This window comes from Fusarium subglutinans (assembly GCF_013396075.1).
Source record: "Fusarium subglutinans strain NRRL 66333 chromosome Unknown NRRL66333_c0000164, whole genome shotgun sequence".
NCBI classification, from domain to species: domain Eukaryota; kingdom Fungi; phylum Ascomycota; class Sordariomycetes; order Hypocreales; family Nectriaceae; genus Fusarium; species Fusarium subglutinans.
This window is the reverse complement of record NW_023502227.1, coordinates 1-117,231: the sequence shown is the minus strand read 5'-3', so window position 1 is coordinate 117,231 and position 117,231 is coordinate 1. Positions and strand designations below refer to the sequence as shown.

Below are 117,231 nucleotides of genomic sequence, written 5' to 3'. Positions count from 1 at the left end.
TTAGCTATAATAATATTATTACTAATAAATATATTATTTCTTATATATTTTCTATTTTATATAAAGTTAGGAAGTATTATAATATTTTTATTATAAATATTTATTTTAGTATTCTTAAGGAAAGTACTTTATATATTTCTAGCTATTTTACTAAGTATATTAAGTATAAGACTAAGTATAGTTTTATTATTAAGGCTAGTAACTATAATAATTTTTAGTATTTTATACTTTATTAGTATTTTTAGTATATTTAGGTATAGCTTCTTAATAGCATTTACTAAGGAGTTTTATGTTTAAGGGAAGTTATGGGTAACCTAGTGCTCTAACGGTTTGGCTGCGTATAGGGTAGCCGGAGCAGGATAACCATTATCTAAACCTCCATAACATATTTCATTCTGTTCTTGACCTGACAGAGTGAGGAGTGCTAGGTAATGAGATAGAAATCATGTTCAAATTATCTTATCGGCTAGTAAAGTTACTCGGGAAAACTGAATATTATTTCCACTGCTGAACTTGCACCGATTTCATCGATGCATACTGTCCTAGACATAGCAACTCGTAGTATACTTCAATGGGAGACACAAAACCACTCAAAAACACAACGGGACAATATAAGGAGGTATAATCATTTGGCTAGTCCAGTGCTAATAAGTTCCCTAGTAATACTTTGTCTTAGGAGTCACCGCCCACCTCAGCTACCTCGGGATGGTTGATACCCGTGGAACAACTCTTGGTTGGTTATGACCGTGAGTCTTAGGTTGATGGAATGGAGAACACAGGCCTTACGTTTACTACCAAAACATCAATATCGAGATACAAACGACTTTACTGCATGTCAATAAACTTAAGTCAGAACGCTTTGACAGAAGGTAGGAAGGAAACATTTAAAAGACAGTTCTGAACGTCGACAGTGGCCTACAGGTTCAACAGGCTACACCTCACTCGCCATACCACCCATGGCCCACTTCTTTTGTTCTTTCTTTTTCAGGCTGGAGCCTGACTACCTGCCTAAGGTACCTACCCACATAGCCCGGGTCTGCTGCCTACTATCGTGCCTTCCGATTCAGCTGCTCCCCCACCGTACCGTCCCGCCTTCCCGTGCTAAGTTAATGGTCGGGCAGTCCGGTCAACTGAAGTGAGGAAAGAGAAAGCGTGTGACTTTTATTTATCATCATCTCGAAGGCTGATGTTTCAACATAAAACTTTTTTCCCCCATCAACGACCTGCTTATCCCCTCTTTAGTTCACTGGTGTCGACTTCGTCAAGACGGCTAGTACATCTTAGCACAGGCCTTGTTTCCTCTGCTGAGTACCTGCCTACCTACCTAACCTAGGTACCTACCTATGCCGAATTTAATGGCACTGGCTCCGTCATAGGCACCCCTCTCGGCCTCACTTGACTCTTACTCGACCCTCCTCGCTACAGTGCCATTCTATTACATAGGTACCATACCTACCTACATCATCTTGCCTTACTCCAGGCTACGTACTTGGGTGCTTCACATAAGGCTACTGCTGTTAGTCACCCGCCGTCAAACGCCAACGCCACCTCCCGACTTCTGCTCTGTACCCTCAGACATCCTTCCATCCTTGGTCTTCTCCCAAGACCTCCCTTAAACCGCCACGATTCCCCCCACCACGAGGAAGCGGAAGGCTGCTGAGGCGACGATATCCTCTGCCAACAGAGACGAAGAGCCCAACAAGAGAGTCATCGCCTCAGCTGCCGTCGTAGACAAACACGCCCTGCCCCCGACCCCACTCACCACCGCCAGTAACCCCATGGATTCCGAGGAGGAATACATGTCGGCTCTTTCGAGCGACGACGAGATAATGCAGGACGAGAGCGGCGACGAGATATCCGCAGGTGAAGGTGTGTTTCCCAATATCCTCCGAGATCCCCCATACTCTACTACCTTGATTACTAATGACATTGATATGACAGACTTTGATGACGAAGAGTTCGACGAGCCCGATCCTGACTTTGGTCTGATTAAAGATGCAGAGAAGAAGAAGAAATCCGCACATGTGGTATCATACAAAGTCTATGAACCGAGTGATATTCAACGCCAACAAGATGACATGATCAGCGAAGTCAATATGATTTTAGACATGCAGAAAGAGGATGCGGCCATCTTGCTTCGCCATTTCCGATGGAACAAGGAGAGGCTGCTTGAGGATTATATGGACAGGCCAGAAAAAGTGCTCGAAGCTGCTGGATTAAGCAGCAATACATCCAGCCCTCCACAGCTGGAGGTTATCCCTGGCTTCGCATGTGACATATGCTGTGAGGATGAGGAGGGCCTCGAGTCATTTGCCATGAAATGTGGTCATCGCTACTGTGTTGATTGCTACCGCCATTACTTGACACAAAAGATCCGTGAAGAGGGCGAGGCTGCTAGGATCCAATGCCCCTCTGATGGATGCGGTCGTATCCTTGACTCCGCGTCGCTCGATGTTCTGGTCACCCCAGCACTCGCAGATCGATATCAGGAATTACTCAACAGAACGTACGTCGAAGACAAGGACAATTTTAAGTGGTGTCCTGCCCCAGACTGTCCCAACGCTCTCGAGTGCGGCGTCAAAAAGAAGGACTTGGGCAAGATCGTCCCTACTGTCGAGTGTCGATGCGGGTATAGATTCTGCTTTGGTTGTCCGAACCCGGACCACCAACCAGCTCCCTGTGAGCTGGTTAAGAAATGGCTCAAGAAGTGCGCCGACGACTCAGAAACAGCCAACTGGATCTCAGCCAACACTAAAGAATGCCCAAAGTGTAACTCGACGATCGAAAAGAACGGAGGCTGCAACCACATGACTTGTCGAAAGTGCAAATATGAGTTTTGCTGGATGTGCATGGGGCTTTGGTCAGAGCACGGCACCAGCTGGTATAACTGCAATAGATATGAGGAAAAGAGCGGATCTGAAGCTCGTGATGCACAAGCTAAATCCCGGACATCTCTCGAACGATATTTGCACTACTACAACCGATATGCTAACCACGAACAATCGGCCAAGCTCGATAAAGACATTGCTCAAAAGACTGAAAAGAAGATGGTTCAGCTTCAGACAGCTTCGGGAATGTCCTGGATCGAGGTTCAGTACCTCAATTCCGCTTCTCAGGCTCTCCAAACATGTCGACAAACACTCAAGTGGACATATGCTTTTGCTTTTTATCTCGCCAGGAACAATTTGACAGAGATTTTTGAGGATAACCAGAAAGACCTCGAGATGGCCGTGGAGAACTTGTCTGAAATGTTCGAGAAACCCACTGCAGAATTGTCTGACTCCAAACTCAAAGTTGACATCATGGACAAAACCTCATACTGCAACAAGCGTCGAGTCATTCTGCTTGAGGATACAGCTGAGAACCTTGCAATTGGTATTACCACCCTGGCCCCTTCCAGTATCCCGTCCATTTAACTAATGTTCATGCCTTTAGGTAAATGGATTTTCAACTCGGACCTATTATCTGCGACCACTTCTGCGCCCGTCAACCGTCGCTGAGGCTCAATTACGACACAACACCAGAACCACTATTCAATAGAATGACTTTTTCAGCACGAAGAAGTTAGAGAAGCCATTGGCCTAAATCCCAATGGTTGCTGTGTATCAGGGCTATGCCTCCACTGGTTGGCTGTACTACTGAGCCCTGAATTTTGCACAAACATCGGATTTGATGAAGATAGCACAGCAAGGTTTCGCAGGAAAAGAAAATTTGCCCAAACTTGTTGGCTGCTCCTAAACTTGGCCCCAATCTATTCCTGTATCATTTGTTCTTGCTGTTCTCCCACAGTTCTCTCGTCGTCAGTCATCGTGACCTGTTGCCCCCTGAAAATCGACGAGGTATGGGATCATGGCGTTGGCCCGCTGCCAGAGGCGTTGGCGTGAAGAAAGGGTTACGCTGCTGGAGCCTGGAATATTTTGGTTTATAGACTTGTTATGGCATGGTGTTTTCAGTTCTTGGTGGTAAGGATCATGATATTCAATAAGCGGGCACGTAAATGAGAACAATCACATATGCTGTTAATTTTATTTTTAGATATTCAAGAATGACTAAAGTGTAGCACTGTTGCAAATCGCAGAGGCAATTTTTGTAACACCATAGCCAATTTGCAAGCTCGAAGTGTTAGTGAGGATCGTACGGCCGGGATGCAACTGGGATATGATGGCCCAATTGCCTTATTTTACGATCTTGACAACAAAGTAAGATTGCCAAAACGCCTATCTAATATTTGACTTACTCATGTTGTCTTCCGTTGTTTAATGCATAGACAGACACGCACTAGTTCCCTAAGACTCCAGCTCCGCCCATATTCTGTTCCCTCCATACAGTTTAGTAAACAATACTGTAGTTACAATGAAAAAGCAAAAGAAGAACGCCCGACAAATGCTATGTTCATTACGACCAGCCTCGCTTTGGAAATTTTGTTGGCTGTAAGATGAGAGGTTTCCAAGCAAGAATGTAAGTTCTATGCGAAGGCAAAACGGGATAGGTTGAGTTTCTTGGGAGGAAGGTCGACCTCATCTTCATCTTCTTCGTCACTAGCGGGGACGATTTGATCTTCGCTTCCGCATTTATTAAGGTCTGCGACCTCATCCAGATTGACCTTTGGCAAAGGTACAAATGCAGGGTTGACAGGTACACTAGAGAGGAACTGCTTGTCGGTGTTGTCGGTGCGCGGCTTGGGTAGCTTGGGGGACATTGGGCCGTTCATCGCACGAGCACCAAGACGCTGTAGAGGGGTCATGCGAGAAGGTGCAGTTGAAGGTGCAGTTGAGGGGGTAGAGCCTGCACTGAAGACGGAAGAGCGGCGTGATACAGTTGAAGCAGGTGTCTCGTTTGGTTTAGTATAAGAGAACTGACGGATATCTGGTCTCGAGGGAGTAGAAGAAACCCGCGATGCAGACGCCGCAGATGAAGGAGGAGGCATGGAAGCGTCAAATGATGACATGGAGCTTTCGTCATCCTTGACAAACGAGATATGGCTCTCACTGTCTGCAGTTGTTGAAGTCTCTTGGCTCTGCCTCTCTTCAAACACCGACACACTCTTCTTGATTTTGTCGGCAGGCTTCCAACCGTCAAAATCAGGTAATGCGAGAAGCGCTTCATCGAGCGAATCATCAGAGAATAGATAAGCGTCGCTCTTCGCCCGCCTTGGACTCCTCCGTATTTTCGGCGCAGGGAAAAATCTGCTCTTTTGTGGCAAATCTTCCTCAGGCCCAGCTTCGTTTTCCTCACACAAACGCGCCTTCTTGGGTGGTCGATTTGCAGGGTCAGTCGATGCGCTAGCAATGGTACGGCAAGGCTCGGTGCCTTCAGAAGACGTGCGCCTCGTAGTATTATGATTGTTGACAAAATTGTTGAGCATGTTGGCGATGGGTTCCGTACGGCGGCGATGAAGTCTTGGAGATGTGCGGGTACGGGTCACATATGAACCCGGAGAGTGACTCGGAGCAGCCTGAGTCGTTTCTTCAAGATACGGCCTGGGGAGCGGAAACACGCGTGGTACCAACCCTCCTCCAGTAATCTGAGAAACCCTCTGAGGGTCAACTTCAAAGCAATTAGGATCCATCTCGCCCATAGGTATCCGACTGGCTCCCTTGAAATAGGAGCTGATAGGCTTCATCGTAGGTGGAGGCTGGTCAGTGGCACCATGGGCCAGCTGTGAATGCCTTCTCTTGGAAGGTGTTGTCGAGGTGACGATTAAAGTCTTGGTGATTGGGTTCATGTCACCTCTGGCGATTGATCGTGCTATCTCAGGCTCTACAAAGGCTCCGATGAAGGGCATCTCATCTGCCTTCCGATCTCCGTCCAGATCTGTAAGGTGAACCAGTTCCCGTTTGGTCGGACAAAAAACCCACTGATGCAGGAATGTCAGTTCGGCTTGGTAGAACTGCGTCAAGTAATTTTCGGACACCTTTTTCCCTTGCATCTGAACCATCCGGACAATCCGCTCTGGTGCCTTTGTCTTGCGAAGCATACGATATGCTGTCTTCAGCCCAATGCCTGGGAGTCCGCGCAAATAGTCGCAACCACTGAAGATGGCCATTCGTCGAAATTCGGTATCAGACCAACCGGTCAATGAAACCTCTCTGCAGGCGCAGAAATCCTTGCGGTTGATCTCTATACAGTTGCCATATTGGTCCAGTTTGGTGAGAAGCTTCTTGGCACCGAAAACGAGGAGATCCGAGTCGTCCGAGATGATGCCGTTGATGAGACCCTGTCGCTCGAGATAGACAAGCTGTGCATCGGCTTCGTAGGGGGCGACAACGTAAGGGATATCAAGCTTTTTGAGCAGTTGAATGAGGGCAGATGCCATCTCAGGGGTGATATCAATGCATTTCTGGAACTCCTGTGTGGCCTGGGCAGGTTTTCCGGCGCGCAACAGTTCCATCGCAGCCTTTTTCTTCTCATTTCTATTGGTCTCCCGGGATTCTTCTGTAGCAGCTTTGCTTGGGAGAAAATCGCCATCGAATACCATGTAGGGTGTCACACCAAAATGCCGAAGCATGCGTACTCGATTCATGGCAGCATGCAGGTATCTGGCAATGGTGTTAGCGTGCACTTTTGTGATAGGGTTGACTCCTCCGACTTACTTCTGCGTTGGCTTTCCTTGACCAAGCTCTAATGCACAGCAATAGGCGGCACGATGGAGCCAACCGTACGCGTCAACTCCGAGAACCTGGCCATCGTACTTTTTGAGCTGAGTCGGCTTCTGAATCGATTTGAGAAGAGGCAGGAGCCCTTGAGAACGATCAGTTTATGTAGACAGTAATGGATATTCGGAGATATATATACCTGATACACCCATGTTGAAGACTGGAGGGCTTCAGTACTAGTAGCGAGATCGTTGGGCTTTGCAGTCGCAGCCCCAAAAGGGACTTGGGTAGCTTCAAGCCAGATTGGTTCGTCTTTGCATGCGTCAACAATTAAACATTGAGATGGGCCGTAATGAGCTTTGTGGTGCCGAGGATAGACGCGTCGAAAAGCTGATAAGGACGCGATGGCAGATCGTGCAGCGATATCGAGGGCGGCGGTGATTAAACGAACAGACCTGTCTCACAAACAACGGATTTGAGATATAAAACAGTCAAGTCCGCAAACAAGTATGAGGTACAATCTTGTTAAGGCCGAAGGCGCGGCTCCAAGTTAAAGGTTGTTGAAAGAGACGTCTCTAGAGGTGGAGATATTTTGTTTGTGGTGATCGTTTGCTAAGGTACCTACCTAGGTAGGTACTTAGGTCCCCAGGTAGGTCAACAGCCTTGGACGAAAGCACTTAGTGTAGTGGGCTGCCTAAGATGGCGCTTGGATGGGACGCGACCCCTGAAGCTTCCATCTTAATGGGCTCCATAGGCGCGTCGATAGGCGCTGTTTCCATTCCTGAGACCACTAAACCCCTAGGATAAGCCTAGTTCCTGCAGCTCGGTATTTCCCCAGCAACTTCCATGAGATCGTTAAAAGCCCCACTGAACATGTAGAGCCGTTAAGTCCATAGCTGCCCTTCAATTTGCTCTTCTCGAGTTAGCTAGCTAGGGGAGGAAAGAAAACACAAGCCCTTGACCCTAAGCAATAAAAATATTTAGGTAAATCTAGCCTAAGCTTAGGGGGCTCTTTACTGAGTTTATTTTAATACCCTGTATCAAGCCAGTGTTTTCTTGCTCCCCGAGGGCTAGTTATCAAAGTGTGAGACACACGAAATGTAAGAGACTGAAAGCGGTCTCAAGCATGGCATCATGTCTAGGACATTTTAATCGTTGCATTACTTCATTGGCTCCCCCTCTTCTCAACTCACTATCACCTATCATGGAGTTGCGACAAGTACATATATAATGATCAAATCAACCAAGTATCGAAAACACCGAGTACGCGTATATGACTGGGATCTCAGCCAGGATGCAAAGGTTAGAATTATGTATTTCCTACCACGCCATGCACTTACTGAAGTGCTTTTTCAGTTCATGAAACCACTGATGTCAACTATGTATATCCATCTAAGAAATCTTACTGGCCTATCATGGCAATAGTGGAGCACTGAATGTTCCCTCCCAGGCTAGGTCAGCCAGGTAAGTATTCAGAAAGAAAAAAATCCTTGCAGGTTATAGCCACAACCACATATCTAGTTTACACAAGCTGATAATACACATACAGCACCCCAAAGACAAGATTCGTCATGCCTACCACTCTTCACAAGACCCGCAAGCAAATTTCCAAGAAGAGAAATGGCGTCGTCAATGCTCTACATGAAAAGTCCAGAGACTCGATGCGCCTTCACAAGGCTGGTGTAAGAGATCAGCGCATTGAGAAACTCGCAGCTGCCAGAAGTAAAAAGGAACAACCTCTAGGTACACTATGAACAAACGACTCGGCCAACTCTCGTAGTAACTTACTTATCTAACCGCCTTTCAGTTGACCGTGTTGCTTTCTTTCAACAAGCTCTGCGCCTTAAAGACAGAGATAACAAAGGTGCACCGGAAATCGATGAGGTTCAGCGCATGATTCACAGGTAAGTCTTGAGGAATATTCTTGGGTTGCAAAGATTACTAAGGAATTCCTAGTTTCGTTCATCAATACGATGAGGAGTATAGCGAAACCAAGAAGGCCCGTCGTCCTGGCCGGCCTGCCAGTGTGAAAGAAGATCTCCTTAAGGCCAAAATCAACATACTAGAGGAAGAGTACAAGAGTGGTTTTGGTATGTTTTGTAAACTTGCAAGGAATATGGAGGCAACTGACATTGCGGCAGTTATGCCTGATCTCTTGGACAATGCCAATGTGAACGCACTTCACCTCTGGGAAGGCTCCTGGTCATATCTGACCCAACTGAAATGGGTCAAGGTCAATAGTGAAGGCCAAGTCAGACCGACCAGCTTCCCATCAGGCGGCACCAACTGAGTATCTAGTGCATATCGGCATGTACTGAATACATATCACAACCGGAAGTGGGATGACTGCCGTCTTACATACAGGCGAACTCGACCATGCAGTAGTTGTACAAGGACTATTTGAAAGAAACCGGGTCAAACGAGCGAGACCATAACCTCCGTCAAGTGCTCAGTATCAACACCAAGGAATACAACACAAACCGATTCTATGGATCCGATGGAAAAGGAATCTATCGCCAATATCTTCCTACCACAAGCAATACAGGAAGATTCTAGAAGCTAGGCATGAACAAGCTGCCTGGACATCACATCAATGGTCTTTAGTGATGGGTGGGTATTGTGTTGGAGGATGGTTTGATTCATGCGGTTAGGCTGAATTAGAGGGAGAGGGGGAAGCTACAAGTCTTCTTGCGCTCACAATTCTTACATTACCCACAGCTGTGTGGTATTCCAACTCAATGGCGACTCAAATTAACATGTCATGTTCAGACAGGGAACTCTTTGGCCAGGAAAAGTTTACCGGAACCATCCAGCATTTCTTACTCGTGATATGCTCCGAACTACCTACCTATCGTAATAATGTAGGATCCAAGTTCAAACCAAATCCACATAACAATTGATGTCCTTTCGACCGCCATTAATTGTCATCAGTAAAAATTGCTTCCTTTTACAGTTTCTAACCCCACGTGATGGTAATGCCCCGCTCTGATGGGAGGGATCGTCCAGTCTTAGTCCAGTAAATTATTAGCAAACCCGCCGGGAAGTTGTCGTCCCCCAAAAATTTCAGGACGAGCTTTTGAGTTGCTTTAGAAGCTTCTATCATCCTCTGTATACAACACAAATCTCTTCCAATTCCCTCAACAACGACCATTTCTTCCCCCCTGTACGATTTATACACTTTATAACAGTCCCTCAATAATTTAATCGCAATGTTCTCTGCCCGTAACGTCGTCCGATCTGCGCCCCGCGCTGTCTCCCGGCTCTCAGGCGCTGCTCTGCGACAGACCGCCCGTCCCAGCGCCTTCACCAAGGCTGCTTCTGCCCTACGACCCGCTCAGGCTGCATTCTCTACCACAAGCTTCCGTAAGGCTACCGAGAACGATGGTGAGCTTAGCGCCAAGCTCGAGAGCGAGATCAAAATCGAGGAGGACATCAAGGCCAGCGAGCAGGACCCTGCTAGCATCAAGGATTTCTTGAACAACAGCGCCTTTGAGCTCATTGACACACCCGGCCAGGAGATTGTCAAGCTGGTTCGCGACTTTGGCGACGAGAAGTCAGTATTCGTACCCCATTGGTTTCAACAGCCAGCTAACAACGATATTGCAGGATCACCATCAGTTTCTCCATTGCCGACATCACCAACTACGACCCGTACGGCGAGGAGAGCGCACTCGAGGACGAGGGTTTCGAGGATGAGGGCGCCCAGGGCAGCCAGCGCAACGCTCGCGCAAACGAGGAAATCGATGAAGAGCTCGAAGAGGATGCCGAGGAGGAGAGCAACCCCCCTATCAACCTATCAATTGTTGTCGAGAAGCCCGGCAAGGCCTCTGGAGCCCTGAACATCGATGCCAGCGCTCAGGAAGGACACATTGTTGTCGAGAACCTCTTCTATTACTCCGACGCCTCGGTTGCCAAGGTCGAGAGCCCCGACGCCGCCCAGAAGCGTGCTGATGTCTACCCCGGACCTCCCTTTGGCAGCCTCGACGATGACCTTCAGGTTCTCATGGAGCGCTTCCTCGAGGAGCGTGGCATCACTCAAGCCCTCGCTGTCTTTGTTCCCGACTACGTGGACGTCAAGGAGCAGCGAGAGTACACTCGGTGGCTGAACAACGTCAAGGCTTTCATTGATGCTTAGGGTGGCTGATGAGTCAACCAATGCGATAAAAAGTTTCTCAGGGTATGGAAGAACAGAGGAGTCTCCGGTTTCAGATACGATGTATTAAAAGTAAGAATTGCCACTCTTGTACTATAGGATAAGATCCACGAGATCAAATGCACGCTAAGATATGTGTAACGATACGATGCCAGCTTTACTGTATCCCTTTGAGATTGTGATGCGTAGTGTCGATTAGTTGACCGCATTGAACAGTCACGATTGTGAGCGAAGTCAATAGTAAGCGATACATCGTCAAGAGAATCTTGCTATCTAGTCAGCAATAATCCTAGACCTCAAAAACTCCCACAACTCCAAGTAACGAGTGCGCAAGCCCGCCATGCATCTTCGGGGTTCATCGATTTCTGATGCATATATCACCCCCGTGCTACTCTCCGGCGCAATAAAGCTCTATTCCAGAAGTGTCTTTCTGACACAGAAAAGTCCAAAAGAAATACTTCGTACAGCAATCCCAACGACTAAGCTCCCAAGATTCCCTCGGTTGTTCGTGTTTGTGGAAGAAAATCGCATCCAATGCAAGACACAACCCAGAAATCGAAACAAAGGTGAACGTCTACATGATGCCTTCGAGCGACCAGTCACCCTTTTGCGCCCGCTCGAGGACCTCGCGGCCCTTGTCGGTCAGATCGGGCTTGCCATCGTTACCGGTGACATGTTTGAAAAAGACGGGCTGCCACGTTTCCTTGTTGGCCTCACGTTGCCGGGCCTTCTCGCGCTGGGCCTCTTCGAGCTCGACCTTCACCTGAGTAGCCCTGCCATATTGTTTGGCGTGGATAGCATCTGTAACACCACCCCAAAGGGTCAAAGATTCGTTGGGAAGCTGCTTCTCCTTGGGAGGGATGATCTTGGGCGCAACACTGAGAGGTGCAATATCGATAATGGTGTATTGCTCTTCCACAGGTACGGATTTCTGCCGTCGGTTAGGTTTATGTACTTGGACACAGTGAGATTGCCACTTACAACTGGTCTTGGACCGAGAGTAAAAACGACCTTCTCCTTCCATGGACCACTCAACCGAGCAAGGACATCTTCATCAGGCACGTCTTGAACTCGAGATTTGTCATCGTTCTCGGGATCGTACTTGAAGACGACGCCATCAATCTTGTTTGTTGTGCGTCCCAGCCAGCCTTCCTCCACATAGTGCAGAATGACCTTGATCTTGGTCTTGGGGCATGTGATGTAAGCGAATTCACTGACCGACACGCTCAAAGCTCCGCGGAGAAGACCACCCAGATGGGCCGCCGGGTGGGTAAGCTGGTAAGTCTCGCCATCACGCTTTTCGAGGGTTATGAAGATGCCCATGTTGTGCTCCCCAGGAAGGACCTTGACGGAGGTGCCTGTGAACTTGGCAGTGATCTGGTCGAAGCCGCGGGCTGTGATACCCTTCTCGGGACAGGTGACGTTGAAGGCGCTCACAGGGGGGTGATGTGAGGTCTGTTCAGTGAGATAGGAGACGCGAATAAGCTTGTCGTCCTTTGCAGCGCCATGCTGGGGCACAGAGAGTGAGACGTTTGAAGCGTTCTTATCCCCCTTTGCTGCCACTTTCAGCACTGAAAGGCCACCCTTGGAGGTGCCATTAGTCTGTTGGAGGCTTGAAGTGTCGATTTTTGGAGCGTTATCTTCAGTTTCCCAGTTACACTACAAAACAGTCAGTGTTTCTGGAATCTAATCATCGTATGATTTGTATTGGCGGAAGCAGAAAAAGATTGCGTACCCTGAAGAACTCGCCGAGACATGAATTATAAGGTTTGCAGGGCTTTCCTTTGGCATACTTTAGATCCTTGGTCAGCCAAAAGCGCACGACCTCGAGCATTCGATCCAGAGGGTCATCGGAAGTGCCCATAGCAACAAAGGCATTGGGGGCATCGATATAGGTCCAGTATTCCAAGTTCGGAGTAGGTTCGAGCAACTGCGACGGCAGCGAGAATCTAACTGCTGCGAGATCTGAAACGCCGATGAACCTATCGTCGCAACAAGCGGTCAGCATTTGAAAACAAATAATGGCATCATCCGGTGTCTTGAATGAAAAGTCCTTTCCCGTTGCCAGGTTTGCTTCCACTGCTTACTCCGCTCTACGTGAAGCGGATCTGTCGTCCGATTTCGCTGGCTTGGACCCCAACAGAGCGGTGGACGCTCTCACGGCATGGCATGGCCGAGGGAGTAATTGTGAGTCTCTTACTTCTTCAAAATCCCCAGAAATGTTCGCAGCTTGGAAGTATCGCTCTGCGTCTCGTCAGGCGCGTCGACCGTGGGTTGCGGTGTCGATGACGACATGGTCGTTGATAAGCTTGGAGTCGATGAAGGAAGACGATGCTTGATGGTAGTGGGTTAGGCTGTCGATATGGCTTTTGGTGAAGAGTAACGACACGCAGCAGGGGTCGATGCGATAGGTATGCAACAGACTGCAGCTAATATAGTAGTAGTGGAAAAGAGACGATCCCGGGGACAAAAGAAAAAAAGATAAGAGGTGAGAGCGAAGAAAAAAAATAGAAGCCTTGGGTTGGGGTTGCAGACTGAATCGCAAAAGTCAAGAAGGGAAGCGGGCGGTGTTGGTGACGTTTTTGGCGGGGTGGGTTCTGGTCCAGGCCAAACGAAATGCAACTCTTAGAAGCCCCTAAATTTCTGGGGGGCTTCAGGTACCTGGTAAGACTTCTGTATTGTCCATGCTCATAGGCCGTACCCTACATTATTTCACGCTTCTTGGCTCGAACGGCCTGAGATCGATGGCAGCGCGCATCGGCGCCTCTGGATTGGTGGGGTGAGAGTGTTCGATAAACGTTGAGATGAACTTTGCTTGGGTGTCGTGAGGTAAGATCCTCAGTACCTTAGTTATTCAAAAAAATTGATGTTTCAGAGGCAATACGGAGATGATATGTACAATAGTTCTGAAAATCTCGCAGCACTGCATCGACCTTGACAAGATTTGTGCAACTTGACAATGCACAATGATCGACGCATGGATGCTACTCAACCACTTCGACTGATACGATTCCTATCGGTGGTCGCACACAACTTGGTCAAGCCAATCATCAGCGCACATGGCATTGTCCCCGAATTCTAATACTATCCATTCGTCCATCTCCTCCTTGATATTTCGGTGAAACTTTGAAAGGCAACAAAACAATTTCTACTAAACCCAAAGTCGCCTTTCATGGGCTTAATTCTTGTCAAACAGTATTAGCACGGGGTCTTGTTCAGCTGTGCCAGTGGTGTGAGCTTGCCCATTCAGCTGGACTAGCACTCGTGAACATATCACTAACCTCAGGATACTGAAAGGATTGCCATAGTTGTTGCTCTCGTGACTAGAGGCACCAAAGCAGTTTAAAACATCCATCCAATGCTTTCGATAGATGCTAGTGATGGCACCAATCGCCTCTTCACCTTTGATCCCCAGCCGTCATAGCTTCTCATTTGTTCTTGTGACACCGAGACCGGATGAACTCACTCTTTGTTGGATACAACACTCTCACTAACAGACGTCGTATCGACCAGGAAACGGTGGATAAATCTGCTGAAACAAAACCTCATTTGTTATTATGTTGATATATATATACAACAAAGATTCCATAGTGATAAATAAACAATTCCAGCAGGTGTGCAAAACTCCAGGCGCAAGCCTTTTTGCAATTCTAACAAATGCAGGTGAGCCACCTCGACCGTTTTCATGCCACATACAAACATTCAATATCTATCCCTCGAGCGCCACGCATGTCGAGTAAGAGTGTTTAAAAATGAGCCAGGTGACAGTGCTATTTTTGGACTTGGCAAACACTACTACTATATCGCTGATAAGAGTATCATGAAAATCATAGCTGAAAAAAAGAAAGGGGAAAAAATGTCAATCGGCAACTGGGTTTATTGCTGCTGCTGGTCATTGCCCCAATTCTCATTGAGAAAATAATCCCAAGCAGGCTCTTGATCGCCGAAGGTTTTGGTGGGTGTGCCAGTATCGAAGCGATCCCATGGTAGCGTATCCGATATCTCAGGATAACTCTCGCCAGCGACGCCGAGGCCAGCGTCTTCCTCCTTAATGTATTTGGAATCGCCGCTGTAAGGATAAGATTGAGGAACTCCCCAGTTGTGAGGTTCAGGATAAAGGGCAGAGCTAAAGGTCTCGTTCATGCCCCCACCCATCAACAGCCTGGCCTCAGCCGGTAGTTCGGAGGTGAAAGCCGAGCTGTCTGGGTTATATTCCATCATATGAGTCGGTTGAACGGTTGCAAAAGAGGTGGTGCAATGAGATTGCGGCGTCTCGGGATGGGACCCTAGACCTGGCGTGAGAGCTGATGGCGACATGGCTGTGTCATTCCTTGGCTCTGAAATGGGGCCTGACATGGAAAGGCTTCGATCGCCAAGTCTATTGTTACCCGGTTGGCCATAGTTAATAGGCTGGAAGTTTGGCTCAAAATGCTGCTCCATGGGGGATGAGATAGTGTTGTTTTGTGTGTGAAGTGCTGAGTAGCCCGGTGCGGAGTATCTGTGGGAAAGAGACTGGGCTTGTTGCTCAGCCCGAGGGAACATCCTCGCGAATTCCATATTGATTTCGTTATTGCGCCAGTCGCTCTCAGTGGCCGAGATCATTTGTGACATGGCCACACGGGTATTGAGATATGCGTCCACTCTAGCATTAAAGGCGGGGTTGTCGGTTTGCATGCTCTGCTTGAGAATCCGGTATGATCTAGGGAATTCATCATCCTCTTCCTCGTACATCTCCTCTTTCATAACAATCTCCTCTGTGATTCGGAAGGCCTTGCCAGTTCGTTTCTTGTGGATTTCGCTAGCCATCTTAGCCGACTGAACACGGGCTTCGAGGCTTCGATCCGCTCGCCTTGAGGCAGCAATATACGCTCGCTCTTGGTTTTCTTCATGGGATCGCTCAGTCTGGACATACATGTTAGCGATATTGTCCTTGTACATACATTGCAAAGGGTTGAGGTATAAGTTTACCTTTCGGGTTGGGGCAGGCTTGATTGGGCCACCCATGTTCGCGGCATCAAGGGATCTTTTGGGCATATTGGCGCTAGGCAATTGGCTTTGACAACTATTTGACAAGTGACCAACGATTGGAGGGTGGTGGAATGTCGATAGGCTGACGGCTTTGATTGTTGAATGCTGGACAGACCTGGATCAAGATGCTCTCAATCCGATATCGTCGAAGGAAGAAGGTAATAGGTTGGCATATGTGTATGGGAGACGCAGAAGTATTCTCGAGGTGCCTGGAAGGAGATATGTATGTTCTGGGTCGGCACCTTAACAGGTAGGTATTCTTATGAGTGCTTTAAGTTTTGAGTTTCTTAACGAGAAGTCACACCAATCCGAAGGCGAGAAGTTTTAGATTTAGAAATATTGGGTCAAATCAAGAAAGTCCCGAGAGGGGGCCGGGCGACGCTCTTGTATTATACACAAACAGGGTAACAGAAAAAAACCGAAAGCTAACCAAATGGACAGCGACAAGGACAGGCGGGTTGCAGACGCGGGAAGAACTTGCAGCTCGATCCGAAGGCGATCCCACGACTATGATCGAGCGTAGTTATGACGATCGATCTCGATCAAGAGCTCTCTGTTAGCGCTAAGCACGAGGGATAAGTACCGTCCCGTATCGACCTAGCCTGCTAGGTAGCCCCTCCCTCTACGGTAGCTTTACCTTATTACCCCCCCCTCAGGTTCCGCATATCTATGGATGCATTTATGCCCCCGGCACTCCTCCGGTCCTCATCACTTAGTGGCTGGACCTCTGTGAGGTTGCCATCTCCATTCGGTTCACCCCGGTCTTATTGAGAGAACCGCCAACCACGGCCGCCCGGGTTCAGAATTTACCACCGCAGCCGTGTACAAGGATGGTAGATACCGTAGTTCAGAGACAGCTCTCCTCTGAACCAACGATCAACTCATCTCCATCGTTTCAAACATCTAGAGACATCCAGGAACTCCTAGATCACTCTCTAGAAGATCCACGAATAGGACATGCGAATTGAGAAACAGCATAGCCCCAATCTGTCCAAAACCATGGATAAGGTACTTCACACAGCCGAATCCCTGCTCAGCTTTCACTTCTGTGCCGTGCGTGAGGATTGCAGTACATACAGAGCGACGCCTCTCTGTAACCTCTATGCTAAGCAGCGCCGAATCCCTCCCAGTTAGTTCGGCAATTACGCGACATGTTGCAAATTTATGTCGTTGGGCACCCAGCGTCACAAAGGCCACTCTACGCCTGTCAAGTCTGCTCGATCGCAATCTCTACGCATGGACTTCTGTTCATCGCATCGGCAAAGCATCTTGCCCGAAAGGACCCCGGAAACCCACCAAGAGAACCCTTGGACAGTGAACCTTGCCATTTTATCATGCCATCCTGCTAAGCCTCCTCCCATGCTACTTACTGTGCGGTATTGTATTAACTTATTTGCCTGGATTGGCTGTCTCACTCAATGGACAGGCCAGGCCTCACGCACCTCCACTGTCTAAGTGAATCCTTCCACTATGCGTCCTAGCTAAGCGTCGTAGCGTTGTAACTGTGCTGTGCTGTGCTGTGCTTTACTGTACAATGCAAATGCTAATATTCCTTTGGTCTTGCCAGCGAGACGGTGAAGTCTGTTTCCAACCAATGGACAAGAGTCTGTCCTATTCTTTCTGCAGCCCGTCGATAGCGTGACGCGTGGGCTAGGTAGGTCGATCGTTTCAAGACTAGGCGATCCGTTGTCAAGACATTTTCATCGTGAACTCATGTTTCGACCGTCTCAGAGATCGCGATCCAAAGGTAACAAGACCCAACTAACAAAACAAACATTCTTTTGTTTCGACTGAACCTATTACTTATGCTGATGAGACTCCAAACCTACGGAGCATGTCTTCCGTACAATTGGCGCCATCAAATGCAAGATGGGACGTTGTCAGTTGGGCACCGCATTTGTCTCCCCGTTCCCTGTTTTCCATTCCCCTACTCTCTCGTCGTGGTTCTCCATTGGGTCACCCTAGCTGGTTTTGGTGTTCTTGTACACACCCGTGGCAGTTCCCTCTTTAAAGAAAATGTAGCATCCAAACACATGCTGGGCTATCTGCATGCCTTCTTCCATGTCGAGGTTGCCTGAGCATTGTGCCGTAGTCTCCTAGACTCCTCCTATGTGCCACGGCACGGTGCAGCAGAATGGGGGAAGACGTGCCATGCTTAGCCGTTGGCAAAGTCAGAGCCAGTTAATTAATCAACAAGTACCTCAGTAACTCCATATTCAGGTCACCACAGTCAGTACCTAAACATCGGCTAAGTAGGCGTTGAACGTAATTGTCTGGTTAGCCAAGGCATGTCCTGTTCCTGGCACTTGGTAGCCAGAATTACGATCCGTCTACGCTCCTATCACAATAGAGCATTGCTGGGCGCTTGCTAGCTGCGATGGGAAGAGTCTCGAGGCTGAAGCGTCTATAGGGGTGAGCATCGCAACACAATCGGAGCTCGTCCTTTCGAGGCCAAATTGGTGATCCAGACGGGCGGGTCCCTCCACAGGGAATCGAGCGGCTGCTGCACCAGGGCAGGGCCGCCAAGGCACATGGATAAAGAAAAGAAAAGAAGAGAAAAGGAAGGGAAAAAGAAATACATACTACCTAACTTGGTAGAGAACGGATCTTTCGGGGAGCCAACAAAGATCTGATTGACAGACAAGGACGGAGGATACCGCATCTCACGACGGAAATGATAACTAATCCCTAATCCCCAGCGAGTCAGATTCAGAAGTGTCAGGCCGAGAAAAGAGAGAATGTGCGATACTCATTGCCCATGACGATGTTTTGAGCTCAGATCTTGGTTCCCTTATTAGCGCCCGAGAAGTCTCGGACGGCCGTGAATTCGATTTGTATCGTTTAGGTGCTGATGTCTGACATTGGCTCATTCTTGACCAATTTTTGTGTCAGCCAAACAAACGTTGTTACATGTAAGTAACAAACGCACTTAGTCGTTCACCATCTTTACCTAGAGACATGATGAGCTGAGCTGAGAGCTTGACTTTTTTTACTGACCTCTGTCAACATCCACACCCTTCTAAACCAAATCTTGAAACTATATTGTCACTGATGAGCTAGGATCTCACGCGTGGAGACGGGAGATGGCTTTGTAACTACTATAGTACTAAGTACGTAGTTTAGTACTAGTCAGAGGTCAAAGTTCGCTTCTTTATCCGAAAGTGGAGAGCTTTCTCGAGCACCCACCACAACCGCAACCATAATACGCCCTTGTTGGATGTTTCGCAACCAACCACACATGACCCATGCTTCCCTTTGGTGTTATCGAACCTCCCCACCTTCGTCGACCCAGCATTCTTCGATCTCCATGCAATTTTGGAATTGTAATCATCAGATACCATTCTTATTGAATTCCTTTGTTTGAATTCACTCGATTGGCAATGGTCGGATCGTACAAGCAAAGCCCTCAACCAGGAACATCTCTTACCCACTATCCGTACCTAAGGTAAAGTGGTCAGCATCGAGAAGGTTGAGAAACCTTGATCGAATGTGATATCTACAGTATCCATACTCCGTAGTGAAATATTTATCAGCCCAGAAACTGTGGGCAGCAATGTATGTCTTGAAACAGCATGAGCTCTCAGGTCAATGTGCGTGCTCTGTTTGGAACTTGTTCTGGGAAGGAATGTGCTGTCGGACTTTTCGGACCGGACCATCGTCTCCGGCCTACATCCCTCCAGCTTCGTCCACAACGAAGAGGTACCCAAAGCTACAAGGGTGCACTAACAATTTCTTGAGTTCCCCTGGCTGCATACACGTCCCAGCAACCTTCGGCGCTAGTCCCTTTTAATTCGAGATACTGGCTTGTGCCACATTTGTCCGCCACAGACAGTCCCAATCATCCAATCATTGTCAACATTTTCTCGGCACAAGCCACAACTGGTTGTCCGCCATGGGAATTAAAAGCATCTCCGTGTCGATCTTTAGCATTCCCATTCTTGCTTAACAATACGGCGGCGTGCGGATACGGAGTACACTCAGCACCTTTACAACCTCTTAAGCTGCAGCCACTACAATATGACGTTTCTGACTTCCCGGAACGAGATCGGCTCACCTAGCTCACGCATTTTAGACTCCAGGAGGACAGAACAAGAGCTAAAATCGGCACGATTGAGCAGTCCCCCCCTTAACTGCCGGTTCCCAGCGTCGATATGAGATCAACGTAGCGTAAGGCAGAGAAGCAGAGAGGGAGACGACGCGCCGATGCCACCACGTCTGCACGTGCTACCGCGTATCTAGACGTCGTGGTGGTGGTAAGCAGCGATTTGCCCCTGCATGCCCATTCGTTGCTCTCTCAGATCTAGCCCAGATTCTCCAACAAGTGCTTCCTAAGCTCCGATGAAAGCCTGAGGTTTAACGCCCTCGCAACGAAACCGAAATCCCAGAAAGGTTTCCAGCAATCCGCGGCGCACGGAGTGCCACCGGCACAAGGTACCCATGCGCAAGTTCCCGATCGTGGCGAGTTCACAATGGTGCAGCAAATGTGACAAAGGAAATTCGCAAGCTCTGTTCATTGAGGGGATGAGTTGATTTGTAATAATTCTCTGCATTACATCAATATCACCACAATTCTCAGAGATATCACTGTTCGCCTCCGGACAATGCTCTCAACCAGAGGCCGTGGAAAGGGTTATTTTTTGGGTAATGATCGCACATTGAATCATTTATACGACATGCGAGATCTTATTCTTACGCTCCGGCAAATAGTGACGGATATTGCACGTCGAACGAGATCTCGAGTCTCAAGTGAGTCTTTGATCTCACTCAGCTGGGTGGACCCTTACACCAGCTTGTTGGCCAGCACCAGAACATATGGAACTTCGACAGCATTGGAAAATCATAAGGTACCTGGTTAGCGCCCAACATGTCTAACCAATACCTGCATGAACTTTCATATCCTCCCCCTCCCAGCCACCACCTTCAGAAGGCAACACCGACTTCAAGCAAGTCAGCTTGACGTCTGCCTCCGGTAGAAATCAGTCCGCGGATGGTCAGCATGAGTTACTCAACTGCGATGCCAGTAATCGCAAAGTGATCAAATATCGATGCATGTGTACGTATCCGTTCAATTTTTTCAGTAACCGAGATGTTCATCTCAGTCGTGTCGTGGGAAATCCTTGGACCATACTATTTGCCATGTGGATTATCCGGAAACTTTTTCTCCTCAACTAAACTCTGGAGCTCTATGCAAGCGAAATCTTGTCTAGGGGTTGTGGGAAATAGCAGAAGGATATGGGCGGCAGTCTGGCGATTTTGGTGTTAAGCTTCTTTGCTGGCTTTCCTTTTGCCCAAGAGGTTGTCAATTTGAACTCTCTAGTTTTCAAAAATTTATTTTCATCGGAAGCTGCACAAGATCTTGTCTCAGCATCATAACCACTGGGTAGGTAGTTTGCCTGGGCCTGAGTTGCTGGAGATGCGCTGTTGTCAAATCGTGGAGTGCACTTACACAATGTAGGTATCTCAAAGGTTTACAGCCAGCTCATAGCCATGTCCGACACACAAGAGGCTTGAAAGGGATTTTCAGCTGCCATTTATGCCACCGACTGAATAAACCATAATTTCGCATTATTCTCCTTTCAAAGGAACCACCTGTCGTGGCTGAATTGAAGCATTGCTAGAACTTAAATGTGCGCCTACCTTCAAACTCACGACTACGGCGGGAGTAGGAAGCTTGAGAGCTATAACGTTTCAGCCCTGAGATGCCCGAATAGGAGGAAAGCATCTGCCCCAACCATTATTTGTTGAGTATTTACGTATAGCCGAGTGTTTCGGGGCGAGTCACATCAGTGCTCTCGGTAGCTCCGATATGGAATGCTTTTATGTAGCGAATTATTGTGAGTTTGGTGGCTCTGGATATGGTCTTAGCAGAGTAAAGGAGAAGTTCAATGTGAACACATGGATATGTGGAACCTGAAAAGCTTTGATGGATAAGACGTAAGTCTCGTCTGCTTGAAAATAGTCACGACAAATATTAAGTGCCATGTCTTTATTCGAATGGACTGAAGCGATAAGCGGAAGGGGAGAAGAGAGTCGGGGTGAGAGTCTGGGTGACCAGCGTGCAAGGACAGCTTTTATTAGGTAGTTTTGCGGTCTACAATCCTCTTCATGTGTTCACACAAGCTGGTTCCCACTTTGCCTTCGACGTGCTGGGAATATCAATCTAGGAATATTCACTTCATAATAGTTTATGTCCGTCTCCTGATACAACAATTCAGGAATAAGGGGAAGCATATGGACAGAAAAAGTAAAGACATTATGCAAAGGTTGTAGCGGTGGGCAGGTTGAATGGTCGCAATGCAATTATGTTGGCTCAAGTTTGGGTATCCGTGGCCACTATCTATCCCAGTAACAATTGTTTTACTCCTCAGTCTCCTCATCTGCCTTGGCATCAACAGATTTGTCCTTCTTCTTCTTCTTGCCCTTCTTCTCCTTCTTGGCTTTCTTCTCCTTCTTACTCTTCTTTGTCTTAGCTTTCTTCTCCTTCTTGCTCTCCTCCTCCTCACCATTAACTGCTGCCTCCACGACATCATCTACATCCATCTTCATGTTGCCCTCAGTGATATGCTCTTCAGTGGCAGGCTCTTGGTCAGGGTGCTCTTCTACGACTTCTGGAACCGGCTTGGCAGGTGGCTTCTCCCTTTCTGCAACCTTTGATCCACGCTGTGGCAGACTTGATGGAACATTGGCGTCCACCTCTCTCATCCACAACTTCCAGTCTCCACGGCGGGTCTTCCACATATCACCCTTCCAGTTGCGCCAGACACTTCTACCCATCCAACTGTCACGCAACTCCGCCTCATGATCACCCAAGCGTGCCATCAAAGCTTCCTTCATATGGAAGGGAATACTTCGCTCCTTGCCTTTGCTAGGAACCTCAACGATAGCATTGATGAGGTTATGACCGAACTGGGATATGGCGAGTTCGTGAGTATGAGGCAGTATGGCACTGGCGATGGACTTGTGGAAGGCAGGATTTGAAGAAGATGTAGCGATGGCGGTGGTAAGGACAGTAACGGTAGGCATGGACGTAGTGGCAAGACGGACCAGAGTCTGTGGCTCGAGGGCAAGCAATGACTCTTGCACACCCTTTGTCGGCCCTGGAATGGAAAGAAGAGTAGTCAGGAGTTGAGAACCATGGGACTGGATCGCGTACTCGTTTTTAGAAAGTTGCTGGACATCTTTCTTCTTCTCTTCGTCTTTCAACCCGCATAGAAAAATGACCAGGTCAGCCGGTGTGTTTCCACATCCCTCCTTAAGCCCCTTGTTGAGTTTCTTAATCTCGTCGTTGGCACCACGGGCATTACATCTCTCAAATAGCGTCTTGAGAACATTGAGCCTGGACTTCGCGACCAGCTGAGGCACGTTCGGCGTGATCTTCTCAACGGCCTGCACCAGGTCATCTTTGCTGAGGCGATTCAGCACTCGTATAGCAGCGTAACAGGAAACATCATTTCGGACGTAACCCTCTATTCTAGGGAGAAAGATGTTCTGGTTGAGAGCTTTGAACACTTTGCCAGGGCAGTGTGTGATGAGTGTCTCTATAAGTCGTGATCCGATCTGGTCGTAGATCATACCGTTGATAAATTCGGATGCTTCTGATGAGCCGTCGCTTAAAGACTTTGGAGCGCCAGGTAATAGCTGGAATAGTAGAGTTGGCTGTTCAGACTCAGCCTTTTGCTCGGTCTTGTTGAGTGTCAGGTCAAGCTCAAGGAGAAGCTGAAGTGTAGGATTTCCGATAGGATGTCTAGCAAGCACTCGCAAGGCGGTAGCATCCATTCCTGCCGTTGAGTCTTGGATGATTTTTTTTGCTGCCATTGAAAACGATTCGGGTACTGCCCTCAACCCTTGATTCGCCTCATCTGTTGCTGAACCTCCCGCGACTGAGATTTTCTCCTTCTTCTTACTCTTCACGAGACTTCGCACCGATGCATCCTCCAAGGGTCGGCCAGCCAAGACCAATAATAGCACGCGCAGAGTGTGTGATGCGAATCGATCGGTGATGAGGTATGATAGAGCGCCTTCGAGCTCGTCAAGCGTAGCCAGAAAAAGATTCTCCATGGACGCCTCGGGCTTGTGCATGTCAACATCGGCGCCCTTGGTATCAAGCACATATCCAGAAAGCTCTTGTGATACCACACCAGCAGATCGCAAGAAGAGCGCCTCACAACAATGGCTCGCGAATCGGTGCTGTACCAATGAGAGGAAGTGCCCACCGAAAGCTTCAAACAAACGCTTCTTTTGCGCTGTATTCGACAGTTGTATGAGACGCTCCATCAATCGCGAGCAGGACTGACTACTGGCTAGTTTGAGCTCCTTGCCCTCGGCCTCCTTCCAGACGTTTTCCAGAAAGATGTCGCGGTCCTCGCTTGATGGAAACTGATTGAGCTCTAACAGTTCGTCCGCACGACGGAAGTATTCTTGCTCTTCTTCTGCAAGCATTCCGAAGAACTCCGTCTCGCCAATGCCATTCTGCTGAGGATCCTGGCCATCTTGGTGGGCAAAACTATCGATGTTGTCGTTGTCTTCGAACGTGCGCTGTCGCTTGTTCTCGCTCTCGTAAATCTCGTGCTGTTGTTCAGTTTCTTCGATTCTCTTTCGCTTCTTCTCCTCGCGACCAGCGCCACGTCTTGTTCTAGGCTTGGGCATTTTGATTGACTTGATCTAAAGAACGTCGATCTACGCAAGCAACAGAGAAACTTTTTGGTGGGGCCGTTCATTCGTCTTGACTTTTCTAATAAAAAAATTGGCCAGATAAGATCTTATCGATAAGATAGTCTTAACTCGATGGGAGCACATGACATGATAGTTACATAAACATTGTAACGCTCTTTATTATGCTGAAACATTAAACTTGTATAAAAATAAGAAACATGCGTGTTTGACTCCTCATTACGGATCCGGACGTGATGCCACAGCTACCCAAGCAACTGACTTCATGAACCGATGCAACAGCATGAGTTAAATTAGGCGATGCCTTATGACTCAGAAGTACTTGAAACTCGCGTAGCAGTGGCTTCTTATAAAGTTGGTATCGATGTGTGTAGCCTCACTCTGGCCCTTCCATACGACCAGTCAACTTTGTAGATCCGTATTCGTGTCTTGTCTGCGGGCGTAGGCATGAAAGTTGCACTTGGCCCATTCGTGTTAGCGAGGGGATCCTACATGAAGAGTCAGGTTCCACTTCTTGGCTCACATCTACGATGCAGGGCTATCGGGGATCTCAGTTCGTCCGTGGGAAAACTGGTAGTGATGATGACTTCCAATGGCAGACCCCTGTATCAAGTCCCACAATGCATATTCTTCACAGACCCTAATGCTCAGTGTGGCGCACTTAGCGGCGGAGACTGGGTACTTTTATCATGGCTTGCTCTTGATTCATGATGAACTGGTTGCCGTCTTCCCAGCGGCTTCTGTGCAACTTAGAACCAGTAAAAGGTGAGTTATTTACATTGTTCCTAAAGCTGCCTTTATATGGCCGTCTCGAACATTGACACTGAGAGAGATGTGAATACCTGGCGACTGCCCAGCCGTTGAAGAACAAATATCTCAGCTAACTGTGAGTTTCCGTTACGGATGATCCAAGATGGAAGCGAGCCGCTAAAATAGTGCTGAGCTTTCCTGATGCTGATCTGCCCCCTGATTAGACTTGAAACGTATGATCGCCAAACTCATCTACTCAGAGTAAGACGAGAGCCTGTCAAGAGATACAGTCCTGACGAATTGGAGGTAGCTTGAGCTGCCCGGCAGCGTGCAGCCGTTGTTGAGATTATCGACCTGACGCAAGTCAAAGCGCATTTACTATGTGGACTCATGCTTTGCTGATGGCCACTGAGCTCGTTTTCCAACCTTGTCCTGACCATGTCCTTTATCATCTCTCAGGCTTTGCTTTTTCTCAACAGATGGGGCCAGAAAGATAAATTAGCGAGCTGCTAGGACGCGCACTGCTTTTGGGACCTTTGGCCTGACAAGTATAATAAGGGCGTAGAGTAGCAAGTCAAGCGATCGTTTATCACAGCCAGTATTCACCGGATTAATATATTTCGTTCCTCTCTCCATAACTCAGCACCATATCCACAAATGGCCCCCTCCAAGAGTCCTGGTCCTGTGGACGCTTTGACTGTCAACATCCCTAAGAAACTCGAGCCCAAGGGCTCTGGTGGTACTGTTATTATAAGTCAGCCCAAGAACAAGAAACCTGCTGCCTCTGGCGAAGCCAACTCCGAGGCCTGATCTTTGCAACCAAAACCATTGAATCTACACACAAGATCACCCTTTGAGTATTGAGCTACGGATGATCGTCGAGAAGTCGTACAAAGCACGCACGGTAAAAACACGAAAGGTCGTGAACTGTAAAGGTGCGCATTACCCCCCCAAGGCCGCCTCCTAAAACCATTCTGACTGTAATCTCTCAGTTCAAAGCATCATTTTTGTCAGAGACTGCAGCAAACTAAGTCATGGCTCGGGGAACAAATTCAAAAGCTGTGGTGATTCAGGTGGCACCAGGACTTTGAAAGGGATATAATTTCGATTCATTTAATGATTTTACTTTAGTTAGATAGGTCAATTGGCACTTATTGAACCACTGGAACATTGAAAATTTTGAATGATAAAAGTGCGAATATATCAGCCTGCTGGCGATATAACATGAATGACATAGTCTGAATATTGGGTAATTCAACGCGCTTAAATAAGCGCGATTGTTGCACGAACACGTCGATCAACCAAGAGAAATTGGGGCTGAACTGTTGTCACTCAGGTCAGGGGCCAGTAACTAACCTGATACATCCGGGGAACGGGTGGGTGTTGGCAGATCGTTGTGATTGGGCTCGATCCGGTCAATCCTGGCTGACAGTTCCGATTATGTACGTGCTGTGATTTGCTTTTGCTTAGCACAGCCCAACGACCTGCAGCGACAACCTTGCGCCTGAGTCGACCAACAACTTTGCATAGAAAAGAAGGCGGCTGCAGCTGCAGTTGCGGTGTGCTGTGTCATTGTATAATGGTGGCCGAGATGGAACTCGTAGTGGTAGAAACGAGCCTCATTGCATGCCCAAAGGCACCACCACAATGTTGTGTGACCGTCGTCAACGTGCAGTGACGTGTGAACTCAGCGAAGATAAAAGGGTCCCTTGGCCCTTACCGATTGATCTCACTAAGCTTGACTGGGGAGCCATTGTGCTGGTAGATACCAGGTGAATTATCCGACCGCACTGTCAGAATGTCTCAACCTTGCCAGATGAACGCACCTCAACAAGGCAGCTTTGCACGAAGGCCAGCCAGTGAGCCACCACGAAGTGAGGAAGTCAATGCACCAAGCATGAGACCTGGAATAGGTATGAGATCTCGAATGTTATGTCGCTTCAGCACGGCAGCCATCTGACTTGTGCCCAGATCTCGAACGCCAAGCAGGAAGCTGGGGTATGTTGCAACTATATCCTGTGATTGTCAGTATGAGCTAAGAGATCATAACCAGGAGGAGAAAGGGGCTGGGCCCGTATGTGTCGGCAGATGCAGCAAGACAAAAGGCACATGGTCGCGCCCCGACTGTCAAACATAAGCTCGCGCTGTATCATGCTTCAAGCGAACCGCATGGTGACTCTTTATGACGAGGCCGAAAAAGCATTTGAATCGGGTGCAGAAGATGCGAATTCGGACGAAAAGTTTGTGGAGGAATACCTAAAATTTTGTAAGATGAAAGCCGATGGCGATTACAAACCATTTGCTGGACCGCAAGCTGACACTCTCACAGCACAGGTGCTGATCCAAACAAGCCAAGTACTTGCACTCGACAGGCCAGGCAGCTATTTCTTGAGACATCTCTTGCCTTCCTTCAGAGCTATGTTAGAGGGAGGGAGCGGCAAGTACCTCGACGCGCCGATCCACGACTGGGCATCTCTCTCGCAACCAGACAGGCTTGACCAGCTCATCTGCCTTGCCGGATACACAAGGGTCGGCAGAGTCCTCCTTGTAAGACACTCACTTGCGCCATCCGCAAAGCAGTATGTACTGACATGTCCTAGAAACCGTTCCTAGCAAGGCAAGAGGAGGTTGGTGATAATAATCAGTATCACTACAACGAAGGGGCCATACGGTTTATAAGCATCACCATATTCAGCTCCATGATCGCCGTGTTTGCTTGCGCCCCAGCTGCGATTCAGTCCTTGAATGTTCGATCAACAGTTGGCGAAGTAGTTGTGTATCTTGTATTTGTGATCGTGTTTGGCTGGCTGAGTCAGGGACTGATTTTGGGATTTGAGAAAGTTTTGCTCTCCTGTCTTGCCTACGCCGGATTGATGGCAACCCTTCTCCGAGGGGGTTGATATGGGGAAAGGGACGGATGGAACATAGACTGGAGGATCGGAAGGCGAGTAAGGGTTAAAATTGTAGTGTGTCGGAACGACTTGGTAAGCCGGGTGGAAGAGAATGGATGTATACTGGACAATCGTTTGAAGAATTGCACTTCTTGGGATCCTCTCTGTTAGCAGTGATGTCAATGGGGTGGATGTACGTGAACCAAGGCTAAGAGTTCGTGGATGGAGATCATGGTAAGACAGCTCAGATGCCTAGTTAGATGGCGGACTTGCCTTCTGAAGGGCCAAGAAAAAGCAGTAATGATAGAAATAGAAGCGAGACTCATCGCGTAGGCAGCATGAGAGACAACCTATAACTAAGCACATGACTTTGATCGGTATAGGGCTGTAGAGTGTGGGTGAATGCTTGGGGAGGAAAGGAGATAAACCTACTAGGAAGGGAGGTGGGCACGGCAGACTATCCTTCCGATGAGGCTCTACAATAGGTACAAGGGGGACATGGAAGATGAAGGTACTAGTTGGAAACGACAAGGCGCCTTCTTTGATTGCCTCCTGGCAGAATTTACGATCTAGGACTATGAACCTCTGAGCATACTAAGGTAGACAGGCCACCTTAGATTGCGAAACCATGATGGATCTTGTTCAGCATTAGACTCCTACTACCGTACCGAGACACACCCAATCCAAGGCTTGCTTGCAACTTCCTTCTGTCGCGCGAGACACGAACGCGCTTGACGTTATTGATACAGCTGTTCTGCAAATTACGACACGGGTTTGCTGGGAACGGGGCGAGACAAGGCGGTGAACTGCAGTCTTTGGCCACCACCTTGGTTCCAAGACGCAATAAAGCCGCCAACGTCCAAAGCATGGGCGAAGTCATGTCCAAAAAGCCATCGAATGTTCAATTGGCTTTAGTGCAATGGAGCTAAGTTCCCCGGGGCGATCTTGGTACTCTGCGGAGTGTAAGCATGGTCTCGTCGCCACAGAAACCCCATATCTGAAAGCAGCTTGATTTCAATGTGGTTGTAACCGATGAAACCTGGGGTCTCGTCTGGTCTGGCTGTGGAGTAGCGTAGCCCTTTACTCGGTCTGTGTAGATCAATGGCGTAGAACCGAGTTAGATCGGAATGGCTGAGTTGAAAAGCATCGAAAGGCAGGTAGATGCCCGATGAACACGCTCATGCATTAGCCTGTTTCGGGGTCGAGGGTTGAAGTTATCCCGACAATGAGCATGGATACTGCGACTGCGACCCATTTCTGCTCTTCATGAAAGAAAAACAGGCAACGGGTGGCTGGTTGCCTGAGGACCCCGGCGGCTCAAAACACCAATAACAATGAGGTAGAAGCTCTCGAGTATTCATCGAACAAGTCTTTCCTCCATTGTCGTTCATTGGTATTCCACAGTTTTCCTTCCTAATGTCCTGTTAGCAATACCAGGGTTAAAACCGCCTGCCAATATCGTTGGCGATAGTTGATGGAGTTGTAGGCGTGCAACCGCGTCAGATACTGCACTGCGAGATGCCGCAAACATATCATCCAACGGCGCTTCCGGCACCCAATACACTCTAGCGAAACAATCTGCCCGTTAGTTGAAAGTTCCCAGCCTTGCAGGCGGTTCCTTTTGATTCGATTCGGTAAAGTGCCCTGGCATTCCTGCGTAATCCTAGACCGCCTTTCTTAGGCAGTTCGAGGTCACTGCCATCCACGACTCTGATGCTAGACTGGACACCAAACATTTGTATATCCTCAAAACGAAGATCAACAAAGGCAACGTCAATCGAGACTTTACCCAAAGTTTGGGTGTTTCCAATTCACCATTTGATGTTGTCGGATATTTTATGCTCAAACACCAGACCCATGTCCTTTCCCAACAATGCGATTCGTAGAAGATTGACGAACGAGCCTGTGGCCCGGATCCTTCAGTCGCCATTATGCCCTGGATGCCGCTTGGCTTGAATTCAGATGATCGCACTTGCGGTGAATCAGAATGAACATTATATCGTTGCCTGCAGGCATTTCGAAAGGTCTACCGTGGCGTATGGACTGCAGAAGATGAGGGCTCTCAATCCAAAGATTGCTTGTTGGGCGTCAAGGATGTTGAAAGAGACGTCGCGCCAGAGAGCGTTTTGATGGGGGCACGCTCATCTCATTTGGCAGTGCCAAACGGACGAGTTGTCCCGTATCGCAACAAATACCAATTCAGCAAGTGCAAGAATGAATGAATGGATGGTTTGCTTTGCTTTGTTCAGAACCGGGAGGAGAAGTTTGTTGGCCCCCTTATACGAGGGACTTTCGTTACGAGACTGCCTGAGGTAGGTAGGTAACTTACCTTATAATCTCGAGCCAGGGGTTGACGGCCGGGTGTTCATAACGGCATCCATGGCTCAAGCCTCAGCGGGAGCGCTCTGAACCTCCATCTACCCCAGTGGGAATTTGGAGTAACTTGGAACCACCAATGATGGGTTACAGGAGTATTATGCAACCAGGGCAGTCCCTAACATTTCCCGTGCCTGAAGCGCAGCAGTATTCAGTCGAATAGGTATTTGGCATGCTTGCTCGAGCCATGCTGACCAACTCTTGTTATGGCCAAAAAAGGCTCTCAAAGTGGGAGCAGACTGTGTTGGGATGAGCATTGGATGATGCAGTGGGTGTTGTTACCTGAACATACTGCCCTGTTTTTCCATTCAAAGGAGACATCACCTTACAGCCAGGGCCTGGACGAGCTTCCCCCTACGAGCCTGTCTCTAATAACAGTAATGCCAACGCACTGAAAGTGGATGCTCATTCTGGTAGGTATCCATAATTTGGCTACACCTGAAGAACCATTATATCCGGGGCTCTCGTCTGGTAACAAGCACTCCTCCATCTACTGACCAATAAGTTACAAAAAATACTTATTTGGAGGGGTCTAAAAACAATTCACACTTCGACTTCAAGTTGAGCCTCCACAAAGCTCAAGGTCTCAGGCAATATCACGTTGAGCTAACACCCAAAACTTGCGAGGACAGCGGACTTGCTAGCAAACGATCTCTTTTACGAACAATGGCATCGTTAGCTATCAAACTTAACTTTGCAAGAGACCTCTAGCAAGGTCTGTTCGTGAATTTGACAAGGCCAAGGCAAGTCTGTCGACATCTTATTTCCGATGCTCTAGAAGTTCGCGAGACTCACCCAGGCCTCCGAACTTGACACCGAATACCTCTCGTGTCCAGAAGACAGAGGGCGAGGGTCTTTTACGAAACATCCATGGATGCTGGGTTTTGGTCCCATCTGCCTGGTGGTCGTGTGTCGTCGTCCTCCCTTCTCCCTGGATATTTCGGGCAGCATTGTAAATCTTACAGTGAGCAGAAAGTTTTGACACGACAGTCGAGGTTGGAAAGATGAATTGCCAGCTTAGTAGCTAGCTATGCTGTCTACCCACCCATCCATCCACCATGAATACAGCCCCGCTGAGGCCATCCTGTGGATGCCTTTTTCCATCATCACAATCAGCAAATAACCGGCCTCTAGACATGAAGCATTCAATGGGACAAAGAGCGGTGAATCCCAAATACCAATGTGTTTGTGCATCTTAACGAACTCAGCCTCACTTTCATGACAAGATGGCCCCTTGGAGTGGCCGGCTATCTGCGAATCTCGAGCCGGTGAAGCCAGAAAGGGAGTCATTGCCATCTCTTGTTACCTGACCAACACCCTCACGATGCTCGACGTGTCCATCGTCCAATGACGGCAAAGGAGAATATGCATCTCCCAGTGCATCTTTATCACGCACATCAAGTCTCGAGCAAGTATTTTTTTTGTATCTCTTTTGAGCGAGCGGTACGGCCCGCGTGCCGCTGATTATTGGTCTATTTGGGCGAGGAACTGATATTACCGAGGTCACACGACGGTACACTGGTTCATGATTCGTCTATCAGCGATATTCGTGGTTCAAAATGTGGCACACAGCCCCATGGTCGACCTTTCTGTTCATATTGAGCCGCACTCACAGGTCAGCTTGAGCCACGCAGCCTGATTCTGAAGGACATTCCTTGGCCGCGCCAGAGGAGTGCTCGATGCGGTATATGACCCTATATGCTGTTGGTCGACGGTTGGTTGTACAGAGAATATACGCGCGGCTAGGGGAACATTGGCGAAATCTAGAAATGCCTAGAAAACACCAATCTAGGTATCATTACGGTTTTGTTGAAGATGAGAAACTTTTGAGTTTATCCTTATCAGGATATACCTAATCGCTTTTTGACCCTTACATAGTTTCATATCAGATAGGGGTATTATTGGTACCCAAGAACACATGAGGTTTTGAAGATAGATCGTCACTGACACGTTTATATCAGCTGTACCAAGCGCGTAGTAGACACTCTACCTGTAAGAAATGAAGAAAGAAGCTCAGTGAACATCTATCTATGTATTCTTTGCCTGGCTCACGACGATGTGCTTGCGTGGTAAGATATTACTGAAGCCATTGGCTTATCTATATCTCCAAATGAGGTCGCCGGATGTCCATTTTCATAATAGTTTGCGATATCATATGTAAATCTCGAGCAATTGGTGACTATAACTTTCAATACCAGTCCCGGTAACCCAACATCACAGACATCGCAAACGGTGTTAACACGCTTGTCCTAAATATATATGCTCAACTTCAAGAAGTAAGCCGACCTGATGCCTCAATGATGGTCTGGCGAACAGGCTTGGTGAGAAAAGCACTTCTCAGTTAATAATACCGCCTTTTTCTTTTTCGGCCGTTCCAGAAATACGTCTACCCTTGAAGCTGTGAGACAGACGCAAAGCCTCGTGGACTAACGGGCTCGCCGAGAGCTGAGATTGTAAGTCCCACGACAGAGATGAAGAGAACGCTAGCATCGTTTATGGATTAGCACATCGATAGATCCAGAGCGTTGGAAACTATAGGGCTGACACGTAGATCAAGCTCGGGTCCGAACCAGATCCGATAAGGAAACATGATTCATCTAAGGTCAGACCGATAGACGTAACGTGTTCCATCTGACAAGGAACTTTTGTACGCTTCTTCCAGACGGCTAGATACATATAGCTATATCAGTAGCGCGGCAGTCTCGAGAGCTTCGAACTCATTCAGTAAGCCATAACGATATCTCGGCGAGATAGATCAAGGCAACAACGCCAGCACTTCGGAGTGGTTGTTCAAGCGCTACATCCGTGAATAGCCTCTATTAGCGGCGGGATGGCGCCGGCAGGGTAGAGAGGCGGCCGCCTCCATGACCGAGATATCCGATGAGGCTCAAGCAAGCATTCATGGCCGAGCTCTGATAGATGCTAGCAGTCACTAGTTCCTCCATGGGCTGAACTGAAGTGGAGGTCGCCAAATGGCTGGATCCTTGTGAAAATCAACATAGTGCCCCCAAGACAGTAACTTGTGGCACCTCGGATGTTGGACTCGATATTTGGAACCTCTAAGCAGCCTTAGTTTGGATGTGCTGGTTGTTCGTGCATGTCCAGTAGGGGCTATGAGGCTGGCTGACGAGATGTTGATAAGCCTGAAGTCAGCGGTGAAATTCGTTTGCGCTTGCGTTTGGGTGTTGTTATAAGATGGGTTGATTTCTGTGCATCAGATTCTAACTACATAATGAAATTCAACGGGTCTTTGTTTCATTCTACCCCTGGTCAAAATCTACAATCGTAACTACGTTCCCTCGGTTTCGCAGAATGGCTGATAATGGACCCAGAAATGGCTCTACTTGTGATATAAACTTCGATGATGAGACAAGAGGTTCTTCTCGCCCACAACACAAGTTCTCCCCTGCTGACTCTATAACAGCTGCCTGTGTCCAGGATATGATCGAGGCAGAATCAAGATCTTGTACACAGAAAGAAACCGAGAGTGCTATTTGCAATCTTCCATCCTCTTCAGGCCCCTCGTCCCTTCAACTCAAGGAACTCAATGAATTGCCTGCGAGTTCAAGTCGGGGATGGCATTTCTACGGCGCTTTTGGTACATTGTGTCTTGTCACCTTTATCATCGCTCTTGACTCAACCATTATTTGCGTTGCGTTGCCTGTAAGCTCATAATATCTATACTAACACGAGTCCTCGCTAATATGAAATGTTCAAAGACAATTGCAGAAGACATCGGTGCTACGGCTATCGAAGCCTTTTGGTGTGGTACCAGTTTCCTCCTCGCCTCGACCGTCGTTCAACCCCCTGTTGCCTCCCTATCTCATATTTTTGGCCGTCGGTCTGCGCTGCTCGCTTCTCTCACTGTTTTTACGAGCGGTAGTATCATGGCTGCGCTGGCGAAGAATATTGCTGTGCTACTTGGTGGTCGGACACTTCAGGGCCTTGGCTCTGGTGGTATCCTTGCTCTGACATACGTTATCGCTACAGATCTTGTGAGCCTCAGGGAGAGGGGTAAATGGTTCGGCCTTATCTCCCTCAACTGGGCTATTGGAAGTATTCTTGGTCCCTTGATCGGTGGTGCTCTCGTGGAAGTGTCCTGGCCCTGGCTGTTCTGGATCAATTTACCATTTTGCGGTATTGCCTATATCGCTATTCCTATCACAATGCGCATTAAACGAAAGGGGGATGCGTCAGTGAACTCCAAGATCAGAGAATTCGATTGGATCGGGACTATCATCTTTGTTGGCTCTTTGACAAGTTTCTTGACCCGTTTGAGTTGGGGTAAGCTGCCCATGCTGATATAGTCAATTCTGTAACTACTTACTTATGCTCATTTACAGGTGGTATCATGTATGACTGGAGCAGCCCTAGGACCGTTATACCTCTTATCTTCGGTATTATGGGACTCATCTTCTTTAGCCTTCACATCAAGTTCTGCAGAAAATACTCCAGATGCGACCCTCTTCTACGACCCAGTCTATTCACCTCCCTTACAGCTCTCTCTGCATACTTTGCAACTGTCATCCACGGCATAACGGTATGGTGTCTTCTTTACTATGTTCCATTATACCACGAGGTCAGGGGATCATCACCTATCACTGCAGGTGTTGCTGTCATGCCATTCACGGGGACTGTGGCTCCCGCCGCTGTCATAGTTGGGCTCCTGATTGCCAAGACCGGCACATACAGGCTCTTCGTATGGGCTGGATGGGTTCTCGTGCCCATTGGAATGGGATTGATGCTGCTACTGGATGATCATACTGAAACCTTTAGATGGGTACTCATCTACCTTACTGGAGGTCTTGGTCTCGGTATCCTCTATTCAGCTCAAGCATTTGCTGCTCAAGCTTCAGCTTCCAATTCCGATTTGCCATTCGCTGCCAGCTTTTATGCTTTTTGTCGGTCTCTTGGTCAAGGCATCGGTGTTGCTGTCGGCGGCGTCACCTTTCAAAACGAGTTCCGCAAACAGGTTGAGAAAAGCCCGGAGTTTGCTTCCAAAGCCAATGAATGGGCCCAAGATGCGTCAGCGTTAGTTCAGATCCTCAAGAAGTCCCCCTCTAGTATGCAGCTAATGAAGGACACTATCGTCGATGGATATATTAAAGGCCTTCGAACCGTCTGGCTGGTAATGACTTTACTTGCATGCATCGCTCTCTTGGTGTCACTCGTCTGTGTCAAGGCGAAAAGCCTGGATCGAAAATTTGAGACTGAGCATACTCTGGACCAAGCAGATCTGAAGGAGAGGAGAGGCCAAAGAGTCTCGGAGGTTGATGTTTGATAGGTAGAATATGGGATTATTTCACTTTGTATCTCCTGTAGTGCTGGATTGTGGCTTCTTCAATAGATAATGCAGAATTATTGACCGACTTCTCACGGCCCTCTTAGCGCAACGCGAATCAGCACATGTAAGAAATAGCATAGTTCCTGAGATGGCACACCGATGGATAACTACCTAGGGTGAAACAATGTAGCCATTTGTGTACTCCAGCTTATCTCTTTCCTATCTAGCCATTCACTATAGTATCAAGAGTGCTGGTTATAATCCCGCCGAAAGCCCTCTCCAAGTATATTATCCTTTACCCGGACAGATTATTCATGGTGAAAGCCAAAATCCACAACATCATCCGTAGATCGAGGTATAGACACGATACTTTGGCACAATTCCTGACGATCGAGCCTCGCCATACGGTGAGCGATACTATGGGCTCGGTGGTTTCCCTCAATACCACTATGGCCCGGAACCCAATTGAGAGATAAAGCTACTCCTAATTGCACCAACTCTTGAGACCGTCGTCGGACTAACGAGTCGAGGGGTGGTATTGGGAAGTGCCGAATCTCTGAACACCGCGGAATAGCCTCGGCTCCCGAGTCAGAGAATATGGCAACTCTGCGTATACGAGAATTCGATTGCTGCGAAACAATGAATATGGCTGTTTCAAGGGCCCCAGCGATGGCCATGAGTTCGACATCCCCCGTACGGCCGTGGTGTCCTTTCACTTGCCAGCCTATTTCCCTCGGGATAGCCTGTTCCCACCCCAAAGACTTATCCATGAAGACAACTGCAGCACCACCATCGAAAGCATTAACTGAACCATCAGTCCACAGTGCCAAAACATCAAGGCTTTCGTCTTGCCACGCGTCAGTAGCTAGACGATGCGCTTGGCACCTTGACTTAAGTGACACAGTTAAACCTGCAAATCCTTCGGTATCGATCTCCGCAAGGGGGGGCACGGTGGCTTCCTCTCGACCCTGTCTCTCTTTCTTTCTAAATTGTTCGCAATCTCTCTTGAAAGCCTTTCTCAGAGGTCTCTTGGTTCGTCGTTTCTCTTCTATGGCCATTATTATTTCTTTTCTAACTACCTTCTTTGCAGCAGTTGCTATTTTCTCGTGTCTTTTCCAGTATTTAGCTGAGCCGCGGGCCGAAGCATCTTCATCTGTTATGTTGTCCGAGAAATAGTCCTCCGTGAAACCAAAGAGAGGCTGCGCATCCTCTTCTAGTAGCTCAGGCATTGTAGTAGTAAGTAAAAGGCGTCTTTCCAGGAGCTTACTATTAGAAACAAACTAAGGAATAGATTTAGTAAAGGCTTATATCTTTATTTATATATAAAAAATATAAGTTAAACTTTTAAAAGTACTTTATTTTTTAAATTATATATTATTAATATTTAAAAAAAGATTTATTATATAATGTTAAAGTTTAAGTAGTTTAAGTGGACTCGTGTCTGATGTAGGTATGTCAAGTTGGCAATTGACGTTTTCTTCCGTAGTAATATATAAAGGCAAGATGGCCGAGCGGTCTAAGGCGCTGTGTTCAGGTTCGATTTGAACTAGTAACGATTCGCAGTCTCGAAAGGGGCCTGGGTTCGAATCCCAGTCTTGTCAGCTTTTTGATTCTCTGATTCCGTGAACTAGGAGATTTAATTTTTATATACGGATACTCCATCCATTATATTCATTACGCCTAATTGCAGTACCCCCAAGCAGACTCAGCTAAGGGAGGTAAAAAAAACCTTAGTTTAATATCCTAGGTAGTGAGTAAACCTTCAAACCAGGCTGACCAATTGATTTAGGCACTCTCGTTTTACCTTAGCATCTAAAGATTTTATACTCCTCTAAGTGCCAGATAAATGCGGATTCGTTCCAGACAATGGCGTCACTGGCCAGGCCAGTGCGAATTCCTCCTGACTTCTGAGCCCAGGTACCGCCCCTCCAAATCGGCAGGTTACTCTGATAGCGCACGCGCTTGTCGCGCTTCCCGTCGCGATCTCAACCCGTGTAAATTGATGCTCTCTTCCTTCTCAACCGGCTCATCCATCTCGTTCCCTTCCCCATGTTCTACTAAATCATTACCTATCAACTCACGAATGTCTTGGACTCGAAACACGAAATGGCAACAGCCTCGTCTTCTTCGATTCTCTCGTCGCCGTCATCTTTTGTGACGGCGCATGATGCTACACTTGATAAATCCACGGCCGCCAGTAGCCCCGTTCATGAGAACCCATGTCCCTATCGCGATGCACGACAACTGCCCCGCGACTTGAAGGCGCATTGCCAGATTTTACTCGAAGAACAACTGTGTATGCCGGCGCTCGCTCTCTCAATGGTAACTTATACTTACAATGAGATAGATGGCTCCGCGATAAATCTTCTAAACAGCATTGCCGCCTCTGGCATATCCAAGCACACTTCTTCGAAGAAGCACGTCCTTGTCCCTCCTCCAAGCCATCTGGCTCTATTGAATACTCTGGTTATTCATCCTCTCCACACTACCCGTACGGAGAAGAAGGACCAGCTTGACGTTGCCTCACAGGCACTCGACTATTTGCGCAATATTCTCCGAGTTGCCGGTCCCATTAATGCCGATCTCAGAACAGCATTCCAATTCAGCTCTACACCACGCTCAGGTCGCCGTTGGGATCAATACGGACAGGGAAACGAGAGTGATGTATCAGACACGGAATCAAATGGCGACGATGATCGACTTCGAGGCAAAATTGCCAACGAAGGTAGCATATGGAGCCGTGGACAAGACTTTTGGTCAACCCTTGGCTGGGCATTCAACTGCAGCACGTTATATCCGAAGCGATGGCAATACTGGAAAGTCTGGCTGGAGTTTATGTTGGATGTCTTGGAGGCCGACTGGAACGAGCGCGAGCGATGCGACAAGGAGGCGCAATTAGCCAATGGTCCAGATAGCGAACTACCCCGTACATCACGCAATGAATCTATCATTGTCATGTACATGGAGCAACAAAACGGGCGACAAAATGGAGCTAAAGGATTTGTCAAAGCCATATTTGCCGACGGAGGCGAGATATCGTCGTCTGCCTTCCACGAGGTTTTTGATAAGGAACCCAGAGGCCCGAGCAAGACGTCCAAGAAACGAAAGTGGGAGCAGGTGCTGGACCTGGAAAACGACAAATTCGGTGACTACTTTGATGATGAATCAATCTCTTCGGGAGTTTCCGAACCACCGACGCCTCAAAAGCCCAAGGACACGCGAAAACTCGGCACAGGGGGTGTACACTCGCAAGGGTTGGTCGAGTCTGTCGACATACGCCTCCGTCTGTTCAGATTACTTTCTGCGGTGACATGGTCACTCCGAAAGCCTTCCGAGCTTCATCGTTTATATGAGGAGTATACTGCCGCCCTCAAACTTCTCCCACTCCCTATGTTTACTCTTTTTGCGTGCCGGAGACCAAATCCCCTTCTATCTGAAGCACACATTACTATCACCAAAGAACTATTCGATTTACTGCTACCATCATCTTATAAAGATCCTTCAAAGGTTGACCCAGAAGGTGACGCGGAGGGAAGTTTGACGTTGCCAATGTTAGAAGAGTGTTTTGTCCCTCATCCGGCGAATACCGTGGCTCTGGAAGACAATGCGAAATTATCCCTAGTCGTTGAAGACGCTATGCAACTTCTCTGGGCATGCGATCTAATGGTTTATTCTGAAGAGTTTGAAGAGGCTGTTGAGATGGGCATCAAAGCTCGAGAGGCAAAAGCAAAGAAGCGGCGTACTGGGAAGGTCAAGGGCGATGAAGCCGACGCTCTCGCGCAAGAGATCTTGACTAATTCAGGTGAAAGAATTCGGTTATTTTTGGAAGTTTTAAAAGCTTCTCATGGAGCGGAGTCATGAGACGGTCAATGGGGTAGTGATTCTTATTGGTTTTTTCGTGGTATTGTACATATTATAGACTACCCAGTGCATGAACATAATGCCGTAATGAATGATGATACCCAAGATTCTGCCGTGGAATCTGTATCGTCTCTTTTCGTGACTCTCGTACATTGTTGCTACATTTGGTATGGCAACTGTGGCTTGTTGGGCCAATTGAGCCAGTAAGTACTTCATCGAAGCTCCATTGCTCAACGCTTCTTGGCTGCTGTAGGGCTCCAAGAAGCGGGTTGCCACGTCTCGCCTGGTGCTCTAGCCTTTGCCTTGGCCCAAGGATCGTCCTTCTTTTCAGTCTCTGCTTTGGTCTCTTTTGAGCCCATGCCAGTCTGCTCACTACTCCCAGCGTCTCGTTGTAGAGGGCCGGCCTTTGTCGGTGAAAGCAACGGTGCCGGCGCAGCCTGCGGTGCCTCCATGACTCGCGGCTTGGCCTCCCATCTAGCATCCGCCTCAGCAGCAAGCTTCTGCATCCTCACCCGGCGCAGAACATCGCTGTGTTGTTCCTCGATACTTGGAGGGCCCTCTCGTGTATGCCGTAGCCACTGGTGCCATTGCGGGCTGACCTTTACGGAAGAGTAGTGTGTTGATCGCGGGTATTTAACAATTCTTCGCCAGCGCTCATTACTCTCAGCGCCTCTCGTGAGTCGAAATTCCCAGTACGTGTTGCCCTGAAGGTCATAACCTGGTGGTGTGTAAGTGGGAGGAGAGTGGTGGAGGGAAGATCGAAAACAAACCCACGAGGAAGCGCTTGCGCCATGGTAAGCGAAGGGCTTTCCACTTGTACCAGGCCCGCGCAACAGGCCCAATCTGATTTGTGGCCATGAGCTTCTTTTGTTTCAATTTATGACCTTGAATGTCACTAAGAGAATATTGGGGGGCGTAAATATCCTGGTGAAGTCTTCAATCCATGACACACACACAGCCACTTCCATGATGCACCAGCCACCTCGCCCCAGCCACCGCATAATTCCCAGTCCACGTCATTCCATGGTAGGTGGGCTGGATGCTGGTGTCGGGTGCAAGCCGCCCAATCTTGCCTGCTCGAATGCAAGCTACTACCTAATTCCTTGGATACTTAGGTACCTACCTCGGATACCCGGGACCATCTTATTCTCTCTTCCTATTCTTCTCAATCAACACTTGATTTCTATCCTGAGAGTTGACCTTCAAGATAATTGCTTGGAGACAGCTTCATTTGTTTTATTGCGAATTGATACCCTTCCTCTCCCTCCGTTCAAGAAGCTGTGCGACTTTTGCGACCGGACCGTACTTTCTACGTCGCTTACCAGTGCAAACGCTTGAATCTAAACTCGTACCAGGCGAGCGACAAATCCAATTCCTTATTCCTCAGGGTGATTGAGTTGCTATTACGAGAACCCACCTGCGAGCTGTCGTCATGGCGTCCGTGTCGTCGCTGGATAAAGACTTGCGCAAGATGCGCCTTGAGAAATACACACCAGCAGCTGCTAATGAAGCTCGGTCATGGATCGAAAACATTCTGGGAGAGAGCCTTCCTTCTTCCGATCTCCTAGAAGGACTAAAAGATGGAGTTGCTCTATGCAAGTAAGTCGCCTCCAAGCCCGGCGATCATGAATGCGGGACTTACACAATGCTCAGACTCGCCAATCTCGCCCTGCCACCTCCTGGGGTTCGGTTCAAGCAATCGGCCATGCCTTTCGTACAGATGGAGAATATCTCGCTATTCCTCCGTGCGTGCCAATCTCCACCACTAAACCTCCACCAACATGATACATTCCTTACTGTCGATCTTTTTGAGCAGAAGGACCCAGCGCAAGTTCTGCAATGTATCGGTGCATTCAGCAGAGCGGCCCATGCTGCTAATCCTCATAACTTTCCCACATCGATTGGACCTAAAAATCGACCTGAAACGGTCACTCCACAAGGAACAGGTTCAAGGACACCTACCGGGACACGCAACAGGGGCGCATCCGTTACGAGCAACAAGTCGCCTGCCTTTGGACGCTCTGCTGCTTTACCACATCGAACTGGTGATTCGGGCTCTGGGCGGTGGAGTCCTACCAAGAGTCCTGCCCCGAAGAATGGGCCCGAGTCTCCTGGCGCCGTTAGCAGCTGGAGCAAAAAGGAGCACGAAGGGACTACTGCACCCGCTTGGAACATTGCACAGTATGGTTACTTAGGGGGCGCTAGCCAAGGTAATCTCGGTATATCGTTTGGTGGTAGGCGACAGATCACCAATGCTGGTCCCCGCGTGCCGACTCTTGCCGAGAAGGAGCGCCATCGAAAGGAGGAGGAAGAGCGCACTCATCGTGAAGCAGAGGAAGAGGAGAGGCAGCGAGCTGAAGAGGAGGATCGTGCCCGGGTTGAGGAAGAGCTCAAGTGGGAGCAGGAAACAGAACAACTCCGAGAAAAGGAGCGGCAAGCCGCCGAAGAAGAGAAGCGAAGATGGGAGGAGGAGGAACGGCAATGGAAACTAACAGAGGAGAAACGGCGTAAGGAGGAGGAAGATGCCGAAGCCAGACTTGCCGAAGAACGAAGAAGCGTGAAAAATCGTGGCGATACTAAGCTGACGGGGCAATTCCTGAGTCAGTATCGAGCCGACCAAGGAGCATCACAACAAGACGGTGCTTCCGAAGATGAATACAAAAACCGTGTGAAGCAGTTGGAGCAAGAGTTGGAGCTCGCTCGACAACGAGAAGCCGAGTATGAGCGAGAGCGTCAAGAGAGAGCTCAACGTCAAGGAAGCATAGAGACAAAGCCAACTCCTAAGCCCAAGCCCAAGCTGGTGTCCAGTCCTCCAACACGTTCTGACTCATGGTCTAAAGACGAGCGAGAAGTTCTGAGGACTCGGTCTCCTTTCAACAGGGAGCCCCTTCAAACAAACAACGCTCCTGCATTGCCCTCGAGGTCACCTCGCCCCTTGCCTGATCCGACTGCCCTTCCCCAGGCTAAGTCACAGAACACGAGCAGCCGGCCCCTACCGGATCCCGCCACATACTCCCCGAAGCCTACGCCCGCCGCTCCCAGCCGCACGGACCGCTTTCTATCAAGTAATTCAGCTCCTTCACCACCTGCAGCCCAGGCTACTTACTCACGCGAACTGGGTGCCACAGCTGAGCGCGATGCCGAAGACCAGCGCCGTGCACAGAGCCAGAACAAGACCAACGCAGGCGGATGGGCCTCTAAGTCACTTCTGGAACGAGAGATGGAGATGGAACGCCAACGGCAGCGCGAGTGGGAAGAGGCACAGAAAGAAACTGCTGCGGCGGTGCGCTCCAATGAAGGTGTAGACGGAATTGGTGGTGGTATTGGTGGCCGGTGGGATGTTGGACAATGGGCTGGTTATACAGGTGGTGACAGCCAGAATAAGGGGTCAGCGGGTATCGGAGCTGGTCGAAGACAGATCGTAGGACCTCGGCCGCTTCCTGAGCAACCAAGGTAAGGTGCCGGCCTAGAAATAGAAGCGATTGGTTTGCAGTTCAAGCAATGAAGTATAGGTCTTTCGAGTTTCGATTGATTGTGACGGCCTCTGTAGAACTCAAACTATTTCAACAAATACTCACGCTCAATAGTAGACCTTAATTTAATGATATCCAAGGTCCAGACAATCCATGGCTATCTGGTTAGTATCATCAGCGCCTTGATAGAAAGGAAAGATGGCTGCTAGGCTTTAGTTTTGGTATGATGAGAACCTTTCGTATATTGTGGTATCTTGAGACTATCAAAAAAATGTCCTTCACTTGCCCATCCAAAGCTCATACTTGCTATGATCGATCCACCCATTTTATCTAGACCTCCCTATCCCTGAAAGGTACAAACCCCCACTCCGTGATTCATAGAATCCCAGTTCATAGTATGAAATTCTTAAACATGATTTGCTTCTCCAATGGCAGCCTCATCACGGCACCGTTTGCACATACACCAGCCTCCTAGACTACCCCTTGCCCATTCCCGGCGTTGTTGCACGGGCAAATTGACGTCGCAATAGTGATTGAGAATCTCCTCACCCTTCTTGATACCTCCTGGACGACCACCCACAATACGCTCCTTTCTGGCTTCAAGAACCATGCGGCCACCCCATTCCCATGTGACGTTGGGGTCGCAATCATGGTTCGCGAGACACCAATATGGGTGCACTGCAGCGACATCAGGGCGACCGTCCCGAAGGCTTTTGCGGGCCGAAGCGGTGCCCCTGAACTTGGCGTATAGCGTATTGAGAACCCAGAGATCATTCTCGGCGAGCGAAGAGTATATATCGATATCCATCTTTTCCAAAACGTGGAGCGGTGTTTCGATATTGTATTTGAAAGAAAAGGGCAGTGTCCACTCAGGAGGCGGACCGGCATTTGGTGAGACATTAATGTCGTTGGTTCGAGTTGGAACAAAATCACCCCATATATACTTGACCTCTCGAACATCAAGAGGATTAACCTCCTCTTGAGCAGCAATAGCCAGGACCCGAGAAAGGAGCAAAAGGTAAAGTGTTTGGTCGGCTTCAAATGCATCAGGGTCCTTAGCGATTGCATCGACGTCCTTCTCACAAACCACTGGATGATATCTCTCCATGGCTTGATCAAAGCAATACTGGGTGCAGAATACCGTATCGTAGCAATCAGGGCAACTGATGGGCTCGTTCTCGCTGCCTAGTGGTGGCAGATCAGAACTGCATGCGTCACAAAGAGAGTCCTTAAGCCGATTGTTCGCGGTGAGAAGTGAGTATTCCTTCAGCACAACTTCACCGGGGGCGATATCCTCCTTGGCGAAGACTCCAAGCTGTTTGCAGGTTGGAATAATTTCATAGTCATCGGTGCTGCTCGCTCCTTCTAACAGGACAGGTAAGGTCGCAACCTCGACAACGCACTTTGGTGCCATGGAGCTCAAACGCTCGTTGAGTTCAGCCAGTGATTCCGGAGCGAAACGATCAGGTTCGTGGTCATTCCAGGGGTAGACCTCGCGACGGACGAGACCTTGATCGGGGAGATTGGGATAATCAATATCGATATCATCCCGGCGAAGCCTCCTGCGGGCGACAGTGACAATGTTGTTCTTGGTGTCGAGTAGTTCTTGGTTGGATGGTGAGAGCTGGAGACCGCGCTGACAGAAACTGGCAGCACTCTGTAGTGATCCACATAGTAATAGGCCTAAAGAAAGGATTTGATATGCACGAACTTGTGACAATATGGCCAGTCGTTTAACTGCCTCGTCTTCGACTTCCAGGTCAGTTTCGGGGCTTTGTAGCCTATCTTGGGGAAGGTTCCCATGTGCTAGAACATCGGGTAAGGGGACTGCTGTGTGCATCTGCAGAGACTCGAGGGCCTGCTCATGATATTCGAAGCCCTCATTGAGAACCTCATCGGCTAGTAAGAGTGCACGATACGCATCACCGGCTGCAAGATCCGGATATCCTAGATCCGAGTAGATAGCGGCACGGTTGAGGTAGAGTATCAAGTCATAGGGTAGGCTCGAAAGTCCTTCTGTGAGCTGTGATCGCCGGTCAAGCAGCTGCTCGTTCCGGGCTGCTGGGTCCATCTCGGAATCAATATCGTTTGAGGTGATGACCCGTCAAGTCAAAAGTCAGTAGTTGTGTAAGTTGACACAAGAGTGGACTTTGGTAAAGAGGAGTAAAATAAGAGAAAAATTGAACTAATGGATTTAGACCAAGGATTGAATGCAGGAGCCTTGATGTAGAGCAGAGTTCGGCTCTGGTCTACATCCGCAGAGATCGCAGTCACATATATAAAAAGTGAGGAGGAGACATAGAAAGAAAGACAGGTCTAGAAGTGACGATGGCAGTCGTTTCGTTACCAGACAAGGATCGGGGAGCTAAGGAATCGAGAAAGGGAGAAATAACTTGGGGGAGCGCGGTGATTCGCTATTCGTTTCTATTAGTCGTCTTCTGCAACGGGAGGCTTTTTGGTAGGGCAGTCCAGGATGATTCTGATTTCCCATCAAGACCCTGAATCTTGATATTTTCGCCGAAGATAAAACAGGGTATTTTTCAATAGGAGGCACCTACTTAGGTAGGTAGGTAGGCAAGGCCCTTCAGTTGGCCAAAATAAAGAAAACAGGCTTGGCAATTTCCAGCTGCCAAACCAAAAGGTTGGCTACTGATGTTGGTTGGTGTTAGATGTCGGAGCGAAGGTTCCGGGTCACACGAGAACAAAGTGCAACTGAGAATCCAAGTGTGCGTGCGGTGTGACCACGACTCACCAGAGAAAGTAACGTCCGTTGATGATTTGATCGCCAGGGTCCATCCATCCCGTTTCAAGCCTCCAATGCAATTTTTACAGTAATAAACCCCCAAGGGGGGGGGGGGGGGGGACGAAAACCCAGAACGTCCCACAGGAGGGCTAAAAATTCCCGTCCACACCACTCCCACGGGCGTTTGCGAGACTGGGCTCGCAGCTGTCGAAAAGGCTTGAGCTTCGTTCGATATTGTCAAGGGAGCCATAATATAAGGGTCTTCCAGATCCAAACTGGTGTAATCATTACGTAGGTAGGCAACTTGATTCTCGGATTGACTGACCGAAGTGATGTTGCTTCTCCTTCTTCTTATTCTCTCATCAAGCTCTTTTCTTCCGCGGGCCAGCTTCGCCGGGCCGGTCTCTTCGGGTGCCCAATCGTACCTCTCATGACAAATCTGAGATCGATCGCAGAAACGACATTCTTGTTGTATTGTGCTGTATAGCATGCAGCAGGTCAAGTGGCTTACCCGTTTCCGAAAACTGCTTCCCAGTCAAGTCTGAAATAATGAAGAATATGTAGCAGTGCAGCTTCACATTGGATTCTCATAGTCATCATTCTCGGATGCAGACTTGACAAGCCCCATGTCTTAAGTCGACGTCGATTCGAGTGCCCAATGGGCCTACTAATGCCCTGCATGCGTGAGACTGTAGCAGAGACAAGCACATACACTCACCGTCTCTTACACGATCTTGACAGACTTGTTGTTGCCCCTCAGTTGTCGAGATCTTGAAATGTTTCTTCGGCAGCATGGTCTACAGCTCGGGTACGAAATCAGGCAATTTGGAATATATCATTTGAGCGATGTTGGCATTCACAAATGACCTGAGAATTACAGAGAATGAAGCCGTTGGAAACTTCTAGAGACGTCCATTTCCCACATGGATACGTTGGAATTTCACCTGAGAATTGCATAAATGGAGGGGCTAGACGCGAGGGGCGAGGGGTCAGAATCTTGGAGGGGTCCATTGGAGGGGCAGACCAGGGACCAGATGGGCAAGGGTTTAAGCAGCCGGCATCTGCCCTGAAAAATTCTGCCAGGGCTAGCCAGCCATGATAGATGTAGGTAGGTTGCGACTTACACACAGACATACACCCACAGAAATGCGCACCGCAGGTAGACAATGATACAGCAGGGCATAAATACTGGATACAAGACTGGCACGCCTCTTTTCATCCGTGAATGCTCTGCTTCAAGGTGATCAGTGCAGTCGGTATAAGTTGACAACCGCCGTCCGTCCGTCCATCCGTCCCTCATGAAACAAGAGCTACTTAACAAAAGAGCTTAACCACCGTCGTCCGCGATGCGTTGAAACGGAACGGCTAGCAGTACGCCTAAACCCGCCGAGAAACCCAGCTAACCTAACGCTGTGTCCTCTTAGCCGGCAGGCCGGGCATACGTCATGAAATCACCCGTCCGTCAATAAAAGCTCCGCAGAACCGGACAAGCACATGCGTGTCAACCCGTTGTTGACCCTATCTACTGTACAGTACTTAGGAAAGCTTCCTGCCTAGCTTGCACCTGGGTATCCTTATCAGAGGATGAAAGAAAAAGACGTCAGAATTGGCCGTTTATGCTGCCTGTTCCTTGCATGAGTCCAGACGCCTTACTCACCTCGATTAGCCCGCGTCTCTTTTGTAGTATTCATGGATAGATAATTCATCGATCCTCCAACGCATACTCAGCCATATACCAAAGAACGATCGAAACCAACGCTGAAATTCGGAGCTGTCAAGGAGCTGTCCGGTTCCCTATTGGCTCTGTGCTGTGTCACCATCCGGTAATGATGATGCTACTTTGGTTACTTTGGTCCCCTCTTCCAGTACATAGATTGCTTGGCTCTCGTGGCTTTGGACAAGGGTTAGGAGATTAGGTAGGGCTCAACAGCACGTCAGCAACCAAGACCACATGTCAAGCCGCTGTAAGTCAGATCTAATATGCTTAAAGGCCTCTCTCTGAGATCCTCAAGCAACTTAGGTCACGATTTCTCATCAGTCTTCATCATTGATAATATTCCTGGACGGGTCCCACCAACAAGCTCAGGTCCAATTCATCCCATAAAGAGGACTAGCCTTCCTCGCTCATCCCCATGCCAAGTCTTATTACCTTGACGATGACTGGGAACAAACGGCAATCCGATAAGCTTCCATTTCTCAACGGGACACCACACGGCTAAAGTGCACCATTGTTGACCTGCATTATCTAGAAACAGAACCAGCCATACACGATTCAGATATGCCAGTGTCAGAAAGTAAAAGCCTAGGTACTAAGGTAGGTAACTAACTACTACCTACACAGTACTACCTTGCTGTGCAGTAGGTATAGGTAGTACACTACAGATGTCTAGCACGCCACTGCGCTCATCATATCGTCTTCTGTGCCGGAGACTGATCTAACTGTAAGCTCCCACTAAGACCGAAGCTTTCAAGGTATCAAGAAAGCCATTGTGAGACCGTTTTCGCTCCTCCCAACCCTGTCTCTCCTGTCCGACCACCCACGGGCTGTCAGGCTAGTAAGTTACCTCTCTACTCGTAGGATGGCCCTTCTCCGTCTTGAAATGCTTCTACTCCATGTCTGGGTCGACATTTTCTAACGGGAGTTTGATCCACTCCACTGTAACGGGATACGATGACGAAGTAGGTACCTAATACTACCGTGCCTACCAGAAACTACCTACCTACCTAGAAAAAAAAAGGCCCACTGTGACTTCTATGGAACCCCGCCTCTTACCTTAGGTAGGTTCTTAGCCTCTAGACTACCTAGACCTACCTTAAGACGATACCTACTGCATTATCAAATTATCCCACAACGTTTAAACAACATCCTGATAATTTATCTGAGTCGACTGCCTCGCCTACCTACCTTACCTTGTACCCTTGACACACTTACATCTTCTCTCATCCGTGTCAAGGATCAATCAGAGCTGCAGGAAAACCACGCACCTTGGTGGTTCTTCACCTCTCTCCTTGTTCCGTTAATTTTCATCTACATCTCCCACATCGTCACAACTCACCGCAAGCTTCAAAACCCGCACCACAAACGTCACCATGGGCAAAACACAACCAAACCTCTTCGCATTCCGCAACGTTGACGCCCTCGCCCCGGCGCTGCGCTCGTATGTTATCCAAAGCCAAGCTGCCGGTATCGCCCGGCACGGCGCTTTCAAAGTGGGTGTATCTGGCGGTTCGCTCCCCAAGACGCTCGCCCAAGCCCTTCTATCCCCCTCTTCGGGCCCCAACGATGTCGTCGATTTCAAGCGCTGGGAGATTTTCTTTGCAGATGAGCGCGCTGTGCCCCTCGACCACGAAGATTCCAACTACGCCCTTCTTAAGAAGGAACTTCTGGACAAGATCCCCGAGGACCAGAAGCCCACCGTGCACCCCATCGACACAGAACACTTGAACGATCTGCAAGAACTTGCCGACCAGTACGAGAAGACACTGGTTGCCAGCTTCGCCAGCCGCGACTCGGTCCGTCTGCCTATCTTTGACCTGCTCCTCCTTGGCTGCGGACCCGACGGGCATACCTGCTCTCTTTTCCCTGGCCATGAACTACTCCGTGAAGTCGACGCCTGGGTCGCTCCCATTGAAGACTCCCCCAAGCCTCCCCCCAAGCGCATCACCCTCACTCTTCCAGTCGTCAACCACTCCGTTCGTGTTGCGTTCGTCGCTACTGGCGGCAGTAAGAAGGAGATCATGAAGCAGATCTTCGATACCGACGGTGGTCTGCCCTGCACTCTTGTCAATGAGGGTACTGGTGAACGCTGCAGTTGGTTCGTCGACGAGCCTGCTGTCGAGGGCGTCAGCTTTCCGCGAAGGGCTTTCCTATAATACCATCACCCAAGCTAGCTTTAATAAAAAGCACCTCTATCCAGTCTTTGAGCTTTAGCCCGACTCACCATAGCATGCAAACGACGTCAACGTGCTGTCGCACTAGATTGAGTTTGGCATCGTGCGAAAATCGCTGAGGAGCTGGATGTTCAGCTTCCATTTCATCACTCCTTTTAACGCCCCTCACGATATTGGGAGGACTTAAGACATTATAAGACGCATCAAATCTCCGAATCGGCAAGGATATAAACGGCTTGCTATATCGCATCCGGCCCTAATCGATGAACCCCTAAGTACCATTTATGTCTTTTATGACTGCTACATCCCGATGATGATACTTCGTTCTTGCGTGGGTATCATTTATTAGAGGCGTTTATTTCGAGATAGGGAATTTCCCAAGTGTTATGACAACGAAAATCACATGCAAAAAAAAATCATTAAAAAACCAAAACAAATTTTAACGCCATGGTTTCGAGTTAGAGAAGAGGGTTTGAAAGAATTGTGTTTGATTTACCAATTTCCGTTTTAACTTGATATCCGGTCGATATATGCCAAGACGCACAAGGAAGCTATAGAGAGCCTATTCTGCTGGTCATGTCTCGTTTCGAGCCCAACCCACATAGCTAGAGCAGCTCAATCCCAAAAATGATTAAAAATGAGTCTATATGTAACATGAAGAAAATGCATCATCTGCTGTGATGTCGCTGATCTAGGTGATATGTACACGTTCATCTGATGTCCAAACCCACGCACGGAACACTGCAAACTTGAATAATGTCTTACACGGCTCTCCAAACTGCTCCAGCTCTTGGGGTATCTTCCATTCCATCGTCTCGGTTCATCTTATCAATCCACTCGTCTTCACGTGCAAGTGCATCCCGCTCAATATCGTCCATGACAGCCAGTTCAGTCAGCATGCCCTGCACAAGCTCCCTTGACCCTTCTACCATGCGATGCAGACTTGATTGATTTTTGGTTTCTCCCTCTTGGTCATCACGGGCAAAATCCCCCAATTGATCGAGTTGTCGCTTTATGGTATCCAATCGTCGTACCAAGCCAGCGCATTCGTCCTTCCATGCAGAATCAAGTTCGCCAATAAATAGCACGTCGTTCTCCTGGATGAGAGCTCCGCCTGCACTTCTCGCTTCTTCGATTTCACACATGCGATCAACCCATCTTTCAAATCGCCTTACGACCCTGGCATAACGGCCACCGGGTTCCTCCAGCGCCCATAGACCAGCTATGGCTGCATCTAGGATTTGTATGCGCTCTTCCAGACCACCGCCAACAGCCCACTTACGGATTGTCAGGATGTTCCCCTTCTCAACCTCTGCCTTCTCCTGGTCATCAATCTGTTTACTCGCGCTAGCAAGCTCTGAAAATCGCTCCCCAAGTTTGCGTTGGGCACTAGCCCTCCAGGTAGCATCAACGGTCGGTGCATCTCGATGCAAAAGATGGAGTTGCAGAAGCTCGGTTTGCAACCGACTTGTCTCGGCGGATGCAGCGACATTGGCCGGAAGTTTGGACGGCGACGGCGGAGCGAGGAATGTTGATGTCAGTGGTTTAGGCGCAGAGGACTTGGCCGGTGAGTAGTGTTGCTGGAGAGTTGAGAAGGCCGGTCGAAGGCGTGGTGCAGCGCCCGGGAGCTTCTCGTTGGCAGAAGTAGTTGACGACCGAGTAGGACGAGTGGTCGTTGTTGTGGTAGTGGTGCTGCTAGCTGAGGAACCAGAAGAAGGAGGTCTCAAGACTGGCGCATTTCTCAAGCCAGTAGCAGTGCTCTTTGCGCGGGTATGCGTAGGGGCAGGTGCCTTTCTAGCTGTTTGAGTAGGGCCATCTGCCGAGGTCGGTCTCACCGCTGGTCGAGGTCTCGTAGTCGTGGTTGAAGGGGGATATCGAGTTTCCCTCTTCGCAGGCTCGAATGTTACTGGTTTAGCAGGCTGTCGACCAGACGTCGCTCTGGAGAGTCCTGTGGTTGTTCCATTTCTCAATGTTCTCGCATTGCTAGATGTCGTCGCACTTCTAGTCAAGGGCTTTACAGGGAGGCGACTCGGTGAACCGTCTGGGGCGTTCGCATTAGCATTGGCAGTAGTTGTGGCGGTAGAAGCAGGTTTTCGAAGTGACCGTGAACGTTGTAGTGTGGACATAGTGAAAGCCTGTCACACAATGGATTAACCGGGTTCGGGGCTGATAGTAACTATTAAGTGAATGTTTATTGTGATGAAGCTTGAGGGAACTCAGGGTCGCTTGGGTTACCAATACGGTAAGAAAGTGGACCTGCCATGAGGAAGCTTCCGTTAGCCGGAACACGGTGAGTGGATGGCCAAGCCTGGGCCAACCTACCTAGGACCCGGTAGAGGCTAGCGGCGGGGTGTTTCACTAACGGAATCGGTGAGCCTCTACAGTAGAGGTTAACTTGAACGCACGCTTGAAGTTATTAGACAAAAACCGATCTGAATATAAACCTACCAAGCATGGATATCAAGGAATACTGCTCCTTGCCTAAGAGCTTGTGTTAGTTGGGTTTTAGAATATCAAAGGTCTGGGAACCAAAAAAGTAGCCCAGAAGGTAGAATCCGTGCACCCCAGTCCTGCTTTAACCTCTCGTCATCAACATTACACGTTCATATCAGTCTTAATACTCGTCGAGTTGAGTCCGCGCTTGTATTTTCGGCAATTCATTTCTTGTATCAACGTATCTTTTCATCATTGATAATAATCTAATCAAGCTGTCCCTTCTGGGTCAGCGCATTAACATCCGTAGTATCAGATTGCCTCAGTGAAGCAGTAAACATGAGTCCATTTTCCTTTTCGATATCACCAGATCATACCAACAAAAAATGGACAATATGTCCTCATCTTCAACCTATTCCCCGAGCTCGTAAACATGCTGCTGCTAGCAAATGCGGTATTGTTCAGGTCGCGATGAACGACATCATCCCATAATGTCTATGTTGTCTTCCTGGCCTACCCTTATATGGCCTCTTCGTATATAATACATGCAATGCGTGACTCGGATCAAACCTGAGGAGAATCTATACGTAACAAAGGAAAGAGCATGAATAAGTGCGGTTCATGTGGCGATGAGATAAAATGGTAATTGATGAAAGAATATCAATAGACAATTTTGTCGCAACGCTCGTGGGGTTCGGTTATGATGTGAGTTGTGGGTGGCTGACCAGTCGGCGCAGGTCATTGCCACTGTTGTTAAGCTTCTTGACGCAGTGCTCGCATATTCGTAGATGACAAAAACTGCAAGTCCATCTATCTTCAACATCCGACTTATCGCACGTTTGACAAGTTAATGGATAATATTTGTTAGTCCGACGGTTCATCGTTTTATGGCCATGGTAGCAATTAAAATGGGACTTTTTCAGCGGCGGTGCCTTGAAGATAGTACCTTCGGGTAGAGGTGACTCCAACTGTTTGGGGAAGTATGCAGCGCGCGGGTCGGGTTCCTGCAGTACCTTCATCTCAGGATACAAGGTACCATCTCTCCCTCTGTAAAGGGGTCCCTGAGACTCGGAGGGCACCAGTCTTGGATCGTGTTCAACTGCTAACTGTCGTGGAATGGCATTCGACCTTACAGATGAATGTCGAGGTGGGAATCGATCTGAAACTTCCGTAGGAGGCTGGACTTGGTGAACAGCTGTGTCACTGCCAGAGGATCCACGACTTCCCCTTGAATCGGTGACCGAAGGTGGTAACGATGCAGAGACCGGCTTGTCCTCCGAAGGGCTCGATAGCCTAGGGACCTGCACAGCCTTAAGTGTGATGCTACCAGTACTTCCAAGGTGTTCTTGGGTTTGTGCTTGAGGAAATATCCTTGTGACGTCAGTTGGAATTGCTGGAGACACCTGCGCAGCGGGCTCCGGTGATGAAGCGGGCGACAAAGGAGAAATAAAAGAATCAACAACAGGAGTCTTGATGTCTTCCTTTTGATATTCAGGCGTGGGAGGGCGATTTGCCCCAGGTCGTGGCGTTGGAGAAGACTTGCTCGTGTCACCTGATGATTTCCCCCTTCGATGAAGATGAAGTTTTCCTTTGAGACGGTTCAGTTTGGAACTATTGATCCCCATGGTCGGGGTGTCGGGCACCTGCTCAGCGGCTGGCGACGTTTGGGAGTCCTGGCCAGCAGGAGCTATGGGGTTGGTGCTCCCAGGCTGCCAGTTTGGTATTGTGGAAATTTTAGGTCCGCTTGAAGAAAGCTGCTGTTCAACATGTGGCTGTGCGACAACTGGCTGCGTTGCAGCGGTCGACCCGTGGCTAGCAACAAGCTTCAGGTCGGGAAGCTCAAGGCTCCGCTCGGCCTTTGACGACCGACGACGCCAAAGCTGAGGGTGAGGCTGCTGCTGGGAAGAGGGCGACGATGCTGAGTTCAGTTCAGGCAGCTTGTTCTCTGGTACTGGTTTTCGAACAGGAGCAGGCGTGGCTGGAAGGTGATACTTAGTGTCCTTAGAAGGCAGTGGGGGTGGCCGAATGTTGTTGGCGGGCAGCTCCTGGGCAACATACTGTTGCGGTCGTTGCTGTTGATAATGATGCTGTTGTTGCTGGGTAGAGGGACTGATAAACGTGCCAGTGTTGATGTTGGCGGGTGGAGCTTGGTGGCTTGGTGATGAGATTGCCTCACTCTGACGAACACTATCGTTAGCTTCGTAAGGCGACCTGACAAGGGATTCGCCGGACGAGCGTGAATATGCCGACAGAATACTCGATAGTGATTCCGAAGGTGATGGGGGAATCTGTGACGAGTTTGGCTGCTGCGGCTCTTTCTGAGGTAGTGGTGGTGGGTTTGCAGGCAGCTTCCCTATGGGCCGGCGTGGAATAGCCATTTTGGGCGGACCAGATGGAGGGGAATCAACCGCAAGCAGATGTAACGGCGGCAGTGATGGAGGTAACGACTTCGCGTTGGCTATACTAGTCGAGCGCGGCGGAGGTGGTGGAAGCTCTTTGGCGGGAGGTAGACGAGGGGAAGGTTCCTCATAATAGTCGTCATAAAAACTTGGATCGTCAGGACCTGGAACATCGGGAAGGGCTTTCGACCAGCGAGATGAGCCAGTTTTAGGCGGTTGCAGAGAATTTGTATTCAACATGGTAGCCATGACGAAACTGAAGCAGTTGTGTCAACCTTGAACGACAGGCTAGGAGCAGGAGTAAGGGGGATGCTGTTTAACTTGAGGCAAGATAAAACAGGTGAAACCAGGGACGCGACAGCACAGCAATGCAATGCAAAGGCTGGTAAAACGTATGAAATGCCGGGCCCTGGAATCCTTTTGATAATATGGAAGGGGATCACGGGGAAAGCCGCCCCTCGAGGGAGCTTTACAGGTAGATTCAACCCGGTTCAGGTGGGGGGAGGGAGACAGAAGAGACAAGTCAACGACAACGAGTGAAACCGGCAAAGAATGGATCTTGAGGTTGATATTGAATCAAGTGGGACGGTCTGTGAATGGGAGTAGGTATCCGTACACAAGTGCAATCAATGCGTGGATGGATAGAAAGAAGGAAATGGAGCAGTGATAGTTAATGGAGAACAAGTGGATGATGATGGACGAAGAAAACCATCGAAACAGATTTAGACCATAAAAAATCAACAGGTACTAAGGTAGTGTAGGTAAGGAAACAAGATCACATCGTGGGAGAAAAGAAAAGAAGGAGGCCTCGAGTCGATCCTTCTCGTTCTCAGGTGGTTCACGTCCTGCCCTGTTTACGAGCATCTTTTCCTTGGACCCTCTACAGCGTGTCTAGGGTTTCATCGAAAACACACCAACGCCGTCTTCAACCGGGGGCAATATCTTGACCAAGCCGTTGGGACTGGCTTGGGCTTGAGCGTTAGCATCATGCAAAGCAAGCAAAACTGCATGGGCAATCTCACAATGTACAGTACTTGGCTCATGCCTCGGGATGGGCGGAGGGAGGCTTGGTGTGGCTTATGCCGTCAGTCTCTGGCCACCCAGGGCTCAGCTCAACCTCTTGGGGAACCTAGGGAACCATGGCATTGCTGCATGTGGCTCGTCGAGTTCTGGTGCATAGCGTCCGGAAGCAGGGGATCTGGGGACGGAGACCATGGCAGCTGAAACAACCAGTAGATTGAATCTCCAGTCACTCTTGGGCGGGGCATTCAGGTTCCCTGCAGCTGAATCCACGTCACTATCTACTCACCCCTGCATATATTAAACTAGATTCAACGGCATTCAATTCAATTCAGATGATGATTGAAAAACTCAATCAGGTGATTTCACCGCCGAGAACCCAATGGTGTGGATTAGTTCGATGTTTGTCTCTGTTAGAGTTTAATAACTTCTTATTATAATTGTGATAAGTTATACTTGTAGCACTCATCAATTCCGTCTTACAAATGTCTCTCAATATGGATTGATACGGATATTTGCAGCACTTCCTCGTGGCCCTTTCGTAAAATTACCCAATGCACAAGGTATTGCTTTTTCCTTCATCTCGTCTCACCATCACCTCGTCTTATTTGCTGTCCAGGAACAGTACAGTCAATCAATGCCCAAGGTTACCTTATGTCAGTCAACCTGACTCAGACATTGAAAGATTGCCTTTTGCCTTTTGTCTTTCTCTCCCTCGTCCGAATGATGCCACAATATTTTTATATCTCATTCTTGAACTCTAACATGACCTTCATTTACTTATACGAGTCTCAGAAACTCTCAAATTTGCAACAGAACGCCACAGTTCAACTGCCCGATCATGCCGGTGTATGTATGTATGGATGTACTGTACTTTACCGATCCTTGCAATTGATCGCCCAACGCGTCACGTCTCTCCCCTGTCTGTGTACACTCGGGGCGATCGATCCTCCGGAGCCCAAGCATCTCCACAGATAATTTGAAGCTGCAGAATGGCAATCCACCATCTTTGATCCTGTAATGTTGAAATGTCGCCCAGGACTGCCAGCGAAGCAGTCAGCACGATGTAACCAGCAGCGGGAAACGGCTATGACGAGGCCTTGTCTCTATTCTGTGAATACTCCGTAACGCGTTTGGCATTAGTTAGCGATGCTCACTGAGATTTGGCCCGCATTCGTCTCTGACCTGGTAATCTTGGCAGAGTCAGCAACCAGCCCCTGTCTTGTCAAAATTGGTCGAATGTTCCATGTTTCAGATCAATCCCATGTGGACGAGCCCGCGTAGCCACATAGCGTAGATGATGCGAACGGCACAAACGTTACGTCGATGAACGAGGATGCATAAACTAGCAATAATAGGAAACCCGATGTGTTGTGCAAGGTATTGCATCATGACATGCTGAATGCCCATTGGCCTAGACGTTGTTTCTGATGATTCAATGCTTGAGTTCCTTTTCCTGTTCATTCATAGCACACTTTAGGCACTCACTCTTGTAGCACGACGTCATCGAGTTTATCAGTCGTGAACAATGCTGTATCCTGAAATTCCTGCTTAATTGTTTTTTTTACCATTTCCCAGGCCTAGCGCAACAGTGGCATAAGCCACTGACATTGGACATCCGTGTGCCTGGCTGGTGAGAGTGATGACATTTGCCCTCAGCCTAGAAGTTTCATCTTGTGGTAATACGAACTAAAGAAAAGGTTTATACAGGATGGAAAGAAAAAAGCTGAAGGTTGCCGAGTGCTTCACAAGAACAAATTCAACTAGTAACACGAAGGAGGAGGATGCAGTATCATTTGAGAGATATATGCCCCTTCTTCCCGAGGAGCTTCACTGATTATCATAGATCATCTTCCTATAATAATATCAGTTTCTCCGATGATGCTGTCAGATGGCCGCTTGAATCTGACTGTGATTTTAGGTCTAACTCGTAAGCAAGGCCAATATCTTATTTGCAGCCTCGCTACGTTAAAAGATTGCTAAATACTCTGGACTCTCCAAACTTCTCGACCTGAAAACCGCCTCACCAGTGAATATCAGACGGTAGTAGTACGATATCCTGTGCTCCCATTTGACTCGGATTTCAGCAAGGGAAAAGATATGAACAGCAGTTTAAGCTCAGGAAGCCCGTCAGAGGGTTCACCCCTTCTTGAAGATCGTTATCATGATGATACACCAAGAAGCATCGAAAACGAACAGGCATCAGGTGACGATACTCCCAAAGCACTATACAGTAACAAGAAGTTGCATCTCGTGATCGCAGCTGTCGGAATTGGTGTAAGGAGTATCCTTAGGACCTTTACCCATATCATGGGCTTTTACTCACAATCTTCTCAAGGTCTACCTTGCTGCCGCTGATCAGCTTCTAACAGTTGCAACTTATGCCAAGATTGGTAACGAACTCAATGCCTTGAACAATACCAGTTGGATTGCTACCGCGTGAGTCAAAGAGCAAGGCAGATATATAGCCCGGCTAATACGCAATCAGATACTTCCTAACTTTGACAAGTTCTCAACCTCTCTACGGTAAACTGAGCGACATATTTGGCCGCAAACCATGCCTGCTCTTTTCCTACACTGTCTTTTCTCTGGGTTGTCTGGGCTGTGGTCTTGCCCAGGATATGGCTCAACTATGTGCTGCGCGAGCCGTGGCAGGTATAGGCGGAGGGGGCATGAACTCTGTTGTCGCCATCCTTCTCAGTGATCTCGTACCGCTCAAGGATCGTGGTGTATGGCAAGGCAAGCTCAGCATCCTCTTTTTCGCCGGGACTGCTACTGGAGCTCCCCTTGGAGGGATTTTGGCTGATTCAGTCGGCTGGCGATGGTGAGTCTAGTGGAGCATGCTGGATCAGACAAATCTAATTGCTCTTTTTAGGTCGTTTCTTGGTCAAGTCCCGCTGTGCTTCCTTGCCTTCATGGCCGTCTATATCGTCCTAGACCTTCCACCTGTTGAACACGATCACTGGCTTGCCAAGGTCCGCAAGATTGACTTTATCGGCGCTTTCACTCTCGTGGCGGCTGTAGTTGCTCTCCTCCTTGGTCTGGATTCTGGCTCTAACCTCGGATGGTCACATATCATGACTGTCGTCGCTCTGTCTTCGACTCCAGTTCTGTTTGCCTTGTTTGCTCTGATCGAAATTAACGTGGCTTCTCATCCATTTGCACCCGGTCACATAATATTCGATCGTAGCTTATTCGCCTGCTATGGGGTGGGGTTTTTCTCGGGGGCGGGACAGACATCGACTATCTTCTTCTTACCTCTCATTTTTCAAGCTGTTCAGGGCCTGGGTGCTACCCGGAGTGGTTCCTTACTTGTCCCAGGCATGATTGCAGGTGTCGCAGGTTCACTTCTAGGTGGCTGGGTGATCAAAAGAACAGAAAAGTTCTACGCCATAACATTATCGGCTTACGCACTCGTCCTCATTTCAGTCATCCCTATGGGCATGTTCGTCTGGCTCCGTTCAACCGCTGGAGAGACTACTGGCATTACTATTATGTCATTCGGAGCCGGCTGTGGTATGATAACAGCTATTGTTGGTACTGTGATCTACCTTGCTAATATCGTTTAGCTTTTGTGACAACGCTTATTGGTCTGCTCGCAAATGCAGCAGCTGAAGACACTGCTGTCGTTGTAGCGTGCTCGTATCTCTTCCGATCCCTTGGGGCTAGTATAGGTATCAGTACTGGATCTGCTGTACTTCAGCAAGTTCTTCGAATTCAGTTGGCAGCTCGGCTCCCGGACGGGGAAGAAGCGCGTAAGATCGAGGAGAAAGTCCGGCGGAATCTGGACTACATCAAAGAACTACCGCCTCATTTAGCAGATCAGGTTCGGTCGAGTTACCAAATCGCAGGGATTTCATCACTAGCCTTGATTTCCATTTACCTTGCGGTATCATTCTTGTTGGCGTTCTGCATTAAGGAGAAGCCTCTGAGGAGATAGACGACACTAGAGTGTGTGGGGCATACTTCAGCTTGACTTGAAAATTAACCAAAAGGTCAGTCACTTTGATAGTACTAGAAAGCGGAAGGGAATAACACAATGGAAATTGTCACCATTTCCATAAAACCTCCCCTCTTCAGTTCAATTTGCGCTAACTCATCAGTCTAATGCAAGGTACACCCGTGAACATCGGCCGATCATTCCCCACCTTAGGCACTTATTAAACCATATCAACAAGATCTCAGAGAGACAAAGAAAAGGAATCAGAGGTTCATCTCCCTGGTGTATTAAATAGACTAGCTATTGAAGGAAATTTTTTCCCCATTCATATATATAGTGCTCTTCTACCATAATCATTGTGATTAAAACGACTCCCCCTTCCCTATTGTTTTCCCTACAAATTTGCAGAAGGATATGCTATACCTACTACTAACCGTCTCACCATTTCAAAAACTCCTCTATTAGATTTAGCTTCTCTTTATGACTCTTCTTTCTGAAACATCCATGCCCTTTGTCTTTAATCCTTAGTATGACGAAACTCGCCCAAGTGTGCATGCCTAAGAGAAGGTAACAGTACATGTGTAGCGAGCATGACTACAATCGTGCATATAGTCTGTAAGTAACCATGCGCTATTGAAGGGGGGGTTTGGTGATACATTGGAGGTCTCAAAAGGGGACCATAAAGTGTCCAGGGACAGCGATGAAGACGCATTTGAGATCTATTTCAGAGTGAGTCTTTCGCTTTCGAAAGGTGGCCAAGATATAAAAGACTGAAAAGCAATCTCGGGCAGTAAAAAGCCAGAAGGAGCCGAGTTCTCAGCTATGATGAATCATACCCTGATTCGATGGTGAGGTGACAATACAGAGATTTGGCTGCATGCCTTGCCGGTGCATTCAAGAAATTGACCATCAAAAGCCCATTGTGTATCTAACACGAGAACTGCAAGGTGGAATGTATGGAATTGAGGTGATGGAGAAAGACGTGCCTCAAAACTGATGTTTTGTGTTTGCAATGATAGTTTTGGCGACTAAAACCACCAATTAGACCAAATTATGGACAGCATTACAATGATATTGTTTAAGCACCCGCTTTGTATTAATAAAGGCATGTTCTCGAGTCACTACATGATGGCTTACATGAGGCTAAGTAAATTGGAGATTTTGAGAATGGTGTCCCGCTTCAACTCTCTTTATATTGTCATGCTTGAAAATCGAGATGGGTATTCTTCATGTGGGAGCATGATAAACATTAAGCATGCAAAGAGAAACGCTCTCCAAGTTGTGATAATCAACTATTCCCACAGCTCGTGATTTACAAGGTGCATGCGCAATGTCTCGTCTCGCTCTGTGCCTAGGCCACCTCTATGAAAATGCCCAGCTTTCTTATTTCGAAGGGATGACCAGATACAGATTTGTGAGTTTGAATCATGCACAAACTAACTAGCGGGCTGCCATACAGCATCGATCTTGTTTTCACATGCTGTTGACTCCCATGTAGATAAAAAGCCAGCAGGTTTATGTGAAACCCTGTCTTCACTTGGCAACACATTCTCATCTGGCTAGTCATTCACGTTCGACCTGATGGAATTCTTCATGACATATCCTGGAAACAAATGTCCTGTTATTAACCAAAAGTATAACTTGGAAGGTTGGCCACAATTGGCGAGAAATTTTGTTCTTTCGCACTTAAGTTTGGGACGGATAGTTGCATCTATCATTGTAAAGTATCACGAAACAGTCAGTCTTGAAAGCTGCTTAATCACCCCTGAAACGCCAATTCTCCCGTGGGTATATACAGTGGTGGAGATCGGGACCAAATAGTCCTCTTCTCGTATAAGTCTCACAAGGCTCCCCTTATCAATGGAACCCTCTCATTCCCTCCCTTTCTCACTATTCGCGCTGCCACCTGGGCTCCGAAAGATCAGCTTCTTGTGGAACAACTAAGCCATCAATACTCTCGCGAGGAGTGCTGCCCAAAAGGGCCTCTCGATCCTTCTTTTCCTTTTCTGCCTTGGATTCCTTCCCAGCTGCTGTGTCGTCATCCTCCTCTGGTACAGCTACGAGGCCTCGGTCGCTCGTCCAGCTCGCTGCTCGACCGCTACTGGCGCCCCTTGGGCGAGTTGGTGTGAGTGTTGCTCCAGAGTCTTGAGTCTCGCCTTGAGCTCCAGCGTAACTGAAGTCTCCACTGCCGATGCGTTCTTTCGTGGCCGAGCCCCGACGTGCTACATAGTCGTCGAATTGGGTGTCACGCTTGTGGGAATAGACACTTGGTGTTCGTTGCATGGTGCCCATCTCGACAGATTCACGCTTTGAGATGATGCTAGCTCGTGACGACGTTGAAGAAAAGCGCTTGTCGGTAGACTGTCGAGCGTATGAAGTATCACGCTCAAGGTCGTCGTTGAATCCATAAGGCTTGACGTTGACAGGGTGTGTATAATCGTCGTAAGCAGAAAGGCGACGGTATCTTCGCACGGAGTAGAAGACCAGGACGAGTGAGGTGATACTAAAGTCCCACCAGTCAGTACAGTTCGTGTTCAAGTTAGACATGGCGAACTTACATAAAAGCACTGTCTAACCCAAGAGCGACGAGGGAGTAGTGCTTGTCGTGTTTCTCGGTGTAGACAACTATATCAAGCGCAAGAGTGGCGATCGCGCAGGTCAACTTTATGACATGTGTGAAAAGCATGGTCCACGGAGTCAATGCCTCAGCGAAGTATTTGGCGATTTCGACGAAACTGCATAGAGATGCAACGAACCATAGGGCTACATTTGTAGCCTCCCACCTGTTCACAGTCAGTGAAACTGCTGCATCGGATCGGGCATTGGCTCTCTCTAGACTTACACAATCTCGATTGTAGGATCGTCGTTCTTCTTGTCGCTATCCTTATTCACTTTCATGCTGTCGCCCAATCTATAGGCGAAAAGTCCCATCATAGACATGGATAAGCCCAGCTGAAGAACCCAGGTAGGGATCATAACCCTTGGGCGCCATTTTGCCCGATCGAATTGTGCCTGAGCACGATGGTTTCCATTGATGAGCATCGTGGGGGTGTCTTATTCTTTGTGCTCTTACGGAGTACGCTGCGGTGATTTCTGTTGGGACCAAAGCTCAGCAGTTGGCTCGACAGCGTAGTTGTTCGTCTCTTCCAGAGTATTCCTGCTCAATGGTGGTTGGTACTGGCTGGGCGTTTCTCATACAGAAGTTCTGTTGTTATCAACATATAATCGTAAGAATGCTCTTCTGGTCGCCGTCGGCCAGCGTGCGTCTTGTTCTTAGAGCATCTAGGGTTCTTGACCGTTAAAGGATCATTCAGGCGTCAGCGAACATCCACCTTCCAAGGGGGTCAGCCTCTTATTTATTTATTGAGCAACCTCTTCCGCGGGCGATGCCGCCTACAACTGTCTAGTCTCCTATACCCCCCGCAAGTCAACTCAGCCCTCTTCGATATTCATGGCGCCAGGTCAGGGATAATGAGCCACCGCCTCCACTGTTGTGCAGTTTACACTGGGGTCACTCAACTGGAATTGGTCTTAGTGCTGATGGGGGGCTGCGGCTGAGAGTGCTGTTGTAGGTAGAGCTTTGCTGACGGAGTGAGAACGATGACAGCTCAGAGGTCGAGGGACTTTGCGACCCCCAAGTCAGGGCCAGTAATTAGCAGGTGTAGTAGGATGAAAAAGAAGAGGCTCAGTGGTTTCGGACTCTCTGCGAGTTGATTGTCAGAGAGTCGCTCACACTTAGGCTGGGGATTTTAGTCTCGGACTTAACTCAGCTGGGCTTGTCAGCCTCAAGCCATCAAAACGGGCGAACAGCTGGCCTAGGCAAAACTCAACGGCCCCTAGGGCATTGCTCTGATGAGAGGATCTGTTCCAGATTGGCGCCATGGTTAAGCGCGAGGCTGCGCAGCACCCCTAAGGCTTGTGGAAGAGGCATTTTCGACATTCATTAATTCATTCATCTCTCTCATCTCATCAGGCCCAGGTTCTCGAAAGCGGCAAGGCTGACTTAGGGTTTCATCGGCGGGAAAAGCCAAGCTAATTAGGAGGACAACTCCACTCATTCAGCCCTGTAAATAGCAACATGACAATAGCTAGGTACCTAACTACTAAGGTACTGAGACAAAAAGACGGTCGAACAACAAGCAACTAATAACCACGATCGATATTGCTAAGGCGTCCGAAGGAATTCCACCGTTGGAGCCCGCTTGGAGCAATGCCACATCTGCATAGTGACATTCAGGCGTCAGGGTTCGATTTGAGAAAGCGAAGAGAACAGAGCAGAGAGTGGCGGTAGCTCCAAGGTGCGACGAGTGGGGGCCGAAAGGACAGACAACCTTTGATGTTGCTGTGTACCTTATTAGTTATGGATTGCTATTTGTCGGTCAACATAAGAACGGAACGGAGTTGAACTATCTCCGCTGCTTAGACTAGGTATGTACTGCTAGTCCGTAGCCCGCAGGAGTGAGATCATGGGTTACCGAGAATAGATTCCTGTCTCGGTTGATGTCGTCAAAATCTAGGAATATCACCTTGGCTGCTTGAAACTGCGCCTCGATCCTCTACCAACAATAAGGTTTCCTATGGTGGTAAAAAAACAAACCCAGACACAGCTTCGGCCATTTGGCCACAAACTTACTGGCTCCCAATAGCCGATGGAGAGAATCTTATAGACTCACGTAGTAACTAACATATTACCGCCGTAATAAAGAGTGTGTCTACGGAGGTAATGACATGGTGGTTGCAGTTTTCTAGTGCCCACAAGATTGATGGGTGCCCTCGATGACACCCAGAATGCAAGTCACTACATAGCTACAGCCTGATAGATACTAAAAGTCTAAGCAGAATAGTAACAAAAGGTCATTGTTTATCTCTAGACATCCGTTTGCCTTTGTAGCTGAGTAGACAAGAGCCACATGCTTCAGGAATTGACAAACCCTTCACTTCTGCCTTCAACATTCAAGCATGAAATATTTCAACTATTTTGGTATCCATTGCGGATTACCATGGTCCCCACCCAACTTAGTTGATCCATAGAAAAGATTATGACAGGATACTGTAAGGTAGCTCGCACTGAAACCTCTCGCACTGGTGACTTGTCCGGTGCTGACAGCTCCTATGAGCAGGGTCCGTGGTAGCGAAATTGGAGAACGTAAACAAAATACATGGGATGAATCCTCTTCTCTTAGTAATGACATCCATACTTCACATGATCAAGCAGAACCTTTTCGGGATGACTGGGTCTAAGAAGAACATGCACTGTTGAAAAAGGACCACGATGATGATGATTAGAATTATGATTCCACAAAAGGCCCAGCCTTACGACGTGAGCGGTGCTCCCAGCTCTCGCACCTTATCTCCTATTCTGTACAAGCCAAGTCCAAGCACCGCATTTATTGTTGTCATTTGTCTATGTCCTCAGCCCCCGGGCTTCTGCTTCATGGAAGCATCCGTCCGTGACTTCATTATGGGTTCCAACTCTGCAGTTTCTCTAATTATTGCTTCTGCTGCTGCTTCTCCTGAGAAACCGCGCGCCTCTTGCGAGAGATGTGTCGCTTCCGCTGGGCGAGATCTCTCTTCTTCTGCTCAAGATCTCGCTTCTTAGCAGGCTGGACGACACCGGCTGTGTCGAATGGCACAACGACTCCATCTGCGTTTGTCATGGCCGGAACATTGACATCGACTCGGCGGACTGATGAATAGTCAGCTAACAGTAATGATGTTTCTTCGGAAGGCAACCGTTTACTTACCAAGTGAAGCTGAAGAAGCCGAGACAAGGGCGACCAAGGTGAAGATAGAGAAACGCATCTTGACTGATGTGAGTTACAAATGGGCTTTGGTGGGAACAATAATTAAGATGTCGGCCTGCGACGAGAAGAAGCTTGAAAGAGAGTAGTGAAGAGTGGTAAACAACGGCTAATGTGGGATGCACAGCATGAGGACTTCTTCACTTGACGAGAAAGGACATGAATACTTATACTATGTACAACAGCATACAACTTCTCTTTGCTATGAGCTTGCGTAAGCGTCTATGGGGTTGCTACACTCGAGACAGTTCCGAGACGTGTTTGAGATGTTCTGCCAAGGGAGTCAAACGTAGATCTGCTCGGAACTTTGAAGAAGCGTGCACATGAAAAGAGCCGTATCCTGGCAACAATACCAGATTCTGTTTGAATATTACAACTTAATCGGCATTCGAGATGAATCATCCTTACAGCTCTACAGTCATAACTGAAACATTACCCGGAGTCTGTAACTCCGGGGTGAAGATCAAACTAGCGGTACTTGACCATCCGGTAGCAAGGTGATACTCGGATCGGTATCAGGTTACAGGCGAAGCCTTGCCAAGTTCCCTAATGGCACATAATGGTATGTCGCTTCGGATCTCATTAACTTTATCTCTGTTGACTGATTTCATATTTCATCCCTACCTTGGCTTCCCTACTACCTATCCCTGCCACCCAATGATGCCGGTTGGGCGGTTTTGTAGCGGGGCCGCTGCGGAATCGTGGGGGAATCCAATGAATGTGTGGGTATAGGATGGAATCGAAGCTTGCACCTCCAAGAAAGCTTGGAAAGAAGCTTGATGGAATGGAAGCCTTCGGAACGCTTATAGGCTTCACTTGGCAGCTCTGACTTCACAGATTCGATTCCATTTGTTGAGAAGGGAAGCCAAGCTCTAGGTAAGGTATCTTAGTGTCCCAAACCCCTCCCCATGGCGCTGTTGGCCGAATTGTATTGGTCGTCTAGCTCTGTTGATTACTGCGTCCAGTAGAGTCCAGCCAGGTCCCACTGAACCATCAACAGAACTACCCCTCCATCCAGTGCATCTCTCCATTTCACGGTCACTCACCTTCGCTCTCCAACCTCTCCTCTGACTTTGAGTCTTCCTCTCGCTCTTCCGGTTCCGTTTAGTTACCTCTACGTCCGACAAGATCGTATCGTTCATGCTGTTGCTGGGAGGCATACTCACTCACTGCTTCTACTACTTTCTCTCCTATCAGTCGCCTTATCTCTGATAAGTCTCCTGACCTTTCTCAGCAGCTCTATCGTCCACTCTACACCCTGATGGCTACCAGAGATCACTGCCTACTATGCTTTGAGGCGCTAGAAGCTCGTCTCACCCATCGGAAAGCTCTGACTTTGGAAGAGATTCAAGAATCTTCAGCCTCTGCCTCGGATTCAGAGCCTGTTGCTCCAAAGACCCTTGACGATCCCAGTCTTCGACATCTAGCGATCCCTGATGCCAGCGCTTCTTCTTCTTCTTCCTTTTCGACCTCGCTAGGTGCTTCCACACCGGCCACGAGCACCTCTTCTCTTCCTATTCCCCCAACATCTGCCCCGCTATTCGTGACATGGAATACAATGGAGGATGGCGAGCCCGTGCTCCGCGGTTGTATCGGCACATTTGAAGCTCAAGATCTAGCTGAGGGTATCCCGGAATACGCCCTTATCTCTGCCCTGCAAGACACTCGCTTCTCCCCAATCAGAAAGTCCGAGTTACCTACGCTCCAGGTCGCAGTGACACTCCTGACCGATTTTGAAGAAGTCGATGACGTTTTCAACTGGGAAATTGGCGTTCACGGCATCAGACTTTCATTCTACGATCGTGGCCGCCGTTATGGCTCAACCTACCTCCCAGACGTAGCCTCCGAGCAGGGATGGACTAAAGAAGAAACACTCTTCAGTCTCATCCGCAAGGCGGGGTGGACTGGTAGTCGAGGACGTTGGAAAGACTTGGATCTCAAGGTCACACGCTACCAGGGCAAGAAAACGACTCTGGAGTACGCTGATTACAAGAAGTGGATTGGTGAGGCGTCGCGAGGTAGCTAGAGGGTAAGAAGACGCTTCTAGACATAGAGGCCCGGCGTTCATGGAAATGCAGATGTGATTATCAGTGACACATTTTCTCTCATACTTGCTCGAGAGGCAGAGCTGGGTTTGTAAGCATTCACATCTAACAGGGAGCTACAGACAATAAACCTCATGATTGATTTCAGCGTGCAGGTTTGGGTGGCTATTCACAACGCGTGTACTAGTTAGTTTGGCACATTTGCCGTGATTATGGAGAGTCACGTTTTATAACCTCCCTGTCATTTTCGATGACTCTGACGCCCAGAGCATATACTGACCATATTTGACGATCCTCTTCTGAAAAGCAAACTAGGCACCATAATCAGATACTCTACATGAAAGAGCATCAAGCGGCTCAACATCTGGTTTCGATAAGACTAGTCTACAGGCTATTGTCCAGATTACCCCACGTTCACAATCAGAATCCAATAGCACACTAAGCAGCAAACAAGTGGTCGAGGTAAAATAGTATCATCAGTCCCGGCGGTGCTAGAACCAAGACAAAAGCGCGCAGGCATAACTCCATGATGTCAGATGATGGAAGACATCCTTTCCCCAGAACAAATGCGTCCTCTGTAAAACGATAAAGAAGATAAAGGTCCAAACCCTTCGCCAAGACGCCGAGATATCCCTGGTATATAATGATTTTGAAGCCTTGTGAAATATTCCTCCCAACAAACCCACACAAACTCTCCCAGCATAATGCTTATCCTGTTCCCGCAATGCCCTTGCCCGACTTCACCAACATCGCAGGCTCTTCCAAAAGCCGTTATCCTTCTTCCCTCCCACTCTGTCGCCCTGAAGATTCGGTCCTCGCACTCCAACCGCGCGCTTCTCGGTGTCACTATCAGTCGGAAGAGGCGTCAGCGGTTTCGTCATACCGCGGGCATTGAACTCTGCTGCGTCCGGACCTGTATCAGCAAGTCGTCGAGCCTCAACCACCCGGCGCACAACTAATGCAAAAGTCTCTTCGATGTTGACTTCCAGGCGCGCACTCGTCTCCATGAATCCACAGCCGCGCTTTCGGGCCCATTCAAGACCTTGAGCTGCAGGGACTTGTCTGCTCTCTTGCAGATCGCATTTGTTGCCGGCGACGAGCTTGACAGGAGGTATGGTGCGGGAGCGCGTATCGTGACCTGAGCGCAGACCAGCACGGCGTGCGCGGTCAGCGTTATCAAGACGAGTTTCTGCCTCCATATCGATAAGTTCATTAAAATGCTGCAGGGCATCTAGGGAGTCTTTGGATGTGATATCGTAGACGAGGAGAAAAGCATCGGCGCCGAGGTTCGAGGAAGCCCACATGCCGCGGTACTCCTCTTGACCAGCTGTGTCGGTAAGAGATAGGTGGTAAGTAACGCCATCGATGCGGCGCGTCACGCTGTATGAGTCCTCAATGGTTGGGTCATAGTCTGAAGTCCATTGCGAGCGGACTAGGCGCAGTGTAATGGAGGACTTTCCGCATCCGCCGTCGCCGCAGATCGTGATAGATATAGGAACAGGTGTCTGTGTCGGAGCCGTCATGTCGGAGGCTACGTTGAATTGGTTATGAAGCGAAAGTGAGCGGTAAAGAAAAAGGAGATGTTTGCAGTGTGATGCTACTGTGTTGGTAGCCCAAGCGGAAGCTGTTGGGCGATCACAATAGGCACCGAAACGCGCCGCTTGTGGATCGGATGACAGTTCTAGAATGATTCTAGGTGCGATCGGGTTGCCAAGGCCTTTTGGTGTACCTAGTGGAGTTGTATTGTTGGAGCCGAGTTTTATTGTCTTTCGAATCGAGTCAGGTATATGATATTGTTTCGATCGTTCTAGTCGTGTCTCGTCGCAATCTGGTGCAAGGTGTATGCGTGTGCGTGAGCGTGAGCGTATGTGCTTGTATTATAATATGGAAGTGATGATCGATGCTGTAACGTAATGCAATGTGATGTGATGTGACGCTTCTTAAGGTCCGAGTTTCTGGCCAGATAATGATAATGTGTAATGCTGAGGGCTCAGCCGGCCGGCAGTTCCCTTTGGGGTGAGTGAGTGAATGAATGAATGAAAGAGGGGTTTTTTTTTGTTCTGAGACAGCCGAGTCCAGGGTTAGAGATATGACGAATGGTGGTTGAATTGGATGATAGATGATAGGTAGGTAGTCTGGAGAGAAACAGGTGCTGCTCCCTTTTGTCGTCCCTTGGGAGCCTGCTTTTGCTCGTCTTGTTACTTGCTTTCTCTAGGTAGAGTCAATGGGAGGTTGTCTGCTGCGATAGCCACGATATAGGACTGACTGTATGGACGGTAAGGGAATGAATGACAGGACAGAGGAAACAAAGGGAAGTGAGGAAGTGAAAGTGAAAAGGAAAAAGTTTGCTTTTTTTTTTTCTCCCATGTACGTCTCTTGTCTCTTTTGCTTTTTCCTTATTCCTTTTCCCTCTCAAAAGATACCAACCACGGCCGGCTGCCCCTTGTTCATGTCATGGTGCGGAAAAACGGCTGAAGGTGCCGCGTTGAGTTGAGCTCTTAGTTCGGTGCGATACGGGCAACTACGAGCTGGAAGCCTGGACGCAGAGCTGGATAGCGCCCGGGGGGACGGGCAGATGGGGCACGACAGGGATGAAGACGTTTGTGGCGTTGGCCGGCGCAGGGGTAAAAGGTCAAAAAAGAATTAGGCAAAGATGCATAAAAAGATATGTACAAGGTTGATTTTGGGCATCAGTAAGTAACTGATGCTATGAATATTGGGCACTGGTTTATTCTTGTGCTGCACATCTTTTTCACATGCAAGGCACGAAACAGTCCATGACCTGCATATAAGCGATTGAGAGTACATAAGTTTCCTAACCAGCCAAACAACCTTCATTATCAGGACCGCCACCAGCACATCGCCATCGCCATCCCGGAAAGCTGGTATGCTTGCGCGATGTGACGAGGCAAGGATATAAAAAGAGACAAGACTTCAAAACTAGGGGCATTCATCAGTTCTTCACTCCGTCTCGGAGCCCCCTCCCCTTCCATCATCCCAACGCGTCAGCCATCTTGTAGGCGAGTTACTAAATCATCCAATGAATGTTACAACTGTCGATAAGCTTTTGAATAAAATCAATAGCCATTGAGCCAAGCACAAGGATAGTTAGGTACCTGGGCTTGGTCAGATCCCAACGGCGAAAATGTGGGGAGACTTGAAAACGGAGACACGGTTTAAACTTTTATTAACTATCACCCAAAGCTTTAGTTATAGGGATAGAGGGAGAAAGCTAAAGCCTGGAGGACGATGACAGGGACGGAGCGGACAATTGATCAGCAGAGGTATTTCCTTGCTCGGAACCTTCAAACCTGCGTGTCCAGAGTCGCAGTCGGGGTGGATAATAAAACTAAGATGCAAATGCAAATGCAAGTGACGAGAGGTCAGGTCAAAGCTCATCACAGCTAATGCTTGAGCATCAACATGCGCATGCGCATGCGCAATGCAGACAGACGACAAACTACTAACTAATATGTGGTTGCCACTACGTCCGTTATCGGTCTTTGCAGGTTTGCTCGGTGTTGCTCAACATCGCTCAGTCTGTCTGTCTACTTACCTTTGGTATAAGCGATGTGACAGTAATTGTAAAAACCTTGCCATATGAAATTCCGGCCTGCCTTTTTGGTCTTCAGTCTTCTGTGTCTACCTTTAGTAGTTATTGTCTATCTCTGAAAGCACAGTCACATACAGTCACAGTCATGGTCTTATCCCTCCCCCACGCACTGGTGAACTCAACAGGCTCACCACGCTACATCTCATCTCTTCTCGTTTCATGACAAGGTTTAGGCTCTCCTCCGTCGCCTGTAAATTGACTTCCGCGCACAGACAAGACTGAGATATGAACATGTGCATACCTATCATTAATATCAGGCGAACAGACCAGGTCGATTGTGTTTTGTAGAGGCATGGTTGAACATACACTTGGGGGGCTCGAGCCATCGTTCGAGTCCTATCTTGGTGATAAGTTGTTAGACAATGCCTCTCTTTGTGCCAAGGTAAATGCGAATGCGACTACTCCGTAGTGAGTACTGTATCCATGCCCCTGCCCTCAGAAACAGCTTCACACTTGGACTGCAGTGGTTTGTTTGGTGGGTGGTTGACCCAAAATATGGTGTCCTCCTAATCTCCATGTTTAAGACACAGATCTGAGACCTTGTTCTCTTTCTTGGGCCGATTGTCTCATATGAAAAGCGCAGCTAGCGTTGTCGCCCTGTACATACTTGATGACGCGATCACGGACAGCGATTTAATACTGATAGTTTGATGAGGTTATTGCTAAGGCCAAGGTCAAGCAAGATGGGGTCGAAGCAAAAAAAGAAATTGAACTTCGGATACCTAGGGTTGAGTTGGAACCAACTAGTTTCAGTTGAGCTGACAATAACCCCAGCTCCAGCCTCGAGACAAGGCCCTGCAAGCGAGAACGATGAGCGAGAAGCGAGAAGCGAGATGCAATTGAAACTTTTATCGTCCCCGGCTTCCCCCCTCTTCGTCTATCTTGTCCTCAGCTTCCAGCCACTAACTAAAAGATGGCTAGAAATGTATCAAGTGGTGCCTATTCAAGCCTCGGTTGTTGGTATTTAGAACTTTGCCGCTCAATAATGAACTTTCTGACATATTCGGGAAAGACTCGGTTGATCGGACGGGAAATCCCTCGCAGAAATAATCAAAAGTCACGAGACATTGAGCCATTGCTGGCATCAATGATGTGTCCCATCTCTCAAAGTTCTTTAGATGACGAGCTGTTTTTTATTTCTTTATTTTCTCTCTCTCTCTTTCATTGGGCCTCATTTCTCAACTTTCTAGACCCATATTGTACTTCCACTGAAAGATAGTTATATTTTCTCCAAGTTACTTACTGTGTATATTCAATCTCTCACTTTTCTCATCCGATATTAGCCGTCATGACTGTAACCAACGGCCACAACAGGAACCCCTCCATAACCACCCTCCGTAGGGCTGAAGAAGTAAACGATGTGAGACATGACACGAACTCAACCCCTAAGCTGATTGGTCGCTGACGTTACACCACCAGCTCATCGATGCTGTGAAAGGTCTCATTGTCCCTTACATCAAGGCTGCCGATGATGCCGCAACAGAGCGTGCGACAGGGGATATTCTTCCCAGTTCAGCTGGTGTCAAGAATAATGTCCTGGTGGACTTTCAAAAGCCACAGGAGCTTGCTCAACGACTCAAATTTTCCTTGCCAAATTCGGGTCAAGGTAAGGAGGGTTTGTTAGAGATCATCCAGCAAGTTCTTCAGAACAGTGTCAATACTTGGGACCAGGGCTTCCTCGATAAGCTATATGCAAGCACGAACGCAGTATGTCACGATATCCATGGCTTCGTCATTTGATCCTTTTTCTAAACCATGGTAAATCAGGTTGGGGTTGTGTCCGACATGGTACTTTCAGTGCTAAACACCAATGTACGTTCCAGTCCCTGTGCACTATCAGTTATACAAGCATTTAATACCATTTAGCTCCATGTGTTCCAAGTTTCCCCCGCCCTCACCATCATTGAAAAAACCACAGCAAGGACTCTGGCACACTTGTTTGGCTTCACTGGATCAAGAGCAGGGGGTATCTCGTGTCAAGGAGGAAGCGCCTCAAACTTAACTTCCCTGGTCGTTGCCCGGAACACCTTGTTCCCAGAATGTAGAGCTTCAGGCAATGGTAACCATGACTTCGTCGTCTTTACAAGTGCTCACGGGCATTACTCGGTTGAAAAGAGTGCCATGATCTGTGGTTTCGGTTCAAACAGCGTCTGGCCTGTTCCTGTCGACGAGTTTGGATGCATGAGGCCGGATACCCTGAGGGAGCTGGTCGTCCGTGCCAGGGATGAAGGCAAGACACCCTTTTATGTGAACTCGACGGCTGGAACCACTGTCATGGGCTCATATGAGCCGTTTGAGGAGATTTCCAAGGTTTGCAAGGAGTTTGGCCTCTGGATGCATATTGATGCAAGCTGGGGAGGCCCTGCTATCTTCTCGTCGAAACAAAAGCATAAGCTCAATGGCGCCCGTCTGGCCGATTCATTGACAGTGAACCCTCATAAGATGATGAACGTTCCCGTCACATGCTCGTTCCTCCTTGGACCAGACATGAACATCTTCAACAAGGCCAACAGTACCGCCGCAGGCTATTTGTTCCATACCAGCGATAGCGGTGATATCTGGGATCTTGCAGATCTAACCCTGCAGTGCGGTCGCCGCGGTGACAGTCTTAAGCTTGCTTTGGCCTGGATATACTACGGTGCTACAGGTTTTGAGAAGCAGATCAACCACGCCTTTGAGCAGGCTGAATACCTTGCCAGTCTCATCAAACAGAGTGGTAACTTCGTGCTTGTGTCGCAAGACCCTCCCCCTTGTTTGCAAGTTTGCTTCTATTACTCCCCCGGAGGAATTCTGTCTGAGGACAAAGAGGAGAATACGCTCCAAACCAAGACCATGGTCGAGAAGATGATCCTCAGAGGCTACATGGTTGATTATGCCCCTGGTCCAAAGGGCAGCTTCTTCCGTGTTGTGGTCAACTGCCAAACTCTGCCAGGGACAGTTGAGGGCCTTGTCAAGGGTCTTGAGGAAGTAGGGCTCCAATAATTAGACTATAGAAAGGGTAAAACTCGGCATTACACTAGACAAAAAGGTGTTATTTGGATTGTATATAGGGTAAAACGGTAGAATGATACGCATCATGACCACTAGCACTAAACTAGGATATTGAGAGACACAATAATACGTCGTGTGGTAACATTCAAGACATAGTCGTGGCCCTATCCTTCGTGCCACGGTGTATAAATATCTATGCTACAGAAAAGCATTGCTCATTCGTTCATGTTTCTTGCTTCTTCGGCTTGCGAAGTCTAATTATTCCAGACTGATACAGAACCATGCGACAGTAGACGGTACACCACAGCTTCCGTCGGCATATTTTCGAGTGACTCTGTTGAAAAGTTATAAAACAAATGAGGAAAGGATGTTCTACCAACACTTTTTTATGAATTAAACAGGCTATAGATACTTGAAAGTAACTATATCCTCAAGATGTTGACTATTAATACAGGGTAGCTGCTACGATAAGCTTATCGTCCCGAGACCCATTAATTTATTCACAACCAGCCTTCAACGTCACGAGCATGCGTCGCATCTTCAACATCATCCTCAGCGCTCTACCACAATGCCACCTAAACGAATGACAGCAAACCCGGTGAAACCAGCGCGTTATCGCGCTGGTAAGCCCACAGGAGCAGAGTCTGACTCAGATTCCGACGCGAGCGAAATCGATGAGTCTAATGAGCCAGCGCTTCCACCTCCACCGAAAGCGACCAGCGCGGGCAAAATTTCATCAGGCAACCTAGCAAAAGTCGACCTCAACGCTCGAAGAAAAGAAGCGGAAGCTGCCGAAGAACGGAGACTTGCCAAGGAAAAAGCCGAGCGCCTCGCTGCAGAAGAAGGTTTCGTGACAGAGGAGGAGGAAGAAAGTGAAGAGGAAGAAGACGACGATGAGGAGGAGGAAAGCGAATCCGAAGAAGAGAGCAGCGAGGACGAAGCGCCACGAAGATTGATGATTCGGCCGAAATTCGTACCAAAAAGCCAAAGAGGAAATGCCAAGACCCCTGCGCAAAAAGAGGAAGAAGCACGGCAGGCCGAAGAAGAGGCCCGCAAGAAAGCCGCCGACGAGCTTGTGGAAGAGCAAATAAAAAAGGATCTTGCCGCTCGCGCAGCAGGCAAAAAGCATTGGGATGACGACGAGAACGAGGACTCGGATGTGGATACAACAGACGGGCTAGATCCAGAGGCTGAAGAAGCAGCTTGGCGCGTTCGCGAACTCAAACGCCTGAAGCGTGCCCGCGCTATCATTGAAGAGCGTGAAAAGGAGCTTGCAGAAGTCGAGCGTCGACGTAACCTGACCGAGGAGGAAAGACAAGCCGAGGACGAGGCGTTCCTGGCGCAACAGAAAGAGGAAAAGGAGGGCAAGGGCAAAATGTCATTCATGCAGCGTTATCTACACAAGGGAGCATTCTACCAGGACGAGATGAAAGCGGCTGGTCTGGATAAGCGAGACATCATGGGAAGTCGTATCCAGGACGACGTGCGGAACCGTGAGGCCCTTCCCGAATACCTGCAGCGTCGCGACATGGCCAAGCTGGGTCGTAAAGGTGCAACAAAGTACAGGGACATGCGTACCGAGGACACAGGCCGATGGGGAGATATCGGCGATGGCCGAAAGAGAGACGGTGGACAATTCGAGGAAGACGAGCGTTTCAGACCCGACGACGACAGGTTTGGCCGTGACGAACGAAGCGCTGGCGGCGCCAATGCCATTCCTCTAGGTGATCGCAAGAGAGACGACCGGAATGAGAGAGACAATGGCCACCGAGATCGAAGAGATAGGGATAGTGACTCTCATCGATCAAGAGGTGATGGACAAAGCCGACGAAGGTCGCGGTCGCCACGACGCGAAGACGATAGAGATAGAGATGATTACCGGCGTCGTAAACGCAGTACGTCACGCGACGACGAGCGGTATGAGAGCGAGAAGAGACGCAAGGTGGATGCCAGATGAACTCGGCCTGCTCTTGTTATACTATTAATAATACCCAAACAACCATGGTATGTGCCTTGCATTTGGCTTCTTCTTTTTTACGTGTCTTGTGAAATTACATTCAGCACTGGACTTACACCCAGCTATGCTCTATATTCTGACAATCTCTACTCGAGCACGATCGTATATTTGATGGCCCATCATATCCTCGCCGCTTCCATTTGGAACCGGGGGAGGATATAATGTCATTCGTGCATAGGTACCTGCGCCGCGACGCTTAGAAAGGTAGCCAGGATTGATAAGGAGGACACTCTCGACGACCTGAGGTTCCGTTAGTAAGAATGAAGACAAAAAAAGGAGCCAAAGAGACGTACTTTTGCAAATGGAGGTAGCAAACTAGGTACAACCATGACATCTGGCCTGACATTCACCATCTCTCCCAGTTCAAGATAGCTCAAATCTAGACTAGCACCAGTAGCCAAACCATCTTCCGTACCAGTTTTAGGTAGCTTAGAGCGATCTGTAGGAGGAAACAGCGGGAAGTAATGCCGCTGCTCAACTAGGTACCGACACAACCGACTCATGAGATCACTGCCAGGTTGTCCACCACCGCGAGACACAACCTCCTCCGAGCGGAGCTGGGAGAGGATGTCCTGGGATGAAACACCAAGGACAAGTTCGTTGATCGAAAGAGTCATAGGGTTTGTGACAATGCGGACCATTTTGGGAAGGCCAAGCTCCTTACGAGGGATCGAGTCTTGAGGCCATGAGACATGTTTTGACAATACGTCGCGGATGGACGGGACAAGGATGATGGTGATTTGTGGGTTGGAGGCTGCAAGGCGGTTGAAAGCGGGAGCAACAAGGTATTTAAAGACTGTTGCCATAGTAGCTGTATCGGGGTCAAAGTTTGCCTCTTCAGGAAGATCGAAATCTCCCGTGGCAATAAGAGGATGATCGATATCGAGGAACGGCCCTGTGAGGACAAGCGCATCTACATAAGTATCACCTGCTTGGCTGCACAACGCATGAAGTGGCTCAAAATCGAGATTATCGTCAGCAGTATAAGGTCCAGAGGCGTAGAGAATGCTCAAAGGTGCAGGTTCTGAATCTTCGTCCATAGCATCAGGACCACCACGGAACCTCTCACGATGCCCCTCGAGTGCAGAAGGCGAAGAGGCAGCACTGGGAAGTAGAGGGGCCTCGAGAACCTCCTTCACGACAAATTCGTTCCCTGAGGCGTTGGTACCCCGAAAAGCGACGATTTGGCCGGGGAAAAAGCTCCATGAGCGGATGCTGTCCATTTTTAGGGGTACCCGCAAGCCCATTCCCGTTCGTCTGGAGGTTTCCAGTACCAGTGACGCAGCATTTAGTTTTCCTTCTGAGGAGTCAGAAGCGATACGGCCAACAGCCACGACCTCAGTTGTGCTTTGCGCAGCGGCACTGCCGAACTCGTTCTCATCGATCTTATGATGCTGCTGTATAAGAGCCATGAAGTTATCGATCCGGTCGTCGAGGATTTCGCTGGCCTCGGAGAGTTTCATAGCCAATGGCTTGTACCCCAGCTTCTTTTGATCTGAGGCGGCTGTGAGCTTTACTCGAGGCTCGGCAAAAGGCGCAATCGGTGGTTCGGCTGCATTGAGGCGATCGTTGAGAATTTCAACAGTCTCTCCTGGATTCGCTCGATCACTGAACGATGTAGGCCTGGATAATATTAGCAAAGACGAGGCAGTTGGTGAGACGAAGCAACATACGGTAGTCCATTTAACGACTTGAGCTGCTCGCTCATACCTGTCGCTGGCGAGCTCATCCCACCCTTTGGCGTCTCCGTCTTTCTCTTAACAGCACTGCCACTCGCAGCACCCCTGTTCAGCTTTGCTCCCGACGCTGGAGTGCTGGGAACAAGCCCATCTAGCATCCCAAAAACATCGCCGCCCTTCGCTGTGCCTCTCGGTGTGTTGGCGACCTTTCTCTCGGTCTTGACCTGGACTTTTCGATGGCTGTTTTCGAGCTCATCTTGGATACTCTGCTTGAGGTTCCGAAGAACTTCGAGACTTAGGGCCTGAGCATCAAGATCCAGTTTTATACAATACGACTCCCATTTGAAAAAGAGGTCTTCGGCCGAGAGGCCGTGAAGGCGCATAATGGATTCTAGTTCGCTGAGGACATCAGGCTCAAGCGGCTTGTTTGGGGAGAACCGGCCTTCAATTTCGTCAGCCATCATGGGCGTGATAGACCGCGACCGTGGTTGTTCGTAGCAAATCGAGATTGCCGGCAAAGACACAGGTCATATATGGATTGAAAAGATGGCATTGGTAAAGGCCAAAACGTCTGGAGGGGTCTGACTTAAGATGTGGGCGCGACCAGACGCGTCGTATCATAGGTAACTAAATTCCAGACCGCGTTAAGTGGTCAGAAACTAATGGTGCAGTGCAGCCAATGATGCACGGTCAATTTTCTATAAAATCTGCTGGCCATAGGTACCTACTAGTTATCATGTTTAGAACAATTAACTACGGGGTACTAACAATAAAGATACAGACAGGCCACACAGATAGACCATGATTTATGAAAAGAAAACTGTACTTAATTAATCAGTCATTGCTTTCTTATGCTGCAATTTGCTTCTAAAACAGGCATTTCTCAGCCACTATCAAGGTATCGTATCCGCTGTAAATCAAGTACCTATGCGCCGTTACTTTCGTGTAATTGTCCAAACGCCGTCTACTCGGCATAAGCCTGTCCCAGAAATCAACCTGACTATTCGTACCGTCGTGCTCTTCATGGTCCTGTTGACTAACAGTGCTGTAAAAAAGAACTCAAAAACAAGCATTCAAAGTAAAAGAACGTCTATAACCATTCTTTACCTCTCCTTCTCCTGGACAGTACTTTTGTGTTCAATACCGCCCCATTCAGCCCAGACATTATCTGAACCGCCGTAGGTGAAGTTCACATTACCATCTTTGGGGGAGGAACTTGGCGCAATGCCGTCGGTGCTGAGAAAACTGCCAAAGTCACCTAGACTGGCAGGATCTGTATCTAGCAATGGGAGCGTGGAAAAATCCAAATTGCTACTCGCTAAGTCAAAGTTTGGCTCGGAGAGCAACTGCGTTATGGTTCGGCTCAGGGGGGTATCGAGAACGCTCTCCAGCTTGTTCTCCAGATTCAGCCGTGGGCTGCGCCTAACGCTCGCAGGACTTCTGGTCGGCGTTCTTTGCAGAAGCGCCTGTTGGCTAGGAGACAATAAATCTCTCACTGATCGAAGAGATCGCGAGACACTGCGTGTGATAGGTCGATGGCTGGGTGTTGGGCGTGTCGGGGTTTTGAAGAGAGCCAAGTCAGCATCGGCCTTGGATTTGGGCGGCGGCGTGGAAGGACGAATTGGGCTGTTAAACAACGCCTCTATGTCATCATCCATAATGAGATCTTCGTTTTGAGCATCGCAAACTGCGTTCTCCTTTCCGCAGATTTCCTTGTTTTGCCGACAATCCGCTGTCTTAGTCACGTTGGCATCGATCTCTCCCAAGGTCTTCGGTGTACCCTCCTTGCGGGGTGAAGGGAAGAGCAGGCGTCGAGTGCTTCCCAACTCATCATCAAGGTCCATCTCGATGGGACTGTCAGCAGTCCCGGTACCTCTGGAAGCCCGGGAATGGGAAGAGCCCGGTGCTGACTGGCTCATATTCTTAGTGTGATGCCCATCAGCCGCCAGTAGATGAAAGACATTCTGCATGGCTGCATCTTCATCAACTCGTGATCCCATAGAGATAACACCAGCCTGCTTAGGGGATGAACGCTCGGTTGGTCCAATGGAGTCTGTGACTAGGAAAGCTTCTGAAGGAGGATGGGGCGCCGAAGAACTCTTAGTACGGGCACGTTTTGCCTGTGACTCAGGGCCAGCAGATCCCCGCTTCTTTCGACTCTGACCCAGAAGCCCATTATCCCACTTATTCTGTGGGCGGTGGTTGTGATATTTAGACATCCATATACCGCAGGGATTACAGAGCAGTTTCTCTGACCAGTCATTTCGATCGTCACCAAAACCAAGCGTTTTTTTGATAAGGCGATGGGACAGGGGCTTTTTGTCCTTATCCCGTTTCAGAATCTCAATGGCAGTAACCCGGCCAGGCTTCTCTGAGTACTCAACGTTCTCTGGTGCTCCGTCATGTTCCTGAACCCAAATCTTGCGCCAGGTCGGAGTCTCAATGGCACCGCAGTTGGTGCAGAACGGGGGCATCTCGCCAGCTGCGATTGCAGATTCTAGCCTCTGTTTAATGGAGTCCTTCTTGATTTGGTTCTTGTTGGACTTATAGGGCGGGGACGAGGGCATAGGAGGAAAATTGCTTTGCGGGAAGATTGCCTCTGGCAGAGTAGGTAGAGTGTTTGTAATGAAACATGTCTCAGGCGGTCCCAAAGGGTCACTGGCAGCAATCGGTTTGGGAACGCTGACCGATTTGGAACGACGAAGACAAGTGGTGGTGGCATCTGTGGAAGCGCGAGGCGGCTCCGCAAGGACCGACTGTGATAGAGAAGATGGCCCGGCAGGCTCGCTTGCCGGTACAGATGGCAAAGCTAGAACTCCTGCGGACTGTGATCTGCCGAGTGGTCGCGAGGCGCGGGGCTTTGGTGCGATGGCGCGAGTACTTGATTTTGAAGTAGGTAAAGATCCTTCAGTAGATTGGTTAGTTGAAATTGAAGTATTAGGCTCAGAAGAACTAGAGACTGCGCGCACTAATTCAAAGAGGGCATCTTCTTCCATTGCCTCTATAGCTTGGCTGCCCTGCGGTTGAGTAGAATCAGGTACCGAGGATGCAGTGGTAGGGACTGGGCTATCCTTTTCTGGAGCATCTGTCGTAGGAGGAGGTGTCGGTGCATAGCTTCGTGGTTGTTGTTTTGAGATTGCAGGTCGTTTCTGAGAAGAATTTCGAACTAATCTAGGGATGGCAACTTTTTTCGCGGTAACGGGTTCTGACGGAGGGGGGCCAGCAGGAGTTGAGGTTGGGTAAGGGGTGTTGAAGTTCTGGATATGAACGAGCCCTTGCCCTTCTGGCCCGTCTTCGATCCTGAACACTTGAGTTGGAATTCCGGTGTTATCCACGTCTTCCATTACTTTCTGTTTCTTAGGCTGGCTATAAGTCTGGCCCTGTTTGGCTGTCGGCAAGATAGGTTCATCCAACAAGTCGTCTGTTTCATTCTCCGCAAAGCTCGATATTTGTCGTGGTAAGGAGGGCATTGGAGGTAAAACAGGACTGGAAGGAGGGGGACTTGACCGCATGAAAGATTCTGTTCGTGGCATAGGGGGGGAAGACCGTATGTCCGGCGGGCTATCCTCTGAAAAGGCCGGAGTTCCGACAGGTGATTCTGGAGAACGGCCATCCTCTTGACTCGGAGACAAGGCACGAAGGGGTCTTGGGGGTATTTGACTGCTCAGAGTAGCACCTAGCTCCTTGCGCATCGAGGATTCCCTCCGAGGCTTGACGCCTTTGAATCCAGACTGGGCAAGGCCAGTCAGGGGTCCTCCCTCGGGAACGGGAGTAGGTGCCCGGGGAACTTCCTGTAGATGATTCCCAGCGACTGCCTCATTGTTTGCGTTAACAGGACGGAAATTTCGAAGAGAACCAGCGGTACTAGCAGTGACACGTAGAGACTCCGGACCTGAAGTGAAGGGGTTAGGAGTAGCCTTCTCGACCTTCATGGGCTTGGCTCTTTTTTTGACTGGCACTGAGCCGCCATCCTCGCCCTCGGTGCCGTCTTCGTACCCTGAAGTGTTTCCTTCAGCGGGCTTCTTTCGCGGCCTACCGCGAGGCCGCCCTGTCGGCGGCTTCCTGCTGCGGGAGCTTCTGCTAGAGGGTCTTGACGTAGAAGCAGCGGTCGTTGACGGAGGGACGGGTATGGGTGCTATGCGTTGAACATCCGATCCTGAGTTGGCTTGACTAATTACGGGATCTATCGAATCTCGTCGTTCAATTACGACAGGTGGTGCGCCTTGAGAAAGCGCAGGCGATGCCACTCGAGACACATGCGCTGTATGTCCGATATGAGGGTTGGCCTGGATGAAAGAGCTCCATTCGGCAGCACCAGAAGCCGCGGCCATTTCAGCAGAGCGGGAGGATGGCAGAGAAACAGGCTGCAGTGGAGCGGGTTGTAAAGGCGTGGATTGCATAGGGTGAGGTGGTATCTCAACGGGTGGCATGTCAGCAATTGGCTCTCGCCTTTTAAACCTGGAACCGACGGTGAACTTGAGCTTGACTTCGATTGTTTCGCGGTTTCCCCCTCCAAAGACGGCAAGCAAGTTCTTTGTGACACGCCCAGTTACCATTTTGGGCGACTGAGACAGCCATTCACCACCACGCATTGAATCGAGTGCCCATGATAACATGCCTTGTCCAACTAAGGGGGTGTCTGGTTCTGAATAATCGAGTGCATAAATGGTGTAGTCGCCCTCATTATCTTGGTTTCCGAGTTCTGGGCTGCATTCGGTGATTGCCTGTAGACACGCTCTCAAGTCGACAATGCCAATAGAGTTTTGTTCATCGAGAGGAATCGTTTGAACGAAGAGGGTTTGTGTCGAACGAGCAAGGCAATTGATCTTGGCCTCCTTGTCAAATGTGTAATGCACCTTGACTGTATATCAAATTAGCAAGTTAACTACCAGACGCATCGATTTTGCATACGGCCCATAGGCCTCACTTGGACGCCTGCTTCATTTGTTTCCACGTTCTGTTGCATCGCCTGACCGTTATGAACCCAGCCGCCTTGAATAGGATTGGGCATTGGTGAAGCCATGGCGGTTAGTCCCCTGACGGGGGAGGTCAGAGATGGCGGTTAAAGAATCAATTGTGAATTATGTCGTCGTCGTATATGGTGGGTTTATATCATGTAAGTAGAGACAAGGCAGCGACGGCCAAGAAGAAAGAAGCAAAAGGTCAAGAAGTGAAGTTTGACAGTGGGTATTTCAACGATGCGTAGGGAATAGTAGTGGGGAGGTCTAATGTTCGAGCTCGTTGGCCGGGACGTGATATCAAATTCGGGAGGCGGGCGTCATGTTCGTGACGCGCTCTAACCCGCCAAAGTCGCGTCGTGGAGCGAAGGTGGATCAAGTTAAAGTGCGTGCCGATAGTTTTGCGCGCTGGCTAGACAACGAGAAAATAGAGAAGAATATAATGAAAAATGGGGAAAAGATATTGATGGGACTGTGGTTAATGAGAGAAAAGGAGAACTTGAACCAAACCCCTAATTTGAAATATCAACGATAAAAAGTCACAGATGTTGTGATGCAGCTTCAAAGGCGTGTTCCGCTTGAATGAAACTGAAGAAAAGATGGAGGGTCGCCGTGTCACTCCAGTGGTTGATGAGCCAATAACCCCTGTCAATTACCCTTTTAGTGCCTGCAGTCGGTGACGTGAGTTAGCACAATCTTCACCTTCTAGACGCGCTGCCCGGAGCGTGATCCACCTTTTCCGATACGGAGCGGTCCAGTGGGGCCGGAAAAGTTGGAGCAGAGCTCACCTTTGTTCACTCAAGTTGTCTCGTACTTTTGAAAAGGTACGTATCTTTCTAGTTGGTTGTGAACCTGAGCCTTTTCGCAGGCCGTTTTGCTATGGCCAACCCAGTAACTGCGGACTTGCTTCGATGACGGGAAAATGGATAGAAATGAGCCAGAGAAAGACGAAGATGTCTCGTCTTTCTTTCGAGGCTCTTCTTGCGGCGGGACACTGTCCTTTTTATACTCTTGCCCTCTGCCTGAGGTCATCTAATAGACTCTATCGGGTGCCTGCCTACAAGAGATAGTTTGCCAACTGGATCCTTTTGCTGGTCGTGTTCCCTTATCTCCGCATTTCGTTTGTTTCTCTCTCTCCCCTGTCTGTTCTCCGTATCTATCCATCCTTTTATGTATGTATTAGCCATGTCTGGAAAACAAACATGAGTTGGTGTTTCTTCTTCGGCTTACATACCGGCCCATCTGGCCCTCCACCACCGCATCTGCCCCTCTTTGGTCATTGGTCATGTCCCAAAATAAAGTCGCGACAAAATGAGACTATTCGGCCAAGGTTTCATCTCTCGCCAAAATGATTCTTGTTGTTTTTATCCCAACCCCACTTCAAGTCTCTCGTTCGCCACTTTCGATATGATCATTGTGGACTTCATGAGCGCAAATGTGACTCCATGTGGGAGGAAAAAAGCATCATGTATTTTGAAGCACATTTCTCTTATCGCTTATCATCGCAATTCATCTATCAGCACTCGGACTACATGATTTACATTTCGTAGTGGCATCTATTTTTACATTTTACTATCCAAGCATTGGTAGGATGCGAGGCATTACAACCGGCTTCCAGGGAGCGACTCATCCGCCATCCAAACAGCCTTGCCTTGGTCATCCACTGCCGTCTTGCGAGCGATAATCTCTCTGGCGACCTCGGCGATGCCTTGGCGACCATTGCGTGAGGACACGATTTTGTTGGCCAGCTGCTCCTGGGTATATGTGCCCCTTGACAGAATCTGTTCGATCTCTTTCTCGGATGGCACACCAAGTTCCCGGTGGGGGTATTCCTTGAATGTGCGATCAGTGAAAAGGGCTAGTTCATTATTGGAGTCGTATTCGAAGAAGGGCTTGGCCACGTTTGTGCCTCCAATCGCCTCGAGGGACTCGGGCTGCCACTTAGGCGCCTCCTTTCGGATGAGCAGTGCTGATACACCCTCGGTGAAGTCGGGATGCTGCATAAACTTGGTGGCAATCTGGTGCTCCCTCTTAAATGTTTCAGCGATGTCCCACTCACCGCCTACACGCATCTGGCGAAGAGCCACATGCACAGCTGTAGGTGATCGCTTGTGTAGAGTCTTGAGCTGCTTCTGCGCCCACTCCTCAGTTGGACCCCGCTCAGCCTGCAAGGCAGCAATGATCTCACTGATGGTGTGCTTGTTAAAGCATCGGTCGATTGCCTGGCGAATCTCGCCGCTCAAGGTTATGGGCTGGTCGTATGGAAGACCGGTACAGAATTCTTCAAGAGTTTGGTTGATGAGTGCCAGTCGTTCAGACAGACCGTCGCTGTCCCGGAACCGCAGTTCGGCTAAACGTGCCTCTAGATCAGGCAAGCTGGTAGAATGCAGGTAGTGGGTGGCAATACCCGAGTAGAAGACGTTGGGGCCAGTGAGTCGCTCGCTGGTAAGCGCAAGGAAAGTTCCGACAGATCCGTTCATTCGAGGAAGGAAGAACGAAGCGCCGACATCGGGGAAGAATCCAATTGTAGTCTCGGGCATGGCAAAGACAGTCTTCTCGGTCGCGATTCTGAAAGGAGCATGGGCACTCAAACCAACACCACCTCCCATAGTGATACCATCCATGAAAGCGATGTAGGGCTTCTTGTATGTCGCAATGTAGTGGTCCAGCTTATATTCGAGGGCAAAGTATTGTGCCGATTTCTGCCAGCCGTCGTCACTCTCCGAGTTGAGATTGGCGAGTGCAGTAACGTCACCTCCAGCGCAGAGAGCCTTTTCGCCAGCACCCTTCATAACGACAACATTGGCGAGATCAGACTTTTCCCATTCGATTAGTCGGGGCACAATCTTTCGGATCATCGAGGCATCGAGTGAGTTGAGCTTCTTCGGCCGGTTGAGCATGACGGTTCGTAGGCCATACTTGCTCTCGAAAACTACATCATTTGGATCATCGCTTCGCTTCTCTCGGATGTTGGTGGCTTCGGACGAAAGCTATGGCATGAAATTAGAATCCATAGCAATGAAAAACCCAGATGATTGTGTTCACCTGTCGTGCACCTAGCGAGGTGCTCAGAATCTTTGATTGCTGGACCATATTGAAGATTCTTGGTGAGCTCCGATTTGTAACATTAGCTGAGGCACAAGCTCGGACTGTCAAAGTTCGAAATGTCATTGTATGAGAAGAAGAATTGGCGATGCGCACATGCGATCGACATGCGCATCGAGGTGAAGAGAGGGGGTATAAAATGGCTTTGGAGTCTTGTCCGAGGTCCGCGGCAATGCTTTTTCAACCGTCCGCAACAAGCCGCCTAAGAGCCCAAAAACCCATACCAAGGTTAGCTACCACCCTTTTGGTGGAGGATTTGCTCTCTACTATCGTCACATGACTTCTCATGAAGCTCGAAAGGTGGGTCCGCAATATCAGCCAATCAGACCCGTGCTCAACTCGTGGTCGACTTTTTGACCTATTTGCGATTCAGCCTTGCGCGCATCTCCAACACCAAACTATCAGAATATATCCAAGATGTCGACGGACCCCAAGATTCAGTATGTCACAACAAGTCCCCCTTTTCAGTCCCACAGTACTAACAGACTAATTAGGGAGCTTCTCAGCAAGTCGCGCAATGAACTCACGTACGTGACAGGCATCTCTTCCTCTTCGTCCAGCCCCGCGACAAGTCCTCGATTGCTAACACATCATCCTCTAGTGAGTACGAGATTGCCCAGCTAGAAGAACACGAGTTCTCTGCCGGCCCTCTATCTATCCTTCAGACCGCCGTTCGATCGCACGTGCAAGTGCTCATCTCCATCCGCAACAACCGCAAGCTCCTTGCGCGTGTCAAAGCCTTCGACCGCCATTGCAATATGGTGCTGGAGAATGTAAAGGAGATGTGGACAGAGACCCCTCGGTTAGCAAACGGGAAAAAGGGTCGCCCGGTGAACAAGGATAGATTTATCAGCAAGATGTACGTCTACAACACAACAACTTGTCAATTAGCGGTGACAGGATGGTCCAAGTTGAGTGCTGACTTTACAACAGGTTCCTACGGGGCGATAGCGTCATTTTGGTTCTTCTCAGCTAATGATTCACTACCGCCATGATTTTGGGGCGATGGGAGCTCGAATTTAAGAATGGGATGTTTGTATGTCTTACGGGCAAGACTCACAGGGACTACATAGGCGTTGAAAACATGTTGATTTCCCCATACCATATTACGTTCATTATACGTCTTATCAATATTTGCACACTGCCGATTACCCCGGCCTTACTGGCTAACAGCAGAGGTCATAAGACTGCCTAGCTGCTCAAGCCCAGGAAGAAGCTGGCCAACCCCCAGGCTCCAGGATCGGGAACCTCCTGATAGCCACTACCTCCGATATAGACCGTCCGACCTAGGCTGGCTTGCATACCCTTCGTCTTATTAGCGCCCTCCAGTGCTGCGTCAGCTGCCTTCTTGACATCTCCTGTTTGGTTAAGAGCTTCCACGAAAGGATGAAGGGCGTCGACTAACGTCCTATCTCCAGGACGAGCAGGCGTGTACTTGGCTAAAGCATCGCTACTCATTTTGAGGGCCTTGGCCCAGATTTCGGGCGAGGCCGTGCCGGGTGACAGCTCACGAAAAGCATGAACCAGGGCGTTGAGGAAAATGGCATATAGAGCTCCAGAGGTTCCATCCATGGCCGTTTCCACGATCGTTACGATTGAAGAGAGATCCACGACAATGTCGCCGGTAAGAGGTTGCTGATCAATGTGCTTAAGGATTGCTGTATTATGTCAGTGAATGGCTTTTCTTAGGGGCCACAATGCGTCGGACTGACCTTCAGCGCCTCGTTTCAACCCAATTCCACAATCACCATCTCCGACGATAGTATCGTAGTGGGTGACCTCTGGCTCGGCATCAATCACTTTTTGCAGGCCTTTCTTCAACACTGCTTGCGCGGTACTAGGGTCTGTTTTTAGACCACTAGACTTGATATCCCCTATGGCACCAGCACGGCCGGTTCTTGTATTGTTATTCTTGGCTTCCCAGGTGCTGGCCTGAACGGGTGCGGACCATCCAACCACCTCACTGGGAGCATCAAGCAATTCAATCATGCTTGGAGCTTCGAAATCAGGCGAGACCACATTAAGAAGGGAGATGCTGAAGCCGAGACCGTTCAAACTGGTCATGAATGTTCCACTGAGTATTCTCACGGGCCGGATACTGTAATTTGACTCAAGCTGACTCGCAACTTCTGCAGTGATGCCGCCCAACTCAAGAACGCTGACTCCTCCCAGGTTGTTGATCATGAGAACAACTTCTTTGGAATCGACGTTCACAAAAGCTCGATCCTTGTCTGCGGTGTTGAGTAACTGCTTGAGCATTTTACTTACGAGATCAGGTAGCTCGGCCTTCTCACGGCCAGAGCCGGGTTCATTGTGAATACCCATTCCCAGCTCTGCCTCGTCTGCCGCAAGACTGCCCTCTGTATCGGCCTTTCGACCAGGAACATGCACATGTTCGAGACTGGCGCCCACACTGACGAGGTTGTCTGCTGTCAGTTGTGCATATTTGGCAACTTGATCCAGTGGCTTTCCTAGAGCTGCGAGGGCCCCTGAAATTTTGTGAACGAGAACTGTACCTGCAATTCCACGACGACCGACTTTTCCGGCTTTTGCACGACCAACACCAACATCGTCGCCAACTACTACCATCTTAACCTCAAGCCCTGCAGCCTTGGCCTTCTCAACAGCCATACCAAAGTTGAGGACGTCACCGGTATAGTTCATTACGGTGACCAGGACGCCTTTTGACGTATCGACACGAGAGGTAATTGCTGTGCGTATTTGTTCTGCTGAGGGAGATGCGAAGATGGTTCCAGCTACAGCTGCGGAGAGCATGCCTTGGCCGACCATGCCGGCGAATGAAGGCTCATGGCCGGAGCCACCTCCTGAGATAATGGACACTTGTGCTTTGGCATTGGGATCAGGACGACGATAGATGACTTTGAAGTCTGGATCTAGGGCGAGCGACGGGTTGATGAGGGTGAGACTATGGAGAGCTGAGGAGACGAGGTGGGTTGGATCGTTGACAAAGTGTTTGGCTGACATGGTAATGGCAGGATGAAGCGAGATGGTCAACCGGTATTATCGAGATGAGATGAAATGGTTCTTAGTTAAGAAGATATTATTGATCAATTGGGTCTGGCATCTGAGTGATTCAAGCTTCTTAAGTACCAGCTGCCAAGATAACCGCCACTCTGGAAGTGGCAATCGGATGAGGTTATGCTGGATTTACGGACTCAAGCGATGAAGGATGGATGAATGGGAGCCAACACCGAGCTCAAGTGGGGGAATCGCGGGGTTTGTAGCGGGGTTGGAGCTGTGAGGCCTGGGTACTCTAGGTACTGTACCTAGAGAATGTGTCACGACCGAGATGCCATTCATGGATATTGGGTATTCGGTTTAGGTATGCCGAAGTTCTGCCCACTGTTGATGAGCATGTGGCCATTGACTTGCAATCATGAGACTTGTATGGGCTGGGCATACCGGATGTTAATGATGGAGATGTTGAGAACCGCGTAATTCTACGGAATGTATAGATTGGAAATGGGGGCGGAGGTTAGTCAACTGTCAGGCTTCAGACAGACATCGGAGGCTTAAAAAGTTGTTTATTAACTCCCTCGTCTACAGTATTGTCAAATGGTTGGGGGGCAATATAGAGGCAGCATTGCATGGGCATGCGTGTAACCACCGGCTTTCCTATTCAAGTAATATCCTAATTTTCGTCACAACTTGATACTAGCTTGTGAACCGTGTTTTTATAAGCTTAATTAAATGCATTACAATCCAGCCAAGGCGATTCTTTTGCCAATATGTAAGCCCAGTAATTAATCGGTTAATAATTGAGAATGAAGTAATGAAATAAAAAAACAGAAGCGTATTTGTGCCCCTATTGGTGTATTGTTCTCCGAGGAACAGGGTGGAAGAGAATGCAGACACGATGAAATGGCTGGCAGAATCTAAAACATTTCCGCTTCATCTCGTGATGCAATTCTGTTCTAGAATGCCGAATGCGTAGTTTATAAATAACATCCGACTCATAAATTCCTACCTTATTCAGAGACTTTTAGGTTACGGGTCCAAATAACAAGAAGTCGATATCCTTGATAACTTTGCGACATCCTGCATGCTCTAGTTAACTCCCGGACAGTACGTACATATGGATAAAGTTCAGATCCATTGGCTGAAACAATTGCTAGACTGAAAACCAAAGCTCGTTATAGATAAAGAAGCTGTCTATCCTGTGTACGCGTCAGGATACAGTGCATACCTACGCATGCTCGGTTAGACATACCTAGGTACGTATTGAGGCAGGGGTAAATTTCCGGCTGCATTCCCACATACCGCTCCACACAATACTGTATCCCTGCCACAGTATTTCTAGAATTTCTTCAACGGCGCACGCTAACACGGGAATAAAATAACCTAAACTAAATAATTAAACAAAGAGTTCCGTGATCCCGGCTTGGCTAACTCGCTAAGTAAAGATGGAATTGCCTTTCCTGGAAAGTGAAACACACGCGCCTATGTAGGTAGGCATACGATACGATGCTTGCCCTAAGGTACGGAATGATATTTCTTTCAGACTCGGCCGAATTAAAAGAGATGCTCCATAGTTTCTTATCCGCTCTTCAGGTCATGCAGAAAAGGGATTGAGCCAACGATTGGATCGTGCTGGCTCTAGGAACCGCATTTCTTCTAGGAACAAATGGAGCACTGCTGACACTGGAGCCGATCATAATCAGGTACTGTGCAGTGCATTGCATGTCTGCTTGCGTACCTCTCTCACATTGCTCTCGCATTCCGTTTCTCGTGACAGACTGGAAGTCCTAACTGTCGCCTGTGTACTCCGTATGTGAACCCCCTGACGATCCGCGTTCCCGTTAGGATCCATGTTGTTGCTCCGCCTCGAAGCACAAGCACAAGCATCCATCACATCGTATGTATGGCCCCGATGAGCCCGAGCCATGATGAGCTCCCGCTCTCCTTGGACAAACCCATTTCCAAGGGGACCCTTCCCTCCAACCTAGGTTCAGTGGAGTCCCTGACGTATCGTCCAACATCAATGAATGAATGTCAGCAGTGGCCATGCCCACAGCAAAAAATTGGGGTGTTTCGAGCATCCATCCCCCTTCTTGCCATGCCAATTTTAGAAGGAAGGACATCTTTTCTTTCTCCATATCGATTCCCATTCCCATTTCCTTGACATCCTCATTCCTTTGTTGTTCTTGAGCTGCTTACTTAGGTACACTCTTTTCGTCTACGTGGTTGGATATTTCTATCACCATATATTGCTGAATTCATTCTTGGCGACGCACGCCTCTAAGTGGGATACACGAGCCGAGCTTGGCATCAAACAGGGTCCAGTTCGTCTGTTATTCCCGTCTTTTCATTGTCTTGGTATTCCGAGTTTTGGGTTAAGCTGCCAAGATGCATTCATTACTTCGAGCAACTACTGTGGTACTTGGCTGGGCAGCAGCAGTCAATGCCTACGACGTAACATGGGACGACAACAGTGAGTCTTATTTTTATCGAAAAAGTAGTGGAACTAATGCATCGTGGCAGAATCTATCGAGAACGCTGCCGGCCAGGCAGCTTATGGCTTGGTAAAATACTACACAGGAAATAACACCGGCGATACACCAGGAAACCTGCCAGATCCTTACTACTGTAACTCTCCCATACCAATCGAGCCATAGACATTTATTGACAATTAATAGGGTGGGAGGCTGGCGCGATGTTTGGTACTCTCGTTGATTATTGGTGGCTCACTGGTGACGACTCTTATAACAACATCACGAAACAAGCCATGATCCATCAAGCCGGCACAGACGGCGATTACATGCCCGATAACCAGACAATGACTGAAGGAAACGACGATCAAGGTTTCTGGGCAATGGCTGCAATGTCAGCAGCTGAGCATCAGTTCCCAGATCCTCCTGAGGATACACCCGGATGGCTCGCCCAGGTTCAAGCTGTCTTTAATGAGTACGTCAGTCGCTGGGACGCAGATTACTGCGACGGTGGTATGCGTTGGCAGATCTTTAAGTGGAATACTGGTTACGACTACAAGAACGCTATCTCCAATGGCTGCTTTTTCAATGTCGCTTCTCGGTTAGCGCTGTATACAGGTAACGACACTTATTCGGACTGGGCTGAGAAGTTGTGGAAGTGGCATGAGGATTCTGGCATCATCACCGACAAGTTTGCAGTTCAAGACGGTGTTCACATCAGCGATACTAAAGGAGAGAAATGTACCGATATCGACAAAACACAGTGGTCCTACAACACAGGTATCTTCCTCCACGGCGCCGCGGTCATGTACAACCTTACTTCGAGCGATAGCTGGAAGAAGCGGGCAGACGGTCTCCTCGATGATGTTTTCAACAAATTTGTCAAAGATGAGATCATCTACGAGCAATTTTGCGAGCCTCACAAACAGTGCAGTCAGGACCAACAGAGCTTCAAGGGGTATCTTGCACGGTGGCTGGCAGCTACCACGCAACTTTATTCTTCTACAAACGACAAGATCATGAAACTCATCAAGACAAGTGCCCAGGCCGCCGCCAAGATCTGCACAGGCTCACCCACGGAGGGTTACAAGGGGCCCGCAGGCACAGCATGTGGCTTCTCTTGGACGACGGGTAGCTTTGATGGTTCTGTTGGAGTTGGCCCCCAGATGAACGCCCTCTCGATCATCATGTACACGCTGGTGGAGAGTGCCAAGGGGCCTGTCACCTCCAAGACCGGTGGAACGTCCAAAGGAAATCCGGGTGGTGGAAATACGGACATTAACGACAGTGACGGAACCCCTCCAATGAAGGACATCACGACGGCTGATAAGGCTGGCGCAGGTATTCTGACGTTCCTTTTCCTTGCCGGTGTCATCGGGGGTGTTTCATTCTTAGTCATCGACTTTTAGACTTTTAAGCTTCTATGGTAGGGTATGGCGTTGAGAGGCGGTGTCTGTTATATTTGTTGTTTTGGGGCGTTGAGAGGTTGCTAGTTTGGATACCTTGGACTTGACTTGGTCTCAGACTTCTAAGCCAGGCTGCAGAGTTTTATTCACAAATCTTATTGAATGCGTTGCCCATGTTTATGGACCCACGATGATCCATGTAGGAGTTCTCATATGCCCATTTATTTCTTGTTGTTGCTTGCATATAGCAAATCTCATTCTCAGCCTACGCTTCGTAGCGACGAGTACCAGAGTCTTGAGTCTTGGATCCAAAGCAAACTTTGAGTAATGGTTATCATTCAGTCCTTTTAATTAAAGTCTTATGGTTAAAAATAACGTTATCGTGAGACGATCTAGATAGAGCTCAGTATCGCCATTTATTTAATGCTCAAACTCCGAACTAAGAAACATGACTATTTGACACTATTCCGTGTCCTTCAAACTCCCATGCTCACCCCTGGACATCCTTGCATACTGCGTCTTCAAAGGGGGAGTATCTGCACTGACAAGGGAGTTAACCCACCTTTCCTCTTTCTCGCCCCCTTCCGTCATCTTCATCGTCACTTGGCCCATCAATACCGGATGACAATTAACATAGACGTTCTCATACTCGCGAGCCGGCACGTTAAACGTTTCGTGAAAGATCCCCACATGCTTGAGCTTAGACTTATTGACGTAGTCCCATGCCTTCCGGTGTAATTCATCATGTGCGAAGCGGTGCAGACTCTCTAAGTCACGAAAGTAGTAGATCAGAAGAAGGGTGTTGTTGCTGCTCCTTTCATCTCCTCGCCATGTTGAAGAGCTCAGCATACCATATTCGTCTGGTTCGGAGATAAGATCTCTATGCATAGCCATGAAGTATTTGCTGATTCGCTCCATGCCTGGTGCTGTGAGACCGAGAGGGTGGTTGGTCTGGATTCCAAGATGAAAGACTACTATGGGGCTTGCTCCGGGAGTTGAACCAAAGGATCCAGTAGAGAAAGGAAGTTGTGCAGTGGCACGGCCTGGTACGGCATTCTTATTATACTCGTTAGGTTTTGTGCTGTAAAGTTGGATCGTGGTTGTGACAATGGAGTTGAAGAAGACGGCCAAGGGTGGTACGACCGCCCAACGGAGAGGAAGAACAGCACAGAGAGCAAGTTGGATGAGTGATCCAAGGACTACTGTAGTTTGAGGCTTGAAGCAGTCTTTGAACATGAACTTACCATGCGTCAGTTGAGAGTAAGCATGAAAACAGGGCTCATGACTTACAAGCATCCCAGCTGTCGAGGCAAATCTCATAGGCCGGGAAGTTGGCTCCAATTTGGGACGGAATTCTGATTCCCTCATCTTGTGGTCGTTTGATTCATCCGACTCGGTATTGAGTGCCAGAGTTGGAAGAGTAACATCAAAGATTCAGGGCGCGTGGTTTATATATTGACTGTTCTTTCTACAGAGGTGGCTCATCCGCTACCAAATTTTTCGAGGCCCAGGTCACAAGGAGCATGTCTCAGCAATACGTTGACGAAGCGAATGCGAGATCCAGAAGCCAGCGATATGCCTCGATGATGCTGCATACGACGACTAACGCTGGTCTAGGTAGTTAAGCCACTCTCGGTGGTGGTGGCTTGCTCGCACTCGCTTAATGCTCAAAATCTCAATGAAAGGTGCTTGAGTATTGTTTTCAATTGCCCTGATGATATACGTACGTCTGCCAAAACCAAATCAACAAAGGCATGCTGTTAGCCAAGCTCGGAACGAAAACTTGCATTGCTTCAGCCAAGTTTTCCGAACTCCATTGGTATATACTACCTACGTAAAATCACGACTGCAAACCCGCAAAACATCGGACTGTTTATCTGACCGTGTGCTCACTGTGCTCCATCCTTCTCAAGTCCATTACCTAACGGGCTCTCTGTAACTCCATCTTTATGCCCTGCCCTCAGGGTGTAAGAAGACTTCTGACGTTGAGCTAAGGTGTCAAAAAAACTTAGTCTAAGATCCTCTATATCTTTACTAAATTACACTAAGTCTAACTAAGCTTGCCTAAGGCTTTTTGTCACCTAGGATAGAGGTCCCAAGTTTTATTACACCTCCTTGCCTGCTACTGCAGGATCACTCACACTGCGGATAATCTCCACCGTCTTGAGTTACGTTATCCTACGTCCAAGATCGAACGCATCTCCACTCTTGGCTGCCCCAGCAACGAACAATAGATCGAGTTCCTGACGACGACTCCGGCGGTAGATCTGCGTCTAACTAGCCGAGACTCGATAAATCTGAGACACGATTGCCCCTGGCTGTTAAATCTTTAAACAACAGTGAGAATCTGCTAGAAGGCGAGTCAGAAGCTCTTAGAGTGAGAATGTTGCCTGTCGCTCAAGTCATGGAAAGATGAGCAATATTTCAAAGATTTAATAATCTACGAATTGACTTAGAATGTGACGGTTCCCTAGTCGTCACTCATGAGGGTCGTCTCACTATCATAATCCTAAATAACACCAAAAGCCCAAATTGCATGTGTGCAGATTCTCAGACGATACGCCCAAATAGCCGACACACAGGCCATACAAGAAGAGATACAACCGATAGAAATAGCAAAATAACTCTCGCAATATGAGATTCAAACAAGCCCTTCCAAGAGTGCCAACAGCGCGTAACGAAATGGGATCCGTTAACTGCAAACTCCATCAGGGGCAGCCGAGCTTCATTTTCTGTCTTTCTTAGTCGTCAAATACCGGTCTGTGATACCGAAACTGTGTACGCCTGGCCATTTTTATGTAAAGAAAATGTGTGCAAATCGCTTCAAAAGTATGCTCAACATAATATAGATGCGCTGCGAAAGGTTGAGGCAAAGATTGTCTAAGCAGTGTTTTCCTTGTTTTGTGTCTGATGAGGGTAGTTGGGGTCTGTGAGGGACTTCTCCCACTCGTCCATCAGGGTTGTCGCGGTGCGTTTGATGTTACTAGGCGAGAATTGGTTGACGATGTTGGGTAGAAGCTCTTCTAGCTTGGGAGAGAGCAAAGGGGTTTCGTAGCCGGTCGACTTCTTCTTACTATGCCCGGTTAGCATCTTCACCAGCATTTCATCTCAGTTCCAATGCCAAGTGACTTACGAGGGTGAGTCCGTAGGTTCTCCCTCATCTGAAGTAGCAGACATATCGTCCAGTCCACCGCTGCCAATAGTAGATCCACTCCAGCGAGACGTCTTGGAAGATGAGGCCGGAGATTCCCAATTAGACCAGTCGTTATCATCCATCGAATCAAATCCAAGAGGCTGCCAAGAGAAAGACTTGTTCTTGGACTTTGTTTTGCTCCGTGAAGGTAGTTCGGGCCTTTTCGATGCTGTGCTTGTCAAGGTCGAGGATTTGGTCTCAGTTGCATCCGAGTTGTTGTGAGGTGGTTCAAATACTGTGCTCACTTTGGGCCTTAGCGGGCGGTTCGGTCGTATGGTATCCTGGTTTCGATTGGCTTCACCACGTTCATTGACACTGTTGGAGCGAACGGGCTGACCATTAATTGGCTCATCCCCAACTGTTATCTGGCGAATGTCCTCGACAAAAGCCCTGAGGCCCAACTTAAAGTCCTCGACAATCTGTGGAACAACCGGGCCGTTTTGTTGTGTGCGTGGCTGCCACGAGGCACGCTTAGATAAATGAGGATTTGTTAATTGAGCGGTCCTGCGCTCTATTGAAGGTAATTTTACTTGCTCCTGCTCGTGATCGCGATCCTGGTATAATGAGAATCCTGCGTCTGGTTTCGCCGGCGATAGCAGAGATAGGGTTCTTGTATGCCCGCCACGGAGGACCCTTCTTCGGTTGGGGGTCGCTGGGTTCTGAGTTTGCTGTAACAATTTCCTGCGATCTGAGTCGACACTTCGCCGGATAGATGCAGTATCATCTTCTGAGGATAAAACGGGACTGCGAAATGCTTCAAGAGGGATGGTGTCGCCCTTTTTCTCTTGTGCGGTCCATTTCTTTTTGAGCAACGTTAGATCTGCCTCGGCACGCGACAATTCTTCACGCAATTCGAGCACACGTCTCTCCTGAGCAGCAATTGCGATGATAAACCCATTTGCGTCAGCAGGAGTAGCAATGCCAGATTCGATTGGTGTCGGGGGGACTGATGACATGGAAGTAGAAGTCGGTGTTGGTCGGGAAGGGTCGCTTGTAGGGGGGGCAATTGGGAGCGTCAAAGAGAGTCGATTGACCTGGCGGTTCATGCTGGATACACTAGATTTGGCACGAGCGTGGCCACGTCTGAAAGGGACGCTCTCGTCCTTTGAAGCCGGTCGGGAAGGCATTGCTGCTGTTGAAGTCATGCTGCCGTGGCGGTTGTGTAAGGAGGAATTCAGGTGTCTCGGGTTGGACCCCTGAGTCAGGTCACGAACAGGAGCGTACCTAGGGTTGACGGAGGCAGCGACACCGACAGTGGGAGAAGCAGTAGCAGAAGTGGTTGAATTAGGGGCTGTCTCAAAATTTGAGTTGGATGGAGTGGTGGGAAGAACTAAATCCGCTGGCAAACGGTCGGCAACTGAGTAGCGTCGACGGATAGCTTGTTGTTGCGAGGCCATGCCCATTAACTCGTAGGGATTCGACTTATTGAAAAGAAGGGAACGGAGGCCGAGCAGTCTTCGGCGTTTATGCAAAATGAAATGTAACTGAGAATGGAAATGAGTGGCTAGAGCTCTTCGGGCTCTGAGGCGCCGCAATCTAGCAGCGGCGACAGCAGCAACAGTGGCTCTGGCAGTGAGCGCTCTATGGTGTAACTGTGTCAGATGGCAGTGATCATCGAAGAGAGCGAACGAGCAACGATGAGCAACGCAGATTTGAAAGAGAAAGCCGTTCATCAGAATAAGGAGAGAGAGGCGAGTCCAAGGTGGATTGTGGGTGGCTTAGTGGTGTATCAAGTTTCGCATGGGGTATGGCGCCAGCCGGGGTGGAGTGTCCACCAATTGCTCAGTGGTTGTCGTCGTAAATAGAGCCCTGCAGGCGTTCAGTAGCACGCCCCTAGATCCCCTAACTTGGATAGACGTTGACTGGCTTAGACTGGGCGGGCGTTGTCAGGAGAATAGGAGCGGGCAGCGGAACACCATTGGACGCTGGGGAGGACGCAGGAACTTCTCGAATTAGGAAGCCAGGGACGATGAGGCTTGCCAGGGGCCAGACGCGAACAAATTGACGAATCCCAGCAAGGGACAGGATGACGTTAAGCGGATGGGGCGGGCGATAAGGAGCCGTTGAGAGATCAATTGTCGTCGAGAAGTGAGACTGTAATTATGAGCTAGAAACAAAGATGATATAAAAGGAAAGAATAGGTACTGATGGAAAAGAGAATTGACGGCAAGAAAAGGATCAAGAGTGTACTCCGTAATGAGCGAATATTCCCGAACAGGCGTTTACGGGCTGGAAAGGCCATAGAATGTCGAAAAAGCAAAGGAAAGGTAACTGGATGTTGTTGATACGCAATTCCGGGAGAATGGCCAACTCGACGGCAGCCCTGTCAAGGTGACTGGAGCCGCGAACAAGAATCTGTACGTCTCAGTAGGCGAGTGGTCCTGTAATTGAGGATCTAAAGCGTGTGATACTCGGGGCGCGCGAACTTGACCATGGGTTGATAAGGCCAGGCAAGGTAAAGTATTGGACATGAATTGTAGATGTTACTGCAGCAGGGTCTCGTGTGTTGGAAATTGGGGCATGTTTGTTTACATAGGTACTTGGGTAGTTATGGAGGGAGGCTCACAAATCAATCAAATGGATGGATCCTCGGCATCCATCAAAACACCATGCCATGCCATGCCAGTGCCATGCGAACTGACACAAAATCTTGCACTTACGGCCCAACCCGCAGGTCTCATTCAGGTTGTGACAATCGCACCACCTGACCCCGACAACCAGCTGTCGCTGCCCCGTTTTGCGCCATCCATCGAGCGAGCTCAACGCCTTATGCGAAGTGGGCCATATCCCCAGTTTGACTCGACTCACAAGGTCGGCCATCTCAACTTCTTGGTTTCAACTTTTTTTTCTATGCTCGATTCATCAGACCGCCCCGTTGCTAGCTACCCTCTCCTTCTGATCCGGAGACTACATGTCAACCGACCATTGACCCCCCCTAGTCATCCGACCATTGCAGTGAGGATTTCAATATCTCACCTGACTAATGCTATCTAAATCCTAAGTTTAAAATATTAAAATAAATCTTAAAAAAAAAAAAAAGATTAATAGAAAATAATTTAAACTAATTAAGAATAGATTTTTTAAAATATTAATAAGTAAGAAAAGAAGATATATAAGTCGGGTCAATGGTCGGTTGAGCTACATTCTCGGTAAGTACCTAGGCAAGGGTTCCAATGGAAGACAACAACAAACGAGCGTCTGCACTGCCCGTAGTTACCTTTGTCAAACAAAGTTCTGATAATTATCTCTTTGCCATCCTTGGCCGCTTTGGTACTGGGCATCTTGGACTGACTGACCTTGCTGACGGACGGGTCAACGTTTGCCACGACGATGGAGAAGTTCCCGTGACCCTGTCATTCAGGGTCAGGGGTCTTTGTCCTTTTTGGCTTTGCGCCTGCAGTGGACCTTGCATTAAAATTGCAGATCGAGAAGAGCTGAGCACAACTCAGCGCCGTCGCCTATGCTGCACGTAATAACTAGGTAAGGTAGTATGTATGTAAGTTCGTGATAATTACACTCGTTAACTAGCTGACTTGCATGTCTAGTTGACTACGTATTGCTACTATTTGGGCTGTCCTTATCTCAGACTTTTAGATTTTCTCACAATAATGACAGTCAGTGCCTGAAGAGGGTGGTCTCATAGCTGAGCCTCGAACATCCTGGTACAGCTCTGTACGCAAGCGACATTTGGAGCTATTCAAGATTTTGTATCATTTTTCTTGCCTTATGAAGCCCATTTTACAACGCCGAGGAACTTCTCTTAAACAATAACTGGTATGGTGCATGTGTAGATTGACAGGGATTTCTCGAAGACTCTTGATTGAAACATCATGTGACTTTCGCGTCAACTTCGTGTCCCCTCCATTAGGTTCCGGGCAGGCTCCCAGCACTGGCTGACAGGTAATTTATCTCACCCACTACCTACATTCATCGCCAAACCACCTCAGGCACTGCCGCTGCCCGTTGTTGGAAGCTTGTGAGAATGGCATCATTTGCTCTCATGCCGTGACTGTGCTGCCTGTTCTCTTCACTTTAGTATGAACAATTGAACCACCTCCACCCGTTCATCCGAGTTGCGAAATCTAAGTCGTGGGCTATTCTTTGTTCTCGTACGACGAGACCTTTTTGGATTACTACAGAGGTATAATGACCTCCCAGCATGCCGCTTCCATTCTCTCTGGTCTGTGAATTGCTCGAGCAATCTTTCCCTCTTTCTCTTGATAAGAAGAGTTGCTCCAACACTGTCACAAAGTGGTTCACTCGCCATCGCAACTACGTAGATGCTCACGACACGGACCTCCCGGCGCTGTTATCCACACTCCTTCCTGAGAAAAGGACCGATCGAGTTTACTGTATTCAAACTGCCCGCCTGGAAAGAATCATTGGTCGTGCATATCTACTTGGCTCGTCAAGGATCAAAGAGCTAGCTCAGTACCGCCAGCCAGGGTCTGGTGTCGATTTGGCAGACTGTGTTTTTCGCATCCTCACTGTCACTGTATGTATATACCTGAGGTTTGGAAGCTGCCAGCTAATCATTCATTAGCCAAGCCCCAGCTACGATCATAAAAACCTTGTTACAGTTGAAGAAATTGACCAACTTCTTCATTCTCTCGCGGCCAAAATAAAATGGAGCTCCCCCTCGATTCGTGCCTCACAGGCTAGCCTGACCCCAAGCAACAGGACTGATCTTGAGAGCCTCTACAGAAGGTTGAGCGCAACAGAGGCAAAATGGTTCACGCGGCTCATTTTGAAAAACTACCAGCCGCTCGCTCTAGACCCGCACCTTATATATCGACTGTGCGATCCTATTTTGCCCTGCGTTCTGAAGGTACAGGATGATTTTGCCACGGCAATCACTTCCCTTCAAGCAATACGAGGAAGGCTTCTCCCAAATTCCGGGCGCAAAACACCACGTGAACAGATTATGGGCACAGTCAAACCTCAACTGGGTGTCAAAATTGGACGACAACCTTGGGTCAAGGGGCGTAGCATTAAGCATTGTCTCGATATGGGCCATGGACGCATGAGTGTGGAGGAAAAGATTGATGGCGAATACTGTCAGATTCACGTCGATCCAAGCAAAGGGGATAAATGCATACAGATATTCTCGAAAAGCGGCAAAGATAGCACCGAAGATAGAGTAGCACTTCACGGGTCAGTACAAATGATACGACGCGCATATACGAACTGACATTCTGGGCAGAATCATACTAGAATCACTGAAGATTGGACAGCCCGATGCCCGAGTCAGGAAAGCGTGCATATTGGAAGGGGAATTGGTTGCATATGACGATTCTGTAGGTAAGTTCGGTCATCTTCTTGGCTCGTTTTAACATAGAACAGCAGGAGAAGATACTTCCGTTTCATAGGATTAGGAAGCATGTATCACGAAGAGGAAGGTTTTTGAACACAGAGCTAGACTCCTTGTAAGTTTCCCGTGCTTTCTTCGCCATGTGTTACTAAACTCCTAGGCCTGGGCCCCAGGAACACCTCATGATAATTTATTATGACGTTATGCTCTTCGAAAATCAGTCTCTAATCAATTTGAGGCATTCAGAGAGATTCAAGATCCTCTCCAACCTCATCTGTTGCCGCAATGGATGGGCGGGCCTCGTTCCACGCCAAGTTATTGATTTTGGACAGCCTCTGGGAGCTTCAACTCTTCGTAAGGCTTTTGCCATGGTTATCTTGGCTCGGAAAGAAGGCCTTGTTTTGAAACCAGATGAGCCATATTTCGACTTTGCAGACCAGAGACGAAATTTTTCGAGCTGCTGCATCAAGCTCAAGAAGGAATACATTGGCAATTTTGGAGATGTTGGCGACTTTTCGGTTGTTGGTGCCAGATATGACCTAACAAAAGCGTTGAGTTACCGAATTCCAGGGCTCAAATGGACTCATTTTTATATTGGCTGTCTGGACAACAGACAAGCAGTCAAAAGCTGGGGCGCTAAGCCAGAATTCACGATTGTCAATATTGTAGAGCTGAACGAGACTATCCTGAGAGAAGTTGTCACTTATTCAAACCCGGAGCCCGTTTCTCCCGACGACAATGGGGTACTGACTCTCAAACTGGCTCCCGGAGTTGAACAAGGGTCACCGCCGGCGTTCATATTCACTAGGCCATTGGTCTTTGATTTGAAATGCTTTAGTTTTGACCGAGTGGGAAATACTGGCTTCTGGAGTCTCAGATTTCCTTCGGTGACAAAGGTTCACTTTGACCGGGACTTCACTGACACCATGTCTTTCGAGCAGTTGCAGGCGCTGGCAAAGGAGGCTACGACTGCCGGCAAATTAGAAGATAGCCAGGAGAATCTACAGTGGATTGCAAAACTCGAAGCAGCTGACCCTCGTGGTATTGCTGTTGACGCTGTGAGCCAGTTGACAGTGACTACTATGCCAACGCCGTCGCCTCGCAAATCAACACAAAATACCACCTCTACACGGTCTCCAACATCGCCTTTTGCTACAAAATCACCGATTGAAGTCAGCCCTTGCCGCGGCCGCCGTGAAAGAGTTCACGGGGCCCCATCTTTGAATTTGCCTTCCATGACAGCTACATCATCTTTGCGAGCTGACCCATCGTCACGCACGGAATTGTGCGCCAAACACAAACGTGGCCTACCCTTCACTGGACCAACTTCGCAGCACAAACGTTTGAAGATTAGCAGTGAAGCATCGATAAGCCAAGAAGACTCCCCACACATTGATCTTACTTCACAACCACGCGCGCCTCTCGCCGCCCGGGACAACAACCCGCGACCTCAGCGCGCAATGTCTTCTTGCGCACCATGTTGTCCTACCTCTCCGGGTGAGAGCTTCTTTAATGAATCCAGCAACCCCGATGGGGTTAACGCTGAAGTCGTACAGTTCACCATCGACCCAGGCACTGGCGAGCTTCAGACAGAGGCCAAACCTGAGCGCCTGAAATCGTCAATAGCTAAAATAACAACAACATCAAAAGGACAATGCGTGTATGCTGGCGAAGACTGCATGCTTGCAAATGCAGTTGTACTTGTTTCGCCAGGCCTTCTCACCAGAAAAGAAGAAGCAAAAAAGCTTCTCGCTCAGCATGGTGCTGACAACCCTGTCACTGACATCGACACCTGGCTCAAAGCCGAGCAGGAGGCCAGACAGAACGGGAAAATCACTACACCTTCAAAGGCCTATGTTGTGTGCGATAGCGACAACAAACTTGTGTTCAAGCACCTAGCGGAAAAGTTCAAGGAGCTTCGCAAGGACAATCTTTTTAACAAAGGCACGCACATCGAAATTCACGACTGGCGCTTTTTGTCCTATCTCACGACACAAGAAGACGAGTCTATCCAAGAGAAATACTTTCATGGGTTCTCTGACTGGCGCATGCGTTGGAAGCTTCACACTATCTAGAACCAGGAACCCAGTGACGAGAGATCTGGGATCAAAACGCACCGCCCGTATACCACATAGTCTTATGTATACCAAATCACTATATCGATAAAATGATTGTGCTGTCTTATCATGTGTGATATAGCTATGGTTTTTCCTCATACAGATCGCCGTAACTCTCCTTGAGTCTCATAAATAGGTGCTCATCAGCTGTCATGACCTTTCTTGTAGCATAAGGGTTCTCGCTGGACACTCCCTCAGAAGGAGCAAAGTTCTTCACTCTTTCGCTAGGGACAGGCTCAAGAGGTGCGGCCCCGACAGGGTGACAAAAGTACGCGATTGAATATCTTGGTCCATTGCTTGTCTCCCCTTGCACCCCGGAGCCGCCTTCTGAGGGGAAGACAACTCTATGCACAGTGCTGCGGAAGAGCCCGTTCGTCCAGTATGACAACAGGTCGCCTATGTTGATGAGAATGGGCGGGCTGGGGTCTTCTTCAGTGCCAGCAGGACACACAGGAACAGGTGCCCAGACGTTATCTTTTCTCAGAACTTCGAGTCCTGCTTGTCCCTTCAGCCGGAAGAGGAGAGTGATAGAACCGTAATCTGAATGAGCTCCAGCACGAATATCATCTTCGGAGTGTGCAGTAGATTCCGGGGGCGGATAACGCAGAAAGCGAAGGATAGAGCTCGAAGCGCCTTTTTCTGTGTTGTGAGCAGAGGAGAAGAAATCGCCGACCTGGTTTTAAAATAAGATAATGCTTGATGCTGGTTATTTTTTGAATTGACTTACACCAAGACCCAGACCAAGCAGGTAGAGAAGCTTCTGGCAGAGATCGTGACAGGAATTAGCAAAAGCACTTATCTGAGGCTCATCGGAAACCAGGTCAGATGGGAGAGGCTGTTGAGCTTCCCCATCTGCGAACTCGCCAAAGTTGAAGGCTCTGCGATTGCTATTTTAGTGACACATCATGGAATGCCTCGAAAGTTGCTCACTCTTTGAAGTCCCCGACCTAGTTTAACATAATTAGCCCTTTATCCCAATAAAGTACTTTTGGAAGAATGACGCAAATGTACCTTTTGATGTTTAGGATCCAGTGTTTCGGAGTGCATGCCAGACCACCCACGGTTGTTGGTCTGGATCGTGCACCTTTGCTTCTCTTCCAAGGGGCATTCGAACGTCTTTCGGACCTATATCGGTATTCTCAGCCACCTGAACTCGCGATCGATTCGAATAGATCTGCTTCTCTTACTCACAAGATCAAAGGCCCCATCAATATCCTTAGCTTGAATGTCGTGGCCCAGGTTGCGGATGTAAATGAACCCATGCTCTTCAGCAGCGTCGACAAGCTGTTTAGCCACTTCTTTTTGGTCGGCATCAGGAGCAGAAATGTCAATGATTGGTATGTTGGCCGTGTTCTGGTCTGGCCCCAGAGACCGTCTGAAGTGAGCAGCTTTGTCTCTCATGGGATAGTTCATGGTTGCAGTAAGGATGGGAGATGGAATACAAGCGACTGCCCTGTTTTCCGGCCAGATGTGATTTTAAGTAACGAACTATTAGAGGTTCTGGTTCCTTATCTGTGACAAAAAGCGTCATATCCCCCACCATCCTCATTCGTAATGGTAACTGAGTGTACCTCTGTAAGTACCTATCTCGAGCGAGTTCGGCTCTGCACAGCCACATGAGTGATCAGACCTACCTTAGTACCTTGGGTAACTCTCACCAGCCACACCCATGAGGGCTGCCCGCTCTTTCCCCTGGTTGGCAATGGATGGGAGTTAGCGGTTAGAATGTCCCGTCCCGCCCGTAGGTAGGTCGCTTCATTTGGTGATCGTGTGGCATGGTAGGCAGGTACCGTTTAGGTACGTCCCTGCCACTGTAGCTCGCCAAACTTTCCTGTCACGTCTTCCACTAGCTGTCCGTTTGAAGCTGAAGATACCTTCTCCAAACCTTCATTTCCCCACGAAAATCATAGCAAAATCTTACCTTTTCTCTCCTCCTCTCTCCGCCCTACGTCGGTCTCTCGCTGTCATCATCGCGACCCCTCTGACGGCCCGCCTGGTGCCTTCTCTCTTCACCGGCTGTACCATTCAATCCCAGCCAGCACCTTAACTCACTTGGCGGCCCTCCTTTCAACCCCGCCATATTTTGTCAACATCAACGCCTGCGATTTCTACTCCTCGCTCTTCGCTCGGCCGACGATACCTTGCCGCAAAATATCCTCATTCGCCGATCTCCAGTACAGGAACTATAGCACGGGCTTCCGAGTTGCTGCGAGTCTTTCGAGATGCCATGTGAGTCTCACCCTGTGCGCTTAGGAGCAGGCTCGGCCCAGAGTCAGTCTGGTTCAGGGTTCAGCATGGAATTGTACAGCCTGGAATATATGCTGCAGTAGCCAAAAGCTTCCCAGTGTGGTTGACGCAGCTTGTGCGATCTCAATCGTTCATGGGAAAGCTCTAGGCCATGTGCCAAGTCAATTGCAGTCTTGGCTTTGTATACTGGTCACCCCAACAGCTGCTCATCATAGAGAACATCACACCACGATGAAGAACCATTCTCCGTCGGTTTTCTTCTGCAACATCCTTACAATTTAGCTTTTGTAGCTTGTGCTAACTCTCAAACTAGTCCTTGTTGAGGATTCCTGGATTAATGACCAGGTTTCGTATGTGCCATGCGACTTACTCTCCCACACATATTCGCGCTAACAGAAAGCAATATAGCACCCACGACATCTCCGAGCTCGAAGGATGCGCCATCGCTGTTGATGCAACCTATTACCTGAGCCAGCTTCTCGAAACCCCTCCGGCCCATGAACCTCTCTTGTCAGCTCTCGGTGGCCTTACTGGGGTCGAAGCACACATAAACCAGAACCTCGATCTCTGGGCAAAGTCTGAGATTGTCCCTTTCTTCGTTTTCGATGGCCAGCCCGTAACTGGCCAAGATGACATCACTCTGGATCGTGGCCTCAAGGCCAACAAGAAGACAGATGAGGCCTGGAACTTGTACTCTCAGGGGGCCGCTGAGGAGGCGGTGACGACCTTCGGTACTAGCCCAGGTTGGTGAACTTTGGCTCTCAATTTCAGAAATCGACCTAACGTGAGGTCATGATAGGTGCCTTTCGCATTCAAAATCTTTACCCGTTGCTTCAAACGGTTCTGAAGAACCGTGGGCTTCACTTCTTGGTTGCGCCCTACACTGCGTGCGCTCAGGTGCGTATCTTGTGAACTTTACGACTAGTCACTCTCATTCTGATAGTAATAGCTCGCCTATTTTGAGATGATCGACTCAGACCAATGCTCGGGTGTGATGGGCTCTCAGGAACTTCTCCTATACCCTGTCAAGGATTCTGTCATTCGGGCATTCGACTGGGAAGCCAAGACCGTTTCTGCTATCTCGAAGAAGAAGGTTATGCGCAGTCTTACACCCACTGCAAGTGAGCCAAGGTTCATCGACTCATTTCTCATGGCCGGTACATCGTTCCTGCCTCCATTCCCTGCTCTTCTGGAAAGCTCTATATACTCGGACTACAATATTTCGACTGCCGCCAACTTGCTGAGGACTGCAGAAAACAGTGTCGCAACTGCTTGCGCCAGCTTCAACGATATACTCCAAAGCAAGGACTCTGGTTGGCTTGATAAGTATCGCAAGGCAAGAATGGTTGTTCACCACTTCGTTTACATTGCTGAGAGTGGCGAAATCCGTGTAAACGACTATGAGCACTTGACTAGTGACAACCATGAATACCTCGGCCTCCAGTTGCCGGCTGAACTATTTCATTATCTTAACACCGGCTTGATTGGGCCCCGTCTACTGGGCAACATCACCCATGGTCAACTTCTCATTCAGCCAACCTTGGACGGAGTTGCCTCGGACGAATACAAAAAGCTCATCACTGACAGAATAGTACCCATTAAAGAGCAGGCCCTTTCTCTGTTGATCCCCAGACTTCACCGAGGTATCCAGCACAAAAATATCAAAGTTCGTGTCTGGTTTGACCCCAAATATTCTTACACGATCAACCACCGCTCTGTCAACCCTCCTCCCTCCCAGAGGGTTGCTAGCTGGAGTGTCAAGGATGAGGATCTTCGTGCATTCTTCCCTGATGATTTCGCGGGCCCCGTGTCGCTGGAAGTCTTGTCACTTGTTAACTCCGACTTTGTGGCCAAGACATTCCCCAAGGACAGGCCCATAAAGGGAATCGACAGCACAGAAATGGTGACCTCGGTTGCCATCTGGCGATTCCTCCACCTGAGAGGATACGCCAATGACGAGCACAAACTTACGCCTTGGGGTAATGCGTTGGCCAACACTCTTCTGATTCTCCAGGACGCCAAGGAGAACCATCCTGAGGTGACTGGTTTGCCAGAAGCAGCCCTGGTTGCATTTGAACTCATCCGAAACGGACTTTTGACAGGGAAACACACTGAAGGCCAAGCTGGCCTGCCCCGGAAAGGTTCTTATGAAGAAAAATCAACTCTTGTGCTGATCAGCGAGTGCGCTTCCTTGTTGAAGCTTCGGCACCAGGTTTATGGATACACTGGTCCGCTTAACAAAAACCTGCTCAGCTTCTGGTCCTTGGCATCGGCAGTGAGAGAAGCTGATCGAGATCTGGTTGAGGCGATTGTGGCTTCTATGTTCTTGTATGGACAGTCGAAGCGCGAAAGGGATGATCAATTGGAAATCAGTCGACGGTGCAGTTCTTCCTCCTCCTTCATTAGACACCACTAACGTTTAACAGGCTACCTTTTCATCAAGAGCCCGATATCGGCCTCGGCATTGCTGTGCGGACCTTCTTTGATGACGATGAAGCTGGAGGGGACAAGGAGGCTCGCTTGCAGCGGCTGGAAGAGTTCCCTAAGACATTCGTGCCGTATGCCGAGTCACTAACTAAGGACTTCCGTGTCGTACGTGACTTTATCGATGCACTCGTTAAGGGCGTTAAAATGCTGGGTACGGACGAGCTACGTGCGGAAGATAAGGATGCATGGACCAAGGCCCAGGCATACCTCGAGGCGCGACCATTCTAGAGCATGGCCGAGGCTTGAGGCATATATAAGGCAATGTTACATTAGTGGTCTTTGAGCGTGGCCCCTTTGGTCACAAACCGTCTTGCAGACTTAGCGGCGTTGGCGCGGGCGGCATAAAAAGTCAGGGACATAAAAGTTATCAGATCAGCAGACATGTCGAAGGAGTTGCCAGCAGGACTTGTGGGGATGGGCTGAGGTCAACTGAGGAGGTGCTGCTGGAGAGCATGGTAACACGTCCCTAGCCGGGCGGCTCTAGAGGTCGTTAGACGAATCATTGAAGATCCTAACGTTAGTAGATATAGCCAGGTTGGTGATATCCAACATGCGGACTATATCCAGTCAGGAAAACTGCTTTCACACACAATTCAGCACCAAAAGAAAAAGAGAGAAAAGTCAGACTACACAACTGGTGGCTTCTTAAGGGTCTTATAAGTGACTAGCGATTATATTGATATGAGCGGAGAAGCTCTCCAGTCTGGATTGGATATAAAATATCATTAGCATACCACCACGACCACCAACGCCTGTTCACATATCCCTTAAGAAAGGGTCAGTACCATAGGCCCAGCCACAGTAATGTCATCTGACAAAACGCCCTCCAAAGGTCCAGCACTGGTTAAGGTCACGTAGACAACGCCCGCAGCTCCTTGGGGAACTTCGCAGCCCTCTCCCTCAGTGAAGGGGGTGAATTTAGTTCCACCGGGAAGCTGACCTCCAGAAGTGAAACCACAGTGCGTCGCTCCAGTGGCAGCCTCGGAAGCAAGCTTCACTTTGGTTCCAATGGCTACAGCCTTAACGTCCTGGCCCTCGGCCATAGCGAGAGTGGGAAACGCTTCGATCTTGAGGTTAGAGCCCTCGGGGCATTCCGTGATGAAGGGTGCGGCGAGTGAGAAGACTGCCCGGGGACCAAGGGCGGTATCGAGAGGTTGAGGAACTGCCTTTGCCTGAGAAAATATCCTGATGGCGGTTTGATGTCGTGCTTCGACAGTGAGAATTGCGCCAGCGGTGCCGAGGATAGCAGGGTCAGAGAGTAGTGGTGCTGCACCCAGGTAGGCCGAGACACCAACACTCTCGAGAATAGCAGCTGTTGCAACCATGGCAGCTGGGTCGGCTGTTGCGCCTTTGAAGTCGTATTTGCATTCTTGGACAGGTGTGATGCCATTACCTGCGAGCGCAGACTGGAGGAGGACTACGTGAGACGCTTCGGTTTTGCCAATGGCCTTGATGTCGTCAAGGGTCTGTGTTGAGAGGCCGAGAGGTGCGAAAGCTTCGTCGGAGAGGGTTAGAAAAGCCTCGCGGTAGAAGGTATCCTCAAGGTGTTCCAAGGTCAGGGCGCTGAGCGTGTTAGTTGAGTCGTTTCGTGTGACAAGGGCTGGCTAGCTATGCTGTCAAGACTTACAATTGGAGGATATCCAAATCACTGAGGCCAGCAGCAGCAGCAGCATCATTCTGGCGCTTGGACAAGTCGTGATACTGAAGTTGCCTCTTGGTGAATCTAGGACCAGAAGGCATCGCCAAAGCTGTGGTGGCGAAGAGGCCGAAGAGAATAGTCTTGAGAGATGCCATGTTGTATAATCAAAAGGAACGTGTCGGACCAGCCAGCAAGGAGAGTAATGGAAATAAGTTCTAGGAATAAAATAAAAAAAGATATTAAACAATGAGATTGACCTCAGTTGAAGAATCGAATCGAATGTAATGGGAATTAGGGTATCAAAAGCAGGCCAGCGCTTATTGAACGAGCGAGTGTAATCGAAAGGACAAAACCGTCTTTATAAGTCAAGTCAAGTCAAGTCAAGTCAGATCGAGAAAACAAAACTAGAACAACGTGGATATCGCAGCCTTAATATTCTAATTCTCAACGCCGGGATCGTCATCTTGACTTGTTCGGCTGGCACAGCATCCGTGATCTCACAGGGGTGTTAAGCATGCCTCACCACTGATGCCAAGAGAGGACGACGTCCAGGAACGCCAGATAGCCGTGTTTAACAAGCTTCCCCTTCAAACGTTTCCGCTGACTGAGCAGTGAGCTCGACTATCCGGGGTTTGCCATCTCAAGATCTGAGACGTCAAACGGGAGCCATGAAACCGGCAGCGAACATGTAGCATATCTACAATGTAACGCTGTAGGTAGCCCAGGGATGATGATGAAACACTGTCCTGAGATCCCGAAATCCCCTCTCTGCCTTATTTGGCCCGTTATAAGCATTCCTCGGTCCGGTCATTGGCCGAAACACGTATGATACATATCAACCCTGCGAAAGAAGCCAAAAGGCTAAAGTAGAGTTAATAGTTTGCATCTGATAACTGTAATCTAGGCTCGTTTGTGCCATTGCTGGCTACCTAACTAACCCAGAATCGGAACAAAACAAAGGCTTGCCGGTAATTTAAGATGGTCGGCAAAACAATGTAGCCGCCTTCACCTGAAAGTTGAATAACTCACGGTTGCCTTGCAAACAGCCCCAGACATCCTACATAGGTACATACGTAGTCGAGAACAAGGCCTCGTCGTTTTCCCAGAAACAGATGGAAACGCTTTTTCTAACAAAATATATATAAAAAAAGGCAAACAGCACATTGACAAGCAGGGCAATCATATACCGCTTGAGAAAAGATGAGATTACTTCCGCTGTTCAATACCACTACCTAAAAATCCGCCTCCTTCTGGCAATCTTCTCCGTCTGGCAATACTCCTCACACAAACATAGATATACCTTCTTCCTCGACCAAGTAGCCCGTTTTGAAAACTACGCACTACATTGTCCCCATTACAATCGCCAGCTAACTTTTGTTGGTCCTTCACAGAGCATAAGGGTTCAGAGATCGGATGGTCAGGCAACTAGTCCCTCGGTTAGCACAATACTTTTTCACTAAATCAAGGTAACTCACGGTGGGCTCTTGGTGAGATCCGTCTTCAGGATCACCGGTACCCTCGTCATCTCTGTCACATCCTGGATGTAGTCACCACCCTCCTCGCGAAGCGAGAAGAAGCTGAGGTACTTCTCCTTGTTGGTGAGGCGAGTCTCGACAGCCTCCGCCACAGGTACCTTGGAATCGGAACGAGTGCGATGCAGGTTGCCGGCGTTGGATGAGGAGCGAGCGGGTGAGCCGGGGACGCTCTGAGTAGGGCGCTCAGCCAGGGAGGCTCCGGCCATGGCCTCTGTCACGTCGGACGTGTTGTCGTCATCATCGTCGAAAAGAGCATCAACGTCATCAGTTGAGATGGTACCGGTATCAGTTTGCTTGCGAGTAGCTTCCTCACGCTCCTTTCGGACACGTTCAGCCTCCTCAGCCTGGCGCTGAGCCGCTAAAGCATTTGAGTGTCGGATGGATGCGGCAGCCTTGGGTCGCTCATCCTCTGGCACGAAGGCCGAACTGGGAACACCCTTCTCCCAGTAAAGCTCAAGGACCCGTTTCTCCTTTCGGAACTCGGCCTTCTTCAGAGGTAGCTGGTCACAGTGAACTCGCTTCTCAAATCCCCACTCAGGGATGAGAACGTCAAACGCAGACTCGTATACGCATAAGACGATACCTTCAGCAATGAGGTCGCCGTTGGCCTCTTGGCGCTTCTTATCCATCGTTCGGCAAGACTCAATGTGGACACTCTGCTCCTGGGCATTCTGCGCAGAATCCTTTTTAGTGTTACAAGACTCGGCGGTCTTGACGAGATTCTCCAGATCCTCAGTAAACTCAATCTTGCCCTCAGAGAGAACAGCCTCGAGTTGACGGTGGACAATAATATCGGCGTAGCGCCGAGTGGGGTTGGTGAAATGAGTGTATAGAGGCAGATTGAGAGCATAGTGGGGCCACAGCTGCTTTCCAGTCTTACCTGAAATAAAGTACTTGGCCCTCTGCATAGACTTGACGACAAGAGTCTCCATACCCTTTCGCAGATCTGGGTCATCAACCTTGAAGAGGCTGTTCTGGAGGGCGCCGCTGCCAGATGAGTCGATATCATAACCCAACGCTGTCATGCGCTCCACGAAAGTCTGGAGTCGGCGGGGGTTGGGGGCAGACTGGCGACGAAGGAAAGCCTTCTCAGGAAGCCCCTCAACAAGACGTTGTGCCACATGAGCATTAGCTTTGTGAATCAGTTCTTCCACAAGCTCAAGAGCTTGCGTTGAGTCGAAGAGGTTGTCCTGGACGGGGTCGTTCTCGTCATCGAGTTGCTGGAGCAGTCTAAGAGGCGCAATGGGTTCGCCACCGGCTCCGAGACGAGCTTCACGGAACTTTTGCGACACAGCGTTGAGAATCTGTATCGTGTTGACAGGAACAGCCGCGTTCTTGTATTCCGAGGGGGTTGTTAGAGCATCATCAATGTCGTCAAGAGAAACCTTGCCGGCGCTCTTGATGATCGAGCGACCAATCCATGCATCACCTTCGGCGACAGAGCCAGTGTGAGGGTTCACGTTGAATACCACGGACACAGCGAGACGGTCCTGTTCAGGGGTCAGAGAGCAAAGTTCAGCTGACAGCTTGGGCGGCAACAGGGCGCAAAATCGATTCTTGAGCTGAACGGAGGTGCCTCGCTTCTTAGCCTCGCGATCCACCAGAGAGTTAGGCTTCACAAAGTGTGCGATGTCAGCTACATGAATGCCGATCTCAATCTTGCCATCAGGACGAGACTTGACATGCACGGCATTGCCGAGCTCAGCTCCTCCATTGTAGTCGATCGTGAAAACGTTCTCGTCGCGGTAGTCACGACGTTCAGCGAGGGCTGCCTCGTCTTCCCTATCGAGCGACCAGTCTTGCAGGCCAACGCTGCGGAGCACGGCATCAGAGAACTCATCTGACGCGAAATTGTTATCACGAAGAAGAGCATCGGTTTCAACCTTAAGATCACCCATGCGTCCAAGCTGCTCCACCAGAGTTCCAAAGGGGTGGAGGGAGGTAATGGGCCAGCGCTTTATGCAAGCCACAAAGATTCGATCAGCGTAGTCTTGGTGCTTCTCAACAAAGTCGCGGGGTGCCTGTTCGGTGGGGATGGCAATAAGTGGCACACGCTTGTCTGTGGGTTTGAACCAAACAATCTTTGGCTTCTCCTGTTGGCGAGGCTCGGGGTGGCGCGAGTTGTTACCTTCACGAGCAGCCCTCTCGGCCTCTTGCTTCTCCTTGGTAGCTTGGCTGCTAGGGCGGAGTAGGCCAAGAGTGCCGGAAAACATTTGACCGGCAACACGCTCAACAACAGCAACGACATGGCCAGCGTACAGGGGCTTCTGTTCATCGTTGATTTCCTCCTCTTCAACAAGGAGGAGACTCTGGCCCTCAACTTCCACATCATCGTTCTTCTTCTGAGTGGGGCGCTGACGAAGACTGCCACGACGACGAATTCCGCCCTCAGGAGCGTTACCATCGTTGTTATTGCCAGAGTTTTGATTACCTTGGTTAGTGGATCCGGATCGAGTATCTGTAATGTCCTTGCGTTTCTTTTTCTCTTCTTTCTCGCGCTTCTGACCCCAAACTTCGTCAACATCCAAAAGCTCGATAGCGACAAGATCACCTTCGAGCGCACGGTTTCGATCCTTGCTACCACAAATGAAGATATCAGCATCAAGCAGACCATCCTGAGTGGTAACATAAGCATCACTACGGTTCTTCTTGTTGACACGGAGGATACCAGACACGAGCTGCCCATCAGCCAAAAGAGCGGGGAGGGAGGCCTGAGGAAGATAGGGGGTAAAAAGGGTCTTTCGCTGTTGTTGCTGCTGCTGGCCACCAAGCTGGCCAGCATGCTGGGAGCCCTGGAGACCCATGAAAGGCTGGCCATTCATTTGAGCGGCTTGCAAAGCCTGTAGCTGGTTCAGCTGCATGGGATTGAGCTGCTGTCCATACATCTGGGGCATCATCATCTGGTTGGGGAGCTGCATAACCTGAGGTTGATTGGGGTTATACTGAAAGCCTCCAATTCCAGACACGGACTGGTTCATAGATCCGCGAGGTCGGTGACCAGGCTGGAAGCCTTGGCTCTGTCCGGCATTGCCAGGCTGTTCTTGGCCCTGTCCTTGAGTACGCCAGTTACCTTCGAAGTTGCGGGATCCGGTACGGGCATGGCCGCTTCCGCGGCGTTGGAATTCATTGCTCTCAGCATTCAAACCACCACGGCCACCGCCTCGGCCATTAACCGCCATGCTCTGACTGCGGCCATGACCGCCACGTCCACCCCGGGTCGAACCCTGAGCAACAGGAACATCGAGGGTGGACTGGGAAGCGGGCTTGTTCTCCTCGTCAGGGGCAGGAGAGGCAGGAAAGGAGAAGCCGGTGGTTGTTCGCTTCTGTTGAGCAATCTCGGCGGCCTTCTTGGCGTCGGCGAGGGCTAGAGAGTGTCTTCTTTGATGACCACCACCAGCACCTCCACCACGGCCGCCTCGGCCTCCAGTATTCTCTCGACCCTGGGCTTGAGGGGCTTCAAAGTTGCCAAAACCGGATCCAGAAGCACCAGACGAGGGAGCAGGAGGAGGTCCCATGCCCATGTTAGGGAGTGCCGACTGATTACGGCGATGTGAGAGTGGCTGGGTGGGAGGAGCCATGTTCTGCTGAGGTACTTGGTTGGGGAATTGGAAAGCAGCTTGCGACATATTGGGCATTGGCTGCAAAGGATTGAACGCACCACCAGGACCGAGGGGCTGTCCCGGAGGCACCATTCCCATATTGACATATTGCTGATGCGTAGCTTGAATCTGCTGCTGCTGTTGCTGCAACAGTTCGATCTGCTGCTGAATGGCAAGCTGCTCCACTGTAAGATAGATAGTTAGTGATTGCCGCATGATGAACTCCTATAGCTGTGGCAGGGGGCATCATAGATGATGACTTAGAAACATATGGAACGGTTGCTGCTTGAAAGGGGCATGATGACACAGTGAAGGTACATGATGATGCATATATGAAGTGTTGAAAACAGGACAGTTGAGGCCTCATGAACTTACTTCCAGGGTTAGCGAACATGCTCATCAGTGGCGTCAGCTCAGAAGGGCTTCGGCGATGGGCAATGTGAAGTCTACGTCCAGCAGGCCCAGGGACGCCGCCAACCTGAGGCTGCTGCTGGGGAGCTTGCTGTTGAGAAGACTGCTGCTGCTGCGGCTGCTGTTGCTGCGGCTGCTGTTGCTGCGGCTGCTGCGGGGGTTGCTGTTGCTGGTGCTCCATGTTGGGCAGTTGAGTCAAGAGCACTTGGATTGTAAATATAGCACGTCGATGTTCGGCGAAGTGAATCGATCAAGATACAGCTAGTTGGATCTGATATCGAGAAGCGTGGTAGTGGCCGAAGATGGGCGGTTGGGTGAGGATGGGCGAACCTGTTGGGTAACGGGCAATGGATGAGGCGAATTGCGATGGCGATAGGCGATGGCACGGCGGGACAATGTTTGCCCAAAAGGAGGGTAGACGAGCTTGCGCTGAGCCAAGGAGCGTGAGTTGGAAAGGCGGCGATGAAGAGGCAGATGGTGAGACGACAAGAAGTGAAAGCCTGGATGGATGGAACAAATTCCAACTCCTGGCAACAGGAAGAGAGACGAGAGTGAGTTGGAGGAGAAGAAGAGGAGGGATGGATGCGAAGAAGGTGATGGGTGGATAGGTAGGTACCTACGGAGTAGATAGAGATGGTTTAGCTTCAGTGGAGAGCGTGAGGTGGGATACGGCTACGTACCCGATAAGTTTTGGACTGTAGGTACTTCTGGCCTAAATTTACGTATGTCTTGCACAGCTGCTAGGTAAGAGCCTGCCCGATGTGCCTTCCCTGCCTGGTTCTTTGTCTCCATTGGCACTTTAAAATGGAAAGCAATAGACGCAACAGTCGAAAGTTACTGCTGCTGTATTTCTCGTACCGCTTTGGCTGACATTTACAGGAACATACCTACCTTACGAGCGCAAATGAATATCTGGGGCCATTTGGATCACAGCTCTAGCATCCAGGCAGCTGGACCGGGGGATTATCCTTAGAGACGCCTAAAGATGGGGTTGTCCGCTGGTCTAACGCGCCTCTAGTGGCCTCCAGCCGGGCCTGGTAGAGCCCCTAGCACCTGAAGCTCGCACTGACGCCGGCTGACTCCGCTAATAGCGGGGGTGCTATCTCCTAAGTGCCATGGATAGTGGCTGCAAAGTCTGGACAACTCGTTCAACTGAAACTGTGGACGACTCCTTTCAGTCTCTATCCTGGATCGGACATGTCAAGAACACATTGCGAGGTTCATTTCACCGAAATATGAGTCTTGAAATTACTGTGCTTGTTTTCAGGAGCTTCCTGTATCCTGCTCACAAAGATGGTCAAAGTCCAAGTACAAGGGCACCACCACCCCCCTAGCTTGAGATTGGACATGGTCCATGATTCAAGGAGTCGATCTTTCTGAATGTGGCGTTGAGGGATGAGAAAGGCGTCATCTGGAGTAAAAGGAGTGAAAGTTGATAAGAAAACCAGGCGATGGATCATTGTTCATATTTCCCTTGCTGCGAGACAGTCGTGCTTTGTGATGGAAATAGTCGAGGTCTTGAAATTGAGCTGGCCGATATACGAACAATTAGAATTTTACGGATACTAACAGTGGAAATAGCTACCTAGCCCAGGCTTTGTCTAACTTCGCTACCCCAATATTGAGTTGAGACGAACTTATTCAGCAGAGGACAGTTCTTCGCTACGTTTCAATACCTCTAACATTGTCAACACCTTGGCACTACTATTGTCAAACAGTGTCGAAACAGACTCCTCCCCTAAACAAAACCCCCAAGACCGACTACCGAGTACTCGTCTTCATCCTCTACGCGTCCAGTGTTACACTTCAAAGCGTCCTAAACGAACGAGGCCCCTGTGACTACCCAATGTGGTGATGCTTAACCGTATCCGCCTGCGCTAGAGGCGACGAACCTGGGACCCCTTGCTTCAAGCCATGGATACACAAACATACCGAAGAACAAGAAAGGGAGCTGTAAGTTAAAATTATTTCTCTACCCGTTGGCTCGAGCCGGGGGGGGGGCCAACTAAGCAAGCTTAGTTGGGCACAAAAGTGCGATACAGTTACAAAAGGCTGATATAACTAAGACTACTAAAATTTACGTATAAAAGTTACGTATAGCTAAAAAAACAGATATATC

At 49.0% G+C, this 117,231-nt stretch overlaps 37 protein-coding genes across 37 annotated transcripts; 16 read left to right on the top strand and 21 right to left on the bottom strand.

Annotated features, from left to right (window-relative positions):
* Positions 1–1,778: 1,778 nt before the first annotated feature.
* On the top strand, positions 1,779–3,416 carry FSUBG_9976 (ring-finger Ariadne-1; the record flags this gene model as incomplete). The annotated part of the gene is made up of 1 exon (XM_036688545.1): positions 1,779–3,416. One exon carries the CDS (start codon positions 1,779–1,781, stop codon positions 3,414–3,416), a length of 1,638 nt encoding a protein of 545 aa, XP_036534570.1.
* A 1,049-nt stretch (positions 3,417–4,465) lies between these two features.
* FSUBG_9975 (exonuclease 1) lies at positions 4,466–6,808 on the bottom strand (the record flags this gene model as incomplete). The annotated part of the gene is made up of 3 exons (XM_036688544.1): positions 4,466–6,539; positions 6,594–6,741; positions 6,796–6,808. The coding sequence occupies 3 exons, from the start codon at positions 6,806–6,808 to the stop codon at positions 4,466–4,468; spliced, it is 2,235 nt and encodes a 744-aa protein (XP_036534569.1).
* A 1,359-nt stretch (positions 6,809–8,167) lies between these two features.
* On the top strand, positions 8,168–8,886 carry FSUBG_9974 (TMA16-like protein; the record flags this gene model as incomplete). Its single annotated transcript, XM_036688543.1, has 4 exons — positions 8,168–8,339; positions 8,404–8,500; positions 8,553–8,686; positions 8,738–8,886. The coding sequence occupies 4 exons, from the start codon at positions 8,168–8,170 to the stop codon at positions 8,884–8,886; spliced, it is 552 nt and encodes a 183-aa protein (XP_036534568.1).
* A 919-nt stretch (positions 8,887–9,805) lies between these two features.
* Positions 9,806–10,731, top strand: FSUBG_9973 (uncharacterized protein; the record flags this gene model as incomplete). The annotated part of the gene is made up of 2 exons (XM_036688542.1): positions 9,806–10,149; positions 10,203–10,731. 2 exons carry the CDS (start codon positions 9,806–9,808, stop codon positions 10,729–10,731), a joined length of 873 nt encoding a protein of 290 aa, XP_036534567.1.
* Positions 10,732–11,323: 592 nt separating this feature from the next.
* FSUBG_9972 (oxysterol-binding OSBP) lies at positions 11,324–13,044 on the bottom strand (the record flags this gene model as incomplete). The annotated part of the gene is made up of 4 exons (XM_036688541.1): positions 11,324–11,680; positions 11,731–12,408; positions 12,485–12,731; positions 12,950–13,044. 4 exons carry the CDS (start codon positions 13,042–13,044, stop codon positions 11,324–11,326), a joined length of 1,377 nt encoding a protein of 458 aa, XP_036534566.1.
* A 1,581-nt stretch (positions 13,045–14,625) lies between these two features.
* On the bottom strand, positions 14,626–15,783 carry FSUBG_9971 (uncharacterized protein; the record flags this gene model as incomplete). The annotated part of the gene is made up of 1 exon (XM_036688540.1): positions 14,626–15,783. One exon carries the CDS (start codon positions 15,781–15,783, stop codon positions 14,626–14,628), a length of 1,158 nt encoding a protein of 385 aa, XP_036534565.1.
* Positions 15,784–22,134: 6,351 nt separating this feature from the next.
* On the bottom strand, positions 22,135–24,423 carry FSUBG_9970 (nucleolar 9; the record flags this gene model as incomplete). Its single annotated transcript, XM_036688539.1, has 1 exon — positions 22,135–24,423. The coding sequence occupies one exon, from the start codon at positions 24,421–24,423 to the stop codon at positions 22,135–22,137; it is 2,289 nt and encodes a 762-aa protein (XP_036534564.1).
* Positions 24,424–26,995: 2,572 nt separating this feature from the next.
* Positions 26,996–28,097, top strand: FSUBG_9969 (uncharacterized protein; the record flags this gene model as incomplete). The annotated part of the gene is made up of 5 exons (XM_036688537.1): positions 26,996–27,110; positions 27,169–27,195; positions 27,359–27,463; positions 27,527–27,744; positions 27,798–28,097. 5 exons carry the CDS (start codon positions 26,996–26,998, stop codon positions 28,095–28,097), a joined length of 765 nt encoding a protein of 254 aa, XP_036534563.1.
* Positions 28,098–33,776: 5,679 nt separating this feature from the next.
* FSUBG_9968 (multidrug transporter) lies at positions 33,777–35,745 on the top strand (the record flags this gene model as incomplete). Its single annotated transcript, XM_036688536.1, has 3 exons — positions 33,777–34,127; positions 34,184–34,748; positions 34,808–35,745. 3 exons carry the CDS (start codon positions 33,777–33,779, stop codon positions 35,743–35,745), a joined length of 1,854 nt encoding a protein of 617 aa, XP_036534562.1.
* A 311-nt stretch (positions 35,746–36,056) lies between these two features.
* Positions 36,057–36,977, bottom strand: FSUBG_9967 (reverse transcriptase; the record flags this gene model as incomplete). Its single annotated transcript, XM_036688535.1, has 1 exon — positions 36,057–36,977. One exon carries the CDS (start codon positions 36,975–36,977, stop codon positions 36,057–36,059), a length of 921 nt encoding a protein of 306 aa, XP_036534561.1.
* An 877-nt stretch (positions 36,978–37,854) lies between these two features.
* FSUBG_9966 (uncharacterized protein) lies at positions 37,855–39,609 on the top strand (the record flags this gene model as incomplete). The annotated part of the gene is made up of 2 exons (XM_036688534.1): positions 37,855–38,044; positions 38,096–39,609. 2 exons carry the CDS (start codon positions 37,855–37,857, stop codon positions 39,607–39,609), a joined length of 1,704 nt encoding a protein of 567 aa, XP_036534560.1.
* Positions 39,610–39,839: 230 nt separating this feature from the next.
* FSUBG_9965 (uncharacterized protein) lies at positions 39,840–40,577 on the bottom strand (the record flags this gene model as incomplete). The annotated part of the gene is made up of 3 exons (XM_036688533.1): positions 39,840–40,327; positions 40,380–40,493; positions 40,562–40,577. The coding sequence occupies 3 exons, from the start codon at positions 40,575–40,577 to the stop codon at positions 39,840–39,842; spliced, it is 618 nt and encodes a 205-aa protein (XP_036534559.1).
* A 464-nt stretch (positions 40,578–41,041) lies between these two features.
* On the top strand, positions 41,042–43,066 carry FSUBG_9964 (calponin; the record flags this gene model as incomplete). Its single annotated transcript, XM_036688532.1, has 2 exons — positions 41,042–41,208; positions 41,263–43,066. 2 exons carry the CDS (start codon positions 41,042–41,044, stop codon positions 43,064–43,066), a joined length of 1,971 nt encoding a protein of 656 aa, XP_036534558.1.
* Positions 43,067–43,488: 422 nt separating this feature from the next.
* FSUBG_9963 (MYND domain protein) lies at positions 43,489–45,153 on the bottom strand (the record flags this gene model as incomplete). Its single annotated transcript, XM_036688531.1, has 1 exon — positions 43,489–45,153. One exon carries the CDS (start codon positions 45,151–45,153, stop codon positions 43,489–43,491), a length of 1,665 nt encoding a protein of 554 aa, XP_036534557.1.
* A 3,762-nt stretch (positions 45,154–48,915) lies between these two features.
* FSUBG_9962 (6-phosphogluconolactonase) lies at positions 48,916–49,698 on the top strand (the record flags this gene model as incomplete). The annotated part of the gene is made up of 1 exon (XM_036688530.1): positions 48,916–49,698. The coding sequence occupies one exon, from the start codon at positions 48,916–48,918 to the stop codon at positions 49,696–49,698; it is 783 nt and encodes a 260-aa protein (XP_036534556.1).
* Positions 49,699–50,477: 779 nt separating this feature from the next.
* Positions 50,478–51,842, bottom strand: FSUBG_9961 (AGA1 A-agglutinin anchor subunit; the record flags this gene model as incomplete). Its single annotated transcript, XM_036688529.1, has 1 exon — positions 50,478–51,842. The coding sequence occupies one exon, from the start codon at positions 51,840–51,842 to the stop codon at positions 50,478–50,480; it is 1,365 nt and encodes a 454-aa protein (XP_036534555.1).
* Positions 51,843–52,847: 1,005 nt separating this feature from the next.
* FSUBG_9960 (uncharacterized protein) lies at positions 52,848–54,797 on the bottom strand (the record flags this gene model as incomplete). Its single annotated transcript, XM_036688528.1, has 1 exon — positions 52,848–54,797. One exon carries the CDS (start codon positions 54,795–54,797, stop codon positions 52,848–52,850), a length of 1,950 nt encoding a protein of 649 aa, XP_036534554.1.
* A 2,871-nt stretch (positions 54,798–57,668) lies between these two features.
* FSUBG_9959 (multidrug resistance) lies at positions 57,669–59,508 on the top strand (the record flags this gene model as incomplete). Its single annotated transcript, XM_036688526.1, has 5 exons — positions 57,669–57,845; positions 57,907–58,007; positions 58,078–58,392; positions 58,444–59,084; positions 59,138–59,508. 5 exons carry the CDS (start codon positions 57,669–57,671, stop codon positions 59,506–59,508), a joined length of 1,605 nt encoding a protein of 534 aa, XP_036534553.1.
* Positions 59,509–61,398: 1,890 nt separating this feature from the next.
* On the bottom strand, positions 61,399–62,550 carry FSUBG_9958 (uncharacterized protein; the record flags this gene model as incomplete). The annotated part of the gene is made up of 3 exons (XM_036688525.1): positions 61,399–62,011; positions 62,067–62,291; positions 62,351–62,550. The coding sequence occupies 3 exons, from the start codon at positions 62,548–62,550 to the stop codon at positions 61,399–61,401; spliced, it is 1,038 nt and encodes a 345-aa protein (XP_036534552.1).
* Positions 62,551–64,997: 2,447 nt separating this feature from the next.
* On the bottom strand, positions 64,998–65,310 carry FSUBG_9957 (uncharacterized protein; the record flags this gene model as incomplete). Its single annotated transcript, XM_036688524.1, has 2 exons — positions 64,998–65,194; positions 65,253–65,310. The coding sequence occupies 2 exons, from the start codon at positions 65,308–65,310 to the stop codon at positions 64,998–65,000; spliced, it is 255 nt and encodes an 84-aa protein (XP_036534551.1).
* A 1,260-nt stretch (positions 65,311–66,570) lies between these two features.
* Positions 66,571–67,335, top strand: FSUBG_9956 (ammecr1; the record flags this gene model as incomplete). Its single annotated transcript, XM_036688523.1, has 1 exon — positions 66,571–67,335. One exon carries the CDS (start codon positions 66,571–66,573, stop codon positions 67,333–67,335), a length of 765 nt encoding a protein of 254 aa, XP_036534550.1.
* Positions 67,336–68,094: 759 nt separating this feature from the next.
* FSUBG_9955 (GTPase Ras2p) lies at positions 68,095–68,877 on the bottom strand (the record flags this gene model as incomplete). Its single annotated transcript, XM_036688522.1, has 1 exon — positions 68,095–68,877. One exon carries the CDS (start codon positions 68,875–68,877, stop codon positions 68,095–68,097), a length of 783 nt encoding a protein of 260 aa, XP_036534549.1.
* A 3,378-nt stretch (positions 68,878–72,255) lies between these two features.
* FSUBG_9954 (glutamate decarboxylase) lies at positions 72,256–73,949 on the top strand (the record flags this gene model as incomplete). The annotated part of the gene is made up of 4 exons (XM_036688521.1): positions 72,256–72,327; positions 72,387–72,674; positions 72,735–72,779; positions 72,834–73,949. 4 exons carry the CDS (start codon positions 72,256–72,258, stop codon positions 73,947–73,949), a joined length of 1,521 nt encoding a protein of 506 aa, XP_036534548.1.
* A 577-nt stretch (positions 73,950–74,526) lies between these two features.
* Positions 74,527–75,915, top strand: FSUBG_9953 (micro-fibrillar-associated 1; the record flags this gene model as incomplete). Its single annotated transcript, XM_036688520.1, has 1 exon — positions 74,527–75,915. The coding sequence occupies one exon, from the start codon at positions 74,527–74,529 to the stop codon at positions 75,913–75,915; it is 1,389 nt and encodes a 462-aa protein (XP_036534547.1).
* Positions 75,916–76,044: 129 nt separating this feature from the next.
* Positions 76,045–78,115, bottom strand: FSUBG_9952 (DNA polymerase alpha subunit B; the record flags this gene model as incomplete). Its single annotated transcript, XM_036688519.1, has 3 exons — positions 76,045–76,215; positions 76,269–77,598; positions 77,649–78,115. The coding sequence occupies 3 exons, from the start codon at positions 78,113–78,115 to the stop codon at positions 76,045–76,047; spliced, it is 1,968 nt and encodes a 655-aa protein (XP_036534546.1).
* A 642-nt stretch (positions 78,116–78,757) lies between these two features.
* Positions 78,758–82,677, bottom strand: FSUBG_9951 (CENP-A multicopy suppressor 2; the record flags this gene model as incomplete). The annotated part of the gene is made up of 2 exons (XM_036688518.1): positions 78,758–82,515; positions 82,566–82,677. The coding sequence occupies 2 exons, from the start codon at positions 82,675–82,677 to the stop codon at positions 78,758–78,760; spliced, it is 3,870 nt and encodes a 1,289-aa protein (XP_036534545.1).
* Positions 82,678–84,213: 1,536 nt separating this feature from the next.
* On the bottom strand, positions 84,214–85,705 carry FSUBG_9950 (enoyl hydratase; the record flags this gene model as incomplete). Its single annotated transcript, XM_036688517.1, has 2 exons — positions 84,214–85,602; positions 85,658–85,705. 2 exons carry the CDS (start codon positions 85,703–85,705, stop codon positions 84,214–84,216), a joined length of 1,437 nt encoding a protein of 478 aa, XP_036534544.1.
* A 429-nt stretch (positions 85,706–86,134) lies between these two features.
* FSUBG_9949 (small nuclear ribonucleoprotein Sm D2) lies at positions 86,135–86,693 on the top strand (the record flags this gene model as incomplete). The annotated part of the gene is made up of 4 exons (XM_036688515.1): positions 86,135–86,157; positions 86,212–86,244; positions 86,319–86,576; positions 86,651–86,693. 4 exons carry the CDS (start codon positions 86,135–86,137, stop codon positions 86,691–86,693), a joined length of 357 nt encoding a protein of 118 aa, XP_036534543.1.
* A 215-nt stretch (positions 86,694–86,908) lies between these two features.
* FSUBG_9948 (dihydroxyacetone kinase) lies at positions 86,909–88,702 on the bottom strand (the record flags this gene model as incomplete). Its single annotated transcript, XM_036688514.1, has 2 exons — positions 86,909–87,375; positions 87,430–88,702. 2 exons carry the CDS (start codon positions 88,700–88,702, stop codon positions 86,909–86,911), a joined length of 1,740 nt encoding a protein of 579 aa, XP_036534542.1.
* A 2,382-nt stretch (positions 88,703–91,084) lies between these two features.
* On the top strand, positions 91,085–92,576 carry FSUBG_9947 (DFG5; the record flags this gene model as incomplete). The annotated part of the gene is made up of 3 exons (XM_036688513.1): positions 91,085–91,169; positions 91,220–91,324; positions 91,375–92,576. 3 exons carry the CDS (start codon positions 91,085–91,087, stop codon positions 92,574–92,576), a joined length of 1,392 nt encoding a protein of 463 aa, XP_036534541.1.
* A 459-nt stretch (positions 92,577–93,035) lies between these two features.
* On the bottom strand, positions 93,036–93,941 carry FSUBG_9946 (uncharacterized protein; the record flags this gene model as incomplete). The annotated part of the gene is made up of 2 exons (XM_036688512.1): positions 93,036–93,812; positions 93,864–93,941. 2 exons carry the CDS (start codon positions 93,939–93,941, stop codon positions 93,036–93,038), a joined length of 855 nt encoding a protein of 284 aa, XP_036534540.1.
* A 1,512-nt stretch (positions 93,942–95,453) lies between these two features.
* On the bottom strand, positions 95,454–97,163 carry FSUBG_9945 (uncharacterized protein; the record flags this gene model as incomplete). The annotated part of the gene is made up of 2 exons (XM_036688511.1): positions 95,454–95,646; positions 95,707–97,163. 2 exons carry the CDS (start codon positions 97,161–97,163, stop codon positions 95,454–95,456), a joined length of 1,650 nt encoding a protein of 549 aa, XP_036534539.1.
* Positions 97,164–99,925: 2,762 nt separating this feature from the next.
* FSUBG_9944 (DNA ligase 4) lies at positions 99,926–103,152 on the top strand (the record flags this gene model as incomplete). The annotated part of the gene is made up of 5 exons (XM_036688510.1): positions 99,926–100,261; positions 100,310–100,920; positions 100,970–101,067; positions 101,186–101,192; positions 101,238–103,152. The coding sequence occupies 5 exons, from the start codon at positions 99,926–99,928 to the stop codon at positions 103,150–103,152; spliced, it is 2,967 nt and encodes a 988-aa protein (XP_036534538.1).
* Positions 103,153–103,276: 124 nt separating this feature from the next.
* On the bottom strand, positions 103,277–104,607 carry FSUBG_9943 (gibberellin 20-oxidase; the record flags this gene model as incomplete). Its single annotated transcript, XM_036688509.1, has 5 exons — positions 103,277–103,867; positions 103,922–104,072; positions 104,125–104,141; positions 104,206–104,319; positions 104,386–104,607. 5 exons carry the CDS (start codon positions 104,605–104,607, stop codon positions 103,277–103,279), a joined length of 1,095 nt encoding a protein of 364 aa, XP_036534537.1.
* Positions 104,608–105,416: 809 nt separating this feature from the next.
* Positions 105,417–108,156, top strand: FSUBG_9942 (MKT1; the record flags this gene model as incomplete). Its single annotated transcript, XM_036688508.1, has 6 exons — positions 105,417–105,423; positions 105,755–105,791; positions 105,850–106,184; positions 106,241–106,338; positions 106,391–107,769; positions 107,868–108,156. 6 exons carry the CDS (start codon positions 105,417–105,419, stop codon positions 108,154–108,156), a joined length of 2,145 nt encoding a protein of 714 aa, XP_036534536.1.
* Positions 108,157–108,695: 539 nt separating this feature from the next.
* On the bottom strand, positions 108,696–109,722 carry FSUBG_9941 (stress response rds1p; the record flags this gene model as incomplete). The annotated part of the gene is made up of 2 exons (XM_036688507.1): positions 108,696–109,491; positions 109,556–109,722. The coding sequence occupies 2 exons, from the start codon at positions 109,720–109,722 to the stop codon at positions 108,696–108,698; spliced, it is 963 nt and encodes a 320-aa protein (XP_036534535.1).
* Positions 109,723–110,952: 1,230 nt separating this feature from the next.
* On the bottom strand, positions 110,953–115,293 carry FSUBG_9940 (cell wall biogenesis phosphatase Ssd1; the record flags this gene model as incomplete). Its single annotated transcript, XM_036688506.1, has 3 exons — positions 110,953–110,992; positions 111,043–114,886; positions 115,077–115,293. 3 exons carry the CDS (start codon positions 115,291–115,293, stop codon positions 110,953–110,955), a joined length of 4,101 nt encoding a protein of 1,366 aa, XP_036534534.1.
* Between the last annotated feature and the right edge of the window lie 1,938 nt (positions 115,294–117,231).